The sequence below is a fragment of the Neltuma alba genome, unplaced genomic scaffold (assembly GCF_004799145.2).
Source record: "Neltuma alba isolate B1F8T4 unplaced genomic scaffold, ASM479914v2 tig00012232_pilon, whole genome shotgun sequence".
Lineage (NCBI taxonomy): Eukaryota > Viridiplantae > Streptophyta > Magnoliopsida > Fabales > Fabaceae > Neltuma > Neltuma alba.
Genome location: NW_021636762.1, coordinates 1 through 143188, shown reverse-complemented (window position 1 = coordinate 143188; position 143188 = coordinate 1). Strand labels below are relative to the sequence as shown.

The 143188-nt window shown below is 35.7% G+C and overlaps 13 protein-coding genes, 1 non-coding gene and 3 pseudogenes across 20 annotated transcripts; 5 read left to right on the top strand and 12 right to left on the bottom strand.

Annotated features, from left to right (window-relative positions):
- Nucleotides 1–188: 188 nt before the first annotated feature.
- On the bottom strand, nt 189–269 carry TRNAL-AAG (transfer RNA leucine (anticodon AAG)). The gene has a single exon. It is a non-coding gene; the product is annotated as a tRNA-Leu (tRNA).
- Nucleotides 270–2724: 2455 nt separating this feature from the next.
- Nucleotides 2725–4973, bottom strand: LOC114725193 (protein HOTHEAD-like). Of its 2 annotated transcripts, none has more exons than XM_028911682.1 (5): nt 4648–4973; nt 4247–4548; nt 3709–4106; nt 2992–3500; nt 2725–2887 (listed from the first exon to the last, which is right to left on the bottom strand). In XM_028911682.1, exons 1-5 carry the CDS (start codon nt 4968–4970, stop codon nt 2842–2844), a joined length of 1578 nt encoding a protein of 525 aa, XP_028767515.1. In that variant the 5' UTR covers nt 4971–4973; the 3' UTR covers nt 2725–2841. The 2 variants fall into 2 exon arrangements, with proteins under 2 accessions (XP_028767515.1, XP_028767514.1); XM_028911681.1 differs by having other exon boundaries at nt 2992–3557; nt 3721–4106.
- Nucleotides 4974–6055: 1082 nt separating this feature from the next.
- LOC114725205 (SPX domain-containing membrane protein At4g22990) lies at nt 6056–13295 on the bottom strand. 2 transcript variants are annotated; one of them, XM_028911692.1, is made up of 12 exons: nt 12955–13295; nt 12788–12874; nt 11966–12024; nt 11735–11855; nt 11196–11507; nt 10993–11097; nt 10392–10846; nt 9815–10116; nt 8925–9100; nt 7538–7728; nt 7063–7196; nt 6056–6546 (listed from the first exon to the last, which is right to left on the bottom strand). In XM_028911692.1, exons 3-12 carry the CDS (start codon nt 12016–12018, stop codon nt 6308–6310), a joined length of 2088 nt encoding a protein of 695 aa, XP_028767525.1. In that variant the 5' UTR covers nt 12019–12024; nt 12788–12874; nt 12955–13295; the 3' UTR covers nt 6056–6307. The 2 variants fall into 2 exon arrangements, with proteins under 2 accessions (XP_028767525.1, XP_028767526.1); XM_028911693.1 differs by having other exon boundaries at nt 8925–9097; nt 12955–13294.
- Nucleotides 13296–16841: 3546 nt separating this feature from the next.
- On the bottom strand, nt 16842–39276 carry LOC114725206 (DNA-directed RNA polymerase IV subunit 1). The gene is given in 17 exon segments (XM_028911694.1): nt 16842–17639; nt 19380–19491; nt 22130–22389; nt 24485–24622; nt 24715–24888; nt 24971–25227; nt 26072–26217; nt 27182–29018; nt 29021–29459; nt 29556–29651; nt 29755–29910; nt 36543–36755; nt 36860–36907; nt 37916–38040; nt 38146–38266; nt 38568–38692; nt 39161–39276. Coding segments are annotated over 17 exon segments (4437 nt in total). The 5' UTR covers nt 39186–39276; the 3' UTR covers nt 16842–17474.
- Nucleotides 39277–52756: 13480 nt separating this feature from the next.
- Nucleotides 52757–55447, bottom strand: LOC114725197 (uncharacterized; annotated as a pseudogene).
- Nucleotides 55448–59463: 4016 nt separating this feature from the next.
- LOC114725196 (dehydration-responsive element-binding protein 1E-like) lies at nt 59464–60398 on the bottom strand. Its single transcript, XM_028911685.1, has one exon. The coding sequence runs from the start codon at nt 60379–60381 to the stop codon at nt 59698–59700; it is 684 nt and encodes a 227-aa protein (XP_028767518.1). The 5' UTR covers nt 60382–60398; the 3' UTR covers nt 59464–59697.
- Nucleotides 60399–69073: 8675 nt separating this feature from the next.
- Nucleotides 69074–70026, bottom strand: LOC114725211 (ethylene-responsive transcription factor ERF027). Its single transcript, XM_028911696.1, has one exon. It carries the CDS (start codon nt 69979–69981, stop codon nt 69439–69441), a length of 543 nt encoding a protein of 180 aa, XP_028767529.1. The 5' UTR covers nt 69982–70026; the 3' UTR covers nt 69074–69438.
- Nucleotides 70027–72759: 2733 nt separating this feature from the next.
- On the top strand, nt 72760–73446 carry LOC114725200 (sugar carrier protein C-like; annotated as a pseudogene).
- A 7699-nt stretch (nt 73447–81145) lies between these two features.
- LOC114725207 (protein DETOXIFICATION 49-like) lies at nt 81146–83053 on the top strand (annotated as a pseudogene).
- An 8496-nt stretch (nt 83054–91549) lies between these two features.
- LOC114725204 (BAG family molecular chaperone regulator 1) lies at nt 91550–93173 on the bottom strand. Its single transcript, XM_028911691.1, has 4 exons — nt 92611–93173; nt 92278–92534; nt 92042–92191; nt 91550–91961 (listed from the first exon to the last, which is right to left on the bottom strand). Exons 1-4 carry the CDS (start codon nt 92843–92845, stop codon nt 91827–91829), a joined length of 777 nt encoding a protein of 258 aa, XP_028767524.1. The 5' UTR covers nt 92846–93173; the 3' UTR covers nt 91550–91826.
- Nucleotides 93174–95445: 2272 nt separating this feature from the next.
- Nucleotides 95446–99129, bottom strand: LOC114725202 (lysophospholipid acyltransferase 1). Its single transcript, XM_028911688.1, has 8 exons — nt 98723–99129; nt 98374–98429; nt 98057–98277; nt 97450–97852; nt 97022–97107; nt 96209–96272; nt 96016–96125; nt 95446–95922 (listed from the first exon to the last, which is right to left on the bottom strand). Exons 1-8 carry the CDS (start codon nt 99028–99030, stop codon nt 95782–95784), a joined length of 1389 nt encoding a protein of 462 aa, XP_028767521.1. The 5' UTR covers nt 99031–99129; the 3' UTR covers nt 95446–95781.
- A 3302-nt stretch (nt 99130–102431) lies between these two features.
- On the bottom strand, nt 102432–104848 carry LOC114725199 (F-box protein PP2-A12). Its single transcript, XM_028911686.1, has 4 exons — nt 104826–104848; nt 104365–104416; nt 103783–103901; nt 102432–103116 (listed from the first exon to the last, which is right to left on the bottom strand). Exons 1-4 carry the CDS (start codon nt 104846–104848, stop codon nt 102681–102683), a joined length of 630 nt encoding a protein of 209 aa, XP_028767519.1. The 3' UTR covers nt 102432–102680.
- A 4590-nt stretch (nt 104849–109438) lies between these two features.
- Nucleotides 109439–113361, bottom strand: LOC114725203 (plant UBX domain-containing protein 8-like). 2 transcript variants are annotated; one of them, XM_028911689.1, is made up of 9 exons: nt 113174–113361; nt 112308–112375; nt 111787–112189; nt 111599–111664; nt 111310–111422; nt 110921–111134; nt 110110–110253; nt 109960–110016; nt 109439–109832 (listed from the first exon to the last, which is right to left on the bottom strand). In XM_028911689.1, exons 1-9 carry the CDS (start codon nt 113255–113257, stop codon nt 109725–109727), a joined length of 1257 nt encoding a protein of 418 aa, XP_028767522.1. In that variant the 5' UTR covers nt 113258–113361; the 3' UTR covers nt 109439–109724. The 2 variants fall into 2 exon arrangements, with proteins under 2 accessions (XP_028767522.1, XP_028767523.1); XM_028911690.1 differs by lacking the exon at nt 109960–110016.
- A 712-nt stretch (nt 113362–114073) lies between these two features.
- On the top strand, nt 114074–120180 carry LOC114725192 (phosphatidylinositol glycan anchor biosynthesis class U protein). Of its 4 annotated transcripts, none has more exons than XM_028911676.1 (14): nt 114075–114352; nt 114462–114509; nt 114621–114681; nt 115033–115065; nt 115489–115613; nt 115916–116068; nt 116320–116396; nt 116491–116750; nt 117839–117895; nt 117986–118154; nt 118894–118951; nt 119029–119114; nt 119197–119253; nt 119708–120180. In XM_028911676.1, the coding sequence occupies exons 1-14, from the start codon at nt 114199–114201 to the stop codon at nt 119801–119803; spliced, it is 1434 nt and encodes a 477-aa protein (XP_028767509.1). In that variant the 5' UTR covers nt 114075–114198; the 3' UTR covers nt 119804–120180. The 4 variants fall into 4 exon arrangements, with proteins under 4 accessions (XP_028767513.1, XP_028767512.1, XP_028767509.1 ...); XM_028911677.1 differs by having other exon boundaries at nt 114077–114352; nt 115934–116068; XM_028911680.1 differs by lacking the exon at nt 114621–114681 and having other exon boundaries at nt 114074–114352; nt 115509–115613.
- A 5836-nt stretch (nt 120181–126016) lies between these two features.
- On the top strand, nt 126017–128786 carry LOC114725194 (cytochrome P450 87A3). The gene is made up of 9 exons (XM_028911683.1): nt 126017–126321; nt 126457–126778; nt 126853–127002; nt 127116–127367; nt 127484–127573; nt 127675–127753; nt 127848–127954; nt 128107–128234; nt 128334–128786. The coding sequence occupies exons 1-9, from the start codon at nt 126128–126130 to the stop codon at nt 128446–128448; spliced, it is 1437 nt and encodes a 478-aa protein (XP_028767516.1). The 5' UTR covers nt 126017–126127; the 3' UTR covers nt 128449–128786.
- LOC114725210 (protein HAPLESS 2) lies at nt 128783–135362 on the bottom strand. The gene is made up of 18 exons (XM_028911695.1): nt 135174–135362; nt 134610–134753; nt 134338–134426; nt 134199–134238; nt 133950–134007; nt 133803–133863; nt 133596–133674; nt 133044–133178; nt 132726–132920; nt 132376–132456; nt 132199–132299; nt 131818–131935; nt 131377–131409; nt 131170–131263; nt 130965–131057; nt 129772–129892; nt 129559–129659; nt 128783–129461 (listed from the first exon to the last, which is right to left on the bottom strand). Exons 1-18 carry the CDS (start codon nt 135360–135362, stop codon nt 129031–129033), a joined length of 2163 nt encoding a protein of 720 aa, XP_028767528.1. The 3' UTR covers nt 128783–129030.
- Nucleotides 135363–139609: 4247 nt separating this feature from the next.
- On the top strand, nt 139610–142978 carry LOC114725195 (protein IQ-DOMAIN 14). Its single transcript, XM_028911684.1, has 4 exons — nt 139610–140060; nt 141307–141495; nt 141806–141883; nt 141990–142978. The coding sequence occupies exons 1-4, from the start codon at nt 139728–139730 to the stop codon at nt 142686–142688; spliced, it is 1299 nt and encodes a 432-aa protein (XP_028767517.1). The 5' UTR covers nt 139610–139727; the 3' UTR covers nt 142689–142978.
- Nucleotides 142979–143188: the final 210 nt, after the last annotated feature.

Below are 143188 nucleotides of genomic sequence, written 5' to 3'. Positions count from 1 at the left end.
ATTTGTCATTTGATTTGGACAGTAAATTAAGAATCATATCGAGACCGTACCATGACTCAGTTTGGGCTACCGCGCGCCAAACTTAGAAAGAGGGCCCATATTGAAATAGATGCAGCAGTAAGCCCAAATGGAATAGACAAAAATGTATTAGCCGGCGGAAAAAGAAAAAAACAAAAATACATTAGAATTGTTGAGAGTGGGATTTGAACCCACGCCCTTTCGGACCAGAACCTTAATCTGACGCCTTAGACCAACTCGGCCATCTCAACTGTTTGACACATTGCGTTGCATTTAAAATATAAGACAATAGTTTGTTGAAATATAATATCAACACTTTTGTACAATTTTTAGTACTAGGGAGAATGACAATTAGAGGTCTCGATAAAATTTTGTAAAAAACTAATATGTAAATATTAATTTAAATTAAACAGTTGTAAATGAGAATCTCAATTAATTGCAAATTCTAAATTCATATCAGCATAATTTTTATTTTCATTTGATTTTTCAAAAAAAAAAATTACTGGTGACCGACTATAATTAATACAATTGCCCTGGAACCTATCTGTCACTCTCTCTCATAACACTACCTTCACGTTTTGATCATTCAACCCATTTCTGCAGGTTCCTCCTCGATCATTGATCTTATTGCAAGCAAACCTTTTGTCAACTCTTAAACTGTAATCAATATATGCAGCACATGTTTTCAGTATCTGTACTCCATTTACGTACCCCTGCCCACCTATCTGTCTAATCTATACACACATGGATGAGTACTACTTCCGGTTCTTAATATAAGAGTTACATAACTAATTTGAAAAGATTAAGAAAATTAGTTAAATTAGTTATTAGTAACAAAAATAGGTTGACTTTCTTAAATTATCCTTATTTAATCATGTACATTGAAACTACACTTAAGGAAAAATACCTTACAATTAATAAGGATATTTTTGAGAACACAATATAAATTTAAAAGACAAAATAGATTGAGACCTTATACTACCTCCGGTATTAATTATAAGACCCAGTTAACTAGTTTGAGGAGATTAGGGAAAGAAGTTAAGTTAGTTATTTGTAATAAATAGAAGTTGTCTTTCCTAAAATATCCTTACTAATCAACTATATTGGCTAGAACTACAATTATTAGAAGGGCTATTTTTGAAAAAAAAAATACATAAATATAAGAGACAAAGTGGATTGATGTCTTATATTTAGGACCAAAATAAAACTTAAATAGGGTCTTATATTAAAGACCGAAGGTAGTAGTATTTAAGATTACCAATATGCTTAGAACTGCAGGTAGTAGTACACGATCATACTGAACTGTTGGCTTCTATGTTGAGCCTTAACTGAAGCTTCTTCTAGCAGGGAAAGGGGAAGAGATCAATCCATCATATATCATAAACTACATGGAAACTGCCAGAAACTACCACACTTTATTAGAATCGATGCGATATATCTAATTGACTGTTTCTCGATACATACCTGTAACAATGACGCTATCAGAAAAATCACCAGCCACACAGATCGACCTCCAGCTATATCTGTATATTGAAAGGGAACTGCTTAAGAGTATGACTAAGCAGAATCAGTTAAAGGGCAACTCTCCTTTGGCGGGTAGTGATAAAGTGAATACGAAGAAACACAGTATTCATTTAGACGATCCTGCCAAAGAAGAGCAGCCCTACAACCGAGTCGCTTATATATAATATGTTTGTTTGCTTTGGGAGAAGAGAAAGTGGTGAGATGCATATTTATAGGTGACCTGAGAAGTAGGATATGCCGTAGGTATATCCTTCTCATCCCAGATTGCATGCTTCATACGCATCCCTATATGCAGATATATGAAACTGCTTAGTTTTCTCTCAAATCCTCAAAACCACAGAGATGCTTGCCTCTCCCTCTCTGTATCTGGGAGACGAATTATTCAGGGAATGAACTATGAAGAACAATTATATAAAAGTAATATGGGGGCCCTCTCAAAAGTGTATTATGAAAAAGTAGTGGAGATGCCAAGTGCCAACATAATCTTGCCCTGGAGGAGGTATATTTCCTGTCATATTCTTCTCCATTCCATTGTTTTCCCTTATTTTATGAGGTCACGAAAAATAAAAAAGAAAAGATAATGTAGTTTAAATATTTCAGCAGAAAAGTTTAATAATTTATCCTGTTTATATCAAATATATGCTTCAGTCTCAATTTTCTCAAATGATTTAAATAAAATAATTAATAATACTGGAGAATTCTTTAGAGTACTGGGGTTAACGATCTGGCAGGTTTTCTCTGTTGTCATATTTCTTGAACTGTTTGGAAGTTAATTCCACTGGGGAAAAACATTACGTTTATTTGTAGCATGTTTGAATTGTCAATTCCTTATTATACGGTGGTCCATTGAAGGCTCACTGTGGAGTTTATACCTTCGAATATAACCTCAGGGTCCGCATCTTTGAAAGAGTTTTTCAAACAAATGGAAATGAAAAGCTTTTATAGTAACTTTCTGGTGATCAGTCTGAAGATATTTGATAATTTATATTCTTCCAAAGAGCTTTTACTCTTGTTGGTTTCTTAAATGAAATCTTCCTGTGGTAATGGTTCTTTAACTTACTCGGATTCCAAATGTATTTAACCATTACGGAGTACTCCAAGGCTCCGACTTTGCTGATATCATCCATAGCAATATAATAACGAAAAGTATAGTCTCTATTGATCTCAGGTTTATAATCTATAATTGTTACAGTAAAAGCCTTTTTTACATTTATTTGTAAAGTAATCGATGTCCATAATTCTCACTGATAAAACCTGGTCGTCCTGAAATAACAGAATCAAAATCAACATCGTCACTAATCACTCAGCAGCTAGTCTCTGCGTCAACATTTTGAGCCCCATATACCTGCGCCACCACCAGAAAGCATCAATTAATGGATATCCATGAAGGAGCAGAGAATATCTGAACTAATAATATATCAGAAGTAGAAACACTCATCAAGTACGTACCTCCCAAGCATCATAACGGTGGCTTGAGGATTAGTTCCCGGCGAATAATTAAACGTGGAACCATCAATAACACGCAAAGAGTCAACCCCGATAACCTTATAATCGCGATCGACAACCCTCCCTACTTGGCACCCTCCATGATAATGCCATATCGTCATCACTGTGTTCCGGCAAAACTCCTCCAATGGCGTCGCCGAGTTCACGTGCTTCGGCAATAAATTCGCCGGCCATCTTGAGCTCAGGTTAGCCAGCAACTCTTGGGGCATATTATGGTATGTGAACGGCGACAATGCCTTCGATTCTATCACTCTCTCGATCATTCTCACGCCTTCCACACATCTCTCCAAGTCTCGTGGCTCCTGAAAGTAGTTGAACGTCACCAACGGGTTATCGTTTACATTGCGGGTTCGGAGCTCCAAATACCCTGTTGAAATTGGGCCCATTATTTTCTCCAGAATGAACCCGCCTCTTAACTCTGCCTCCTCAAGACTGTCCATCAGCCGTGCTGCCTTTGCTAGGGCCTCTGGGGTCCTTTCCTTCGGCGGCACTTTCGAGAATTGACCAATCTGTACTTGGCAATAATAGTTTAGTGACTTTCACCATGTACCTTTGATTGGGCCCCAACCGGAGAAGTGTGGAAATGGACTTAAAAAAAAAATAATATAACAAAGTAAAATTATAAACTATTAAAGAAAAAAACAAAAAAGCAGTTGAAACTTTGATGCTTACTTTGGGTGAAAACATGCCATAGTTTCTGGGGTCTCCGCGGCCGAAGTTTTCGCCGCTGGCGGCTTCGATGTAGCTGCCGGAGTGGGTGATGCCGACCACCTGAATAAGGGAGACCTCCACGGGGATAGGCGACGGGACAAATATGGCGTTCATGGGGTTATCTGACATGCCTTGGCCCACCAAGGGTTGGTCCAATACTACGCTGATGTTGTGGGTCCTGAGGTGGGCTTTTGGGCCTATACCACTCAACATCAGAAGTTGTGGGCTTCCTAGGGCACCAGCGGACACAATGATCTCATTCCTCGGCCCGTCTCTCAGGTAGGCCCCATGCAACCCCCCCGACGCATCCCTAAACAACACCCCTCGGGCCACTGGTCTTGATCCTCCTGCTGCAAGTTGAAATACAGATCAGTAAGCAGTGACAGAAGTCGAACGTTGAATTCTGTGGAGACTCTTTTGGAATGAATTAACCATGTTTGTGCGTAAATGAGTTGTAGTATTGTTTGTGAAATGGTTCTAAACGGACCTTGAACTCTGAACGAGATGCGGTGGACGGTGGCATGCAAAAGCACAGTGATACTGGTGGAATTAGCATATTGAAGGAGATCAGCGGCAGTGTGCCTGTGACCTCGTTGGTCAAAAATGGTACCACCAACTTTGGTGCCTTCCATGTGATCGTAAGTGAAGCCATTGTAAGGAAGCACTCCGATCTCCCGCAATCCATCCCGAACCGCCGACTGCCACTGTCGCATCACCGGCTCAAACGCCACCAAACGCTCCACCCATTCATACGACTCGTTCACCGCCCTTCCGTCCCAACCAGCATCCCTACCAATCCAAAATTACGATCAAGAGCTAGGTTCGAACTGTGCATGGTGGGTGGTAGATAGATAGATAGACGTATAAAGATGATGCATGCATTGATACCTAACATAGAGAGGGCTAGCACGAGTATAGAAGCCGGCATTCAGACAGGTTCCGCCGCCGAGAACTCGGGCTCTGGAGTTGATAACGCCGTCTTGGGAGATGAAGCGTTGTGCGGGAGAAGCAGGGGAAGTATCGGAGAGAGGGACACCGAAGGAAGCCAAGTTGGTGATGTTAGGGTTGCCATAAGGGGAGCCACCGCGTTCAAGGAGGAGCACCCTGTAACTTTGGGACAGCGTCGCCGCCAAGGGGCACCCAGCTGTGCCCCCACCGATTATTATGTAGTCATAGTACGATACCTTCGGAGCTGTCGTTGCACTTCGCATGAATGCATACTTCGGACCTGTACCTTCCAACACAAGCAAAAACCTCTTCCTTATTATTACTTCTAGAATTAATATTCACTCTTCAATTTTGCTATAATTAATATTACTACTAAAGTTACCTTTTTGGGATGCGCAATGATGAGGAGAAAAGAAAATGGCAGAAAGAACTGAGAGAGTAACGAGTCTCCACCAGCAAACACCCATTAGTGCAGAGGTCAGGACTAGCGATTTGTGGGTTGGTTTTGGCTACGTTATACTGAATTATAAAACGAGCCATTCTTGGTGATTATATATACTGCAGATATCGCCTATAAGTTTGACTAATATAAAGAGCATTCGTGTACTTTGTCGCCAAAATTAACATATTTTACTACGTGATTCTTACGTCCATCGACGGAGAACAAGGCGCTCAATAAAGATCCAAGAAAGTGCAGATTATGTGACCCCCACAAAGAAAAGAGCGGATCGGAACTTGTGGCTTTATGAGACCACGGGCCCATGTTACGATCCCTCTCTCCAATGGCCCAAATATGCGGGTTAGAGCTTGTCCACACCCAAAGGAATTCAGTTTGGGTGATCATTACCCACATTAGATTTGATATAATCTTATTTTTATCCTTTTAATATTTTAATAAAAAATCTAAAGAAAACATATTTGTCTAACTGGCAGTTTTTCAAAAAATATTTATTATTAAAAAATCTATTAAAATTTTTAAATTTGAACTATTAGAATTGTTTTTAAACAGTACAAATCTCTGCAATCATCATCACTGCATTGAGGTTTTAGTCCTTTGACTTTCATGTAAATTATTTAACTACAAATGAAGCAGAATATTGCTCTTCATCAATTTGTGAAGTGGCTAATGACATCAATTAATTAAGAAAATAAAAATCATTTTAATTTAGATGAGAAATAGTATAAGTATACTTTTTACTTGTACTATTTTTTCGGTCCAAAAAAAGTATACTTTTTTTTTCTTAACTCTCCTATTTAATGGGCTTTGATGTCATTTTTTTGCCCCCCAGAAATGTTCAAAGGCCTGATTTGGTATAAAGTTGGGATTTGTTGGCAATAAAGTTGAGAATTGATCAAAGGAAAAAAAATCTATTGAAATACCTTACAAAATAATAACAAGTCAGCTTTTGCATGACGTACATAAATGAGGCTAATTATGCAACTTTATGGAGCCCAGGGAACTTGAATGGGAACAAAATTACGAATTCTGAAAGAGGAAAGTGACTGGTGAGCTTTGTCAGAACCTGGCCGGATATTACATTGAAGGCCAGCGAGTAGAAAAGGGGACGTCGAACTGAAGCCCATGGAGGAGAGACAGAATTTAATAGAGAGAGTTGTAGGTATAGCAGGTGGCGATGATGGAGATAATGCAGATGAATAGAGAAGGAAGAAGGGTGACATTAAGGAGCCTACTCACTCCCAGATAGCCAGCCAGAGTAATGGTTGCATCAGCCACCACTCTTGCAAGCGTCCCAGCCTCTGTTGACAATAGCCCCCCATTATAGGTCCCGCGAGAAAGCCTCGATGACATCACCCGGGAAAGCAGTGACAGGTTGACTCCTGCAAATGCACACAAGGATTCAGTATTGAGAAATTAACACAATATAAGATCAAATTTAGATGGCAACCATGCTCCTTGCAATTGGCATTTACAAGTGATTTCAGTCACTACTGTGAATCAATATCAATATACAATATAAAACTATAAAGGCACGAAATATATATAGCTTGTGAAAATATTTTATATTGATTCATAACAAGCTGTAAGTAATATAACTCACTTTTCGTACGCTGTATGATAGATGGATTACAAAGATTAAAGATCAAAGTAGAGGAGCACGGAGCTCAGTGTGATGTTCTGAAGCGAATGCAAACTCAACAAACATCTCATAAATCAGACCAGTCAACTAGTTAGCACACGTATCTAAACACATGCTCATAAGTAATTGAGTTAGCAAGCATTCTATCTTATCCTCTGTACCCACAGGAGTAGAACAACCTCCCTCCTGCGCACCTTCACAATATTAGTATATTTTGTTGTTGCTATAAATAATAAAATCAGTTATTAAATCTTACCTTCAAGGACTTCGGCGGCAACAAACATAAGGAGACCTGAACAGATATATTGTGGCTGGGTGTAAGGAAAGAATACATGGAAGCTCAGGAGTATGCCGACGCAAACCATAATTTCTGAGACCAACAGAATTTGCCTACAAAAGAAAACAACGACAAGTGTTCTCTTAGCTGTTCATGGAAGAGATTTCAACATTTCAAGATTCAATGCATCGACCTTAGAGAAGACAAGGGAAATGAAATCTTCATTGCTACAGGACCCTCTGTACAGGGTCCCAAAAAAGCCTCTCTTGCATCAACACGCACAACGTAGCAGAATGCATTTTCAAAGCAAGATCCATCGCATGGATCTTCTAATGGGTGAATTAACATGCGCAATGTAACATAATGCATTTTCAAAGCAAGATCCATCGCATAGATCTTCTAATGGGTGAAAAAAAAATTTAAAAAAAAAGAAGATATTTTTCTTGGACGTTACCTGTCCTCAAACATGTTGCTTATATAGCTTCCCACCACAATGTTAACCGGAAGAACTGTCAAGCCAAGGCAAGCAAGAAAAATTGCTACCGAGCTTGTTGACCAGTTGAAGTAGTATGTTGTGATGACACTAGATTCTGATAATAAAATCTCCATTGCATATTTGAGCATGAAATATATTAATAATTGAACCTGAAGATGTCACAGAAATTTTGGTCAGCATGCGGTAAACACATTCCTTTGTTTCACTCAACAGTCTTCAGCACAAATGTGAAGGATATCAAAAAATTGCAATATCAAATTAGAGAAACAGTATCTTAAAGATTTCACTCCAATAGGAATGTTAAGTTACATGAAAATAATTAAGAAGCTGGATAAGAAAATGATAAGATCTGGGTTTAAGAAAAGAAACAGAGAGAAATTCTACCAAACATAATAATGCCAGAATCTGAAACTACTACTGAATGTACCAAGGATAATCTCGACTTCAATCAATCAAAACATCCTCTACCTAGTTTGCCGCACGTAATTATAATAAAAACTAGTAACGAAAATGCAAAAAATGCAAATGATAACTTACTACTAGCCATGTGCACGTGCTGTAAACATGGAGAAAGAATGTAATGCTGAAGTGCTAAATAACTGCTGCTCTAATGCTGATAATGCTAAAACACTAGATAAATGTTGCTCTAATATTAATTTACAACTGCTCATTTCTCCTTGTTTTGACATGGCATTCGCTTTCCTCCCCCCTTGTTTACTCCCTCTACTGGACATAAGTCGCAGCACTCTCAGAGGATCATTTATTGGTCTGTTTGTTTTATAATGCTAATACCACAGCTGCAAAATTGAATGCCGTTCCATGATCCTATCTAATCATAAGCTGGCCAAAAACTACTCAATATGCACAATAGTCCAGCAGCAATGTGGAATCAAGATATTCCACAATCAGCTAGCATATTGTGTCAACTAATTTTCCCTTCGACTATATCTTCCCTATGTTTTATGTTACTTGGTAACTAATAAATGCATAAGAAGGATGTAGATTTTTGTCGCATCACCAGTCACTTATAACCTTCCAAAAGTAATTTTGTCATGCAGAACACTTGAACCAAGTCAATCAAATGCTCTACTTGACTTTTTCGTGACATTATCCCAAAACAATGAAGTTCTCTTGGTTTGTCATTGATAACTTTCCAAAAGTAGTTTTTTGTCACGCAGAACACTTAAAACTCTACTTGTCTACTTTCACACCGATGCATCATTTTTTTTCCCCCAAAAATTTCAATAATGACATGAAACATATTTATATTACCGGATTTTCATCAGCTGATAATGATCCAACATAATATTGGTTAATAACGAAACATTTAGAGGTTACCACAAACCTTTACAGATGGTGTAAGTAGTCTGTATGCTGATCGAATTGAAGTGGCAGGCCTACGGGATTCCTCTGGAGCTTCTTCACTATCATCAAAGTCCTGATCAGCATCTTCATCTTCCTTACGTTCTGAAGTGATCAGCAAAGGTTGTTTAACACCTTCTTCAAGAGAGTCATTTTCTGCTAAGCAAAACAAAGATAATAAGAAAAGGGGCCCAACATAATAGGCAATGTCATCGGGTGAACACAAGACCCATATAATATGAAACAATAAAAGTTAAAAGTCACTCAATTAGCTGTGTCGCCAATATAAATTTCTCCTCGATTTCTGTAGTATTATATCTTGGCAGAAGTTATATTAATTCACTGGATATAGAATTCCAGATATCATTGGGAGCATAAATAATTAAATATTGCTTGAGGCCTTTAAATTCTAAGGACAAGCCCCTGCAAATCCACATTCAATTTTGTGACACCCAATATATCGAAGGTGAACAGAATACTCATCAACGTGGCATCAAAAGGTAATGAGAATGAAGTGGGATCGCATCAAATACAGAAATAAATTCTAACCAAGGGTAAAGGAGATGTAATTTAAAATTTTACTATGCTCCACAAGCTAAACAGGATGCATACTGACAAAATAAATTGTTTAAAATCATTAATGAATCTTTGGTCTCAACTCAATTGCATGCATCAGTCTGCATTCATAAGTGGCAAAAAACATTTATTAAACGGGCTCTTTTATTAATTTGTGAACCATTCAAACAGAAATATTTGAATAGAATAGTGAAATTAGAGGTCTGATAATTTCAATGAAAGCACATTATAGACCCGAGGGCAGAATATCATTGCATGATTTGTCAGCAAAAAGGTGATGGCACATAGGTACAGTACCAGCATTAGATTGATGAGGTACATGATTCTCTTCAACTTCTTGGACAGGTTCCTTAAAAGTGATCCACAACCAAACTAAATATACCAGCCAAGCAACAGACATAACCCACCCAGGCAAGGTGTCTTGGTTGAAGGTGAGCTTGTAAACTTTAAAATTTGTCTGCAGTAATCCAGCTAATGCAGGGCCACAAGCCATTCCAAGAGCACTGGCACTTACAAAACCCGCTGATGCTTGCATGCGGATTTTAAGAGGGACACAATCACTGATGTAACGCCGGTTAACAGCTCTGGCAGAACCCAATCTGCAAGGAAGTAACATATTGGTTAACCATAACATTTAAATGTGGAAAACATCTCACAACATTCTTATCTGCAAAACTAACCCGAAAAAATGTGTCCTCAACTTTTCTAAATCCTACGCAAATGACGATGATTTTCTTATTCATGGAATACATCTCAAGCAAATAAGAAAATTTAATGCTCCATGACAATAGTCCTATATAAAGGTACCTAATTAACAACCAAACGGATCACAAAAACTGTGATAAGACGGGATGAATGGAAACAGAAGACTCACCCACAAAAAAGACGACCTAGTAAGAGAACCCATATTGAATTGAGATCATAAGCCAATGCATACATAGTGTTGCCCACAAAAAGCACTATGCTGCTGAATACAAGAGGTCTGAAGTACGATTTATTAGACCATGCACTGAAATACACGGAAGAAAACACTTGCGCAACAGCCATTGCCCCAATCACAATACCACAAACAGTTGCTGCAGCTCCAAGGCTCATTGAGTAATCATCTGCGGTAGGGACAATAATATATGTGTTGACCATATACAAAAATGTGTTAGCTAAGTTCAGAAGAAGTGACATGAAATTGTATCGTTGATCATCAACATGTTCCTCAGTAGGAGTTGGTAGTTCTTCTTGCATAATGAATGCGTGTTGTGCCATAAAGTTGAGGAAGTTTGTTGAGTGAGTCAACCTGTCTACAGCTGCTTTTATTGAATGAACGACAGGATCCTGCACATGAATTCAATTAAATATAATGGACAATACTGATCTTATTGCTACTAATTAATAAGCTAATAAGGGGTAAAGCTAAAAATATTATGAAATAAATGTCAAATCAAGATCAATAAATAAAGCAGAGAAAATACAAAAGAAACCTGAAGGGGAAGAGTAGGCTGATCATAAATTGATAAGTAACTCCCCTGACGGTCCTGGAGTTCATGAAGATTGCGAGATAAGGCTCCAACCACAGCTCCTATCCCCTGCATACTCCATGCGTCTCAGTCAATATTCATTCACACAGAACATCATATACATTGCATTCTGCTGACGCTCTATTTGTTTAAAGTAGACATATTACCACATGCTTAAACACTTGTTGCAGTTGTGAATAAGGATGGTTCGCTCGAGTTTTAACATAATAATCAGTGAATTTGTAACCAAAACGTTTATCAAACTTCTTCAGAATCTTCCGCAAACCAACAGCATTGATCTCAACAAAATATAGAAGCTTTAAGAGATCTAATCCCACAGCTCTATAAGCTTCTCGTAGTTCAGACATTTTGGATATATCAGGCTGCTTCTGAAGAGCATCATGCTGCTCTCCAAGCTCAGCTATCCTGCTTGCCAAAAGCCCTTGTTGTTCCAACAGGAAAAGGACAATCTTCTCGATCTGAATTTAATAATAAGAAAGTAGGTGAAAAAATGTAAGAGAAGTAAATAATGCCACACATTATTTGACAAAACCCTGCATTTGACAACGGTTATGATTCAGTTTTCTCAGGTTGTCATTTTCTCACATAACCAGCCTCTACTTGAGAAATTAAAGACAATGGAAAGGCCCACAATTCATACAATAAATGAGTAATTTTTATGTATTGAACAATGAAGATAGCACACCTGATTATCTAGCATTCTTGAGAAATCCTTGAGTACATGCCGCCGATCTTGTGTTCCAAGTTCAATTTGTTGAGCATATTGTCTAACTTTTTTCTTCATCAATTTGTAGTTTATGTAATATCTAAAACGAAACCCAAAATTATCATTATGAATACATATGAACTGACAGCTTAATCTGTCAGTGTGACAAATACTTGACTTCAAGTTTGTAACTGTCTCAAAAAGACTTACCCTTGCCATTCTTGGATTTGTCTTTCTTTTAACTTTTTCCCGAAGGCAACCATCTCTCTCTGAAATATAACGGAAAAAAAAAAAAGGGGTCATTTTTTATGGAAGTTGATAAAAGCAAATTGCGGGGGGAACAAAGGTAAGCAGAGAAACCATTGAGGCTATATTTATGGTTTTATCAAATATGTGCGCCACAAGAGTCAGTTCATAATGAACAAAGTTTTTCTGATCTCTGACACACAAAAGCATGGATTCAACATTCAAATCAGCATACTTAGTTTGACAGTCATTACAAAATAACCCTTTGTCTAATTAAGATATAACCTGCTTCTTTTCTCCCAAACTAAGCAGGTATCTATTGAGCAAGGTTATTGCGGCGAATGCAAAAGAGCGAATCTTGATAAAGTGCATAAAGTTGAAATGTTCAGTCGCACACTAGCAAAGTTCGGATGCCCTCTCATGGATGGCTGAGAATTTAGAACACATGAACATGCGCACACGAAACCACTAAAATCAACAGTTCAGCTGTAAATTCGACTCTGTCCAGCTTAAGCCAACTTATGGCTCTGCATAAACCGGTCATAGTCCAGACATATTCGCTAAAATTTCAAAACGACCAAACAGACTGGAAAACGCCACAAAGTCAAACTTTCGACATTAAATGAACTAGAACAAGAATACAGGCTCATCAGCGCCACTCAGTGAGGCCCACGCCCAATTATCTCGGAAAGAGAAAGCGTCCCCGAAACAAAACTCATACAAAGCACGTCCTTCCAATAATTGAAAGACGTTTTCAAATCATAAAATCGAATCAACCACACATACCACAGTTCTTCACAGGGTGCCCAATAACAAACTCGTTTGATGCTGGAGAAAACAAGCCGCGTGAAACAAGATCGAGCCCGCACGAATCTTCCCAAACAAAACAGAGCATCAGTACATGAACGTGCAAGATGCCAAGAGCAGGACAAAATTAATAAAATTGTCATTACATGAACGAAACGCTCCACTTAGATGACCGTCAACGAACACTGACAAAAGAACAATCTCCGGAAGCAAATGAAATGGAGAAGGATGTCGACAAGAAGGAAAAAACAAGATTCGCTAAAGAGTGAAACCTTGAACACTGAAAACCAGAAAGGATTTACAATTTGAGAAGAGAAGAAGCAAGAGAAGAGAGGGTGGTTTGAGGGGAGGCGGGGACGTTATAAATGGAAAGGCGATGCAACCGGCTGGCTAACGAACGGAGCCGATACGAAGCCGTATCAACGCTTGTCACTGAATTCGAATCTAGGAAATGAATGAGTGAACGAATGAAAGAGGACTTTGAGAAAATGGGAAATTTTCTAGTTTTCGACATTTAAATGAAATTGCAGATCCTCTGTATCTGTATATTACTTTGTTTACTAATTTAAATAATTGCCTTTTAAAATGATATTATTTGTTTTTTTTTAATTTTGAAACATAAACTACTGAAATATTTTTATAATAAAAATATCATCATGATTAGATTGAGACTATATTCAGATTGAATGTAACAAAGAATCCCAGTGGAGTTAAATTCCGTCTTGGAAATTATGGTTGGGAGGTCCAAGGATGGCCACACGTGAAACAGACTAAATAAAATTGTGATTTACTTCTTATCCTTGATATAAAGCGACGACTCTGGTCAAAAGAAAAAATATAAAGCAACGACCAAAAAAAATGTATTCTTATTATAATTTATTTAGTGAGATATTTATTACATTTTTCCCTTGTTAAAAACTTATTAATTGCAAATTTTATTACTTCTTAAATACAATCCATAATATTTAAATACGGATAGATTTCTTACATAAAAACATGGATAAATTTAAAAATTGAATTAGTTTTCAGATAAAGTCAATAACTTAATAACATCATTTTAACTTTGTTGGGATAATTAGTAGAGGTATTTTACAATAAAATTAAAGAGGATTATCAATTATGGGTAGAGAATGCAGCAAAATTGAAGTGAGATTAGTTTCAAGGATTGCGTGCTCGTTTATACTTGGCGGTATGGCCGCCTTGCTTGTTATAGGATATACATAGTTTTTTGGACCAGCAATAAGATATAGAGAGTTGAAATTTAGGAATAGGAAGTTCGATGTACAAAAACATGTAAATACAAAGAAGGCATTGTCATTTTTATAATTTTTTATTTTTCCTGTTTCGATCCAACTTATCTGTATAGCACCATTCTAGACTGTCACATGGGTATAAAATGCTCACCTCAGCACAAATTTAGTATAATTTAAATCTGTGTACTTACTATGCGGGGCAAATATGACTTTTTACAATCCTTCAAGAAATTCATAAACGGAAGCTAATTTAATATTCATTGTGTTTTTCATTTATATATTTCTTTTTATATTATTTCACACTTCACTTCTTAAAAAAAAAAATAAAGTTAAAGTGAAATCAGCTCAGCTTCTCTTTAAATAATAAAATTGAGAGTTTAAACTTTGAGCCAAAAATTATGATATTTATAATACCTCCTCCATAATCCACGTTATAGATCATTCATCACGATCCATAACAACCTTTTTATTGCCTTGATACCCTCTAATTCATGATAGGACCATTCTGAAATATTAAACATATTAATTAACCAAATTTCTTAATTTACATAAAATTACGAATAAGGTCTCACAAGAAAAATTGTGGAGTGCTGAACATCATCTAGTTGCCCTAAATATAAACATATAAATGTAATATTAATCTAAACTTTCATAATTTACCCAAAAGCAAAAAGAAAAAAAAAACTTATGTTGCCTTTTTTTGGCACAAAAAAGGACATCCAACATAGTTAAACAAACGAGATATGTCATCGAATAGAGAGAGAAATTAAAATCTCTCTCTCACTTAACAAAACCGTTTTTGAAATGTGAGATATGAGCGGAGGCTATTTGTTGTTGGTGGTTACTTTGTTTGTTGTTAGTTAGGATTCGAGGCAATGTTTGTAAGAAAACAAAAGAACACAACACACTCCAAAATACGACATAAGCCGAGGATCTCACTCTTCGTTCTTTAATATATCATCCATAAAACACAGTACAATACAATAAGCATATTTTTCTGGGTGGGAAGTAGAACTTGGAGCTGAGACAAGACACGTTTAGTGTGCAACGATGACCACACAACTAAAACCAAGTGCAGTCACATTTGGCGATATATAAAGGCCACAAGGCCACAAATTTGAGGCCACCTCGTGATGCGTGAAAGTGATTGTTCATTAAAGGAACAGGACATGTTCTCTGACACAGATGGCTCAGCAAACGCAAAACGACACCATCCAGTGTTTCCCTCTGACCCAAACATCTCCGTCGCTGCGGTGGATAGATCCAAGAGATCACATTCAATCGCCCCAAACCCCCACCGAATCTATTCATTTTTTGAGTTTAGGAAAGCCAAGCACCAATAATTAATTCTCCAAATCTTCCATCCCAAAAAATTAGTGTTGGTCCCCAAACAGGGCATGGCTCTGTTCACTTCATTTATTGAGCACAAGTGCGTTGGGAGCTATCATGATCCAAAGCGGCTGTAAAAAGTGGAGGATTAAAACACATTTTTGCCTTAAATTATTAAAAGACATCTTGGTCCGCCCAGAGAGAAGAACAGGTTCCAATCCAGGTTCCACACGTTGCATGGTCCCTTAATCTCATGATTACAAGGCCGAACGTAAGCGGAAGGTGGCCATTATGATTTTTTTATGTTCTTGTTTTTTACAGTTTGATTCATCGAGCTAATCATTGGATTAACCAAAAATCAACAAAAGATTTATTATAACTAAGAAAGCAGCAGGTAGTGCTCAGTGCTCATCATACCCATAAATCACCATCACAGTTTCCCCCCACGTTTTATAGGAGCCGTCATTAAGAAGTTTAACTGTTGAGAGGAAGGCCTGGACAGTAATTGAAAGTACTGTTCCTTCTTCACAACGTTTGATTCGTTCAAGACTATGTTTGCTAGGGGCGCGCGCAGAGTAATGCCCGTTGAAGTACTTCCAAATCTTCCAAATCAGAAGTATATACGGTTTAAACGGGATGAGATGAAACGGGGGAAAATAAGACAACTTAGGTATTTGCCAGTGTCTTTTAGCATGGGAATCTGCTTAATTATTTCACGTGCATGTCGAATAGAATATATATGGATCATCGGAAAAAGGCAATAACTCCAAATATGTTAACATAATAATATAAAATGAATCCTAGATCCTATTCATTTGGCAGAATTCAATATTAGTTGCATAAATAACGGGTCTGTTTAATTTCTTAGGTTAATTTTATTGAGCTGGCATGTAAATCTCTGCTTAATACAACGCAATGATTGCATATTCTGCGGTTCGCGTGTCTAGAAACCGAACAATAACAATAAAATATTGTTTGCTTTTTCATAGTGTGGCTACAATATATTGGAATAAAAGATTCTCTGCCTATTATTTCATGAAGATAACAGATAAGGCAAAAAGAAAAAGGGTGAGTAGTGGTGTGAGGCAGCGACAGGGCCCCAAAAAGGGGTACGCTTTCATTGGGTTGACAAGGCAGGCCACACCGCACTACATTGATAGGATTACTTATTGCCCTTTCTTTGGTAAGCCCCCGAAATGAATGGCTTTGTGGAAACAAAGGAAATTCTTGAGAATTGAAAAGTGGCTTGTTTCCGATTGATGCATGGTGAATTGATCATAAGAAACAAGAGAAGCTTTCTTAAGAGTTTTCAGATATAAACCAGACCTACGTCTAGGCAAGAATTTCATATTTGGGACCACCAAACTTGGCACTCAAGGCTAATGAATCCAAGAGGACCAAGATTGCAGCATCTGTATACGTAACTTGATATGAAGCAAATGAAGACAACATTGCAAACGTAATACAATTCAGAAATATTGAAACAGAGTCTAGACAAATATTTTTCCTATTGCCGCAATTATATAATTCGGAAATACATCGAGTTCAGGGTTGACCTTTGCGAGCTTCTCGTTGCTGCTTCCGCTAGATCTTCTTTGCCTAACTTACCCAAGGCAAATAAAGCATTAGCGGAAGTAGCAAAAAGAAGCTGAGGGAAAGGAACCACAAATATATTTTGAATTATAGAAGTTAGGATATTGCATTACAAATATTTTCTGGCGCCTTCAACTTGTAGACACCCTTTGGATGGTGTTCTGGTCAGAATGAAAATATACAGCTTTCCAAGAAGAATAGAACTCCAGAAACTATGATGGGTTAGGTGCTAAACTCTAGCTTTGAGAACGCTTACAACAAAAGTAGGCTCCAGATTAGTCATCTTCCAGCTGTTTGTGATCATGATGACTTCAGGCGAAACATACCTCAGCTTTTATTTGTCAGTTATTAGGCCGGACAGGCATATAGAAGTAGCTTAGGGAATACTTGTGACAAAATCAGGCTCCAGATTGGTCACCTTCAGCAGTATAATGTAGTGATGACTTCAGACCTCGTGCTTTATTTGTCAGTTGGCTGCATACCAAAATGTTTTACATGTTTCCCAACCAGTTCTGCTTATATTGCCTTGCCCTTGTTGGTGCTTTGATCTCCAGAGCATGATGAATGCATTTACGGTAAGAAAAATCTTCAACAGTCCCGTCTGTCCTTACTATAAAGAAACAGCGAGTATTCTTATGCAAAGGATGTTGTCCAACCTGTGAATCAAAAAGAGAAGGGACATCAGGGTCAGGTCAACAACATGAAAGACAGTAGTTTAACACAATGCATATGACTACTGGATCAACTATCTAACATTGGCAACCCAAGCAAGTTCAAAACCCATATCCGTATCTCAATCTTAACTCAGTATCAAAACATTACAATTTTGAAACCAAATTATTTCTTCTTTATTATAACTTAATATTACTTTTTTTTTTTCAAGGAACATAACTTAATATTACTGATCAAGTCAATGTGGTACAAAAATGAGAATGGGAAAGAGAATTAAAAAAAAGAAAAAAGAAAACTCCCTCCTATAAACATGGGAGTCTCTCTTTCCAAGAGAACCATTTTTATTTTATTATATACCAAACACAATGAAAATCCTTTCCCTCACATTTTCCCTTTCCTGAAATCCATTTTCCATGTGCCAAATGCAATCAGTCTTTGTTGCATTAAGGCTTCTCTATATAAAATCTTCACAGAGGAATAGAAGTGCAGATTTTGCGCAGACTTACACTAGTTATAAGGCCTTGAAAACATGGAAAATTTTCTCTTTTATATAAAAAAGGAAAAAAAAAGGTTAAAGGATATATTCTTACGCACAATCTTATTCCGAAATCTATAGCTATCCTAGGCAGCATGTCAATATAGGTGTGCTAATGGCACAAGGATCTGTGGAGATCGATGATATTGTTCATTGTCACATCAAACAGTACAGTGTGGAAAAGGAGAAACTTGTTTTTCAAGAAAAATAAATTCATATTCATAAAATTGACCAATTTATTCTTATAATTTTGGCTTGCTACATTTCTATAGTGCTGAAGAATGTTTACCGAAAAAAAACGAAAACTCAAAACTTAACCATGTAGGGAGAATGTTAAATTGTAGCATAATATTCTTTTCAAGGGTCTGCTTCTTATGCAAAATGAAAAGATTTTTTTTTTTTAAAAAATGAAGATAAATTATTGTTGTATTCCCAATTTCTCACAACATACACATTATTGAAGAATGATTACAAAAACAACATAAACACAGCACAGAGAGGATGAAAAGATGATCCTTTCCCCCCTTTGAAAACAACAGGGGCACAGAGACCTCATAGAAAGAATTCCCAGCGTAAAATTAAAAACTGGTCCAAAACATACAACTTTTAGAAAACAATGGCCTTGTTTGTTTCTATTTTTTGTTTTCTTGTTCTCAAAACAATTTTATAAAACTGTTTTTTTAAACAAGTTTTGAGAATGAAAAAAATTTGGATAATTATTTTAAAAAATCACATTTGAAACAAAAAATAAAAAAAACAACAAACAGTGGCTGTCGCCAGCAGTGATATGTGACGGGCGATAGATAAGAAGAAAAGAAGGTTTCTACAATTTTTCAAAACAAAAAAAATAAAAAAAATGCAAAAATAAAAACAAGTGAACATCTATAAATTGTTTTGGTTTTTTTAGTAAACAACCAATTGAGAACAAATTACCAAACAAGTTTTTTTGTTTGTTTAAATTTAAAAATAAAAAATTGCTTTCAAAACAAGAAACCAAACAAGCCCTATATTTCTACTTAGACCAGCATGTGAAATCCACCGATTCTATGCGGCCAGTAGGTTCTGATAAGTGAAGTTCATCAGTTATTCTGAGCCCACTGCCACGAATAAATGCTGTAGTTTTAACTTTTAGTACCAGGTCCAAAGAAAAAAAAAAGCACATACACCCTCTTCACACAAGTACACATACCTTTATGTCCGTTACCCCAGTGCCAACCTTTTCACTGCATTTAGGATGACAATATATAACCTTGAACATGTTTTGCTTGTCCTCCTCATTAAGTCGCTGATCCAAAGAATATCTACAGAGACAGTAGTCGCAGTTAACGGGTGTACTGGAAAATGTAAGGCCCTAGTCTAATGAACACAACAACCACATCCAAAGGAATATATACCTTGAGCTTGGTAGCATTTTACAAGACAAGAAAAATTCGTATCAGAGTTATATACAAGGTGATATTTAATATCCATATTAGGCAAGGTCAACAAACATTTAGCATTCTGCCAACATTAAGCACTACTTCCCAATGAGAGCTGTTTATGGAAACGGGTGCTACAATTTTGCCAGAGTTGGCATCAGTCAGTTACAGCTCATCCCCAAGAGAAATATGTTAATCACATGATTAATTTGATGTATAATAGCAATTTGAACGTCAGTATTTCCATAAGATATTTTACAAGTTGAAAAAATAGCAAAGTAAAAAGCACGCTGCCAATAAGTTCATGCCACTTGCACACAATTTATCCATAGTTTCAGAAGAAGGTCATATAAACCAGTCCAATTTAGAGGCATTTAAACTAACAAATTGATAACAAATAAGTTGACCACGTGGATTCTTTTACTCCCTCTGTTTGCTATAAGGCAGAAGCTGGCAGAGCTTTAGCCATTGGACTACATCCATCTATCCACAGTAACCACTTTTTTTTTCATTCTTCAAAAGACGCTAGTGGAGGCAAATTCCTTCGGACTAGAGAGTCAACTATATCTAATAAAGGGTCTATTTGAAAAAACTGGAATGTTCTGGGGACATTAACTAATCCCATTTGTTTGTGTGAGCTAGTTGAAAATGCCTTATAATAGTAAATAGAGGGAGTAAGCACTTAAGCGAGGCAGGGAACTCCCCCTAAGTAGCTAGCTACTGAGCTGGGATGACCTACATAAATACCCAAACAGTGCATTTATAACTTGCCTCGTGCAGGGCGGTGCTGGGGAGGAGCCAAAATCCCAGCATTATGCTCTGCAACATTTCACTCAACTTCTTGGCTAGACAATACCTCTACAGGCAGCTCTTTCCACAACCACTGACCACCATCTCTAATACCGATTGATAGGCACTTAATGAAGGTAGGGAAACCTTTCTCAAAAGCCCGCAATTAAAACGGGAGAACCAACCTACTTAAATATCCTATATAACATCTAATGCCACTATAATGTAAGACTTAGGTATTCCATACTATCACAGTATCCATCATATACCCTTTCAGTTTTTAAGCACAGACTATATGTTGCATTTCAAAGCAACATTGCTTTTTAAATATTTAATTAGTCTAACCCCACAAAATGAGGTCAACTACATGGACTGAACTCTATCAACACTTAACTATTCAAAGATATCTTCACCATGAAATGCTGTCGTATAACTTCTTTAAGTGTCCTTGGCCTCCCTCCACTACGTTTATAGGTAGGGCTGAAGACCATCTACTCAACTTTCCTCATCACCGTCTTCTGTAGAACCTTTTTTAAATATTTAATATCCATGATATATGTATTTGTAGATCTTTTGTGCATTTCAAATTTCACAGGTCTTAATTAAATTGTTACGCTGGCAAACACCATGATAGCTCTACCATAAATTATGTAAGAAAAGGAATTCTCTCAAACAAAATTCCAGGTTCATTATGTTATGTAATTATAATTATAAATAAGAAAATATTTAAATATGATATAAATAGAATTTAATTGATATTGGCAGGATTTAGATAGGAGTTAATTACCTTGGTATCTATTTAGATTTATATCTATTAGGGATTTTGCTTATAAATACGTACCCATTATCCTTTGTAACTCAGTTTCGCAATTTGATAAGAAATTATTCAGTTTCTCTTGGTCTCCTCTATTTCTCCAATTTCCCTTTCCTCTTTTTCTCTCCAATATCTTTACTTTTCACAACACATTAAAACAGAGGGAAAAATTAAACTTCCACTTAAGAGAAAACAATGAGATTTAGTAGATAAAATCCTTCTAAACCTATCAAAATCAGTACTGGAGAATCAATTTGATGTGAATGTGTATTCCCACAAAATGCAGAAAGTGTCCATATAACTGGTGCATAAAGAATTTTCCAGGGACAGGAAAGAAAATGTTCATATCAAATTAAATCAAAGAAATTTTCTAGTTTAAAAAAAAAAAAAAATTTGCCCTTCCTTTCTCCATTTTCCAGGATACACTAGGATAATATAAAAGATCATGTAGAAGCAGCCTTGAGATACTGCTCCACAGATTATAAGTTCAATAGAACTTTTCAATGTAAATACGAGGCCTAATTCTTTTGGACTACCACCACCATATGGGGCAAATAATGCAAGATATAGCACAAGCCTATTGCAGATTTCTCGTGCAGAACTAACATTCAGAACTACACTCTAATTATGGAAAGCCAAGCTCAGAAGAAAACATGATCTTCAGTTTATGCAGCAAAAAATAATGGGGTGGAAGCACTTGACTGCAAAAATCTTTATCACGGTTGGAAAGACCACACTCAATTTGCTTTCTAGTTGTATTCATTCAATATAATGCACGTCATAGATAGTAAATATCACTGCAGATGATATTGAACTCCTTAAAGTTGAGACATAATTTGCTGCTACTAAACAATAAATATCGCGAGTTAAACCAGACCATGCGATAGCAACAAAAAAGCTACATGTGAATTAACTTACTCTTTTAACATGTGCCTTGACTTGTTAGCCAGCTTCAGAATATCAGCCACAGTAAAATATTTTCTTATTGACTCTCTGATGAATTTATCTTTGAGCTCCTCTTTGATCTTTTCAAAGTCATAGCAAAATTTCTTATACCTAGCACCGCATTTGTCAGATAAATATATTTGTGCTTCACAAGTACCAATCTTTTGAGCCGGCTCATCCAAACTATCTTCCAGTAACTTGTATACATTGGCAGGCTTATCGAGCTCATATCCCTGATAAATTTCAATATAAATACCAATAGTTAAACAAAATGTTTAAAGGAAAAGATAAGTATTCTTAATTGAAAAAGAATTCTTTGATGAGAAGAGAAAATAACATATCAACAGAGGACAAGAAGTTCTCTCAAACCAGCGAAGGGGTAAAACAAAGAAAAAAAAATCACCAGCTCAAAGAGTTTGCAACCCCTTTGTAAAGCGACGACCAAAAATGATGCAAGTCTAATAGAAAAGGCAAATTAATACGTATAAATCAGTTATGGCAATTTTCAGGAACGAAACCCTATTGCCCCATTTGGTAGGAGTGGACTGAGTCTAGAGAAGTGGAAGTGGAACTGGGTTCCCAAATTTTGCTTGTTCGGTAGGTGTGAATCAACTTCCTAATGGAAGCTTGTTCCATCAAAATTGATGGTTGTTCGATGGAACAACCCCTTGAGGAACTGAATTCCAATTCCATGAGAATCGAAGGTCTTAACTATTATACCCCTTCCACTCCTTCTTCCCTATGTGGCAGACCCCTCCGCTAGTCCTCTATCAACATGACGATGGTCCTCCAGAGTGATGGCAGTGATACTCTTCCACCAATGATAGCAGCATCAAACCCTCACCAGCGATGGCTCATATCTAAAACACAGTCTTCCTTCCCTTTCTGTTCACACCTCCAACACTTTCTCCAATCTTTAGTTTCGCACCTCAAGCATGGACGTACCTCTAACCCCAATCTCACTTGTAGTCATTCACTACTCTCTGTCTCTCATCCTCTTAATCTCATCACTATGGTTCAAATCTCATCACCGTGATTTAGATCTCATTGTTAGGATACCATAGTCCAGAACTCCGGTTCAGATCTCGTAGCACCTCCAACCTCAGTCTTTATCATTGTTGTGATTGCCCTCTCGTCTAATTATTGGTTCTACGTCTTGATCTTTTTCCCTTTCTTTCCATTATTGTTGGTGGCTAATGTGGCCGATTGTGGTTTCTATGGGGACTGCCAACAGTTCCTGAGGAGCCGGTTGTTCTAGGGTGGTTGTGGCTGATTTAGGTGGAGGCCAGGATTTTTTTTCTGGAAGGGTATATTGGTCATTTCTCATTTAAAATTAACAGACTAATTAAAAAGTATATCCTGCTTCCATGGCCATACCAAACACACTTTTATTCCCATTTCCACTCTCAGTTTTACTTCCACTTCCATGCTACCAACTGAAGCATATGCTTCAACAAGCTCTTAATAAAAATAATTAAATTTAATGCCGCTTATGCCATTGGCTAAACTAGAATTAGGAAATCCTCATACAATAGTCCCTTTCCCGAATACTTCAGGAGAGGGAAGGCCCATAAAAGTCAGGCTGGTTTATTTAAGTATGGACCATTTCAACCATAAACAAATGGATGAACAACAACAGTTTATGCAGGAGTCAAACCTCTTTATTAGTCGCAGAAGGTCCATAGGATTAGGAATAGGCAGTATACTATTTTGCTGATGTTTAATTTCTCTATGTTTCCACTCAATGTCTCAACGAGACAAGTCTTCTTCTTCTTCTTGTTGCTGTTTTATTTATGTTAATTTGTCAATCATTGCAAATAATACAGGGATATCTAGTATAAAAGCCCTGCCTAGGATCAGCTTAGCTTGTTCACTCATTTAGGTTATCTGTATTTGTTACAGAGAGTTTGTCTTCTCCTTATGGGCAACCTTGCTGGAATAATATAATGTTGAGATTCTTAAAACTATTTTCCCAGAAATTCCAAACTTTCTCATTTTCTACCGCTCATTCGCTGCATCAATAAAGCACTCAACAAGAAAGCCTCTCATTGAACAAGCTTGCACTGTATACTGCAAATATAATTAGGGATTCAGATAAAGGTATCAAAATTCCAGAATCCACCATCAACAGGATAAAATAATCACAACTTGAATATTAAAGACAGATCATTTACTTCTGACAGATTATGGATTTTTTAAGATGATGAAATGCACTTTGGATTCCTTGCACATTCTTGGGTTTCCCCCCAAAATGCAGTCATATTTGTAGTAAACTAAAATCTGATCTCAAGCTTAACATATGATACATGAGGAAGCAATTAACTTTACCTTATCGGAATACATTATATCAAACTGGCCACCTGTCCCTATGGAAGGACAGTTTCCCCAAGCCAATGCATCTAGAGTGCCCTGGAGATCATCCTTAACTCCAGCTTTAGCAGCTTTTATAAAGCAACTGCCAGGATTCTGCAACAGAGATTTCAAAGTGTGAGCATGGATATGGCTGTGCATGCTATTCATCATGAAGCATTTGACTAATCATAAGTGTAAATACTGACAGAGAAGCATGCTTGCACAAAGGGTGATGCAACAGATGCATGTTGTCTTTGCCGTGTCATGCCTTTAGAATTCAATCCCACAAATTCTCCACTAACTGATAGACTATCAGCAACTAGAAGCAAATGCTTAGGAAGGACAATCTTGCCAGTATCTGATATTGCAGATTCCAAACTCTACATATATAAATATTTGTCAGTCAATTAAATACATGGCGCCATAAATTTCAATTGAAATCTGTAGGGTGAAACTACACACATTGTGAAAATATTTCCACCCGGAGTCTATTCCATAGGTTGAACAGAAATGATGTATGTTTTCTGGATGACTACGTGTCCAATCAATTAGATGTCGTATCGGGAGGCAATGATTCACAAGTGTCCTCCAAAACCTTCCACTGCCAAAGTCCTGGGACAGAGTGACCCTCAAGTACAGCTCACCAGAAGAATTATTAGATTTTGATACTTTTGACCGATCACTCCACAGGATATCTACCTTTTTGACGTCCATAAAACCTAAAGAACATACAGGAATTCAAAATAATGAGAGCACATGGAAGTTACCTGTCCCCTCCACAATATGACACCAGATGTACCAGAAGTTGTACAAAAATGACAACGAATACAGTAGAGGCATCATCTTTAAGTCACTTGCACAACTTCAACAGAATGCCAGGAAAATAACAGAAAACACTTAAAAAACTACAATACAGACAAATGTAATCATTGACACTAACATAAGGGCAGCTTATATAATCATCCTCATTTTATCCCCAAAGAGTAGTGCGAGTATATCAATTACCATTGAGTTTTTTTTTTTAATTGAAATTAAAGGGATACAGAAATATTACCAGAGTTTTTCTTTTATTGAAGTTAAAGTGATGCAGATTTTCCATTCTAATTATCATGTATTACAGTACTTAACTTCAACGGTTTAACCAAACCACATATAATTGCATTAAAAAAGACTCATCAAGTTGGAGAGAAGAGTGGGTTTGAGAGAAGGAATAACTAGGGCACTCCAAATTAATTGAAAATTCAGAATTTCTGCTTTGCAAAATCAAATTTTATGGTCCAGCAGTAAATGCGGTTTGCCTTCAGACAACATCATATAATTTGACCAACAGTTACATCTGAGTAATAGTATTGGAAACCAAGAAAAGAACTTGACATTCTTTAATAGGCACAGACTTCGAGAAAACAAATGGGAGGGTACATAATAATTAATTCATTGGTTGTAGGTGATAAATTCAAATTTATTGTAAACATGATTATTAAGGAGTTTACCCTGACCATAATTCTGCTTGTCAAGCGTAAAAATAACACAATTAAAACAGTGATAAGCAAGTTTTTAGATCACCTTTTATTGCAGTTCCTAGAAGGAAAGGTATGAACCAGCCCTGAACAAAATCCAGCTGTATAGGGTCCCTAGGATTTTCAACAAGTGCGACAGTGATGCAACAATGATCTTCACCTTTTTCATCATTGCTAGCCATAAAACATTTCCTGATAATCCATTGTCCAAGTCAATAGAAAGCGAAAGAGGAAAAGTAACAGAAATCATGTCAGCTACAAAACGTTATATTGCCTATCAGGCTATACTGCTTCCGTGTGAGTTCCCTTTAAGACGCTTAGCAACACAAACAACATTCCTCTTCTAAAGAAGTAAACAGTCCCAGTAGCTGATAATAGCAACAGAAGCAATTTCAATTGGAACATATGGGGGGGGGGGGGGGAAGGTACCATCATCATCAATTAAGATGAATATAGAAGTTCTGCTTCTGACTGAGGTAAACAAGTATGCAGAGAGAAAGCTCGCTGACTTTTTTTTTTTTTTTTGCCTGAGAAAGCTTTCTGACAAATCAATAAGAAAATCGCCCAACCTGATATCAGTACTGGTTACTCTTTCTTGATCAGAATTTCATTTTATAATAATCTTAACAATTCAGTGCACATTTGCATCACACATAATTTTTTATTTTCCTTAAATCCTATTTGTCTCACCTCTAATTTTCAATCCCACCAGTTTCTTTCTTTCATTCCAATATTTCTTTACAGTTTTCTTTCAAATAGTAACAGAGGATTTTAGTTGTGATCTATAGACAAAATTTTTTAGTGGTGTAACTTGCAGGTGAAGTAAATTTACAAGTGCAACAAGCTTAAATTTGATTTACCTCCCATATGAATTATATATCAATGTATGGACACGAAATTGAATTTAGAAGTTTGGATTTATGTCTAAATGTACTGTTCACATTGAGAACGATAGAAGAAATATGGCAGAATATTTGCATCATTCTCGAGTCATGATTCTCAAATATGTCATATGAACGTAGGAACGTGTATAAATGTAACTAAATATCAGGAAGTAGGACAATATTAGGCATACAAAATTTATCATGATATTAATGAAAAAGAAAATCCAAACTTAGCAATTCTTGAAGCAAAATAAGAGCAAAGAAAAGCTTACTTGCTTGATATATCTAAACTGGGAAGAGCGGCTTGTGATTTACATCTTTGGGCTTGTGATTTCCATCTTTGGGACAAAGAGTCAATGATCAAATGCACTTTTAGCTTTCTCTTCCTTAAAATCGCCATGTTTATATGAAAATGGCACACCCAAGGACTCAATTTTCGTGACATAGAATTCTGTTGAGTGAATATTATCATGACAGTAGAAACAATGTCTGAAAATTTCAGCCTCTCCAAATGATTTTTAACTTCCAAGGCTCCATATTCAAACCCATATCTCTGTCTATTCAGATTCTCAGACAAAAATAAAGACACTGTCTGGTCACCGCTTTTTTTCCTCGAACCACACTCTAGCACCTTTTTCAAATTCAGCAAAGGTGATGTTTCAAGTAGACTAATTGGCTGATCCAAAGCACTGTATGCAGCTTCAGAAATTGCACAAGCAGAAAGTGCTCCAACAGGTCGGCCACCCATAGTGCCCTCGTTACAATAGATATCAGCAGATGAGTCCTCATTTGTATCATATGAGAACTTTATAAGCGGGCTACCATATGAGCTTCTCACTGTTCCATCATATGCAAGGTACAAATCACGCATGAAGAACATAAGTCTTCGTGTCAGAGTTCCAGGTAGATCTGCATTATCACTGAATGAACTATCTCGACTTGTAACTGAATGAACAAAACATTCAAGAGGATTCAACCCGGTCAGAAATGAGCTTTCAACCACAGCATATGGAATGTAAGACTGAGCAGATACGGGGGTATCATAAAACATATGGATTGAATCAAGTTCCTTTTGACTATTCCAAGCAGCACATGAAAGTTGATGCGGAATTTTGAATGAAAGGCGAACCAGAGAATGCTGCAAGCCAAGACACATGGCATGCTGCACTAATTTCAGTAAATTACCCTTGCTTCCAGCTTTGAACATGGTAAGCAAGGTATTATCCTTGGATCCATATTTGATGGCTAAGCTTTGAATATCTCTATAAACTTGTCTGAATGCATCAACCGAGCATTGACTGAGAGCTGCAGATATTTGCCTGTCATAATTTAGATGCTCTGCTTCAACAACCAAGGAGTTTAGTTTCTCTTCCCCATTTCCCGAAATCTCATCTTGATGATGATCCACCAACAACTGTTTAAACTTACATGCATATTCTGCTTCTTGCAAACCATAGGAGATTTCCTCCATCATATTTTTGCGTGAGTAGAAGTCAGAAGAAAGGTACAAGTCTGAGAGTGATACACTAAACCCAGTCATAGACAACCACTCACAAAGAACTTCCTGCGCTACATGCAAGAAGCCTAGAGATTTCTCCTGGTAATGTTGCACCAAGCTCTGATAAATATTACAGTCAGAGTCACGTAACCAAGTGGGAGAATCAGAATATGATATTAACTCCCCCTTGCTAATAAAAACACCGCTTGAAGGACAGTAGTCAAAATCAGGTGGCAAGAGCATGCTAAATAATTGCTTGCCAGTCCAAAAACGGGAATAACTAGAATGAACTTTTACTATTGCAGGCGGTATCAATTTATGGGAGCAAAACATTTGGAGCTGCTGCATTTGATAAATATTTAACAAAACCCCATCATCCATAAGCAAATAAGCAGCAGTTAAACTGTCTTGACTAAGCGAAAGTAGATTTCTACCACTTTGCTCATTTATTAATTGCTTGTCCAAAGTAACTAGCTCATTCAACTCAGCTCTTGAACTAATTGATTGTGGAATATAACCATGTACACAATCCCCATCAAAATCACCACGCAGTGGGGAACAACATAGTGGATTAATAGATACCGCATTCAACAAGGGAAGGACCCTAACAAAAAGGCAATCAGCGAATGTGGGTGTATAGAAGGAGGCCTATTTATCAAGACCATATCCCCATCACTAAGAGGTCTATAAATCATGTCCCCTATCTTGAGGTCTTCTTTTCTACGCAAGAACAATGGTTTGCCTTTTCTAGAGACACGTATATGCCCCTTCTTTAATAAAAGCAGCTCACAGCAAGAAAGCAATCTTTTCATATTGTGCCCATTAACATGTTCAGAAACCAGCAAACTTTCTGCAATTTGAGACGGTATACCAATTTGGCCAAGCTCAAGATTTGGATCACCAATAACTACAGTGCGGAATGAATGATCATTGCGCTTCCCAAGAATTACATCTTTCATCCATCTCAAACCAGATGAGGTGCAAGCATTTTCTTTAATCTTTCTTTGCTGAAGAGCAGCAAAACTATTATCTGGTGTTTTATCAGGATTTAGCTGCATTATTAAATATTAAACTAGAATCATAAGTAATCAGCAGTATTCCAGACAGATTTGCTGAAACAGTAGAAAAAAATACTCTAAGTTGCATGCCTTAGAGATCCTCAGACAATCCAAAACACGAGAAATTAACTCATCAGCTGTGCCTCTGAAGTCAACCATTTTCTTGCAAGCCCTTGTCCTGTCATCCTAAATCATTAAAGCCAATGAAGTAGCACATCAGAAAAGAGAAACCGGAGTCATTTGATTATGTGAATTAACCCAATATAAAATTAGAGGTAAAGATATGTACAAAAAATAATCGGTTCTCATTCGAAGAAGCATGCATGATTTCTGTCAGACGGTGAGAATTTGGCGTCACTAGGAAGCTATGGAGAAAAAGCAAATTACTCCGTGAAACAAATTTTTCAATGAAACTTGGATCGACATCACCCAACAAATCATTAACCTGAAAACAAAACCAACAAAAAAATTTATATCAGCTCAGCATTTAAAAAACACGGCTGATGATGAAAAATGATTCAGAATATGATGAACTAAATTAAACTGAGGGTGTGTAGATATGACACGAGGGGCAAACGCTTTCTAATTGGAAAGAACGGAAGACTTCTTTAGCAGACCTGGTTTTCCAGTCCTTCCCCGTCACTATAACCCTTCTTGCTATGTGGGATAACAGTAAATTAAGTGATTAAGTTGGGGGGGGGGGGACCAATTGACTAGTTCTATCAAACCCAAATCCCAAAATAAGAGTCAGCAATGCATGTATTTGTTGGCAATTAGCCATGCCCAGGATAACATATACCACTGTATCTTTCATGTTGACAACTCATGCATGTGGACACAATTTCACATGAATCTTTTCAAAGTATCAATATCAGCATCTGCTTTTTTTTTTTTCTTTTATTTAAATTCTGAGTGACAGAAACTTAAGCTCTGCAGCAGCATGGTCATTGATAAAACTCAAAAACCTATAGATGTTTGGTGCACTGATATTTTGCTTTCCCCGGCATAAGATGAATCAGATTTGAAGATCCTGTATGTGATTTAACAAATGTCAAGCAAATGATGTTCCAATGATTGATATTGATCCCCTGCTAGGTATTAGCAATCCTAGGTATCCCACATTGAGTTGTTAATGTTAGAAAGCCCATGATTCTTGCCTATCATTATGCATGAGAATAATATCCCTGATTGTATGCTGTCATTAATTATAGTTATTGCTGAATGATTCTAACCGGATTATTAGCACCGTCCGGACCCTATATATTGTAATGATCTCATATGAAATAAGATTATGGAGTGCAATACTCAGATTTAAACATGGTATCAGAGCACTAGGGTTGGATCCGTCCTGAACCCCTGCCGTAAACAGAGAGAGAGCGAGGAGAGAGAGTGAGGGAGAGAGAGAAACGCCGGCGTCCTCAGATCTGAAGGCCAGAGAAGGACGTGACCGACACCACCCCTCCAATCCTCACCGGAATCCTCCGATCGGCGCGTCCCCAGAAGCCGGCGTCCAACGGAGCAACGCGTGAAGCTCACGCGCCGTCACAAGCCTCTGCGCGTGAATCCCACGCGCCGTCACAAACCGCCGCACGTGAAACCCACGCGCCGTCGCCAGATCCGTCCCAGTACAGCACTTCATCCAGAAGATGAATCCATCAGACTTTCCACCACTTTTTGGGTCTGTTCGCAATATGCCTGTCACAACAGGCACCATTCCAATGGCTTTAATGTCTGGCACATCCTCAAATACTCAAGGTACTCCTTCACCAGTAGCCCCCTCTAAAACTTCTGATCCGATGCCAGATTTGACAACAGTCACTGAACAGCAACCTATGATGGTAGCTCACAAACTAAATGGCAGCAATTGGATCTCTTTGAAGTACATCCTTGGAAGAATATTGATGATGCTAATTACTACAGACAACTAGTTGAAAAGGGACGAACATATGATTTTCTGTTGGGCCTGAATGATGCTTTTGAAGAAGTAAGAGGCAGAATTATGGGTCTAAAGCCCCTTCCATCCCTATTTGAAGTCTTCAGTATGGTTAAGTTCGAAGAAAGTCGGAGATACCTCACTCAGGGTAACCAAACTCCAGTTGATGGCTCAGCTTTAGTCACAAGGGGACCCCAGACATCAGAGAGCTTTGAAAGAAAAGGGAACAAGTGGTGTAATCACTGTAACAAGAAAGGCCACACCAGAGATGAATGCTGGAAACTACATGGAAAGCCAACCCATGGGAAACAGCAACAGCGTCGAGATGGAAAAAGCCACCACACCTCCTCCGAGGAAAGAGGCGATGATGGAGATCGCTTAACCAAAGAAGAACTTCAACTGCTCCGAAAGATGCTCGAAAGGCAAAACTCATCAAAAAAGGTTCCCAACGTGAACTTGATTCAGTCAGGTAATTCTATTATTGCTCTTAATGCAATGGTCACTAGTGATGAGACATGGATTGTCGACTCTGGTGCTACAGACCACATGACTGGTAATAAATCCCTCTTCAAAACTCTCAAATATTGCCATGAGAACCTCCGAGTAAAAGTGGCAACTGGACTATATACTAAAGTTGAGGGTGTTGGCACTGTGGCCCTCTCTGATGATTTGGAAATTCATAATGTTTTGTTTGTTCCTGCTCTCACTTGCAATCTTATATCTGTAAGCAAACTGACTAAAGGACAAGTATGTCGGGTGATCTTTGATGATGTTAACTGTGTTTTTCAGGATTCGATCTCGGGGAGGAAGATTTTGACTGCTAAGGAATGGGATGGACTCTACTACTTTGAAGGAAAGGACATGAAGACAAAAGGAGCAAGGAAGGCTATGGTTAGCTCCAATTCTCAAAATAAAAATGTAATGTTGTGGCATCAAAGATTAGGCCACCCCAGTTTTGATTATATGAAGCATGTGTTTCCAACATTATTCAATAAAAATTCTTCTCCTTTCCAATGTGAAACTTGTCAAATTGCCAAACAAACTCGCACATCTTTTCCCAAGCATATTTACAAACCCACTAACCCTTTTGCATTGATCCACACTGATATTTGGGGACCTGCCAGAACCAAAACCCGAACAGGCACAAGGTGGTTTATCACATTCATCGATGATCATACACGGGTTACATGGGTTTATCTTATGAAAGAGAAATCCGAAGCCTTACAAATTTTCAAAAACTTTTACTCCTTTGTGAAAACCCAATTCCAAACTCCCATCAAAGTACTGAGGAGTGACAATGCCAAAGAGTATGTGAGTGGAGCCTTTAGGGAATTTCTTGAGCAACAGGGAATCCATCACCAAACCTCGTGTGTCTATACCCCACAACAAAATGGCGTTGCCGAGCGGAAAAATAGGCACCTTTTGGAAGTAACCCGAGCCATTATGATGGAAAGAAATGTTCCAAGCCTGTTTTGGGGAGATGCAGTACTAACTGCAGCCTATCTTATTAACCGAATGGCCTCCAAAGTTCTCAACTTCCAAACCCCTATTCAAAAACTCCTTGAGACCTACCCCGCCTCACCTATCATCAATACCATCCCACAAAAAGTCTTTGGGTGTGTTGTCTTTGTCCATAAACATGATGGGGGAAAACTAGGTGCTAGAGCCGAAAAATGTCTTTTTCTTGGGTATTCCTCAACCCACAAAGGCTATAAGTATTACTGTCCCTCTACCAGAAAACTCATAATCTCCAAAGACACAGTTTTCTATGAAGATGATGCATACTATCCCAAATTACCCATTCAGGGGGAGAATTGTGGAGTAGAATGGCTAATTACCCCTGAACCTGAGACCAAAGCACCTCCTAATCCTCCAGAACTCTATACACCGCACGAAGAAATCCCTGAACCTGAACCGGAAACCCCTAAACCTACATCTCAACCAGAACAGCCCAAAACCCCCACAAACAATACTCACACAATGGAAACGAATGCTGAAATTGATGCAGGGGTGACAGAGCACTCAAGATCTCACTCAAGTGAACAAGACAGTAGTAGTGGGGTTCCTTCCATTCCAAGGCAGCAACATGATTCCAATCCGGAGTTGGATCCTGAAGAACTAGGATGGCCTATTGCACTTAGAAAGGGGGTAAGGTCTTGTACTCAGCATCCTATACAACGATTTGTCTCTTATGGCAATCTATCTGCTAGAATGCAAACCTTTGTGGTGAATAGCTCACAGGTGAAAATTCCAGAAACATTTCAACAGGCCATGAAAGATCCTAACTGGAAACATGCAGCATATGAAGAGTTGAAAGCCCTGAAGGAGAATAACACGTGGGATATAACCACACTTCCTAAGGACAAGAAAGCAGTAGGTTGCAGGTGGATCTTCACACCGAAATTCAACCCTGACGGAAGCATCAACAAGTACAAAGGGAGATTAGTTGCAAAAGGGTACACTCAAACTTATGGGATTGATTATCAAGAAACGTTTGCTCCCGTGGCAAAGTTCAATACCATCCAAGTACTCTTATCCCTAGCTGCTAATCTTGACTGGTCCCTACATCAACTGGATGTAAAGAATGCTTTCCTAAATGGAGACTTAGAGGAGGAAGTATACATGGAAGTTCCAGATGGAGTAATAGCTCCACCTAATTCAGTTTGCAAACTGAAGAAGTCATTATATGGCCTGAAACAGTCTCCACGGGCATGGTTTGACAGGTTTGCCAAAGCAATCAAAAGGTTTGGTTACAACCAAGGACAAGCTGATCACACTCTTTTTGTCAAGCACAATGATGGAAAGGTAACGATCCTAATTGTGTATGTGGATGATATAGTCATAACTGGTGATGATGAAGCTTCAATCTCTCAACTCAAGAAAGCCCTGGCTAGAGAATTCCAAGTGAAGGACCTAGGTCAAATGAGGTACTTTCTCGGAATGGAGGTTGCTAGGTCCAAAAAGGGTATAAGTGTGTCACAACGGAAATACACACTTGATTTACTCCATGAAATAGGGATACTTGGGGCTAAGCCGAATGGAACACCTATGGAAGAGTCATGCAATCTGGAGGTTAAACCAGAAGGGGTACCAGTTAACTCAGAAAGATACAGAAAACTTGTGGGTAAACTGATCTACTTGACCCATACACGACCTGACATTAGTTATGCAGTTGGGGTGGTAAGCCAATTTATGCACCAACCTCAGGAAGAACATATGGAGGCTGTGTACAGAATCCTTTCCTACCTCAAACTCAATCCTGGAAGGGGAATATTCTTTAAAAGGGGGAATACAAGAAACATAGAAGTCTATACTGATGCAGACCATGGGAGAGCTGTAGATAACAGGAGATCTGTCACAGGTTACTGCACTTATGTTTGGGGAAACCTTGTGACTTGGCAAAGCAAGAAACAGACTGTAGTCTCAAGAAGCAGTGCTGAAGCTGAACTAAGAGCTGTAGCTCTAGGGGTGTGTGAAGGAATGTGGGTGATTAGACTTCTGAAGGAATTGAGAATTCCCTATGAAGGGCCAGTGAACCTCTGGTGTGACAACCAAGCTAGTATTGAAATGACAAAGAATCCAGTGTATCATGACCGAACAAAACGTGTCGATATTGATCGGCATTTTATCAAAGAAAAGGTAGAAGGTGGTATCATCAACTTAAGCTATGTGCGTTCGATTGATCAGATTGCTGACATCATGACCAAACCTTTAGCCGGAGTCAAGTTTGAAGGGCTTCGAAGCAAGCTGGGGATGGTTGACATCTACTCTCCAGCTTGAGGGGGAGTGTTAGAAAGCCCATGATTCTTGCCTATCATTATGCATGAGAATAATATCCCTGATTGTATGCTGTCATTAATTGTAGTTATTGCTGAATGATTCTAACCGGATTATTATCACCGTCCGGACCCTATATATTGTAATGATCTCATATGAATAAGATTATGGAGTGCAATACTCAGATTTAACAGTTAACATACCCTTTCACAATGATCCATATATAACTAATCACATGCATGCTGCGAGCGTGTACAAACTTACAGATACACATATATTAATATACACAAACGTGCACACACAAACCATCATAATAACCAATTTATTAAATGATCGTAAGAAAATAAATATTACTGAAGATGCAATATGTCTTTTCCTCTGCTTAAAAATCATATACATTAATTATAAAAAAGCTGTATAATAAATAGAAAATTTTCAATTGACAACATTTATAAAAGATAAATACTTCATAAGTTTGCAACATAAAACCTTAAGGCAGAGAATGTTGACGTTTAAGATCATAATTATTTAGGGTTACATATCTGCCGAAGGTTTAAACATATAACAAGCTGGTCAACTTGAGTACTCCTATAAAGTCTGAAGACAGGCTCAAAGGATTACACAAGTTGGTATAAACATGAATACAAGTCAAAGGTGTACATTAAATTCTCAATAACATCAACCAGAATAGTATATTATCACCTTCAGCTTTAAAAGTAACAGCTCACAGTATTAAATATTATAGGAGATTCTTCTGACACTAGTCAAATCAAAGGTGAGAACAAGCAGCAATGCCAATCACAGGACATTCCAAAGAGGTAAGAAATAGATTTAGAATTTGGCGTTCCAAGAAATAAAAAAGAACTAAATCCCATGCCTATCAGGGAACATGAGGTTCCTGCCTCATGGAGGCATCACATGCCAAAAAATTATGGTAATGCTAAGGAAAGACGTTGAGATACTAGTTGGGCTTTCATACCTTAGACATCTAACTTGAGTATCCAAGGCACCCAGGAATCCTAGATGCATAGATCAAGACTATGTGTACCAAACACCATAATACAATTTGGTATATGATACATTACAAAGTTAGGAGGAAAAATAAAAGGGTTTTGATCATATCCTTTTCTCCTACTTGGTAGTTTCTATTGAAAGCCTCCAGGATGTGTGGTCCATAAAAACTTTTAGTAACGGAAATTATGTAGAATTTTTTTTTTTGGGGGGGGGGGGGTCAGCATCACAATACACTGCAAGATTGGCCGTCTCAAAATTTTAAAAATAAAAAATTTGGAGAAAGAAAACGAATATCTGATCGTTTATCTAATATATCAAGATTTTGAAAAAGGATATGAAAAGAAAACAAATACCTGAGCAGGTGATAAAACCCTTCTATTCATTTTCATACAACTTTCTTCTTGTTGATCATCTCTTGGAACAAAATCCCAATAATCAGCAGGCAATCCTCTCAAAATTTTCTTCGGATTTTTCTCATTTGTTTCCACTATAATTGCAGTTCTTCTGAATAGATCGTTGGAAGAAACTTTGAATTTCATTGTTGGATACAACCCCGTTGAACTTCCCTGTTTATTGCACAAGCTGTTAATTCTTTAGTGGCGAAGTCTAAACGAGAGAGAAGAATAAAAATTATTAAAAGAAAAAAGTTAGGGAAGCACTTCAAACTTACAGCACAATATTTGCAACCTATGAGTTGCTTGTTTTTTGAAAAAGCAACCTGTAAGAAGAAATCTGAACTATCAATGGGTACCCTAGCAAGCATACAAACCCATAGAAGCCAACCAATGTATTACTAACACAATCAAGTGCTGAACCTTGTAGGGAGTTAAAACTTGGAAAAGAAAATTAAAGGAATGAATTAGCACATGACTCAGTCGTCTACCTATTTGTCCAGCCCTTTGACTGGCAAATAAAAGGAGGAAAAAAAGGATTGGACATTTCTAGAGATTCCCAAAAATGAAATAGATAAGTAGTTTTGAGCCCTAGCATTCAGGATTCATATGAGGATTCCCAAATTTTTTAATGCATGAAAGCAAGGATCTGATCCTGCATAAAATAAAGGGTTAAGCTGTAAATTACCCTAGAAGTTTTTACTCAGGAGAGATGGACACCAATAACTTTTTTTTTTTGGGTGCAAATTAGCCTTCAAAGTTTAAAATCGTAACAATTTTACTCCCTACCATTAAAAATATTAGCAGTCAATGTTACTAGTTTAAAGGTCAACTTCAGCTTTTTAACAGTACAGGGCAAAATTGTTATGATTTTAAACTTCCAAGGCAAAATTGTACCTAATAAAACTTCCAAGTGTCCAACACTCCTAAGTAAAAACTTTCAAGGCAAAGTTGCACCAAAACCCTAAAATAAAAGACAAAATTTTTTTCACATTTTCACAAGATTCGATTTTCATATACATCTTCCATTGTCTAACTTAGATGAAGGTAGCTTGCAAAATACCTTTGTAGCTTATATCCATCTGAGTCAACTTTGAAATATCAAAGAGATTCCAAAATTCACTAATTTATCGTTATATGTCACTTTTTTATGCTCATAGGGCAAAAGGTGCGGATTTTTTATATGAGCACTTCAAACGAAAACTCAAAGTTTGAGCATACAGTAAATCTTGATTTTAAGGATTTCTTGGATAATTTTTCTGAAGAAAATGATTTAAATATACAATACACAATTTCATTAACAACAAACTATGTATTCGTAGAAGCTGCCTGACCTTTGACAACACTTCTTGTCGAATAGACTTACATCCAGGGCAAATTTTGTTCAAAATTTCTGAAATCTCAGAGAGAAAATATGGGTGGAACACCGGAAAAGGAAATTTGATAACTCCAAAATGACCTGAAATTCAATATATATCTTTCAGTATCCTAACTAGTGAGGTCACATTGATCAGAACTCAAGTGAATCCAAAAACACGTTTCCTTATTAGATATCCATACACACCTTCACAGATTTTCCTGTTCTTAGCACCACATGTGGAGCACTCCTGATATGGATTTGGAAGACCCAAATCAGAACACGTGACCTGCCCAGCTGCATTAATCTGCAATGCAGATATATACTCCTGTAGAGGTGAAAGTAATTAACATGCAGTATGTGGCTAATGAATTAGAAGGCCACCAGAAGATATTTATGATTGATGATCAAATCAGCACACTAAAACTTCCTTTTTGACCAGAAAGGACAATTTATGGACCCAATCATAAATGAACAGGTCTCACACCCTCTACTCCATGATTCATGCTACATGGTATGCCATTTAATGTAGTACATTGTTATGCCAAACTAGCATCCTAAAGGATCAAGCTGAAAAAACAAAGAAAAGAAGTAACTGATATAAATATAAGATCAAGATTATACTTAACTCTATCTGTCTCAGTTAAAACATCAAACTTTATCCCCGTTATGAGACCCAATGGCACTTTTTGTTCTAGAGAGAAGTCATCATCCATGGCACACGGTATCTTTGTATTCAGCACAAATTTCAAGCCTATTCATTTGTAGAAGTAAGTAAGTAAATGAATAGTATAGGATAAAATATATAAGCCCAAAGAACAAGAGTGTAGAACGGTTTATGCTTCAATCATAGAAAATTGACCTCATTTAACTAGCTTGGCATGCAGATGCATTGTTTTACTCATGGTCAATTTTCCTATGATAGAATTCCAGTAAAAACTAGTCCGGTTAATAAATTTACCACATTTTAACATTTCACAACTTACAAGCTTCTGAGCTACACAAAATAATCAACCTATCAAAACTTAACATGAGTACATGAAACCCAACGAGAGCAAGCAGAACAAAGGATTAAATGTTCTAAAGAAATCTTCCTCAGAATAGATATTCCTATTAATAGTAAATGAACAATGGAACGAACAAATTGATTTCAGATGTCCTCTACAATGTGTTGTCATGTCCTTATGGACATGAAGATAAAAAGATATAAAATTCGACATACCTAACATAATTTGGGGAGCATGCATTTTTCAAGGGAAGGAAATCCAGCAGAAGACCGTAATAGAAGGACATACATAACTTTTGGTAGAAAATGCAGAATATGTCATGTATAAATTGAAAAATGCAGAATATGTCATGTATAAATTGAAAAATGCACCCTGCACACAAATTATATTCTATATATGAATGCAAGGAAAAGAAAACACATATTAGAAAAATCTCAGCAGCTAATTAAAAAAGTCGGCTCATCAATGGACAGTCATTAAAATAGAACCCCAAATGTCAGTAATATATCATTACATGTAGTCCTTCTTGCTTCTGAGAAAATTAAGATTTGCATAGAGGTCAAAATGATAATTAGAAAACAGCATTATCGAAAGCAAGTTCGAACTTTTCCTTTTAGTGAGACATAGGATTATCCTTCTCCAATAGCAGAAAATGATCTTCCTCAACATACAAGGGGAAAAGGAAATACCCCACCTTATTGGATTTGCTTCATATGCAAAGGCTAGAAATTGATTCCCCAATTACTTGCTCTGAAAAGACAAACGCCCCTACCACTCACGCCAACCTAAGTTTGTTTCAACGAATCAACAGTCATTCATCTTGCTTACACATTGATTAATAGCATGGAAACCAAGAACATAATTTAGTAAATCATTGGACAGTGTCCTTCTGATTTCAGCCAAAGCTAGCCAGCCCGAACACTTTATCCCCTGCCAGCTATTACGTGACGGCAATGCCACTCTCAGACCACACCCTTACCACGTCCCAACCCACCCTATTAAAGATCTTTGAAATCTCATCCCATTCTCTTGGAAGCAAATAAGTTCCCTTTTCGTGGGTTTCAGTAATACCATTCCTAGTATCTTATCCTCTTGTAGGTAAATGACCTCTTTAAACTTGTTGTGTTGCGTAGTAATGTTTTACGCATCATCGTGTACAGGCTATGGCACGGACGAACGTTAATTACAATTTGATCAACATTGGATTGAAAGCTAAAGAATTTAATCGGTATTCTAAAGTGTTACATGCTTTTGAAATAAACTTCAGAGCTCAGCCTGGAAAGAGTACTTATAAAGCCTAGACGTAAACGTGTTTGTCTGTGATCGTCTGTAAATGGAACAATCATGCGGTAGATAAAAGGGTTTCCTCTATATTTATATGATCCGGCACGGTTTTAAGTAAAATCTAGCTTTTGAAAACCAAGAAGCCAACCAATTAAATATAAAAAACGGAAAAGGTTGGTCCATAGTTGAATGGATTAGCAGTTGTATACAGCAAACGAATTACTTCCGCAGGAAAATCTAGGCACATTGCCAGAAACACCATCCCTCAAACCTCAAAAGGCATGATCATGTAACATGCAAAGCAGTACCGGGCACCCTTAATATAAATAACCCTCAAGGAACCCAAAAACTAACATTATAAACAAGACTACGGTGGTCGTTCAAAACAAATAGTGATCGCAATATTTCTAGGAAACAGAAGCACAATATCCGCGAATTGAAAGTAATTAAAAAAAACAGTCCTGGAAGAACAGAAACGACGAAACTCTTATACTCACTTATGGAGAAGAATGCTGCTTTACAGCGCGAAGCAGAGTAGAACTAAATATCACGGCCCACAAGTGAGCTGCCTTGAGACAACAGATTACAGAACCAAGAAAACTAAATTTAGACAAAGAAGTCAAAGCAACGGCGAAGAAGGGGAGAGGAGGAGAGTGAGAGTGAGGTCGCCGGCGGTCACTTTCAACCAAACAGCGGACTAATGCCGAGTAGAAGGGACTGTCTTGGAGCCCAAAGACCGAGGCAAAAGGTTCTAGCTGGCGTCAGAAATATGACCCTCCGTTCTTCTTGAATTTACGGCCTTGACCTACCCTCTGGGACTTGGTACGAATCAATGTGTGGGCAGTTATGAACTTATGAGGAAATAAAAATAATAATGAAAAAATACAATGGGACCCACGGGAGGGACGGAAAGCTGCCTTATATACCACGCAAATACGAGGGCCTTATATTCAGGGGCAGCTGGACTTTAGACCTTCTTTCCGGGGACAAAAGGGACTTTATCTGTTTCTTCGATAATAAATACCCCTCAGTGCTTTCACCCCCCGTAAAAAAAAAGTGCTCCCCAGTCCTATTTATTTTATTTTTATAAAATAGGGAGAGCACTTTTTTCTCTTTCCTTTCCTTTCATTTATCTTCTGATTACTACTATTTGCTTCCGATTTTAATTATAAAAATTAATTGACTAATTTAAAAAAAAAAGTTAAATTAGTTATTTGTCATAAATAAGTATTGTCTCTTCTAAAATACTCTTACTAATCAAGTATATTGGTTAGAACTATTATTATTAGAAAAACTATCTTGAAAAAAATACATAAATATTAGAGACAAAATGGATTTGAGTCTTATATTTAGAATCAAAATAAAAGTCAAATGAGATCATATATTAAGACCGGAGGTGGTATATTATTTTATGCTCTCTTTGATATTTTTTTAAAAGATGTATATATTAAATAGAGATGGTTGGCAAAATATATAAATAACACTAAAGTTAAAAATTTATTAAAATTTAAGATAATTTTGATGAAAGATGTTAAGAGTAATTTATAAATAAAATTAGAAATATTACGGCACAATAAATAATTTATTACACGCCTGATCGAGCAGATGTCCAGAGTGAGAGGATTCTGCTTCCGTGGCTATGGTCCTATGGACATCAGAATGGGAGCAAGTAGACATATGTGGGGAGTTTGGAGATTCTGAACTCAAGCTTGTTTGTTGGTTGCAGGAGAAAGCTAGTTCGCGTCCCGCAAGAGAGATGCAGAAACATGGACGCGGACGTGGCTGGGAAGGAGATTGCTACATTAAAAATCACCCCGTCGGCTCCTTATTACAAAGCACCTATTGTCACTTTAGTAGGATTAGAATTAAAAGAGCCAGTTAAGTCTTTCAATTTATCTAAAATTAAAAAAAATTATTTTACTCGTATTTAAAAATTTTAAATAAATTTTTTGCCAGAAATAAAAATAATGATTCTAAATAAGATGATGTTAATAAATTCAATTAATGTTCTATTATGTGATTTGTCAGATGTTGTGACTATCTCCTTTGAATGATGGTTTATGGGGGGAAAAAAAAATCAGATGAGTAAGCTAGTAAAACGTATTGAATATAAGAAGTATTTTCCCAGGAAAAAAAAGATTTATTTTGTTTTCCAATATGAAAGCTAAATAACTAAATTAAAAATATTCAGAAAGTTAGATAAGTTGATTATTTGAAACAAATGTCTGTTATTTTTTTAGATTATCCTCTAATTAGAATACTTTAAAATTAATAGGAATATATTCAAAAAAATTATAAATTTAAAAAGCAAGATGAATTGAAGTGATATATTTAGAATCAAATTTTATCTCTCAATTAATTATTGTAATTAACAAAAAAAGAGAAATATTATACTGGGCATATCCAAATACTTGGATTTTGAGCAATGCTGATTACGAAAGTATTTATAGTAACTTTTTAAAAATAATTTTATAATATATATAATAAATAAAATATATTAAAAGAATTTTGTTTCGACTTTGGATAAGAGTATAGGAGCTCCCATATCTGATTCCTGTTTCTGGAGAATCAAGAATCGTGCATGTGATCGCAATGTACTGCTAGTATTCAATTAGATGTAACTTACCCCAAAAAAAAAATAAAGAGATATGACTAAAAAGACGAGCCCAGAATGATAATTAAAAAAAATTCTTCTTCGTTCTTACCATTTTACCCCCACTGTTTTTGTATAGCATCACTCTTTTCGAGAAGCTTTTTGCCGTAGCTTTTAAAGAAAACAAATATTCCCTGTGTACTTAATATAAAATTTAATTATTAGGTTAATTTTGATTAAAAATAGAAGGTTTTTTTATATTTATTAATTTTTTAATTACTCCTAATAATATTCTATCAGTCATAATCAAGTAAGAAAGGGAAAGCGCATGTTAAAAATAATTATGGTATTTTGAGAAAAAATATCATATTTCTTATAATTAACTAACTTATCTAATTTTTTTAATCTCATCAAATTAATTAAATATGTTTTATATTAAGGGTCAATAAGTATTATTTACCATCGGTTTTATAATTTCAAGACGGTATTGATTATACTCGGAGTGCATCATTAGAAAAAGAAAGAAAACACTAAATCATTCTAATTTCTGTTGGTTGATTTTTACTAGGGGCAAATCTGGAAGGTAAGATTTCAAAAAAAACAAAAAAAAAAAAAAAAAGAAGAGGAAAGCGAAATTTTTAACACTAATTCTTTTTTTTAATGCGATAGTTTGTTTGCACTGAAATTGCTCTTTTCTTTTAACTTGACATGGGTGGCACTATTTACGACATGCGCTTTCTGCATCCATATTGACAGGGATATAAAACATAAAATCATTTCACCTGAAAAGTGTAAACTATATCACTAGTATTTTTTTCCAACAAACTTTTTAACAAATGTTATATTTAATCTTTAATATATTATCTACATGCCTATTTTATAGGGATTAAAAATTAATTTATTTATTTTGATGAAAATCTTTTTATTTTGTTACGCTAAATGTAGATATTTTGAGGGAAATTTTTCAAATATAAGAGATGGAGTAAATTTTATTTTTAGACCGAAATTAATTTTTACGTTTAGATGGAACAAAGTATTATCTTTGAGACAAATTAGGGACGTACGACGATGATGGTGCTCATTCTTGTCACAAAGCACAAGTAGCCCCTCTCATTATGTGCTGCCTGGTTATTAGAGATATTAAAAAACGGTTAAATAAACTACTTTAATATATTATAATATAGGCTCTAATTTGAAGTAGATTAAAAAAATTAGTTAAGTTAGTTGTTCATAATAAATAGGTGATGTTTTTCATAGAGTATTATTGCTAATCAAATATATTTGTTAAAACTACTATTACTACAGGGATTACTTTAAGAAAAATAGATAAATACGAAAGACAAAGTGAATTGAAGGTCTTATATTATGACCAAGATAAAAGTCAAACTAGTTCTTATATTAAAACCAAAGCTAGTATTATATTTATTGCTTTTCTCAAAACTAATTTGTTTCGCTTATAAACTGATGCTCCTCCCATCATTCGGTCTTAATGTAAGACATATTTAATTAATTTGATTAGATCAAAGAAGCTAGATAAGCTGGTTACCTGCAAGAAATATGACATGTTTTTTCTAAAACTACATAATTATCTTTGTTAATATCCTCATTTCCTCTGATACTTGATTATAATTGAAAGAGTATCTATAAGGGTAAGTCGTGAAAAATTGATAAATATGATAAATAAATCTTATATTTAGAATCAAAATCAATTCAATGTTAAGTCCTGTATAAACGACCAGAGGAGTATATAATTTAATGATACATATAAGTACATTAGAGAAGTTATATAACATATGTTATAATTAAGTAATTTTTTAACTTTCTTAATTCATTCAAATTAATTAACAATGCCTTACGTTAATTACCAATAGATCAGTATACAAAGAAGTGCGCTGACTAAGGGTGTGTTTGGATTAGCGATGGTAGAAATAACTTTTCTCGATCTGATTTTTACAGAAGTCATATCGGGTAAAAGTCATATAGTATACCATGATTCATGTTTGGATTGAGTTTTGCAAAAAAGTCAGTTTGAGAAATTGAAACTTATCTAGATGATTAATAAAAAAAATAAATTTAAATGCAAAATGACTTAAAAAGACAAAAATTTTATTAAGCAATATATATCTAATACTCCTCATGTCCTTAATATAGGAACCAATTGTTGAGTTAGTTTTGGTCCTAAATATAAGACCCATTTATCATATTTATCAATTTTCTCTAAAGTACCCCTATGGATACTCCCTCAACCATGATCAAGTAGAAGAGGGATATGAGGTATTAAGAAAGATGATTATGGTATTTTAGGAAAAACATGTCACATTTCTTATAAGTAACTAACTTACCTAACTTCTTTAATCTAATCAAATTAGTACAAATAAAGAAATTTAATTTATTGTTAGGAAGAAATTGGAAAATACTAAAGTACTTAATGAAATATATTTAATGGACACACACATATATATATATAACGGCGGCCAACGCTGGGCCTCTGTTCTTCTCGTTTTTTAAACTTCCCAACTGAAAATAAAAGCATACAGACACCCAAAATGAATATATGTTGAGTGGGTGAAAAATTACCATTAATGCTCCAACAGCTTTTCTTGGACACAAAAAAAGTACGGTTGAATAATGAAATCACAATTCATCAAAATTTCACAAAAATTAGTTAAACAAGATAAACATATTTTATAATCACTTATTTAGATTTAAATAGGTTTGTCTGACTTCTCATCTCTTAACTAAATAGGTACTAAGATGATAAGCAGTTTTATCTCTATAATAAGAAGGATATGAGTTTAAAATAATACTCGAAGCTTTTTCCAGAAAAGAAAAGAAAAGGACACACTGTGGCGGCCCCCAATGCCATATTGCCATCCCACTGTTATTGATCCGTGAGAGATGAGGGTCCGTTCATTGGGGCGCTACATCCAACTTTTCGTGTTCCCATGTACTATTATTTTATCCGGCAACAGTGATACATCTAGAGGTTGGGGGTTCTCCTACTTGCCACGAGTTCGCTCCTGACACAGGGAGAAGTGAAGAACGAATAATTATATAAGGAAATTTGTTTTGACTTACCTGCACATTATGGAACTATTTTGAGCAAAATAATACTCTTTCGGTCTTAAATATAAACCTCTTAATATAAAAGTTTTATATTTAGAATAAAAAAAGTAATACTAATTTGAAAGCTATTTAAAAAGTAAATATAAAAAATAAAATGAATTTGAGTTTTATATTTATAATAAAATTGGATATCCTATTACAATCCAGAAATTAGATATCCTATTAATTTTTATATTTGGGATTGGAGGTAGTATATTTTATGTTAGTTTGATGGCCAAGAGAAACATTGTTAATTATTTACTGTCACAAACATGGTTAATTCAGTTCTATTACTTTTATTCACATGTCTTGACTTCAATTTAGTCTAGCAAGATGAGAAGACGAGTGCTCGGGAGATGAACACTTTTTCGAGAAAAATTAAAATAGACTATTGAAAATCTTTCGTTGCAGTGGTGTTAAAAGAAATGATACGGGTGAGAATCAAAGCCAGTGGTCTCGTAAGTGAAACTCTGGATGGGCTGAATGGGGATGGACAGATATTTTCATTCCCTAAAAACTGACGACATTCCTTCCTTAATATAAAAAATAACTTAATATTTAATTTAATCATAAATATAATATTTCAATCTATTTTATCTCTCATATTTATCTATCTTTTCTATAGTAATCCTCGTTTAGATCTGTTAAAGATTTAATCAAATAGTAGTTTTAATTTAGGAAAGGTAATTCATATTTATTATAGATAATTGACTTAATAAAATTTTTTAATCTATTCAAATCAGTCAACTAATTCTTATATTAGACACTATAGGTAATATATTTGTATTTGAAAAGATATTTTCCCCAAATTGAATGGACAGAAATCTAATTTTATTTTATCCTAGTCAGAATAAAACAACACAAACATAAAATTCGGTCAAATCCTTATACTCCTCTGATCCTTAATATAAGACCAATTCTTGAGTTGATTTGGTCCTAAATATGAGACCCATTTATCATATTTATCAATTTTCTCTAAATTACCCTTATAGATACTCCCTCAACCATAATCAAATAGAAAAGGGAGAGAAGGTATTAAAAAAGATAATTATGGTATTTTAAGAAAAATATGTCACTTTTCTTATAATTAACTAACTTACCTAACTTCCTTAATCTAATCAAATTAGTTAAATGGGTCTTATATTAAGGACCGGAGGAGTACAACAATAGAGAATAAAGTAATGCTTACTTGACAAAAAAAAAGGGTGTTCAAGAAACCGAACCAAACATGACTAAACTGATGGAAATAAGGTTCAGTTTGATTTTTCCTTATAAAACGATCCACGCTAGTTTGGGGTACAGTCCTGCATGCTTCGAATTTGAACTTAAACCAAACCGAACGAGATTTGATTGAATTTGTGTCAGACACACACAATAGTATTTTATTTATCATTTACTTTCAGTCTTTATTCCATGATATACTACTATTATACATTATTTCATGAATGATCATATTTATTTTTCAGTTATTTTATTTGTATCATTGATAAGTTCGTCCAGGAAGGCTAAGATGCACGTTGCAGACAATTGGCAGTTATTGCATGCGAATCATTCGAATACTGAAATAATCAGTCAGCTCTTGGGGGGAAAAAAAATTAGCGCCTGTGTGGTGGGGCGTATGAAGAGGCAAAAAGTAGCTTATATATATAATAAGTCAATTTGTAAATTTATAACCTGTTTGTGATAGTTTTTGACCAATATGATATATGGATGAAAATGTTATTTTTTGAGTGTTATTTGTGCAATTAACGCTAACATTTTCAAAGTCAAGTTTTGTAATAGTTAAAGCACTTTTGACTTAAGTGACACCAATCATCTCAATTTTAAACTTTAACAACGAGTTCTGAGTTCTAGCGCCAGTTCCTCTTATTAGGTGAAGGGTACATCAACCGTTTTCACTCCGGCATTAACTTTTCAAAATGATATGAAGAGGAGGAAAAAACACCATGTAAGTATGTTTGAAACCAAACCAAATTTATATGAAACTGAACCATGCTGGCATTCCAATGAAAAATGCTTAAACTTTTAAAATGGAAGACATATCGAAAGCAATCAAATTATTAGTGTTTATGTGAGGCTATATACGCTCAGCATTTATAACTATGTCCACGTAAAATTAAAATAATATTTTTTCTATAGTTATGTTGTATTCCTTCGGTTTTTAATATAAGATCTATTTAACTAATTTGATTAAATTAAAAAAAATTATATAAGTTAGTTAATTATAAGAAACATGACATGTTTTTTCTAAAATACTATAATCATCTTTCTCAATATCCTCTCTCTTTTATTTAATTATGATTAAGAGAATATTCATTAATTTTAAAAAATAATAAATATAAAAATAATTTTATATTTAAAATTATACTTAACTTAATAATTAGATTTTATATTAAAAATTGAAAAAGTCTTACATACCCCGCAGGGTTGCATTTGATTTTTCGCCAAAACCAAACAAAATCAAGATGTAGAAGACTAGAAAGCAGGAGCTTGGGGGGAGGGCCACGGGGGATGTGAGTGAAAAACTCAAAAAAGTTGAGAAGAAAGAGCAGAAAGCCAAGAAGCAGCAGAAAGCAGCCGGGGAGCAGCACAGCCACGCTCCCCTTTACCATTATTATGATTTTCATGAGATGTGTGGGCCCTCCACAATCCCCCAGTGATAATAATTATTCTATCTTTTATAGAACCAACTTTTTCCTTTGCCTTTTTTGTTTTTTTGTTTTTTGAATGATCTGATCTGACAGCATCGCCTTTTATAGGCGTGAATGATTGGAGTTGAGGGCAAGGGGCAACCCCTCGGGAATATTTCTCACTGCATTTGTCCATGTCTTGTTTATATTTCCTTTTTTTTTTTTTAATATCTCTTAATCCTGTTTAATACGGAACATTGAAAGTAAATGAAAAAAAATATTTCGTATAAATAATCATTTATTATATAAGATTAGATAAGTTCATGAATATGAGATTAACTATTAAGGAATATCATATCCCCAACATGGTATTTCTCAATCTCACATCTATGGAATCTGTTCAATCTAATGTAACAAGTAATCTTTCATGTTAAACACTTTTTAATAGATTTTCTCAATCTCAACCTTAATTCTTAATTCTCATTTTTAATGCTTTGTACTTTTTTATGAAATTATTTTAAGTGAATAAAAAGATTTAAAAAAATTAAAAGTACTTAAAAAATAATAAATATTCAAAAATAAATTTTTCTAAATATAACCTTATTAATACTAGTAATAAAATAAATGATAAAAGAAAATGTAGTAAAAAAAAGGGAGAAAAAATAAAAAAAATCAGTTAGAGAAAAGAATAATATAAATACTTCAGAAACTCTTAAATAAGATGTCATGTTCAAATTGTGAAATTTCATAAAAAATAGTGGAGAAAGTCCTACAATGTACCATGCATCCTCGTGTATCTCTTATTCCCCGTGACCAAAGAAACAGAAATTATATACTACCTCTTTTTCTAATTATAAAAACTTATTTATAGTTTACAAATAAAATATTACAATTAGAACAAGAGATAGAATATATATATATATTGTATATAGTAAAATTTACACCCGAATTCTAGTGAATCAAAGTTATTTTTAAAAAGGAGTGAATTTTTGTTTTCGATCGCAGGCCTGTGGGATCAAGTGATTTTTTTTTAAATTTCTTCTGACAAAAAAAAAAAATCGCTTGCATTTTGCATGCGGCTGAAATCTGGCACATTCACTCATGTGCCCAATAAATCTACAGGAAACTTGATGGCGACAAAAAATATATATATATATATATATATATATATATATAGAGGAAACTTACAGGCAGTGTTTATTAGACCTTTCTTTTTATAAATTGTAAGATACAAATAATTAAATTATTCCATGTGAATTTAGAAGTTGGTTAAAATTTGTTAAATGCCAAAAATATGAGACAAAATAAGTGAAAAAGAGATTATAAGAAGGGTTAAAGTGCGATTTTAAATCTGATCTTATTTTTCAGGTATCATTTTGCCTCTAATATTTTTAATAGTGTAATTTTGACTCTAATTTTTTTTAATTTTAACCATGAAGGGCAAAGCGGCACCAAAGATCAAAGACAAAATTACAAAAAAAAAAGAAGCTCAAAATTGCACTACTAAATGATTAAGAGCAAAATTGTATCTGAGAAATAAGATTAGCGTCAAAATTACATCTTAGCTTTTACAAGAAAGAATATGTGGAAAAGTTATGAAAGAAAATGAGTGAAAGAAAAAAGATGAAAAAATATATAATTAATTGAGGACAATATTAGAAAAAGACACGAGAGATATGTAATTAATAAAAAGTAATCAGTAAAAAAAGACATGAGAGAGAATTAGCAAGTGAAAAAAAAAAAAAAAGACAACAGACAGACATGTAATTATTAATTAAGGATAAAAATGAATAACATATGATATATATATATATATATCTCCAAAGTGTACCTCAAAAAAATATACCCATTTAAAAAATTGCAGCTTATAAAAAATGGAGGGAGGGAGTATTTTTTTCGATAATCGTTTTTAATGTTTTTTATTACCGGGTTTTTTTTGTGAGAATCTCTCAACTATTTTTTTTTAATCCTCGCGTGTATTTTATTTTTCAGGAAAAAAATCTCGTTAACTGCAAAGTGCAAACACGTGAGTCGTGACCAATAGAATAGTGGGCAGCGTAGAAGCGCGGGTGCATCGGGGACAGCAATCACTCCATTGATTCCCTCTCTTTCATCATTAAAACCAATACCAACACTGCTCTTCTACAGTTTCTTTTAAAAAATCTATATTAAAAAAACAACACTGTCAAATAACAGTCAGTCCAAAATACAAAAATTTAAAGAAAGAAAAGCTACTCCAAACACTCTCTTAGAGTTTTTTTTTTTTATCCAGAGTATCCTCTTACCCGAACAGTGATAGACTAATCTCTTGAGATACTGTCAGTCGTTGTAGCAGGGTTTATTACGCGTATGTGTGTCTCAATCTGTGTTCATGAAGGTCCAAAAAAAAGAAATCCGTGTTCGTGCAGTGCAAAATGATACGAGTTGGGCCTTGATATTACCCACATGGCCCAAAAAATCAGGGAGCATCTCGTTTGCATAGCCTCGTGGCCGGGCCCTGGCATGATTCTGTCATAGGCTCCAGCTGTTTGGGCCCAAATGATCCGCAAGAAAATTGACCTATGTATGCTCAATAATTAATGCGCCTCTATATAAAAGACTTTCCCCACAGACTACATATAATCAGAACTTAGAAAACCCATTGATCTGATCTCAATTTGCACCATACGCGCGAAGGGCATGTTTGCTAAAATGAATCATTTTCGAGGGAATAGAAAAGCAAATAGGAGGGGCACAAGGAAAGGGAAAGGAATTTGCTTGCTCGGTACCCATATTCGTTGGTATAGAAATGGTAGACGAAGGATCAGAAGTGAGAAACGACTCATGCGTTAATAAAAGTTACAGATTCTTAAAGTTGTCGTTATTTTTATAAAATTAAAACTGGAAGTTGCTATAGAACCTCCTTCTTTAAGAAAAAAGAATTTAAGTCAAGTTCTTCATATCTATTATGTCAGGTTTTTTAATCCTTTTTTCACATAAATTTATAATTAAATACTATTAAATATTATTATTTGAAAAAATAGAATACGTTGTATGTGATTGAAGAACATGATACTACCTTTAGTCTTAATTATAAGACTTCATTTGTAGTTTATAAACCAGGTCTCATAATTAAGACTGGAGGTAGTATAATGGATTTGAGTAACTCGATGTAAGTATTGTTCATTCTTTAATTTGATTATCTTTTCCAAACTTATGTTTTTGTTCCGCCACGTTTCTCTTTATCAATAGCTAAGATTCGTGCATAATCAATCTAAGTTGTTTATAATGGCGATCATTCTGGGTGGCAATAAAAATGAAGCAAAGACTAAAAAGTCCATAACAGCACCAACTATATCAGCTAGCCACCACATAATAAATGCGCACATGTTGAACCCTGGTTGTTGAAACGGACTGTCTGGAGCTATATATATATCTTCACACACGGGTTTTTTAGGCGAATGTACTCTCTTATTAAAAACAATGTTATTTAAAAAACTATCGAGTACTAAATACGAGTATATTTCTTAACGCAAATTTAAACATCAATTCACTACTTGGTTGTGGAAACTATGTTACAAGTCCTATATTGGAAAACCTCAAAAGTGGTGGTTTAATAAGTTCAATAGACTCTCTTTCTTAATAGGCTAATATTTTGGGATTAAGTTTTCAATTTGAATTATAATCATCATATGTCATATCAGACTAATCTATTTCAATAGACTTAATTTCGATTGGTTTATATAGGGCTATTGTATGTATCTAGACATACTACCAGATGTTACTGGACCTACCATGGGATGCCTGAAATTTGAAAATCATTTCTTTTTCCTACCATTGACTCATTGAGTCGTGATCTTCTCTTTTCCTCTCGTTTGTAATTACTAATTACACGTGAGGATGGCACTGGTTAATTTCTTCTCTGTTTATTTAGCCGTTTGCTGTTCACTCATGCCTCTCCTTTTTTTATTCCCCTGGTCTTGTGACTTTTGTTGCTTTTGTACTGAGCTCTCGTTTTCTTCCCCGATTTAATGATATTATCATCCTCCCCTGTTGGACACCAGTATTGATACATTAAAGTTACAAGCTGCTAGCTATCCACCTCAGGGGAAGGGGACAAATTAATAAGAACTCATGAATCACGATGGCCATTCAAACCCTTAAATGAATTCAACCCAATTTTGATCCAAAAAACTTCACTGCTCCTCTCTATCTATCCCCAAGATGGGGAGTAAGGCGTCTCAATTTCTATCCGTGGCTAGTCTAACAGTAAATAATAAAAGCAAGAATGCTCAAGAATCTGAGGATGTGAGTTCAAGTACGAGATCGTTCATCAAACTCGTGAAAACCTCGAATTCCAGCTGCATCCCCACCCCTTCGTCTGAAATATTTGTCCATCTCTCACGCTTATCCATTTCCCTCACACAAACTTCCCAACCCATATTACTGTCTCCTTGCGATTCCCCACTTATCCATTCCTTCGCCACCTTTGATACTTCGTCTTCCTTCTCAGTGTTATTGAGCAAATCCAACAATAGCTTCTTCTCTGTCCTATGGATCATCATACTCGGTTTTGAACTTTGAAGCTCGTTAACCAGCATCGACGCTTTTTCCTCACTAACTCTGCTCTTCTCATTGGCTTCATCCTCCGGCGCTTCTGAAAGCATGGCCATTCGTTTCTCCAAGTCTATCGGTTCTAGTGTTGAAGCCGCGTGATCAAAATGTCGACTCTTCTTCTGCGTTTTCTCGTTTGGAATAGCCTCACCTCCCAGGTTACAACAACTCGTAGAATCCGAAGGAGAGTTCCTCTCTTCATCATCTCCAAATGGACAGTTTAGTACCGATACAGGACTCAGTTGTTCTTTCTCCTCCCTCGCCCAATCCTGTAAATATATATTCACCACACTTGGTTTACGCCACTACTAAAAAAAACACACACACATAGTCACTGCAAACAGAACAGGAGATCATAAAATCTGATGGATCATGAACTAATCCATTCTTAATGAAAACGATATGCTTCTATCCAGTACAATTTACATATACATATTTTCCCTCTTTGATAATCACACCTAAAAAGAGTTTGGATATTGGCTACTGGCTGGCTTCATTCTAAATTCGTTGTCGCTGTCTTTGGTGCTTACGAAAGTTTGGGTTTTGGTAGTTAATAAATTAAGAGTGAGGTTCAGTCGAAGTTTCTTTTTTAATGTAAAAAATCAATCATGATATTTTTTTTGGGGGGGGGGGGGATGACTTAGCTAAAGAAGTCAAACCAAGAGGAGACAAAGCCACAAGATATGTTCCAAATAATTAAATCTAGCCAGCAGGAAACCAAGCTTAGTTGGATTATGCCCTCGCCGACAAAATAAACAAGAGGTTATTCATGGGAGAGACGTACAGTAGGCCCATGTAGCAGTAGCAAAACAATTATTAACTTTAATAAGATTTTTTTTCATAGTAAAAAAAATGAAATGAAATTTGCAGGTAGAAGACAAATATAGCCGGCGGAGTGAGAGCGCGCGCCGTAGAGGGCGCGAGGGCTGATCGGTAATTAACTAATTGCATGGTCCCCGAGAAGCATCGTATCATTTCCCCCGCGCGTGGAATTCATGCAATCTCGGGTCCAGCTGTTCCTCCTCCATCAATATCGCTGCCAGAGGATCAGATCGCCGGACCATCTTCCACGAGCGAATCAGAAATTTTCAAAACATATATATGAAACCAAGCGATATTCAAAATTTAACTTACCATTAGTTTCTCTAATGTGCACCCGTCGTTGGAATCTCCACCCGTCTTGGCGGCAGTTTTCTGCACTGCATTCTCGCTGCTCACAGCTCCGACGTCGGAATTATCGCTCGTGGATCGTAATATCTCCCACGTGAACTCGCTTGATCCCCAACTGTTTCCGTTACTCTTCTGGCTGCTACTTCCGCTAGTGCTACTGCTTCCCAAAGTCACGCTCATCATGCTCGAGCTTTGTGTATGTTGGTCGGACGGCTTTTCTTTTTCTTCTAAAAACTCCCGGAATGATTTCAACCGCGGAGGCGCGTTTTCCTTTCTCCATTGTTTTTCTCCAGAAGCTTCCGCTCAACATCTTGCGAGATAAGCTTTTGGAAAGGAGGCGCTTCATGGAGTTGGTCTTTCTGTAAGACGACGACGAGGTGGTTGCGGATACGGAGGGGAATGGCAGTAATTTAACGGCGCTGATCACAGCTCGAGAGGCCTTGTGCAGGGCGGATATGGTGGAGGAAGCAACCTTGAAAGAACAAGAACTTCGATGGGTGGTACTAGGTGGAAGGAGCCGGCTCCGTTTGGCCTGGAGATCTTTCTCGAGGAGATCAAACCGGACGGTGGTGCAGCATTGTCGGCGAGGAAACGATTTGAAGCCGCTGGATGAGCAGGAACTGAGATCGTCCCTGAGATAATCCTTGAGCAGCATATTGGAAGGACGTCGGACATGCTTGGCGATCAGCATTTGATCCCTCAAGGGTTTACCGTGAGAAGCCATTTTCCAGGGAGAAGGAGACGTGAGATACAGAATCTCAGAGAAGTTAGTGGGGCGTGGGGGAGTAGAAGAAGCAAATAAAGCAGAGGGGTTAACTAAGAATGAGGAGGAAAGAAGGGATCCATAAATGAGGATACTGAACTGTAAACAGAGAATTCAGAGGAGGAGGAAGTTTTTTTTGGTGGATAAAGAGAGCCAGGCTGGGAGCTTCAGTACGAACGAGCCACACAGAGGGAGGGAGGGGGAGAGAGAGAGAGTAGTGAAGAGGGGGACAAATTTATAGGAGGGAAAGTGAAAGGTAAAAGAAGGTTCGGAGGTGAAGATCTCAATGAATGATTGCATATGTATATACAATAAGAAAGTGAGGCTTCAGCTACAATAACAAGGAGGAGGCTGAGTAGAAGAAGAAGAAGCAGGGAGGATGCTTCGGCTGAGGGAAAGATATGGGGAGTTTCAAATTTGAATCTGAAAATGAGATTAATTAATGTATGAATGAAATGGATTCTGGAGATCGAGTTGAGGAATGCTGGGGGGTTTGGACTGTTGGAGACGAGTAGTTGACCTTTTCTGGAATCTAATTGAATAATAACCAAAACATACGCACAGTACTTCCTCTCTTTCACGTGCTCAGTCACGTGCCCCTTTCATCTTCCCATGTCGTTGACCTGCAACTTCCTTCTCATTAAATGCTCCTGTCCTCTTTGCACGCTCAATTTAATCCCCCCACTTTTTCACTGTCTTTTTCACCATGGTCAATTTCATATCCTCTTTGCTTATAGGTTGGTTGCTTAATTTAAGTAGATTAAAAAAATTAATTAAGTTATTAATTTAAATGGATTAAAAAAATTAGTTAAATTAATTATTTATCATAAATAGGTATTGTTTTTTTATAAAATATCTTTATTAATTAAATATATTAATTAGAATTATCATTATTATAATGACTACCTTAAAAAAAAATATGAGTAACAGAGTAAATTAGAATTTATATTTAAAATTAAAATCAAAATCAAAATCAAACGAGCCTTAGATCGAATGTAGTATTTTTGAAATATTTGGCCTACACACACGGCTTTTGACAGGCGGTAGTAATTGATGAATAAGAAAGAAAAGACTTTTGCAGATTGCAGAACTAATGGCTAATTAATAAGTGCAGACAAAAACAGGTTACCGACAAATCAAAATCTTGGCATCAGCCCTCCTAGGCCCTGGCATCTACGGAAGGATTAAGCCAATAAAATGCTTTCTTGCTGTGTGTGATTCACTCATTTCTTTTGGGTTAGGTTTGCACGTACAGAGAACTTATGGATTTGCCCATGCCATTTATGATGATTTTTGCATTATGATCAAAGGTGGAACATCAAAGCCAGATGAAATCAACATTCTAAAGAAGAAAAATAGTATCAGAGATGTGAAGAAATGGGAAGAGTTTGACGAGGGCATAAACATAAAAAGCTTCGATGTGATCGTCTACTGCATCCCTGCTCGGTACATCTCATCATATAAACGTTGGCCATCGAGTCATTACTTGAGCTTGCCTGCCTCATTATTACATCAATGGATGGTGATGAGCTCAAATGATGGTGGGCAACATGGTCAATTCAACATCCATCAGTTAAATTATAGTTTTCATCCAACTATTCCTTATTATTAATTCAAAGCCATCCAAGCAAATCAAATAAAACAACGATGGTAAATATATAGGAGGCCGCATCAATGCCCTCGTGTATTTATCTGGCATTCTTTATCACTGTTTTAGATGCACTTCAGCATGATAATGGCACTTCTTAAAATGGAAAAAGAAATGACCACTGGACGAATTTAATTTAGATTATGAATTACTACTACTTAACTATTGTGTGAACTTGTGTTTCTTAGATTGGGAGAGTTTTTATTTTTGGTACCCTGAAAGTGAAAGGAGTTAGAAAAAGAAGCTAGCTGCACCGGGCTTTTGTGGTATATTGCCACGCTTGTAAACTGCAAGGCGCCAGTTCGAGATCAAAGAGAGAGAGAGAGAGAGAGAGAGCATTTGAAATGAAGAATCAATGCAGATAAAAAATTGACATGGAAACTACTCTCGCGTACTAAGGGATGATGGGCTGATGTTTTACTCAACAAATATGTGCTGAGGAGTGAAGAAGATCTTCTCAATGTCCTGTCTGGAGATTCTAATTTGTGGAAATTTAGTACTCAGCAAAAACAGCTTGTGGAGAAAGGAGCAAAGTGGAGTATTAGGAATGGTCAAACGGTAAATTTCTTTAATGACAATTGGCCATTTCCTAATCATTCTCTCAAAGACGTGCTTGAGGTCCCTGTCTACTGAGGAAGAAAATAGTAAGGTTTCTGAGCGGACTTCCTGTGGTTCCGGGTAATTTGTCAGACTAGCAAAGACTCTGCCTACTAGTGTAATTCAGAAATTAATCAGTATTCCGCCCCCTTGGCTGGAGCTGGAAACGATGTTTTATCTTGGGAATGCTACAATTGATGGCACTTTCACTACTAAGAGTGCTTATTTTATTCTTGAAGAACCTCCTGGGAACAATTACAGCCATGTTTTTAGACTCATTGGGAAATGGAGAGGCGTCGAACGGATCCGAGTTTTTATGTGGATTGCTTTCAATAATCGTTTGCCCAAAAATTCTTGGAGGAATAGATGGTGTCAAACTTCTGCTGATTGTTCTTACTGTGACGGGGGATATGAAGATGTCCTGCATATATGAAGGGATTGTCCTTATGCCAGGCGACTATGGCTACAATTGATCAACCCAGGGTATCACGCTATTTTCTTTACCCCTCAACCTCGGGACTGGTTTGCTCTAAATCTCAAAAGAGACTTGGGCATTATGGAAGATGGTTGTTGGAAACAAATTTGGGGTGCTACTATTTGGAAACTATGGCTCTGGAGAAATCAATTCATTTTTTTTGACTCGGATTATGAAAAACCAGCTGACTCAAGTGCGAAATTATGAATTCTTGGAGAAGTTATGTCCATATTCAGGAGGAGGATGATGCTTTGAGATCCATTAGACCTGAATTGGATAAATGGAAACCCCCACCAAGTGATTGGATCAACCAAGCTAAGTGTAGACGGTGCAGTTTCCTCCTCGCACCGTGCTGGATGTGGAGGGGTCTTAAGAGATAATAATGGGAACTGGACTGCTGGGTTCGCTAATTATTTAGGCACTTGTACTGTCTTTGAAGCGGAAGAATGGGCAGTTTTCAAAGGTTTGAATCTTTGGTTCTTGCTTGGGACTTCGTTTCAGGAGAATCGTCCTGGAATGGGTCGCTAGTAATATCTAGGCTCTAAGCCGTCTTCTGTATTTAAAAAAAAAAAACATTGTGCTGCTCAACAAGACAAGTTGGAAAAAAAAAAAAGATCGGTCCATTTGGCAATTGGGCCGACAGCCCCATACTCGAAAAGAAAGCCACTGCTACGCCTATGGCTAAATATTGGGAAAATCTATTGGTGGAAAAAGTTATTTGATAGTTACTTTTTTTCCTATTTGATCTATAATATCTCTCTAAAAATAAAATATTAATATATGGCTAGAAGTTATAAAGGAAAATCACATGGTTCAGATATGTAGTTTTCTATGCAAATACATGTAGCTCACTCCATGGGTACACTCCTTGGAGGAGGTTCTAAATTTTCTATGTCCAAATATGCAGATCACTCTAATTGTGCAGTAATCATCGTAATAACCACATTGTTGCCATGCCTTTCCTACACAATCCTTTTTATTTTTGATTAAAGTATCATTCAGCATCATAATATTATTTTTTAGTAGTATTTATTATCCTGATCCTATTTATAATTTATCCAACACTATGATTTTTTTATCCAATTATTTACAATTAACATTCTAATTTTATGTATGGTTTAAGATGACTAATGCACTACAAATAAGATCAAGATGATGGAAACACCAGAAAAATAACATCATATGATAAGGTAGTGGATACAACTATAAAATGACATATTGGATGCTACTTTGCTCTTTTCCACCATCCCCCTTCTCTTTCCCAACTCCATTCTCAGTATCTTAGGCTCATAGAACTCCAAGTCTCCAGCCAGACACGAGGGTGATACATCCAATCCCGGTACAATTCATCTTGTTCCTTGTTTGTGTGACTCTGACTATTGAGAATGATTAAAATAACGAATATATGTTTGGCCACAAAATTAATAGTTAATAAATATATTAAAATAAACAACACATTGTTTTATAGTCAGCCACACTTTTTAGTTAATTACAATTGCATAAATAGTTAAAAAAAGGTTATCTAGAAGTAAATGCTCTAGTCGCCGATACAATAAGGAAACTAACAGATTCGCATAAATTAAAGAAAAAGCTAGTCTGATAGTACAATACAAAAGAAAGAAAAAAGACAAATTAATTACATAATTTGAGCTGGGGGTCTTCTTCCTTGCCAGCCAAAAAAACACAGCGGGAAGAAGTCACTGTAGTTTTGCTCGCTTCACTGTGCTCAAATTAAGACTCAAAATGGAAAGAGTGTTTGGGAAGACCGACACATAACCCCCTTTTCCCTTTTTCTGTTGTGTACAAGCTTGCCTAAAATAGTAAAAATACACTGAACATCATACACAGTAGTACTAGAAAAGCCAAGACCATAGTACATCTCACTTCAGATCAATCAAATGCTAAAGCTCCAAAGTGAGACCTCATTATCCACGTGGTCCCCTAATTCCTCCCTCCAGTCCCACCCGGTTGTTCCCAGAGAGTAAGCCGCCGGCGGAGATCTCAACGGCTCATCCGCCATGCTAAACAAAATCTGATCTTCAAACGCTGAAACCCCAACTTCAACTCCATTCACATGCCTTCCTAATTCCATGCTCATCCCAGTGTGAGCTTCTGATCCCATCACTGTCCCCATACTGCTACACACTTCGCCGTGCTGGTTCTCGTTGTCGTCGTCAAAGGCCTCCACCGCCTCCATCGCCACTCGCCGTATCTCATCGGGATCTGTGGACGCCGGCACCGGAAGCTGCCACGCGGAGTCTGCGAAATTGAGACAAGCCGACTTACCACGAAGTGCGAGAGCAGCAACGTCATGGGCTCTGGCTGCTTTCTCAGGAGTGGAATGAGTTCCGAGCCAGATCCTTAATTTGTTGTTATTAGGAACACGAACCTCGCAGACCCATTTGTCCTTGTCCCTGCGCCGCACTCCTCGGTACACAGGATGCCTTGTCTCCTTAAACACCCTGCGTCCGGCTCGCTTCTTCGGTTTCTCCGACGCTAATTGGATCGCTTCTTCGTCGGAGTGAGATGACGAGTTGGATCCCTCTGAGTTACTTGTGAAAGTCCCGAAACCGTTCATTTCAAAGCTATCGGCAAATGTTTTCTGTTTGAGACTGATGACGAGTCCACTGCGGCTGGGTCAGAGTATATATAGCTTATCCATATGAGAGTGAAGAAGAAGAAGAATAATAACACGTGCCTACGAGGTGGACACGGACACGGGTTCAGTTGGCTGCTTATTATTGTGGGTCGACTGGCCCACGGTTATCACTTGCTTTGGCTGCTTCCGTGTACTTTGGGTGAGGAAGTTCTTTTTGTGCCACGTAGGATGTACATCATCTTAAGTCTTCAAAACTAGATTCCAGGAAGATTACAGTCTTCGTAGATAACAGTAGTGGAAGTCAACGTGAGTAAAACATTAGTTACTGATTCCTAAATATAAGAATTAGTTTAAAGATTAAGAAAATAAGTTAAGTTAGTTAATAAATAGATTTTGTCTTTCTTAAAATATCTTTATTAATAAAGTGTGTTGACTTAAACTACTATCATTAAAAAAAACTATGTTAAAAAAATACCCTCCAATCTTTAACATAAGACCTATTTAACTAATTTGATTATATTAAGAAAGTTAGGTAAGTTAGTTAATTATAAGAAATGTGACACATTTTTCCTAAAATACCATAATCATCTTTCTTAATATTTCCTCTCCTTCTTTTACTTGATTATGGTTGAGGGAGTATCTATAGGGGTGCTTTAGAGAAAATTGATAAATATTAAAAATGGTCTTATATCTAGAACCAAAACTAATTCAACAATTAGATCCTATATTAAGAACTGGAAGAGTATAAATATGAGAGATAAAGTGAATTTAGATATTATATTTATGATTAAAATAAAAATCACAGGAGGTAGTATATATTTATATAATTTGTTTTTTTTTTTTAAAGTAAGTGGTACGAGTAAGAATTTAGTAGTGTTTGGAGTTTGGACTGGGTCAAGGGGGTTCTTGGTTAAGTAAAAGGATAAAAAGGACTGGAAGTTTGAATTTGGCGACACGTGGACTTGGGTACGTCACTTTTTTGGGGTCAGGGCTACGTCATTACTCAGAATGGAATGGGAAGCCCAGTAAGTCACGTGTTGAAGACGTGTTCATGCTTGATGAGGTGTTTATTCTTACTCTAGCTGGGGGCAACGCGAATACGCGATGGTCAATTTTATGACTTTTTCTGGGATCCTTTTCTAACGTTAGACATTAAGAATGGATAATGCTTTCTGGCCGCCGCAAAAAAGAAAGAAAGAAAGAAAAAGGAAGCAATTTCATAATCATATTAATAAGAGAATTTATTTTTTTAAAATGCTTAGAAATGTCACTTTAAGTGTTTTTGAAAATAAAATAACAGATGGGGAAAAGATAAAAAGGATGGAAAACCATAGAAATACTGAAAATAAAATAAGGTCAAAATATAGGGATTTTTTTTTTTATATTGCCCACACAGTTTATCGGAACTTTACTCTGACTATATCTGGATCCGACTCCCGTTGTACACCTGGCTGTGGTGGGTGAAACATATACTGAGGCTCGAACTCCAAACCTTACTTAAGCTGTACCAAGTCTACTCCTTTTGATTGTTTCGGAATTGGCTTCTCCTCCCTTCCCTTTGAGTCCGCTAACTCTTTTTTTTACCCAAAATTACACTGTTTTGGGTGGGTTGAAATTTTTTAAATAGCATCCAGTATTTTAAATTTTCGTAACAATACCTAATATTTTAAAATAATTTTTTATATATTCAAAAAGCATCCTAAAACATTTTTTTGCCAACACTCAGAATCTTAAAATAATTTTGGATGCATTTAGTACCATAAAAAACAGCATATGGTATCTTAAAATACTTTTCAATAATATTCAGTATTTTAAAATAATTTTTGATGCACTCAACCCACTCTAAAATATTTATCCAGTGGCACCTAGTATTCGAAGAAAATTTTTTGTGCTCTCTATATTGGAAAATATTCTGTTAATAGAACCCCATATCCTCTAAACTAGTTTTAAGTACATTCAATGTCTTAAAATATTTTTTTAGTAACACTTAATATCTTAGGATGCTCAATGCAATTTTATTCTTAATGTATTTTTTTCAATGGCAATGACATAAACTTAGCATACAAAGCGCTACTCTAAAAATATTTTAGGATGTAAATTATTGTAGGATACTGAGTGTTACTGAAAAATTAAATTAGAATAGATTTTGAGTGTATAAAAAATTATTTTAAAATATTAGGTACTTTAGAAAAATATTTTAAAATACTAGATGCTAATTGAAAAACTTAAAAGGATTAAAAGGGGGGGGGGTTCAACCTCCTATTTCACATTCAAAATGGTGGAGTTCTGGGGTAAAGGAGGTGCAGCCGACGTAAAGGGCAAGGCAGAGAAGGCAAGCTGTTTTTTTTTTTTGGGGGGGGGGGGGGTCCCTGTGGGGGAGGGCTGTGGTAATTTTTGCTATTAATAATATGTTTGGCATGTGGGGTTCGTTGGATTTTGGAGTTGTTGTATGTTTGGGCCTGTTGCCCTGCGTTGGATCATCTTGCCGAAGAGTAGTGTGCCTAAACTACTTGAAGACATTAATTAAGAACTTTTTTTGTTGGTACAGCTTTAAGTAAAAACTTAGTCCTACATTTAAAGTCAAGATTCAGATTCTGCCCATTAAGTTCTATCCAAACAACAGTCTAATTTTACCTCTTTATTTAGAAAGCCATTCAAATTATATACAACTCTCGTTGTTGAAACTTGAAAGTGGAAACAAACTTCTGTTAAATATAATAATAATAATTATTATTATTATTTTAATATTTCATAGAAGGTGTGTGTCATTGTCACTGGGAAAAAAATTGCAAGTTACAGACCCTTCGAGAGGAACAGTGACGATAAAAGATCATGAATTTCTGAAAATGGCCGGCAATATAAAGTCGTATTTTTTAGGTCTTTAACGTCTTCTTTCTTTTCAAAAAATAATTTATTCTAAGTAGGATACCGGTTGCTTAAATATTTTTGAATAATTCAGGTAAGCGGCTTTCAATAGTGGCCTGCACAGAATTCTTGCCCACTTTATACCATTTAAGTAGTCTTATTTTAGGTTCGCAAAAAAGAAAAAGGGTCTTGTTTAAATTCCCAAAAATATTTTAGTCATAATTATAATTGCTGAATTTTTTTAGTGAGGTTTATGCTTTTTAGTTGTACGGTTTACAAACTTTAATTTATACTCACCTATCATTTCAGTAGTCCTATTTCAATATTTCAACTACAATTCAATACGACTTCTGAATTTGGTAAATCTTTAATTAGTTCTTTTTAGGATTGATGTCGCACAAATATTCTATACTCATTGTATATCTTTTTAAAAGTTTCATTTTAATTTACCAACTACAATCTCGCCAAAGTATAAAAATAACGATTTTCTTCAGTGAAATCAATGCGTTGCGGCAACTGGATTGCATTGATAATTTCACACCCCCTATCAATTAATTAAAGCGCCAATTTCGCCTAAAAATTTATCTATTAAACTTAGATTAAATTATTTTCCAGAAAGTTAATGACATAAGGAAAAAGCAGTGACTTCAATTGGTCATGATCTACAAAGCTCGTAAACTATATAGAAGATCATGGGTACAAATCTCACTGTTAAAGTGAGAATTTTGCTGGTGAAAAATGTGCAATTTTATATCTTTGTAACTACACCTTGAAGTTAGAAGCATATTATATTGGTGAAAAATGTGCAATTTTATATCTTTGTAACCACACCTTGAACGAAGAAGCGTATTATATTGAAATCTCGACTAATAATCTAAACTTTTACCTACCTGGACGACGAAATAATGAATAATGATGGCGGGAGATATTTGATTTTTGGAGTCTTTAATTAGCTGGTCGGGTCGAAAGGACATAAATGAGTGTGTCTCATGGGATATCTTACTTTCTCCTCTTCTCATCAAGTTTCGTTTGCAACTCGTCGACCTTTCCCTTAATAAATTACATGCGCGCGCACACACACATCACACCAAATTAACCCCGTGATCATGTCACTTCTATTGTTCACTTTCACACCGTCAAAAACTATGTTTTATCTCTCAGACGTCATAACTCTGATTGTTCTTTAATCATGAACTTTGGTTTCTTGAATCATATAAAAAGCAAAGGAAATTTTTTTATTAATAGTTAATAGACTCCAAATCAACTATTCCCTCCCTTTTATTCTAAATATACCCAAATTATTAGTTGAAAAATTTGTTTTGATTTTAAAATATAACATCTCAATCTTCTGTGTCTTTAATTTTATATTTATTATTTTTTTTAAAACTATTATTGCCGATTACTGCACGCATTAATAGGGATAATATGTAAATAATGATGGAGAGGAGGGCATTAATTTTTTTTGAATAACTAACTAAATTGATTTTCATAATGTAAATGACTTAGTTGTTTAGCCTTTACACTTAGAATTGGAGGGAGTATTTGAATTCGATATGTTTTAGTCAAAATTACACCGCTGTAATTAAATCTCCCATATTTTTCATAGTAAGTACTCCCTCCGTTCCTTATTAAAGAGACAAATAACGAAGTACGTTGATCAAAAAAAAAACAGTTAAAATTAGTTGAGAACAATTAATATGTAAAAAGTATAATTTTTTTTCCAAAAATACCCTCATTAATAAGGAGAGAGAGCATGAGAGATAACAATTAATTTATTAAAAGAAAGAGAAGTGGGAGGGAGAGAGAGTGTGAATTGGAGATAAAAATATGGGTAAAATAGTAAATCAACCAAAAAGTAGAGACAACTTGTAAGTGTCTCTTATATATAGGAACATGCCATAAGCATCAAATGTCTCTTATAATAAGGAACGGAGGGAGTAATTAATAAAAGCTAAGGGAGCATGAATCTCAAATAATAATAGATGCACTTGTATTAGTCTCTCTTCTCAGAAAAGCATCCAATAGACACAAGGCACATCATCGGCCGCAAAAATATTCATTCATCAATTCACACACACACACATTTAAGATTTTTATTATATATTTCCTTATAATAAATTTGATTTCCGAGGCGACTAGGAGGAACAATGATAGCCAAGAAGAAAGCGGCGGGGGAAATTAGAGCGTAGAATTGAAGAATATAAGAGAGACGTGCGGAGATACGAACGTTGTGACATCGTGGGGCCACCAAGATTTGGCTGTGATCGTAAATATCAAATGGAACCAAGTCGGCCACCACACACACACGCACACATCTCCCTGTGTGTATATAAATATACAGGGAGAACGTGCAAATATATATCCATATCACTTGATTGAATTGGCCTGGCCGAAATATATACATATGAATACATTTAAAAGTTGTGGAAACAAAGCGAAGGAGAGAAAGCGAGGGGTCACCAACCAAGTCATACTCAGTTCAAACCTATACTTTGAAAACTGAAACAAAACAAAGAAAACGATGGAGAGATATAGATGTCGGCCATTTGTGTCAACCTCTCCTGGTCAAACTTCAAAAAGCTAAAAAAAAAAAAAAAGAGAATTATATTGGTTCTGGACAGTTCAAAGTTATATTATAAGAGCTAGTTGACTAATTTGAGTAGACTAATAAAGTTTGTTAAGTTAATTATTTATAATAAATATGCATTGTCTTCTCTAAAATACTTGTTAATCTTGTGTATTAGCTAGAACTACCATTTGATGAAACATTTAACATGTATAACTACTACAAGACTATCTTAAAAGAATAGATAAATATGAGAGGCAAATGGATTAGAATCTTATATTTAGATCAAATTAAAAGTTAAACTAGCTCTTATATTAAGGATGGGGGTATGCTACTATTTTCCGCCCTAAATATAAGAGCTAATTAACTAATTAAGTAAATTAAGGAAATAAGTTAAGTTAGTTATTTGTAATAAGTAAGTATTGTCTTTTCCTAAAATATCCTTACTAATCAAGTATATTAGTTAGAATTACTATTATTAGAATAATTATTTCCAATGGATAAATATGACGTACAAAGTGGATAAGGATAAATATTATATTTAGGATCAAAATAAAATTCAAACAAAGTCTTGTATAAAGGATCAATGTAGTATAAGAGATTGATGCGTTTGATGATGATGATGGAGTGAGTGTCATTTTTTTAGGTGAAAGAAAATATCTCCAGATCATATTGGATTTGAGACTAATTCCTTTCGAACCTAAAACAGTTAAGAAATAATTCTCCCAACAAGTGTGCTTTCTAAAATTCGAACTTGTATTTTTCTCTTTACGGCGAGACTGCTATCACTTCAACCATGTGGAGTGAGTATTATTTAATAACATGATTTGGTCACCTGGGGTGCACAAAGACAAGACCCTACCTGTTAGAGATTGCTAAATTCCTTTTTGGTTTTGCTAATGAATAAAGTTTACCCGGCTGAAGCAACTACAGCACAGTGTCTTTCAACATTAATTTAAGCTTTCACGTATCCATGTGTATCATCTCGCTCTCTCTCTCTCTTCCCTTTTTGATTTCATGGCCGACTTAGCTAGCCAGCTAGTCCCCACTCAATCTTCACTGTTTGACTCATCATATTTATACTTGACTTAATTAACCAGCTAGTCCGAATCCCTCACATGACGTTTAGAAATTAAACAACAACCAACCACCACCCACTCCATCCAATTGATCCATCATCACATTGCCCTCCTTAGTTCTTTTATTATATTATTGAGATCTTATAATAACAACTAAATAGTTAATTAAAAAGAACACCAGCCATGTTCTTACCAGAGTGTCGTCGTGAAATAATAAAAGATAAGTACGTATCACAATAACCGGAAGGCATCCTCATGCGAAGCTAATTAGCTGCGCTAACAAGTACTCCTTCCCAGTAATATACGAGATAGTTTTATATTTAATTTGGTTATATATAAAATCTCAATCTATTTTGTTTATCATATTTATTTATTTTTTCTAAAGTTAATAGTTACACATATTAAATGTTCTATCAAATAGTAGTTCTAGCTAATATATATGATTAATAAGGACATTTTAAGAAAAATAACATTTATCGATTATAAGTAATTAACTTAACAAACTTTATTAATTTACTTAATTTAGTCAATTAGTTGCTATATTAAGGATCGGAGGTAGTAACATATAGAAACTTGTTACTAAGGAACTCGATAGCTTTTAATCTGCCCATTCCCCCCCTTTTTATATATTAAAGCTGCAGCACTTTATTTCATCAGATGGTGGAAGGAATATATAGTACTATCTCCGGTCTTAATTATAAGATCTCATTTATAGACTATAAATGAGGTCCCATAATTAAGATTGGAGGTAGTATATATGAATGGAATGAAGTATGTAGAGTCAAACTTGCCCTAGATCATCAAGTAAAAGAAGGATATATTAATGTTATATCTTTCCCGTTCCTATCTCACACACACACACACATCTATGCTCTATCAAGCTAAGTGTGGCAGTGTAAAAAAATATTCATAACTTATATAAAAATTAAGATAATAAATAAGAATTTAACTTAAGCAATAACGTATTCCCATTCTTTTTAATCTCTATGATGCTATATTCAATCTACTTACCCAACACGTACACCGCTAATAGGGGTAACTCCACATTACTCCACCTGCCAAGTTAGGTCGCGTGTGATTCCATAATGTTCTGACTAGTTTCATATCGTTACTTTCTTCAGTAATCAGCGTAACTGTTAATGGATAATTCTCCTGACCGAACGATATTTATTTATACACATATGACAGGTTTACAGGCCTATATATACTTGCTAGAAGCTATTTGTTTTCGAATGGATATACTTCAATAAGTAACCCGTGTGCTTAAAGAAATAAAAAAGATAAGAGGGGGATGTTCTGAGGCCCTCTGTAGTCTGGTCTGTGCTTCGCTCAGTCTCAGAATAATGGTAAGACTACTGTTGCCAAGACCAAAAAAATCTGAATCTCTTAAGTATTGCTTGATACAAAACAGTGAAAATGAGGGATAAGAATTAGCATTACAATTGACAAAAAATCATTAAAAAGTTCTTAGCATAAGTAAGTATTTGTTATATGGGATTAGACAAATTTATAAAAGTAGGATTGAGGAATACCACTTCCCCAATAGTATTTATCAATCCCACACACATGAGTTTGTCTAATCCTATGTAATAAGCAATCTCTTCTATTAAATACTATTTTCTCAATCCCAATTACAATCACTGTTTTTCATTTTCAATGCTTAAGTGCGTGCGTACGTCTTGCTTCAAGAATTCATTTACTGTGCCTCAGCCAAAAAATGTTTACTCTGTTCATAAATTTGTACTATTTGTTTTGGTGTTGAATAAACGGCGATTCGAAATTGAAGTGAAAAAAGTTCAGAGAACAAGTATTTATTATTATTAAGCACATGGGTTCTCATTAAACTGCTACACATTATGATCACTTTCCATGAATATAATGGGTAAGTGTGGCATGAATTGGAAATAACTTGAATGAAGGGGACGAATGATGCTTATGGCGGCATGATTGCGAGCTCAGAAAAACTGAACAGTACAAAAGATTAACAAATCAGACACTTTGTTGACTCTTCTTATCTTTATCCATACATCTTCTGTCTCCCCTCAATCTTAACCAAACAGGTTCTTCTAATTTTGGGTCCACTGGGACCCACTAAAGCTATTGCGGCCAGGAGTCGGTAAAACCCTCCTGACCCTGCACTGACTTAATTGAATACTTAAATTTATAAAATCATCTTAAACCAGCATTAGTACTTTAATATAATAATAATTAAAAGGGATTACATGGGTTTTAGTCAAGTCCCTGTCATAGTGCGACTCTGTTTATTCCCAAAGCGCACATGTTTCTGAAAAGCATTAAGAGCAAAATATTAAACCCACACGAAAACGAAAGCAGGATGGACTAGTATTCTAAAAACACTTTCACAAGCCTAGAAGAAACGCAGACGAAGAAACATCTCAGGACACATTGAAGCCGAGACGAATTCGCATTCGCAGGTATATAATTAGTTATACAGTGGCCTCCGGGAAAGCTTGAGCCCAATTGTCTTATTGGAGTATTGTTCTGTGTCATCATTAACCTGGAAGCTCAAAAATAGTTCCACAATGTTTCTCCGTACGACCGGTCGTCGGGGGAGTTATCGGAGGGTGGCGGGTCGATTCTGGGAGGGGAGAGCAGCATTCCTCCGGCCATGTCCACGAGCAAGTTTGGCATGTCGAATATGGCTTCCTCGTCCACAAACTCTGTCTCAGACCACGAAACATTGCCCTCATTCCCATGATTAGCATTACCTGCGACATTGGCAGCGTCGTTGGTTTGAGTCTGTTCTTGAGGTGCCATGAGTGCGGCTGCGGCTGCGGCGGCGCTGCGAATGTCAGCAGCAGATGGAGAAGCCGGCACAGGATAAGTCCCGACCCAGTCAGGGAAGTTGAGGACAGCGTCGCTGCCTTTAAGGGCTAACGCCGCTACGTCGTAGGCGGCGGCGGCCATCTCTGGCGTCGGGAACGTTCCGAGCCATATGCGAGAATCCTTACGTGGCTCCCGGATTTCAGACACCCATTTTCCTCCCCGACACCGAATCCCGTGGTACAGCGGGTGCCTCTTGCTCTTGGAAGACGACGATGACGCCATACGCCACTGGTTTTGATGACACGTGGAGGTGTCTCTAATTTAGTTTAGCCACACCATTTATAGCGCAGGGAAAGAGGGAAAACAAGATTTGGTGACACCAGTAAAGGAGAGAATGAGGTGGGGTTTATATATATATATGCAGAAACGAATGTATTAAGAAAGGAAAAGCGTGGGGATTTCGCGGCGGAGCCAAGTGATGTAGTGCTACTTTAATTAGCTGGCTCCATTAATAGGGTTTGGGTTTGGACTCTGGACTAGTGATGAATAGAACAAGATTAAATGAGTAATGACCCCAGAGAGAGAGAGAGAGAGATTTCAATGACTGATGATGTTTCATGGTTGGGACCTGCGAGTCAGTGGTACATACCCCAATTCTTGTCGTCATGACACGCATGAGACGCTGATTAGCGACAGCTACTTCCTACTTTTTCATATACACTCACCAACGTTGACATCTTTCTTGTTTACTCCTATTATTTTTTTTTCTAATTTTTATATTAAAAAATGGAGGTTAATCATGTTTCCAGTGCTGATTCTTATTTTTAAAATTAGAAATAGACACTAAATAGTTTAGGTTACAAACAAAATCAAATATGTACAATTTTTTTACTTTTTTTTTTGTGAACAAAATTTAGAAAAGGGGTTGGGTTCACCATGATCCAATAGCAGGACAATTAACCCTTGACCTTAGTCCTACCTAACACTGTAGCTTAAACTGGGACAAGCTGAACTCATTGTTTACGAGCTTTGAAGATGCCTCCTCCAACACCGTGATGTGTTCCAAAGTCGAATCTGCTTTCTTAGTGAGTGTATCCAATCCTTTTGCTTGCTGAATCCACTGAGGAGGAGTAGAATTTTTTTTACTTATAATAAAGTTTTGATGTCATTAAACTATAGAGTTATTGATTTTAAATGTTATACTGTGTGTTGCGTGGATGATGAATTGGAGCTGCACCTCAAGGGTTTAATTTGATGAAAAGTTGTTAACAAGCTGCTTAGATTTTAACCTGGACATAATGGGAAATATGTGTTTTCACTTCGCTGTTCGAAATCCATTTTAAGTTCTGTAGAGATTAGGAAAGTTTTTGCTTTTAGGATTTTGACCACCTTTATCCAATTGTTTAATTACCTACTTTTGCCAAATTAATTCAATCGGTCTTGCCTGCGAAAAAAAAAGTTGACATCGACTCAATATTAAGGTAAAAATTTGTTTTTGAAATTTTTACTCAACAGGGTCGGGCACCTAGAATTTTTTTGTCGTGTCACTCTTTGAGATTTAATTAAAAAATTCCTAAAACTTAAAAATATGATCTACGTTGCCTTTCACCGCGTAATGTACAGAAACCAAGTCCAAGTGAGCCCCGTGTGTGTTTATGAGTTCTGTAATCTATGGACTTTCTTGTATTCTATTTTAAACATGCCTATAAATGGAAAATATAATTAATGCAACGATTTTTTAAATTAAGGTGAAAAAATTTATTTTTATTACTGCTTTTACACTGCTTAACCTATATCAGATGCCTTTGGTTTTCGTACTTTGAACTCTCACTAATATTACTATCCATATGTTCCCTCGTGCTGGGATTGTTATAATCAAAATTAAAACAACAAAAAAAAAATTGGGAAAAAAACATAGCATTGAATTGATCTGCCACATGGGTTTGAATATATCCCATTATTATTATTGGAGTCACTATCCCATAGTAGCACTATTCTTCAGATTGATATTTCACCTAAATTTAGGTGTTGATATTCCAACTGACAAAAGAATTATTATCCGTGGCTTAATCATCTATATGGAAAATTGACAGTTGCATTAAGATATTCCAGTTAAATCCCTGCCGCTGCTCCTTTTTGTACTTCTCTTACATGTAACCCAGAAATTAAAAACGACATCCTAATAAACATTGTTGAAAGGAAAAGGAACAAAAAATGTTTGCAATCTCTTCAAAGTGCTGTTTCTTTACATCATATATCAGACCTTGTTTTGTTGGTTGTATTAAATTGTATGGACCATGTTTGGCCACCAAAGTTCAATGCTTAATGTTTGGTTGCCGTAAAATCTGTTGGCTTCTGTGATCTCACATGCTTCATTAATTCTCTGCTTTCTATTGCCTCCTTGATTCATTGGTCTGTTGGTCTCCATTCATGTACACATAGTACGCGCACGCGCGCACACACCCCACATAAGGGCCACTCTTTTCATCCACATAAAAGTACTAACTCTGGTATTTAATATAAGAATTAGTTTGACTTTTAATTTGATCATAAATATAAGATTTCAATACATTTTGTCTCTAATATTTATTCATTTTTTCTCAAGTAATTCCTACAATAGTTGCATATGTTAAGGAGGTACTATCAAGTTATAATTCAAACATATATGATCAATAAGGGCATTTTAGAAAAGATAACATCTATTTACTACAAATAACTAATTTAACTAACTTTTTTAATCTCCCCAAATCAGTCAATTAGGTCTTATATTAAAAACCGGAGGTAACATAATTTACATCAACGTTGTGTGGGGGTTGTTTTTTTATTTGTTTTAATGTAATTGAATAATAAGCTGAGTTTGTAAATATATTTATCTGTTATACGAAATAACCATGTTTAAATTTGATATGTAGATAATATGGGGATTCTAATTAAATTTGATATAGGAGAAACAATCAGGTTCTTTTCTCAATAAACACAAAACATATAATATCAGCAAGCTAACCTCGATCCATTCCTTTCATATCAATGTTCTTAGTCTTTGCCGTTTTTTTTTCCTAACCCTTGAAACAGTCTGTGCGGATCTACGTATCCGAGGTGGCGCCATACAAGTACAGAGGAGCTCTGAACACGATGTTCCCGTTGTCGATCACAATAGGCATATTAGCGGCCAATGTACTGAACTAATTTTTGGCCAAGTTGCCGAGCGGCGAAGGGTGGCGATACAGCTTGGCGTTAGCCGGAGTTCCTGCGATAATGATCATACTTGGTGCCATCTTTCTTCCTGACTGCCCCAACTCTTTGATTGAAGGCGGTCATCACGAGGGAGCAAATTAAGGAAGAGGTGGCTAAGATTCGTGGGACTTCCGAGATCGACGAGGAGTTTAAGGATCTGGTCGCCGCCTGTGAAGCCTCCCGTCCCGTGAAACACCCATGGCCCTCTCCTGACAAGGCAGTCCAGTCCTCAGCTCACGTTCGCCATCGCCATACCCTTCTTCCAACAGCTCACCGGCATAAACATAATCACCTTCTATGCTCCTGTTCTGTTCAAGACCATCGGTTTCGGAGCCTCCGCTTCTCTAGCGTCCGCCGTCATCACCGGAGCCTTCAATTCGTGCGCCACACTTGTTTCCATTTTCACCGTTGATAAATTTGGAAGAAGGTGGTCTTCAAATGTTGATCTGCCATCAAAACTTGGTTAATCTTCTTGGGAACTTCATAACGCGTGGCTTTTTCTCCAGGTGGTGATAACAATTGCGATAGGGATGAAGGTTGGGGTGGGTGGGAATCCCGGAGTGTTGCCGGCGTAGTATGCACATCTGGTGGTGGCATGAATATTTATCTGTATGTGCCTGGATTCGAGTGGTCGTGGGGTCCTCTTGGGTGGCTGGTGCCGAGTGAGATATTCCCACTGGAAGTGAGATCGGCGGCTCAGAGCGCGACTTCACATTTGCGGCGGCGCAAGTTTTCACGGCGATGTTGTGTCACATGAAGTTCGGCCGCTTCATTTTCTTCGCTTGTTTGCGTTGATGATGAGCATCTTCATCTACAAATTGCTACCTGAGACCAGAGGAATTCCCATTGAAGAAATGGCTACTGTTTGGGAGAAGCACCCTTACTGGTCCAAGATTGGGAAGCTCCGGCAGCCTCAAAAGCATAGAACAGGCCTTTCTTAGTGTCGAGCTCAGAACCTCCAAATTAAATCCTCATGTATTTACCATGAAGGCTAAATTTGTTGGTAGAACAGGCCTTTCTTTGCACTATCTTTATTTCCTTTTTAGACAGTTTTATTTTAAACATGTCTCCATTTATTCATGGGTTAAAAGTGCACCAAAAATACTTTAAGTATTTTATGGTGTATTGGTATTGGATATACCAAAAATATTTTGAGGTGTTAGACACAAAAAAAAAATTTACGGTACTGTACGCACTTGAAAAATTATTTCAAGATGCTAAATGTATCTCAAAATACAATAGGGTGCTACCTGATTTGAAGGTGCTGGATATATCTTGACGTTTTATTTACTTCCTTGTATTGTATTTTTTTGGAGTGAGGAATATGGGATTATGACATCTATCCCTTTTTGTTTAATGTTTCCTCCCCTGATCAAGGCGGGGATCCATATTTTAATAGGGCCGTTATGGGCCTAAAAGCACGTCCTTTTGGGCTCAGGATGTGGCCCAGTAACATCCATTTCAAAACAAACAAACGGCTTTAAAACAGAGCAAAAACAAGGCCAAAAACCACACAAGACGGAAGTCAATGAGCTGTTATAGTTTTTTCCTTTTTGGGTACATATCAATGAGCTGTTACTACTAGCGCGCGCTGGCACAACTGGTAAGGGAGTTGTGTCCCTTAACCATCGCCTCTGGGATTCGATTCCTGGAGGGATAGGAATGGAGCAAACATGCCTGGGAGGGTCGTCCTTATCTTGGGCCCGACAGTACCCGAGGGATTAATCATTGGGTTCGCTCTGATGGATATCTCGGTGAAAACCAAAAAATGAGCTGTTACTACCAAAACGGGGCCATCGTCTTGCTCAGAACCCAAAAAGTCATATTGGAGGCAAAATAAAAGTCAAGGAACCGTTGGATCTGGGCAAAAGCATCTAAACTCCAAATGTTGTTTTGCCTGGATCACCCCTGTCCGGCTTATTGCTGATTTAGCTTCTTAGCCTTCTTTTTCTTTAAAAAGATAAAAATTAAAAAAACTACATGCCCTTGCAGGAATGACAGAAACGCCTGGCCAGTTCTTGTTTTTTTTTGTTTCTCCTTTGCCATCATGTCCAAATAACTTTTATTAGTGCTTGAAAGTCAAAATAATTAGTTGGCAAATGAATTTTGAATTTATATTTAGTGTTTGACAATATTCATTGCATATAATAATAGGAAAAAAGAGTCAAAATAATTATTTTGATGCGCTTTCTTTTGTAACTATTTTTCAGCAACAGTAGAACTGTAGAATTTTTGGGGGGGGGGGGGAATAGTAGAAATGCAGAATATCGCCAAAATGTGTACACCGAAATCTCAGACTTGAGAGAATTAGCAGCATCATAGTCAACGAAACGACCCGGTCGTTCTTCCATGGCAGTCAACATAATGGAATTCAACCCGTCCTTGTTTAGCTGATTGTGTTCCAAAAGTCTCTCCTGATTGGACCGCCAATCGGCAAATGTCTCTTCCTATATATGCTGACGTGGCTTCTGGGCTGTCTTACAAGCTGCAAAGTAAATATGTCCTCCTGCCTAAAATGGTCGACTGGTTCGGACAGGGAAAAGCCGTAAATAAGAAAAATTAGGCATTGTTTGTTTTCTAAAATAATTTTTCATTTTTGAAAATAAAAAAACTTGGTTAATAATTTTCAAATATATTTTTCTGGTAATAACTAATTAAACAGATTTTTCTATTTTACGTTATTAAAACTTATTTAAAATTTTTTTTTATAAAATTGTTTTGAGGGGAAAAAAAAAAATAGAAACAAACACTCCTAAGAACCGCGAAGTTTCCTGTTCTCTTTTTAAGAATTGACAGGGATCGCAACAATGAATGCACTCTTCCATTCAAGTGACCAATAGTGGCAAACGGTCATGGCACGTTGGGATGACTCCAGATCATTCACTTCACTCTTTGTAGTCAGAAACTGGGTGAGACGACCTGGTCCTTCATTGTGACTGGCCCATCAAGAATGAGAGGATACGTATGTACATATATATGAGTGTTCTGGAAGGTTTCTAGAAGAACAACATTTGTCCCTTATATACCCACTGTGTGTACATGTATATTCTGCTCAAAGCAGTATGTGTCTAACACTCAACTTGGTGGGTTCCTAGCGATCAGTTCATGGGATTGAGGACATACTTTGACCGGGTAAATCTTCAAACTTTTCCACTTTCAAACACCAGAACCCTCTGTTTTGTTTCAAAGTCAGAGTAAAAAGAAATCTTTTTTGTGCTTTCACACCAGCTATTAATAAATTAATTTTGGTTGAGAGAATTTTTTATATGAATATATATTTTACCCTTTATTTATATTATGTTGACTTTGTTTACATAAGATATAATATTAAAAAGCTGTTTATTTTCAAATAAAAAGTAATAAAATTTAATTTTTTTATCAGTGTAAAACAGATTACAAATGACTTATAGATAAGAATTGAGGAGTAATAGTTAATTAACCGAAGGAGGAATCCAGGGAGGAAAAGGATCTATAGGGAGCACTAATCATGGAACTTTTAGAGGCCCCTGTGCTCATTTCAAGCCATGACTATCGTCATTTGATTTATCAAATTGCCAACTTACGTAGCCAATCAGATGTGCCATATCCATCGTCCATCCTTCTAGTTTTAAGCTTGGAATTCTCAACCTGCACATGCGTCAACTTTTGACGCTCTCTTTAGTTTAACGTACACTCTAAGCCTAACATGATTGTGTTGCATTTCACTTCTTCCTTCACAAATTAAATAATACTACTATCATTAAATTATAACCATAAGAGATTTGTTCAAGTTAGTACAAAACTAGGGGAAACACAAAAAGCTGCTTCTTTGCTCTCTATATTCGGTTGAGCAGTACGGAGAGTCATTGAGAGACAAATTAACTAAGACATGGAACCACAAATTAAGTAATGAAAGAGCAGGGCTTAATGAGGCCGTATCTTCAAATCATGATACTTCTTCCAACACAAGGACTAAGAACAAAACAGAGGAAGGGCCACAATAAAAGTAATTGAACGAATATGAATGAACAAGATAGAGAGCATATTCGGGCAGCCATTGGTATGACGGCTGCACACATGTCCAGTGGGCCATGTGCTGTTTTGCGTCTTCCAGATACAAACAAGAGACAAATCCATACAAGTTACTAGTAAATTAAGGCAGCCGGGGAAAGCGCCTCTAACACGGTGTTGATGTTTACTTACTAATAACCCATTCATTAAAAAAATTGAATAAATAATTTAATTGTAACACATCTTAGATCATCTATGTAAAATATTTATGTGCTATTAAATTATACTATCTTTGATTCTTAATGTAAAACCCAATTAATTGATCTCGAGATATTAAAATAGTTACTAAATCACTTAAAGTATTTATATTTATCTTTTTTTGTCCAAACTAATTTGTCCCAGTTATAAATTGATACATAATCTAATAACATGCCTAAGTATTTTAAATATATTATATAACATATGTTATAATTAAGCAATTTAGTAATTTTCATAACCTTCCCAAATTAGTTAACTATAACTTATATTAAAAACTAGAAGCAATATATTTGTTTATAATTAAGTCGAGCAAATCAATTTGTAGGAAAATAATAAACATGAATAATTTTTTTTAAAAAAATTAATTAGTTGGCTACATAGTAATTGGGGGTGGCATAAAAAAACCCAAAATTATTCTTTGAACATTATTCTGGTCCTAAATATAAAAGCTAATTGACTAATTTGAAGAGATTAAGAAAATAAGTTAAGTTAGTTATTTGTAATAAATGTGTTGTTTTTTCAAAAACATATTTACCAACTAATGTATTGATTAGAACTACTATTATTAAAAAGACTAACTCAAAAAAATATAAATATGAGAAATAAAATAAATTAAAATCTTATATTTGTAATTTAAATAAAAAGTAAATAAAACTTTGTATTAAAGACCGGAGGTAGTTTTTCAGAGTGTACGTGGAAAACGACACAGGCTAAGGACGAGGAAGACGGTGTTGGAGACAAACACGGGTCGTACACGATGGTTGCTTTTATAGCCAAATGTCATTGCTCCCACCGCCCCCTTCGCAATTTCCTTTGACCATTACAGTTGTTGTCCTTTCATCCCTTTTTTATCCAATTTCTCTTTTTCTTTTTTAAGCCCCACGAACCTAATTAACTATAGCCCGACTGGTCGTCACCATCGTCACTCACATTATGAGCCCATGGAGTGACGAAAGTCATTTTGGGGCACGTTTTCCAGTCCCACTGTGCACGAAACTGAACAGTGAACGGCTCAAACTCTTTTCTTCTTTTCAAATTAATTGCGTGTCGTCATTTTTCCCTTCAACGATTTTGCCGCACGCATTAACCAATCATAGTACAGACTAAACTCTTTGTTAGCATATTCATGTGTTCCGTTCGGGCTTAGATTTACTGCTATTCACCATTGACGCCATTAGCATCATGTTTTGTAACTATGTTCAGCAAGAAATCAGGGTGACTAACAGCCTCTTTGGGACAACGTTTAAAAACACTTGTAAGTACTTTTCATATAAATCAAGATAAAGTTTTCCAACATACTTATTTTATACTCTGTAAATCATTATTGAAAAGCTACTTATAAATTATTCCAAACGGGTCATAAACAGATATGATGTGCATAGAATATTGCCATTAGATCATTAAAAAATATCTTAGCTTTTAGTTAATTACTCTGATGAAAATACAGCGTCACGGACATTGACGATGAAGTTGGCTTAGCTTATACTCCTACGCACATGAGGTAATTAGTTTAAAATCACCGATTTCTAATTTGGAAGCAAGTGTATTAATTAATAAACTTTACAATAACGCGACATAATAAGAAATTGGGGTTCTCCATCCACCAGGACGAGAAGATCGAAACGATATGTCTCATCTTGCCCTTGTTTATTGTTTTGATTTGCCCAGTTTAATTAATATTCATGGATCCGACATCGATCGCATGTAGGACGGAGTTTTAACTGGCAATGCGGACTTTTGGTAAATGTAGAGCAGCTACTAGCTTCCTCAAATTGAAACAAATGATACTACGACAAAACAAATGACCATATCCCAAATTCCCAGTTTTCCAATTATATTTCCTATAAACTGATCAATACAGCCGACAATTATAAAAACAAACACATAGGCGTCCACTTCCTATTTTTGAGGCAGGGGCTGTATAACTAATTTATAAATAATCACAAAATTAGTCGGGTTAATTATATTTATTGAAAATGCATGTTGGTTTTCTAAAATACTTTATTTAATCATTTATATTGAAACCATCATCTGATAAAAATATTTTTAACATGTGCAATTAATAAGGATAATTCAGAGTTCGAAGCTTCGTTAAAAAAGATGTCTACATTTAACGCCCGACAGCATCTTAAACAGAATTGTTTCAATAGAAGAATACCTATAGTTTGGAGAGAAAATAATAAGTTTATCTGAAAGTAAAGCAATTTGATGTTTAATATTTTAAATTAAAATAAACCCTCTGATAAGCACATATGTAGATTTGTTCATAAATCTGGAAGAGGTTGCATGCGGATTGTTTGTGTTTGGTGTATAATTAGTGAAGAAGAAGAAGGCGTTGGGAGAGGGAAAGATTGGCAGGGTTTGAACGGCGAAGGTGAAGGCGAAGGCGTGGGAATGAGGGGATGCCGACGCCCGACATGCTCTTTGGGTTCACATTAATTTTAATTTGTTTTGTTTAGGGGAAAAATGTACAAAAAGTTTAAATGGGGCGAGTCAAGATCCACCGTTTTTCCTGGATGGGCCCCACCTTGAAAAGCCTCCCATGCCCTTGATTTGTCTCCTGCCTCCAATTAAGATATAATCATCAAAACAACCACAATTTAAATATGCGTGTTCTTAGTTCTTACTGCTTTTTTAGCTACTTTTTACGCGTGTGATCCTGAATTTGACTCGGAATGTTCAAAAATCAATACTCCCCCCACTAAAACTATGAGTTTATTTATTTTTGCATGTCACGATCAATTTAATCTTCTTTTTTTTTTTATGGTGAAACTCGATTGAAAAGCAGTTAGTGAGTGTTTGGATGTTATAAGAATTGTTTTTTAAAAGCATTTTTCTACAAATCAATATAAATTCCTTCATATATTTACTTCGGAAGTGTTTGGTAAGATAGAAAAGTGCTTTTGAAAAGTATTTTTTCGCAAAACGAAGCAGACTCCTCCATATATTTGTTTTATATACCGTAAAAACACTTTTAAAACCATAGTTTGACTTTCATCCAAACACCATTTTCGTATGCTGTAAAATCATTTTTGAAACTATAGTTTGGTTTCCATCCAAACATCCCCGAAATGCAAATATAGTCTAAATTTGAAAAGCATACAAAATTACGAAGATTAATTTTTAATTGTCTTGAAATAATCAGCAGATAATTTTATATTTAGTTACACATGAATTAATTAACAGATATATTGATATATTAAAAATATATTAGTAATTAAAATTTTTACGTACAGTTGATATCATTATCAACAGGTGTCTATGTGCATAGATATGTATATATGGCCAATCATGGTCTTTAAAAATAAATAATTTGAAAAATCAACAAAACTTTGATATGATAAAATCAACTCCTGTAAGTCTATGACTCGAAAAATTGAGTGAGTGCCACCGTTTAGATATTTCAAAACTCGCTTTCCCAATCCTATTTGAACTTGACTAACAGTTTGGATTTGAAAGCCCTGATTAGAAACAGTGCTCCTGGTTGATTATTACGTGCAAGCAGGAAGCAAAAGTACCACCAGCTTCTGGAAATACCTCATTTTACGTGAGAAAGAATAATTATTCCATAATCATGTTACATCATGGCATGGCCAATAAAACGTGCCTAAAATTTCATGCATTAACAATTTCATTTTTCTAGCTCATATGTATACGGTATAATATTGAAATATTTGAATTGTTATATTACTACTACTGCTATCTAAAAAGAGTATTAAAAAACTCATAACAAGTGTATGTGAGGTTGCAGGCCCCCAACAGTAATTGATTGGCCGGTCATAGAAAGACACTTTGAATTTGGAAAGCAACCAACCACATTCTAGTTGTTGCGGGGAGCCACAGCTCCCCTCCCTGCCTTTTCCCTGTTCCGTAAATGCCCTCTCCTTTTCCTCTAAATTCCGCGTCCCCCAATTCCCTCCCCCGTTAAATCCCCCCTTAGCCCCCGCTTCATTTCCCTGAACTCTCAGAATTCCCTCTCTCCTTCTCTCTACTTGAAACCATGTGCCAGTCATCATCGCCCTCCTCTGCTTTCAGCAAAGCCCAGAAGGACCAGCAACACGTGCCCACCCCTAAATTACAAGGCCCCGACATGCTCAAGCCTCTGATCCCTGGTTCTCCAACATTCGAACACCAGAATCTTAAAAAGCCTCGTGATTCCTTTTTGTCTCTGATTCTGAGGGAAGCCCACTGCATAGCTCAGATTTCCTTGCCTATGGTCTTCACTGGTCTTCTTCTTTATTCACGTCCTTTGATCTCTATGCTGTTCCTCGGTCGACTCGGCGAGCTTGCTTTGGCGGGCGGTTCTCTCGCCATTGGCTTCGCGAACATCACTGGCTACTCTGTTCTTTCTGGCCTCGCAATGGGCATGGAACCCATTTGTGGTCAGGCTTTTGGAGCTAAGAGATTCAAGCTTCTCGGCCTCGCCATGCAGAGGACCGTGATTCTCCTTCTTTCTTCTTCTCTTGTCATAGCATTTCTGTGGTTCAACATGAAGAAAATATTGATGCTTTGTGGTCAAGAGGAAGACATCGCCGCCGAAGCTCAATCCTATTTACTTTATTCTCTTCCCGATCTCGTGGCGCAGTCTCTGCTTCATCCTCTTCGAATCTATTGAGAAGTCAATCCGTGACATACCTCTCACGTTCTGCGCCGCCCTCTCTATTATTCTCCACATTCCCATCAATTACCTCCTCGTCTCTGTTTTTCAGCTCGGAATCAGAGGCATCGCTTTAGCCTCTGTTTGGACAAATTTCAATATTGTGGGATCTTTGATCGTCTACATCTTAGTTTCCGGCATATATCGTAAAACATGGCCTGGAATTTCCTCGGCATGCTTCAAAGGTTGGAAATCACTCTTGAATTTGGCAGTTCCGAGTTGCATTTCGGTCTGCCTCGAGTGGTGGTGGTACGAGATCATGATTTTACTGTGCGGCTTATTAGTAAACCCTCAAGTGACCGTTGCTTCTATGGGAGTTCTGATTCAAACGACGGCGCTGATATACGTGTTCCCGTCGTCCTTAAGCTTCGGTGTATCCACCAGGGTCGGCAATGAGCTGGGAGCTAACAACCCGAAAAGAGCCAAAATTGCAGCAACAGTCGGACTCTGTTTCAGTTTCATTCTGGGATTTTCAGCATTGTTCTTTGCCATCTCTGTGAGAAAAGTATGGGCTTCCATGTTCACGCAGGACGCACAGATCATTGCTTTGACGTCGGCGGTGTTGCCCATCATCGGACTTTGCGAGCTCGGAAACTGTCCTCAGACAACCGTATGCGGCGTTTTGAGAGGAACGGCGAGGCCAAAACTCGGAGCGAACATCAACTTGGGTTGCTTTTATCTCGTCGGAATGCCCATTGCTCTGTGGCTTAGTTTCTTCGCAGGCTTTGACTTTAAAGGCTTGTGGCTTGGTCTCATGGGCGCTCAAGCTTCGTGCATGGTCACCATGTTGTTCGTGTTAGCTCGCACCAATTGGGAAGGTCAGGCCCGGAGAGCTCAGGAGCTGACATCGTCTGATTCCAGCGAAGACGAAGAAGAAGAGGATGAAGAAGGAGAAGACGACCACGACGACGACGACCAAAAATTGAAGATTGAAACAGAGAGTAAAATGAGTTCAAACGCTATGACGGAGGATGATGCTCCGCCAGTTTGAGTTCATCATTTCCCGCCCTTGCCCGGTTTTGATCATCACGGGAAGGATTCTTTTATTTATTCAACAAAATCAGATGATAAAAGATAAATTAATTTTTTCTATGATGTAAGTTAACTGTAAATAAGCAAAGGGGCAGCACTTAGGACAATTGGAGCGAGGGCACACAGGGCACAAAATCATATTACTTTCTTCATTATTAATGAATGATATCTAGTTTAGTATCACATATATAATACCCATGAAAGAGCTCAATTTATGTTATGAACTACTAGTAGTATTCAATTTTTTACTATTATTATAATGTCAAGGCATCACCTTAAAATGACGAGCAAAATTGAACTCTTACTCGTAAAAAAGTAGTAGGGAGACACTGTTTAGTATGGAAAGGTAGGGAGAGAAAAGTGGGGACAGGAGGACGAAGATGATTAGACGGTGAAGTAAGGTGATTGTGTCGGTTAGTTGGTAACGAAAACTGACATGTCGCAGTGGTTTGGGGACGATGAATCTGGGGGCTCCCTCGAGGCGGAGATGGGATTTACTACCATAAAGTCAGATATTCCACGAACCTAACCGTAAGACTGAGAGAGATATTAGAATGTTCCTTCTGAGACGTTTCCTCTTTCAAAGCCCGCAAGCCGCCGCCTCCTGCACAGTCATACGCCTCCCACCTGATTACGCGCTATGCCAGTCGATTGGCGAATGCCTGAATTACACGTATGAGTTCAATTTTTGACACGAGGCGCACGTGCCCTGTTTTACTAATCTTCATTATGTCGTCTAATCATCTTGTCCTCTTTCGGCTTGAAGTTATCACATGTTGTAAGTAACGTCATTATTTTTCTAATGAAAATTATGGATTGATAACTTTCGTGTACATAGTAGAGAACCGGCTTGTGAGATTATGCCTTTTTAATGTCATTATTATACGGAATTATGAAAATCGTTCATGGCATGGCATGACGAAATGAGTGGATATATGTATACATATATTTGGTTGATTTCTAAAAGTCGTGCTACCTACGGTGCTCATGCCCCAATGAAAAATGACTAAAAGATTTATAATGAAAGTTATTACCTCCGGTTATTAAATATAAGATCTGGTTTATAATTCAAACCGACAAACATGTCATAACAGGTGTAATAAATAATATGCTGATATCAAAGCAATTTTCAACGACATTATGAAGGATTAATTGAAAATTATATTTTAAAAAAATTTATAAATGAAGAAATATTAATTAGAAATACTTTTATTTTGAGATAATTAACTATTATATTGTTATGAGTTTCAAGTGAGGAGAGCTGTTTTGAATGAGGTGTGGGGTTCCCAGCCCCACTAGGTAGTTTTTGAAGTGTGATTCTCCCAAAAACTAGTGCTCGTTGTAATATTATTTTCATCCAGAGATTGTGTAGGAGACAGTTAGTGAAATGTCATAGTGTGAAAAAGTTGCCAGGAGGGGCTTTATATATGGGGCCTTAAGTTTCCCAATGCCTATAGGTAGCTTTTGTTTGAATTAAGCTTTGCAGTTGAATATGTGTTTTTGTTTAATTTGAAAGAGAAAGCTTCATAGTAGTGGCATACTTGCACCACGAGAGCCCCGAGGCTAGCAATGCACTACTAAGCATCCAATGAGGCAGCACTTGAATAGAAAAGCGTTGTATTGTAAGGTGGGGAAGAAATCCCAGTTTTTTGGGAAACAGATCATCACCTGTTAGTGGCTGCACAAGTTGGCAGGTTGGCCTTAATTAAGAACGGAACATTGACTGATTATGGCAGTCATGTAGGTGGTTGACATATATAGGGCACCATTCCATAAGAAACCTGAGTGGCACCCAGGTAATGTCCAACATCACTCACTGTAATCCAATTTTGGAAAGTAGTGATGACGATGATGATGCATACTACTAGGAGATGCATGGAAGCCACAAGTGAGAATTCCTTTTTTTTGGTTTGTTTGAAGCAGCCGAACAGGACTTTGAATAGAAAGAGTCGTAGTTCTTTAAGTTTTGTGTGTTCGTATATGCACGCGTGTGTGTATATTTGAACAATAGGTCAGCACAGTATGGGGCACGCGTGAATGCTCGTCACCAAATTAAACTAACCCACTCCCTGTGTTAGTTCGCTCACCCTCATTCTAACAACCCCATTTTCAGTCATAACTAAATTATGTAGATACCCTTACAATCAGGTAATTTGAGAACCTTTGTTGTATGTAGGAGATCATGTTTAATCCCCATGTATGGCTCAAACTATTAGCATCTGTCCCTTTAATTAAAAAAAATTAATAATTAAGTTACCCTTGCCTCTCCACGTGACCTCCACGTGTACTATGATATGCATATTAACCTTTTTGTTTTTAATATAAGATTCAATTTCAGAGTATAATTTATATAATAAAACAGGTTTTATATGTAGGACCGGAGTATATTACAGGCCAGCTTTTTCTCCATTCTTGAACCTGATCTCACACACGCACACACGCGACACATTCAAGGCAGTTACTTGTGCAGAAACCATCCTTTGACTCTGTCATCCTCTGTGTGTGTGTGTGTTATTAATTAATCCCAAAACATTTAACCAATGAATTATAAATTGAGCAAACACACATAATGCGGCTTCATCATCCGGCGCCCCTTCACGTATCAGCGTAACCCAGCTAAGTCAGTCATTTCTGTTGGTCTTTCAGACAGCGGTCTTCGCCGGCTTTAATTTCTTCCTTAACAAACCCTCCCTCTTTTTCCTTTTCTTTGCTTTTCTTATTTCTTAATCAGATTAGATAGATATAACTCTTAAAAAGGCATGTGACACGTCACATTCTCAATATCATAATAATTTATAATTCACAGTAGACAAATATAATAAATAGAATGTGAATTGCGTGTGGGGGAGAAGTTGGGCACTCCGCGATCCCTTTTAATTCTGGTGTTCCAAACGTGCTGCTTTTGTCTTCGATCAGCCAATCGCCACCCTGTATATAATATTATGAGATGACGTCTTTGCCCCTCCATTTCTTTTTATTTTTTTGGGCCTTTATGCGTAACAACCAAAATAATCAGGTCGAGACATAGCGAAAGATTAAATACTTCACACGATATTGTTGCTGCGTACGACATCCAGTTTAATTAATAAAGTAATAATGTGGATATGGCCCCTGGGCTTGCGTTTCGGCTGGCTACTTGGTACATACTAATTATAGAAACAAGTCAAACGACAACCAAAAATATGATCCAAAGGACGATTTACTAAGATATTATGGATTGTACCATAATATCTACAATCTGTTCCTTTCTTTGTGGCTCATCTGGATTTTTATTAAATGCCAGTCTCCCGTCGTTTCTGTAGCTTATAGATATGCATTATAGGACGAATTCAATGTACCAGAATTAATTATAGGCCTTGGTAATATGGTTATATGTATAATTAACTAATTATTCATCGTACGTATTACTACTTTCTAACCTCTCAGTTCCCAAACATGTGGCTTACAATAACTATTCTGTCCAGATAATTAGAAGGCCGCTGATCCTCTTTTGAATAAAGTCAAACCCAACTAACCAGCCAGTCATCCAAATAAAATATCCTTGATTGCTTTCAAAGTGTTCAATTGCGCACCTCATATGTCATGTCCCATTGTGAACAATGATCTAATTCACTTTTGGTTGTATTTTTATCCGTCCCATTTATAATCGTCATTCCCAATATTTTTTCACCGGCTTAAAGAACACATTAAAACTTAAATTAACCCTATTTAAAAATTACATATTTTTATTTTATCCATTAGTCAATTAGAAAACTCCTTGATAATCTCTATCTTTTGCACCATCGTCTACTTTTTTGCCCCCATTATTGTAGCTTCTCTCAAATCACGAGTTACCCCAAGTTAAAGAACTAAGGCAAGAGTAGAAAATTCCATATAATTATTCTTTAAATGTTATATGTATGGATTATATCATGGTCGTTAAGTGATTGAACCCACATGCTATATATTAATATGTATAAAGGGAAAAAATAAAAAGAAAAAAATTGAGGAGTATAAAAATTTCCATCCAAACCTCAATCAGTTGGAGATTTCACACAAGTGAGCTAAACATAGGGCGCCACATAAGATTGAGGAGATTCAATTGAATTGGGTACAGCTCAGGGTGAAGACGATGAACACAAGAATATCAACATCATTGTCGTACTAATTATATTTGTGAATTTAATTTGTTTTCGGTGCCGGCATATTGGACACCTGCTTACAATAATCCCTGTCTATTTATTCTGTTACTCCATTAATTAAAGTCACATTCCACGGTTGATTTGATTATATTATTATTATTATTATTAATTTATATTATATTGTCACGAGTTTCAACTTTCAACTCTGATGGGTATTTCAATTGCATGAGTTGGTGGCCCAGGTTGTAGAATTATAATGTTTTGAATATTTCGACTTTAATTAGGGTTGTTTGAATAATTAAATCGCCGCTTATAGATGCGATGTCAAATGGGACTAATCCTTTGAATCACAGGCCTGTGAGTTACAAGTGGAAGCAGCTTTTTTTTGAATTGACTGCTCCTAAAACTTGCTCATTAGTTAACCTAATCTTCAAATAATCCATCTTGATGACTTGTCAACATTTATTTATTAAATCATCTGCACTGTATTTTTTTTTTTTACCATAATGCATGAAATCGATATTCTCTAATTAATCAAACACATTTTTTTAATTAATTTTTTTATACTCTATTTAAGAAGATTAAGCAAAATAGTTTAAGTTTGTTTTGGTACAAAAAATAGTTAAGTTGTGATTAACAATAACGCACCAAAGATGTGATTTTTCTTTTTTTGCTTGAAACTTCAAGTCCGGCCTGGGTCCATATGAACCCAAAACTCCCACAATGAAATGAAGTTGGGCCCAGGCAGCAAAATAAACCTAAAATCTTTCTGAGTTTATCACATCGTAGCCAATTTTTTTAAGGACTGAATCATATTATCACCAATTTGATGTGCAATTTTAAATGAAACATTTCTATTTCTTTGTGCATAAATAAAAATGTTAATGTCAACAAAATTATGCTCACTTATACATATATCCCGAATGTCGGCTTATGTGTACATAATTTTCAGGCCAATAGACTTTTAAGTAACACCTTGAAAAGTCATACTAGTTACCTCAATCCAGTAGAAGTCATACATTATTTTCCCGAGTCAGAAACATGTCTTATTTTCATCGAACAAACCAAACTAAAAGAAAAGTCCAATATGCCGGTTATAAATGTGTGACACTGTATTTTAATAAACTTAGGTTAATTTCACTGAAGGAAAAACCTAACCATACAAATACAAACGTGGCTTTGAAAGAGAATTTACATAGTCAATTTTAAAATGGAGAGATTCTTTAAAGTGCGACCAATTATAATATGAATATGTGCAAAAATACCATCTGTCATATACGTATTATTAGTGAAAATAGTGGAAGTGTATTTAATATGACAATACAAATAAATGAAAACAATAAATACATTAATAAAGAAGAAACAAAAAAAAAAAATTACCCCTCAAATTTGTATGGGACGGTGTTGGCAGTTCGCCGACTCTTGCGTTTTCAGATTCCAACAAAAAAGTGGGCCAACAAAAAAAAAAAGGAGATTCCAACAAACAAAATATCTTTAACGGATCATTGACAGATGTAGGCCATATTGGCATTGGGTGGTGCATAAAATGCAGACGTTATCTTTATGTTCCCTTCTCAGCAAATAAAGTTGGGAAATTTCATTTAAGGACCACAATTTATATCAGTCAACCCCCAAAATATTCTGAAATATCACTGTAAGACCAAGAGACCAAACTGAAATTAAAATTAAGAGTAAGATTACAATAATTCCAGCCGTTACTGTAACTCTGATGGCCGGAATTTTTTTTTTTTTTTAAACAAGGTGGCCAAAGGTGGCCAAAGGAAGGTTTGAACCCATGATCTCTTGGTTCACCAAAAGTGATGTAACCACCAAACCAAGTAAGCCATTCAATCATGTAATGCAAATAAAAATATATATAACAAAACAAACACAACTGTTCAAGTATAAGTGAACAAGTGAAATTAGACGATTTATAAGTGAAATGCAACAATTTACAACAAAAATTAGGCAATTTACAAATGACATAATAAAATTCACAACTCCAAATGCAAGTGTTTAAGTGCAAATGAGCAAGTGAAATTTAAAGATTTACAACAAAAGTTTATGGATTCACAACCCAAATTTGACTATTCACAAGAAATACAAGAGAATTTACAGCCCAAAATGTAAGTGTTTGAGTATAAGTGAACAATTGAAATTAGACTATTTACAAGTAAAATTCAGCAATTTACAACAAAAATTAGACAATTTACAAATAACTAAATAAAATTCATAACTCTAAATACAAGTGTTTAAGTGTAAATGAGCAAGTGAAATTTGAAAATTTACAATAAAAATTTATGAATTTACAACCCAAATTTGGCTATTCACAAGAAATACAAGAGAATTCACAACCCAAAATATAAGTGTTTGAGCATAAGTGAACAATTGAAATTAGACTATTTACAAGTAAAATTCAGCAATTTACAACAAAAATTAGACAATTTACAAATAACTAAATAAAATTCATAACTCTAAATACAAGTGTTTAAGTGTAAATGAGCAAGTGAAATTTGAAAATTTACAATAAAAATTTATGAATTTACAACCCAAATTTGGCTATTCACAAGAAATACAAGAGAATTCACAACTCAAAATATAAGTGTTTGAGTGTAAGTGAACAAGTGAAATTCAACAATTTACAAATAAAATTTAGCAATTTACAACAAAAATTTGGCAATTTACAAATAACACAATGGAATTTACAACCCTAAATGCAAGTGTTTAAGTGTGAATGAGCAAGTGAAATTTGAAGATTTACAACAAAAGTTTATTAATTTACAAGTGAAATTTGATGATTTACAAGTGAAATTCAGTAATTTACAACAAAAATTAGGCAATTTACAAATAACATAATGGAATTTACAACCCCAAATGCAAGTGTTTAAGTAGTAATAAGCAAGTGAAATTGTCGAATTTTACTTGTGAATTCATAAACTTTTGTTATAAATTTTCAAATTTCACTTGCTCATTTACATTTAAACACTTGCATTTAGGGTTGTGAATTTTATTATGTTATTTGTAAATTGCCAAATTTTTGTTGTAAATTGCTGAATTTCACTTGTAAAGTGTCTAATTTTAATTGGCTCAATTATACTCAGACACTTACATTTTGGGCTGTAAATTCTCTTGTATTTCTTGTGAATAGTCAAATTTGGGTTGTGAATCCATAAACTTTTGTTGTAAATCTTTAAATTTCATTTACTCATTTGTACTTAAACACTTGTATTTGCTGTTGTAAATTTTATTATGTCATTTGTAAATTGTTTAATTTTTGTTGTAAATTGCTGAATTTTATTTATAAATCGTCTAATTTCACTTGTTCACTTATACTTGGACAGTTGTGTTTGTTTTGTATATATATATATATATATATATTATTTACACTACATGATTGAGTGGTTTGCTTGGTTTTGTGGTTACATCACTTTTGGTGAGCCAAGGGCTCATGGGTTCAAACCTTCCACCACCTTTTTTTTTAAAAAAAAAATTCCGGCCACTTGAGCACCGGCACAGTTACGTCCATTAATATTTATTTTTCTAAAAAAATAAAACTGAGAGGTATTATTATAATTTTACTCTTAGTTTTAATTTCAGTTTGGTCTCTTGGTCCTGCAGTGATATTTCATAATGTTTTGGGGGTTGACTGATATAAATTCCCTTCTGCGGTCCTTAAATGAAATTTTCCCAATAAAGTTTAATCCGAAGATACTTATATACTTGTCCGAATTCGCAAGCTAATGGATTTACTTTCTAATTTTGATAAGAGTTTTAACTATTACTCATGTGATCCTTAGTGTAATGTTAACTCCGTTCCTCAGTATAAGATATAGTAAGTTAATTTGGAGAAACTAAAAAAATTAGTTAAGTTGGTTATTTATAGTAAATAAATGTCATCTTCCGTAAAATGTTTTTATTAATTATGTGTGTTTAAATTACAAATTGATAGCAACGTTTTAACATATGTAACCACTATAGAGATTACTTGAGAACAAAATGAATAAATATTGAAGATAAAATGAATTGATATCTTATATTTAGAATCAAATTGAAAGTTAAACTAGCTTTTATAATAAGGACCGGAAGTAGTACTTAATTAACTAATTTAATTAGATTGAAAGTATTAGTTAAATTAGTTAATATGATTTTTTTTTGAAACACTTTATTTATTTTCTTTACTTATCTGACTTGATTATTATTAAAGGAATATCAATTAAGATTAATTTGAAAAAAAATTGATAATCATGCCAAATAAGTCTTATTTATAAGATGAACATTAACCCTTAAATTAAGTTTTACATTAAAAACTGAAACGTGAAAAAAATAATGTATATTAAAAGAATTGTCCTAATAGTGAGGAGTATGGTCCCAAGCCAAAGAAGCAAACGTTAAAAATCTCGAGTCTCAACATTATTCAAAGGCAACGAATCGTCACAGGAATGTGGCTCCCTAAAGTATCGAAGAGCGAATTGGCCAAAAAAAATAAAGAGCAAAAAAAAAGAAAAAGAGAGGAAGTTTTCAAAAATAAATAAACAAATAAAAAGAAAAAAGCCAGGAGGAAAAAAGATTCAGTGGTCACAGCTAAGCACCAACACGCCGACAGATGTTGACACGTTGATGTTGTCACTTCAAATTCCGTACAGCTTCCTAACCCCAAAACTCTGCTATTTCAAATTTATAACTCAACAACTAGCAAGCAATCCTCCACCACAGTTTCAACACAACGGAGATTTAATCTTATCATGAAGAAGAAAGAATTTTAATATCACAAATGTGTAACAATAACAAAAAGAAACAGCAAATTGGCTAATATATTCCACGTTTCATGTGGCTGCTTAATCAAAAGTTTCCCATTTTGTTGTCACTATGAATGACTCTGAATGTTTCAATGGCTGCTTCTGCAACTTACTGTAATTTGGTGGCTCCTTCAGCTTATCAAGACTTTCAATCTGCTTCTGAACTCTCCCAACCTTCAAACATGAACCATTCCATAATGCATTAATCAAAATATGTAGTCACATACCAATAACTAATTGATTGATTTGCTTACCTGTTCTTTTCTCTGCAATTTCAGATCTCCTTCAGCTGCTACAACTTCATCCAATTTTATCAATATTCTCATCAAACTGTCGATCAAGTTGTCCACATCCATCTCTGCTATAATCTCACCTTTAGAAGATGATGCTTCCAAAGCTGAAACCTACTCAGATTTTCTACGTGTAAGAGAACCATCATCATAAGTCATAGCATATTAATATGTCGGGAAATAACAAGTGAATTAATTACCTCTCTGGCGTATTTGTCAATGTCCAGTATGATTTCGTTCAAGGCTTTTGAACTCTTGTTCTTCTTTGAGAGTTTTAACGTCTCCAGCGCCCTCCGCTCTCTGCTCTCAATGTCCTCAACAACCTCCATTTTTGATCCATCTTTTACTTTCACTTCGTCCAGATATGATTTAGAATCTCTCTCCTTTCTCTTGAAGAATATCTTTTGATCCTGGGGATGCAATCCCGTTGGCTCTGCCAACATTTTCTTCAATTCCCCTGCGCCCATCAACTTACAGTTAAAGTAGTCCCAGGAAAGGAAAGAAAATTTCAAAGTTTCAAGAGTTGCATTTACCAAAACTTGCTTGAGAACTTATCCGAATTTCTTGATAGGTTGAGCCAAACTTCACTCTGATTTTAATGGAGGAAGTGGAACCTGAAACGGGGTTTTGGTTCTCATCTGAATTACGTTTCTGGACCAACATTCCTCCAGGCCTTAATTCCCATTCAGCCGGCTTTAAGCGGTTTATCTCATCGCCGACGTTACTCTTTTTGGACCGAGAAAACATTCCGTTAATCGTAGATTTCATCTGGATTATTCTCCAAGCCAAGGCCTTTAAACAATGAAACGATGATTTGGCTAAGTAATCTCAGAACAGAATCCAAGTCTGAAGAGGTCCTTCGCTTGAACTGGAGGAAACCTGAGGGAGAAGAAAGAACCTCCACGTGCTCAAAAGTTCCTACATCATGGAATATAATACAATAATATTCGAGGAAAGCTCGATCGAAAGAAGAACGTGACGAAAATCAGTGTAAGATTCATCAGAGAAAGACATTTCTTGGTTTAATTATTCAGAATAACTGTCGGTGGAAGGAGAGGGTCATGCATGTATTGAAAAAGAAAATCTTTCGTGGATGGGAAACAGAGCACAGAGATCTCCAGAAGCAGAGAAACGGAGTAGACAAGGAGAAAAGAAAGAGAGAGAAAATGAATGGACAGAAAAGAGAGTAAACGAGAAGAAGAATCTTCCTGTTCATATAAAGAGTGGGGGAAAGGTAAAATGACAATTGGAAACGTACAAGGGAAAAATAATAGGGAAGAGACAGATAAATAAATAAATAATGTGTAATAAAATGGGGCAGTTTTTGTTTTTAATGTGCAGGACAAAACAGGCCATGAAGAACTGTATGAAGGCTATTATTGCTAAATGTAACAATAAGAAGCAGCTAAAACGACGAAATGGAAGTTTTCTGGAACTGGAAGAACACGAAGGCTAAGCTGTGGAATGAACCGAAAACAGAGACTCAGCAGGAAAATCTGGGGTCAGTTGCCAGTTTTGTTGCAGATGGTAGCTCACCGAATTATGGTATTTAGTATTGGACCAAAAAAAAAGAATTATGGTATTTAGTAATTTTGGTATCCACCCCAAATCTGCAATTACTGTGTTCTATTCTTCCTAGGAGAAAGTTTTTAAACCCTACTTAATCTTAAATATAGAGTCAAGCTGTGATAGTTAAGTTTTTTTTTAATTAAAAAATATGGGAATTTGGTTATTGTGAATTTTTTATGAAGAAAATTGTACAGTTAGTTTGTCATGCATGATCGTGAAAGCAGCTGTGTGCTCAAGGGAACTGGGATCTTTATTTTTTGATGCTACCCTTTATTACTTTTTGGGAGTTTCTTTATTGTTATTTAGCCAATTAAATCTTCTTCGTCCCCTAACGACTGCTGGCCATCACTTCATTTACCAGCAACATGGACGTTTTAACTTTCATGTGTTTGTCAAGATTTTTCACCAACTAGTGTTTTAACCCTAATTAACTAGTACTCTTCTGGTTTTTAATATAAAATCTATTTAACTAATCTAATTAGATTAAGGAAGATAGGTAAGTTAGTTAATTATAAGAAAAGTGATACATTTTTCCTAAAATACCATAATCATCTTTCTTAATACCCCTTCTCCCTCTTCTACTTGATTATGGTTGAGGGAATATCCATGAGGATAATTTAGAAAAAATTAATAAATATGATAAATGGATCTTATATTTAGAACAAAAACCAACTCAAAAATTAGATCATATATTAAGAACCGGAGAAGTAACATAGGATTTCTTGGCTTCCTCTTCCTCATATATACCTAGCCAAAAAAGGACACTTGGAGCGGTGGAGTGCTTCTGACAATGCTTCTGCCACTTTTGTCTATACATGCTCTGACGGATTTATGTGATGATTAGGTATGGTAAAAGTAATTAGAAAAATATTACAACAACCTTTTAATAAAATGCTTCTTCCAATCCCTTTTTATAACATACTTTTAACAACTTTCATGTAGAGCTGGGAAAAAAAGCTAACTAAAATTAGTTACTTTATTAAATGTGTAACTATTTTTAATCTTTTTTTAACATTACCCTTCCTCACTAAAAGTTACTCTCCCTAATTTTATTTATATGCACCTATTAACAATTTTACATAAATTAAAGAAGTTCGTTAAAATTAATTAATTATTTTATAATTTCAAAAGTACCTTCAATCAAAATTACTATTTAAAAGTTTGTTTAATTTACAAAATCTTTTCACTCTCTCTCTCTCTCTTTTGGAATTAGAAGGGCACATATTAATAGACTAATATTACCTCTGATCCTTAATATAAGACCTGACTAAACCTCAATCCATTTCGTCTCTCATATTTACTCAATTTTTTTCAAAATAGTCCTTCTAATAATTATATTTTTAGCCAATACACTTGATTAGTAAAGATATTTTAGGAAAGACAATACCTATTTATTACAAATAACTAACTAACTTCTTTCCTTATTTTTTTTCAAATTAGTCAACTAACTCTTATAATTAGGACCAAAGGTAGCACTAGTTATAAGCCTTCTTTCTCTCTACATAATAAAACAAGTAACTAAAACAAACAAAAAAATCTCTTATAAAAAGTATTAGAGGATTACCTCACAAAGTTATTATGAATGATATTTTGTGCAGCATCTAACATTCTGATAATTATTATCACAGAAAAAAAAAATTACCCAAGATTATACGAGAGAAAGGCTGGCCTAATGGTTCCTCCGTTAAAAATCCTACCCACAAGAATGTGATGTAATTGATCCTCGTCATATGAGAGAAGATCCCAAAAATTAGTAGTCAAACCACAGATTAAGCGGATAAAAAGGACAGTGTGTCTCCTTATCATGCTCAAGTTCTAGTTCTTTGAGTAAGAAAACATAACTAATCTGAGAAAGGGTGCTTTTAAAATTTCTCAGATCACTGGGGAAACAATTTGAGCCAAAGAGTAGTTCCGAATCATTTTCTTCAACACATGCTTTTACAAAGGGGGAAAAAAAACAGTTTATAAGCAATGCTGCAATAAGATACAATTTAATGGTAAAGCAGCTACTTCCAAGAGGACCAAGGCCAAAGAACCTGTTATAATCATCATTCATCAAGAAAAAAAATCGCAGAAACTGTGAAATATCCTAATGATTTTAAAATTTTCGGGGAATAGACAATGCATTGTCTATCTTACTCAGCCTTCCGAGCTTTGGATCTGACAGGCTTCCCAGGTTTGATTATGTAATCACAAAGAATCAATACAATGGGAAGAATAGTTCCAATATAATACACGCTTCCGTATGAGGCCAGTGTTTCATGCAGACTTAATACCTATTCCACACAAATGGCAGAAGCATTAGCTTGTTTGCGAGAGGATACAACACTCAAGCATGTTTATGAGAGAGAGAGGGAGGGAAGACGAACCATGAAGCCAACACAGGAGTAGTTAAGAACCAGTAGTGTGTACAGAAAATTCATAAACGATAAGACATTACCCACTGCTGGAGCAACAGATTGCTGCCACCTGTATATGACTGCTCCAAGAGAACAAATCAAGACAAGAAAAAGTTAATTATATGAACCAAAAAATAGCAAATAAATGTAATCCACTGCATACCTCTGGACCCAGCAATCATCAAAGCTGATTGAACAAAGAATATGATGTACCCAGGGTAGAGTCCCTGTAAAAGGGAAGTCAAAATGATAAGAGAAACACCTGACTTGAGACCTCATGGTTCATAGCATGAATTAAACAGTATCAAAATGTTGCAGGACTGAAAAAGTTGTTCCGGGCAGCTTTCATGAGGTTGCTAGTGTGCCTCATGTTTCAGCAATCACTTTTCTTATGCATTTCAAAGCCAAAGGTTGTCTTTGTGATTTGTGATTTCATGTCAAGAAAATATTATGTTCAACGGCCAGCTGTGAGTGGGATAGTACGCAAGGTTGAAGCAAATATCAACAAAGACACACGAAATAGATACATTGCATCACATACAAAACATGCATTAGATAACATCAAAATGTAAATACGAAAGCTTTTTAATGCAAAACTTATTCATAGATCAAATTTTAAGGATCCATGTTTTCAGTTGAACAATAAATAGTTGAATACTGATTAAGTTTATAGCTATAGTTACAAATTACATCATCTCTTACAAGGTATAGACCCTGGGTAACAAGTCCAATAACCAACTATTTACTCATTTGCAACTACACATTCATTAGCAAGACCTACAAGAGCAGCAGCTAAAATGCATAAGGAAAAATTCATTGTATTGACTCCAATCATCGCCCCCACATCAGGAAAACAAACTGAATTGCCTTTTTAATTCTAACAGGAGCTCGAAGGAATAACAATACAAGATGCAGACACAAGTCACAGAGTACAAAACAAATATCTAACTTAAAGCAAAACAAAAATTGAACTTACATGCCAGACAGCGCTGACAGTTTGTGTGGCGAGTAACTGAAAGAAGCCAGCTTTCTTCCCCTTCTGAACAAGCCTATCATAGACATCTAAAAAAACCCAAACATTAGTAACATTAACACTTCATGGAAAAAAGTGATGTCCAGCGCTCGATGATTCTACCGCTTGTAGTAAAATTATAAGTTAAATTCAAGATTACAAGTTATTTAATTATGATGTCACAAAATGTTGATCTAACTAATTAAGAATAATTAATAACCAAACAGGCACAATATGCAAATACTTATGGCCTTGTTGCTGCTGGAAGTCCAAACTTAAAAGTAAGCAGCCAGGGCCCTAAATAAAGTTCATTTGTCAATTGAAGAGATGTCAGCAAACTACTAAGATGGCTAAGGGAGGAAAGTATCAAAACGCATAAGCAGTAAACTCACAATGACGAAGCCAGGTGCTGACTTGTATATTCCACACAAGTGGTATCACAACAGCACTCTTTGCAAACTCAACACCTAATATGTGCACATTTTTGGCCCGATCCCAACGTGGCTTTGGAGGAGAGGATTCTGTCCAGCCACTGAAGCCAAGGCCAGAAACAATAACTGAAGCCTCAGAGATTGACCAAATGAAATAATATTTCCATCGTGCTGTAAGACCAGACATATACTGGTATCCCAACCGTTTCCAGAAACCCCATTCCTGATATATGGGTTCAGTAAACCTGGACAGAGGAAAATGAGGAACCAGGTACAGATACATGGCCATGCAAAAACCAGCTTGTAGAAAAGCTCGAATGGTTGCTCCATATGGTGATGGCCCTTTCGCTGATGTGCTCCAAAGCTACAAACAATTAAGACAAGAAGTTTAATACCAAATATCACAAGGCAGAAGTAATCAGCATAACAAATGTTAAAGGGACGCACTTTTTCCTCGGGAATGGTACAACAGTTGATTGAAGGAAGTGTAAATTGGAAGTCCTATGTTTAACCCAGAGGATTAGATACTGTATTATGTGTATGAAAAGAAAATTTTGAATCAACGTACCCCTTTTCCTTCAGCCCAATCTAGATAATCCTTCATTTCAAAAACTGGCCCAGCAAAGTGACTCCCACAGCAGAGGCAATACCCGAAGTATTCAATCAATGAAGGCAGTTTAATCAGCCGGTTTTTCTTCTGTGCCTCACGCAAACCTTCCTCTTTCAACAACCCGTCATTATAGTTTATTGCACACGAGATGACCTTCAGTGTCAACACCATCAAGGCGCCTTTTCCAAGAAGAAAAATTCACGCTAAGTTAATGCTTGAACAATAATTAAAAAAACTCCTGATTTATTTATCGAAAATGATGAATTAACGCTCACCGGTAGCATCTATACCACCCTCCTTCCACAAGTCTCCACTCATGTAATATACATGGCTACACAAACACAAAGCAACAGTCAAAACTTTGAAGGAGATTGTTAAGGGCGTGCATGAAATTAATCAATCAACGCACAGGCATTCTAAACCACATAATTTAATACTTAAATAAGCAAATGAAACAATGACAACGACGAAAGCAGATCAGAGACTTAACAATTGACACCGAATTGCTCAAAATTCCGATACCCAGTTGACCTTCACAGAGAGAAAATCTAGTTTAAAGGAAACTAGTACCATTATTTTTAAATAAACATAAAGGGGGATTAGAAGTTAAAACCCCTGACATACCAACCAATGAGGTAAGCAAATCCCAAAAAGAATGTGATGATTCCACATCGAGGGCGACAAAGAATCATGGAAGCGTAGCCGGCTAACATAGGAACCAAGAAATGAAGATTGGAAGAGAAGCCAAACGAAACGTAGGAGAGAAGAGCGCCGGTTACGGCGGAGTAAAGGTGCTTGGGAAGTGAACCGGGAACGAATCGCGCAAGGAAGCTGACGGGAATAGTGGCCACGAAACAGAGAAGAAAGCGAAGTACAGGGACGGAAACTCCTATCGCACCCGCCATGGCATCCATGTCCATCTCCATGCCCATGGCCCTGCCTTTCAGATTTCGAGCTGCGACCAATTCGATCTCCCCAAGAATTTCAGTGCCGTCAACACAACAGCCTCAACTGTTTCATGTGGTCATCGGTATTAAAACTGAAGTCGGATCTTTCTTGGTCGAATAGTTCTGAAATTACATCCCTATCCTTTTATGGCCTGTCATTTCTTCGTTAATAACAGTATTTTAATTTAATATTCAATATAAAATTTTAGCATATGGAATTAATAAACTTGCAAGAGAATTAATGTAAATTCAAGATTTGGGTTCAATTCAAAAAACTTTTATATTTTAAGAAATACTATTTTTTCCTAAAAAAGGCAATATAACTCGCTGAAAATTAAAAAAAAAAACAATATAACTCGTTTCAAGGTCCATACATCATGTGTAAACATTTTCTTTATGTAAGAATAACATGTACTCCTCCTGTCCTTAATATAGGACTCAATTCTTAAGTTGGTTTTGGTCCTAAATATAAGACCCATTTCTCATATTTTTCAATTTTCTCTAAATTACCCCTATGGATACTCCCTCAACCATAATCAAATAGAAGAGGGAGAGGGGGTATTAAGAAAGATAATTATAGTGTTTTAGGAAAAATGTGTCACTTTTCTTATAATTAACTAATTTACCTAACTTCCTTAATCTAATCAAATTAGTTAAATAGGTCTTATATTAAGAACCGGAGGAGTAGTATTTAGTTGTTACAACAAACAGAGTATGTCACTTGGAATTTTAATTTTTTCGGGAAAAAGATAATTATTAACCTTCTAACAGCTAGTATTTTCTCAACCGAACATTCATTTATTTTATTTAACGAGCAAAGATTTATTGCAGTTAACCGATGGAAAGGACGGCAGAAGATAGAGAAAGTTTCAGGCAAGTCAAGTAAGCCACATGGAGCAATTAATATTTCAAATCAAGCATTGAATAGAGAATTAAAAATGCGTTCAGCCCTTCGCTGGCGGCCGTTTTTTTTGGTTGTTTTGGTGCATGCTATTATTACTCTATCTCTTATTATAAAATCTTTTTAACTAAATTATGTGATTTAAGAAAATAATTAAAATTAATTAAAAGTAATTAATATATAACAAATGTAATTAACATGGGTAGATGTGAGAGAGTAATAGTAAGATAAATAAAGAAAAAAATGTTTTAAATACATTAAATTATGAGTAAAATAGGTAACAATGCATTAAATATTCAGACAAATCTAAAAAAAATCTTATAAAAAGAGACAAATCTGTTCAAAAAATTAGATCTTATAATAAAGGACGGAGTACAGATCAAGTGGTAGTTGGTCTCTTCTGCACATTCTCTTGATCCTTGTATCAATTCATAGCTCTCCTGCGTTCATCATTCAATTCTCGAAAGACAACGGGAAAACTCATGCAACGCAGTTAGTGAAGCCAGAATCTCAACCCAGAATCTTGTTGAGATTCTGGTTTTGTTGGGATTAAGAAAGCGTGGGAAGAGGGTGTTCATGAGGTTATCGAAGAAACCAAAAGGCTCATGGCAACAGAGTGGGAGATTGACCTTATTTTTGTACTTCTCTTATCTTTAATATATGACTCAATTCTTGAGTTGGTTTTGGTCCAAATATAAGATCCATTTATCATATTTTTCTAAATCAATTTCTCTAAATTACCCCTATGGATACTCCCTCAACCATATCAAGTAGTAGAAGAGGAAGATGGGGTATTAAGAAAGAAGATTATGGTGTTTTAGGAAAAATGTGTCACTTTTCTTATAATCAACTAACTTACCTAACTTCCTTAATCTAATCAAATTAGTTAAATGGGTCTTATATTAAAGATCGAAAGAGTACTATATAAGAAAGCTAAAGCTAGCAGATGCGTTAGTTGGATTCACTTATGACATTAATATGTTATTTTGCTTTGATCAGCTACCACTTTGTTACCACAAGGAGGCGGATGATGAAAGTGCAGGCAATTGGTTATAAATTTAGTTCTTTCTTTTTCTGATTCCCTCGTTACTCGTTATGGCTTCGTGCCTATTTTGATCAGTATATATTCTTGAAGTGTGGGAAGAGTTTACATGAGAAACAGGACTAGAATCTAGGCACCAACTTCTCTCTAGTAAACAAATAGGAGAATCTCAAAAGCATATCAAGTTCGGGTCTCTTCTGCGACTCCTGTTCTGTCCTATTTTTTTAAGAGCCTTTACATTTGTATTTAAATTCCACACGTGGTTGGCCAAAAAAACAATCCATACATGTGGGCTTGGGTTGGTTTTTTTTTTCTCCTTATGCATAGATTTTTTTTTATATTAAGATCAATTAGTACTGTCATGTATTAAATTTTGGTACCTTTTACAACAGTAGTTTAAATCTTAATTTATCACATTATAAGGGATTAGTTTTTTTTATTAGACCTATTGGTTTTTTTTTTGTAAGAGCCTTTACATTTGTATTTAAATTCCACACGTGGTTGGCCAAAAAAAAAAATCTATACATGTGGGCTTGGGTTGGTTTTTTTTCCCCTTATGCATAGGTTTTTTTTTATAATTAAGATCAATTAGTATTGTCATGGATTAAATTTGGGTACCTTTTACAACAGGAGTTTAAATCTTGGTTTATCATATTATAAGAGATTAGTCTTTTTACTAACCTATCAGTTTTTTTTTGTAGGTAGAGGTATCATTTTATTGAAGATAATTTTATTCCAAGTAGTGTTGAATGGTAAATGTGACCATTTCCTTTAGTGAGATGCAAACTTTAGGTCGCCATCAAAAACTAACCTCTGTAAGTAGATCGAAACTTTATTAGTAGCCATTATTATGTGCAGAATGGAGAGTGGAGTGCCCGAGAAGACCAACCTCGCTGGTCTTGTGCCAGGCTGTCCACTAGACAGACTGACGCGGAGTCTGACATGCTCAGACTGGACCCCATCCTGATGGGCAACTGGACCCATTCTAGGCAGTTTGTTTAGCCCTGGCAGCAGATGTACAATGCATACGACTGCCTTAGTCAGTGTGAATAATAGGAGGAATCCTATCAACCCTGATATAAATTTTGCCATATGATCCCATCGCATCATTTACAGAACATCAGTTTTTTTGTTTTCACAAAATTATTATCTTCAATTAATTTCTAGGTTGGCCAATACTAAATTTTTCTTAGGCCATTTTAAAGAAATTCTTAGATTAACTTCTTAGGAATGATTTTATGAGACTTGAGATAAGTATGTATGTAAAAATACTTTTTCAAAGTGGTTTGGAGATTCTCATGCACGACTTTTATTTAGAGGTAAGAAACACTTCTCGTTTTTTCTTCCCAACAGAAACGCTTCTATCGCATGGAAAAAGCCCTGGCACTACATTTCATGATAAAAGTAACTTCAGAAAGAAAACAGTTCCTGATCCAAGCAAAATGGCGGGGAAAAAAAAAAAGCTTCATTGGAATAATGCCTCATCACAATACCCAAGAAAATTGAGCAACAGAAATAATCATCTCGGAGAAGGAAAATAATTACATATACACATTGCCTCATCATACTATAGCCTAATAGACCTCACAAAAAAAAAAAAAAAACTCAATTCTCTCTAATTCTCTACACACCGCACCCTCATCCTATGATATATAATACAGATTATACATTTTGATTCCTGCCCCACACAGGTTAAGAGGAATTTGAATTAAAAAATGGTTTAAGCTTTCTGGACTCTGTTGGGTATATAAGCACAGAATCTAAACATAGACCACCTTTGGTATGAGTACAATCAATTTGAGTGAGGGAGAACTTGATTTTGGTTGGTGTGTGGCCATTGCCAACCACAAAATCGCCTGCATGGTAATAACTCCATTTGCCGGATCCTTCCAAAAAACACTGAGAGCTAGCGTACTGCCCATCTGAACTCCACAGCTGTAATCGTACGGGCTTAATGTCCCACCCATGAACATTCTCATTATTGCATACACGTCGCCCAAATCTCCTGGAGGGTCGCCCTAGATGGATTCTGAAATAGAGGCTGTACGTCCCTTCTGGAAATGGGAAATCAACTTCCCCATCAGCCTCAAACCACCAAATTTGCTGTAGATATGCCACTGTATTGAATCTGCACGCAGTGCAAACAAGAATGGGTTAATTACAACACTTAAATGGATCCATTTATTCCCGTTTCATAGGATTTTTTTTGTTAGATTAACTTATTGCGTACAGAGAGCATTTAACCTTTTTTTTCCCCCCTTTGCAATTAAGCCTTTTTGGTCAGGAACAGTAGCTTTTAACTCCAGACGTTTAATTTCAACATTGACTTCCACCTTAAGATTGAAAAGAAATGAAAATTTCAACAAACTTTCTTTCAAGGGCATCAAGAGACTCATATAGCACTATGGCATGGAGAATTAGAGGCTCTGATTAGTGAGTGCTGACAAAACTGAGAGCAAAACCGTGCTAGGAGATGCAAATTCTTCGAAGGCGAAAGAATTAAAAGTTATCAAAGAAAAGGATCAGTATAGCCGCCAAAGTATAACTTATCTGGGGTATATTAGATAGCATATATCCCAGGCTTATTTAATCAAAAATCATTAAACGACAGCAAAAGAATAGAAAAAGAACATGAAAACATTAACATAAGAAAACAACTAATAGAAAAACAACTAATTATCCTTAATGCTATAGAGAATATCCTCCTCAATAAGAGAGTTAAATTTTTTTACGCTATTCCCATTTCTGTGAAATTTCTACATGCGCGATGCTAGATGGAAGCGAAGAATCTCACCTAGATTCTTCAGTTTGAATATGATTCCAATATCTCCGATCATCAATCCCGGTTATTGATAGTCCCTTTGATGACATGGCCAAACAAAGTTTACCCGTGTCTTTATCCAGCCAAACTTCCTGCAAAAACCCACATATCGTCAGAAGGGAGTTTGAACACACCAAATATCATGAACTGCTTTGCTTAATTGCTGGCTCAGAGTATACTGGAGAAGGAAAAATAAATACAGAGCATTACCCGCTGACCCCCATAATAAATTAGTTTATTCTGTTGTAGTATGAGTTTATGACTAAGATAAGAAAATATGTGGAGCTACAGAAACTAATACAGCAGATAAGCGACACATCAATGCGCTCGAGAGACTACACAAATAAAGTTTGCAGTCCCTTCATAAATTTGATAACCCCGTTCCACTAAAAAGGCAGGCAGAGTCCTTTCCCTTTCTTTCAGCCCCAATTCTAAGTTTCAAGATCTAAGCCTCTTCAAGTTCGAGACCTCCAAGAAAATCTAAAACGCCAGTTTCTTTCACATTTTCAGTGTTTCTCAATACCGAAAAGACTAGCAAGATGGTAGTATAGGTACCTTAGTGCCATCAACATCGTTCTCCTTGCAAGGAAGAAGATCCAATCCCCATCTCAAAGAAGAGAGAAACAGAAAGACAGAGACCGGAATATTTGAAAGCTTAGAAGAAATCCGCTTGGCGCAGGGAGAGGGAGGTGAAAATGTTGAAAACGCGGGTTCTTATAGATGTAGGCGTATCCACGGGAGGTGGAATTTGTTGGTATGTTTCCTGAGAAAGCGAACCCGACAGCTCGTTCTCTTTGGGAGAAAAGTAGATAACGACGATGACGAGGAGGATTATGACTGTATATTATTAAAGCAGGGTGATGGCCCACAGCCCCACAGTCCTCAGGGAGGGAGAAAGGATTATTTATCCTTAGGTTTAACAATAATTAACAGCTTTGACGTTTTATCCATTTTATCTTTTTGTTAATTTATTCTCTCTCTACACGTGTCATGCGACCAAATGCTTCATGTTGTACCCGTTCCCAGTTTTTGTGACCATGTAATTATTTTCTACTGTTATATTAGCGTTGTTACTAATACATCCCTCATTTTATCTGTATTTTTATATTGGCCAGACTCATTTTATCTGTATTCATGCCATCGTTTGTTAAGAGTGCATTCCTGTTTTGGCGGCATAGATAATTACTATTTTTAATTCCCCTCAACATAACATTTTATCAGCATCGAGCAAAGTCTAAGACTGTGCTCTTTCTCTATCTAATATAAGATCTAATTCAAGAGTTAATGCTAATCTACATATAATACTTATTTTACATATTTATCAATTTTTTTCAAATTAACCTTATTAATTTTCTTAATAATAATAAGTAGGAAACGGGAGGGAGAGGAAAAATTAGAAAGATATTTAGAATAGTTTAGAAAAAAAATATCGTATTAACCAATTAATTAACATTAATCTACTCAAATAATTAATTAGGTGGAGTATTAAATTTCATGATCACATAATTATGAAATATGCGGTCATTGAATAAAGGGCTTTTCCATGCACTCTAAAGATTATTCCTCCCACGCAAACTAATAAACATAAATGATAAATATCTTATTAATTTTCTTAATAATAATCATAATAAACGGAGGAGAAAATTAAGAAAAATATTTAAAATATTTTAGAAAAAATATCGTATTAACCAATTTAATTAACATTAATCTACTCAAATAATTAATTAGGTGGAGTATTAAATTTCATGATCACATAATTATGAAATATGCGGTCATTGAATAAAGGGCTTTTCCATGCACTCTAAGATTATTCCTCCCACGCAAACTAATAAACATAAATGATAAATTAAAGATGGAAATGACACCTTCGATCACAAAGGCATAAGATTGTAGAATACGAGCCTTTTATTATATATGTTAAAAAGTTTGGTTTCATTTTCACATTAATATTAATATTAATCTACTCTACGCCATCTTGTTAATTTTGTCAACGTCCATCATCATTTTGTTTTTGGTCTGGTTATCCATTTATTTCCAGCTTATCCATTCTGAAACAACAACAATAATACCTTGTAAAATCACACATTCGATAAACCGACATATGCAATTGATGGCTATCATTTAGGGAGGAGGGGGAACGGATGCTGCTGGAAACTCGCACATGCATGCATGCATATATAAGTCAAAGTTCCAATAAGATAAAATTGAATATACTTTAGTAATGTAAGCAAGTGCTTGATTTACTTTTATTCTACCTCGATTGAGACCTCCTCAATTATTTACATTTTCAATTGTTATTGAAAGTTCTGTCATACGTTATTATTTTATCTGTGTCACGGTCGTTTTACCATTTACTATTATCCACCATAAAAGTCAATAATCCACGTAGACCGAGACGTACGTGTGAGGATTTAAAAAATAAAAGAGAGAGAAAAAGGAACAAAAATAATTTACGCTTTTTCTTCATTAAAAATAATAATTTAGGCTTTACAGCCTGGGCATTTTCATGACCTGTAAGGCTGTACATTAATCAATCAATCCGCATGTCGTTTGCGAATGGGAAGCATCTATTATATTGTTATTACATAATTAATTAGAAAAATTATAAGGACTCGGATTTCATTATCGCCCACAATTTTTTTTTATCATGAAATAAAATTAGAGGGAATTTTGTTGAAGGGTCCCCAATTAAATGGAAATCGGAGTAATTAATAGTGTGGTGATTAAGGGGCGGCTTAGCACGGAAACCTGAAGCCAATGAGAAAATGAAAACGACGGAGAGCCAGCTCAAACGTGGTGATGAGTCAGCCTCATTACATGTCGACCTTGTATTTGTTGTTTGTGCCAGCGCGTGACACGTGTGGGATCCCAAATAGCCCATCCACTCAATATGGATAAGGAAGACCCCCTTAGCTGACTAGATCTCGAATAAAGTCCCCTCATGAACTATAATAATATATTATTATTTTTTTTTGCCAACCATGATATATTATTATTATATATTTGAAAAGCGGCCTTTTTATTATTATTATTATGTGTGTTTGGACACTTGCCATTCCACTTGATTTATTATATTACTATCTCCGGTCTTAATATAAGACATTCTTTGATTTTTATTTTGGTGCTAAATATAAGACCCTAATATAGTTTGTCTCTCATATTTATATATTTTTTTTTCAAAATAGCCATTCTAACAATGATAGTTCTAGTCAATACACTTGATTATCAATGATATTTTAGGAAAGACAACACCTATTTATGACAAATAAGTAACTCGACTTACTTTCTTTAATTTTTTAAATTAGTCAACTGGTTCTTATAATTAAGACCAGAGGTAGTATTGCATATACATTGGCTTCGGATTATTATTGAGTTGACTGCAATATGAATGTCGTCCGAGATAAAGCAAGTCTTTGTTTGGGGAATCTACGTGCGCTTCCCTGCCCAATGAAACTATTTCAGGAACAGAATTTTCTTCCATGACTTTATATATATATATGTAATAGTAACAACTTTAATTAGTTCCTAATATAAGAGTTAATTAGATATTTAATTTAATTCTAAATGTAGAATCTCAATCTACTTTATTTTTCATATTTATCAATTTTGTTTTAAGGTAATTTCTATGGTGATTATATTACATATGTTAAAGTGTTTTCGTAAAGCATAACTTTAATGCATATAATTGATAGGGGTGTTATAATATATTATTTATTATGAATAATTAATTGAATCAATTTCTTTAATTTATGCAAGTTTGTTGTCTAAATATATATAGTCTTATATTATTCTCTTGTTCAAAATTTGGTTTGTTGCCTTAAGTGAGTATTAAAAATAAGTTTGATCCAACAACCACGCGCGCATACATATATAGCAGGAAAAATAATGCCATATTGAACAAGTCTCTGTCTTAATTATTGATTCAATAAAATAACTTAATGATCCAATTATATTGTTTCATGTGTTCCTATGGAGATCAGCCGTTAAACACCATTGTTTCAGTTATACGAGTATATATAATAATTGTGATATTATTCCTTAACAAATACGAGTAATAATCAGAGGGACTTTTTTAATTTATGCTATAGCACCTAATCTAATTCTTTTGTTCGTTTTTAATTGGGACCGAATAACACCTAATTAATACAGTTGAAGACACAAAACGGGTGGGGTTTGAACAAACTATTTTCTTTGCCAAAATATAATCAACATCACATGCCACGTAATTAAATTATGGCAGGAAAAAAAAAGAAACTACGAGTATGCATACAATTTTTCACTAATAAATATGATTTTGAGCTCACTCCCCAAGAGATGATTGAATTAATAGTTAATTTCAAGTTGAGTGGTCCTCATCATGTCTCATCTTAACAAATAACGCTAAACAAACGAATACTCCTTACCTATTGATTACAAGAAGGTTCCTATATATTTTAATGTAGAAGTTTTTTTCCATATTATGTCACCTTTTAAATCAACAAATCATTAAATCTAGTAAATTGTTTTCTTTTATTTTAATACGTGTTCAAATTATAAGATAATTTTATTTTCCGCCGACTTGGAGATTCATACTTTTTTAATGTCATTTATAAGACATTTGGAGGAAGAGTTCTATAAATTATGATCATTTTTTTTTTATCAGACTTACATTGATTATTTATTATTACTTTTTTATCCCTATTTTATGTTTTTTTCCCGGTGAATCCCTATCTTATGTTGACATGGAAAAATGGTGAAATTAACTTATAGATAATATCAAATGGAGTCTTTTTTTTTCAATTAAAGTGAAATATGCATTGGTGCCATGGCAAAAAGAAAGAAAGAAAGAAAGAAGGAAAGATGCATTGAGTAGTTATAAACACGGCTATTATTTTGACTAGGAAAGTTTCAGCACTTATCGCTTGCACAGCGTAGTAACGCCTCCGGTATTTATTATAAATTTTAAATAACTAATTCATGAATAACTAGTAATTAGTTAAAATTAGTTAAACATAATAAATGGATTAAAAATAGATTTTTATTTTAAATATGTCCTTATAATAAATAAAAAGATAAAAAAGAATGTGTGAGAAAATATAATAAAAACTGTGAAACTGAACTGATGACTGTGGAGGTTTACTCCAATGCAAAGCCACTTGACAAACTTGTAGAATTTACCCTTAACTAATGCTATTTCTGATCTTTAATATAAAATTTAATTAATTAATTTAAATAGATTAATAAAATTAATAAAATTAGTTATTTATTTTACTCCTGGATAATCTCTATGGTGATTGTAAGAATGATTTTAATGCTCATGATTAACAATAATATTTTAAAAAAATAACTAACTTAATTAATTATTTTAATATTTACAAATTAGTTATCAAGTCATTATATTAAACATTAGAGGTAATATGATTGGTTATTGTAAAATTATATTCCCATAATCTCCGAAGTGAAAGATTTTTAATCTAATCCAAGTTCGAATCTGATTCCTCACATCTCTTACGTTTAACTGATCTCCATCTCAAGTTTTCGAATTTTCAATTGAATCTATTAGGCTAAAACCTTAATTTTAAAATAAACGATTTTATTGTCTTTTCTTGAGGGAGCCTGCGAGTGATATTGAGAATGGAAAAGGGCAGGAGACATAAAGATGATAAAGGATCTTGCAATTTCCGAAATCATAAAACTGATGACTCGCATCACAATCCCATGCCACTGTATCTGTATGCACAATACAAAGCATTCCCCGCGAAGAATTAGTCAATTCCCGTAAAGAACTGCGATGGTTCCGTGCTAGGTGGTTGATTTTGAATGGCTGAAAATATACAGGTAATCCAGATAGTACAAACCCAAATCTGGTGTGGGCTTTAGTTCGTATTTTTAACAAGCTCCAATTCATTGCTTTCCAGAAATCTGGAGTCAGGACACTAGATTAACTCCAAAAACAAGGCTTCTTGCTTGCTTGTCAGACCAGCTTCATTCAGAGTCAATGCACCTTCTTCATCACTAAATGCACGTCGAGGATGATGTCTCACCTGTTCAAAGAATAACATTTAATGTCCCAAGAGTTTTTTTTCTCACTATACAGCTAATCATATTCAATAAATAAAAAATGACTCAGAGCTGGACTGATAAAACTGAAAAGCTCTGGAGTTTACTCACCAATCTATAAGTGCCAGGTTTCATCACCCTAGCAATATCTATGAAGTCGAAAAAAGACTGAGGAAAAAAAAAAAAAACCATAAGCAGGATCAATGTAAATGCACTTAGGGGATGGACAAATAGAGAATAATTTAGAGTAGGCCCTTTCACCTGCAGATTGTCAGATCGAAGGAATTGACGCTCACGACGGCTTCCATCTGGCATTTTTACCAGCAATGTCACAGCATTCTCATCGTCCAGGGATGGTTCTGGAGGCAGAGCAGCTTCTTTTGCAGCTAACTGTCTTTCCAATTCCTGGCACAGAATACAGAGAATGCAAGCTTAAACAACTTGAAAGCAGGAATTTTCCTTCTGTCCATATGAAATCATGATGCATTAATATTGTTGCAACATTTTTTTGAATAGAGAAATAAGCAACAACATCTCGGTAAACAGTACTCATTCACAGCTACAAGAATGAAAGATTCAACATACAACTGCATCTGTAATACAGAGTTGACGTCAACTTGGTACTGGAAGACGAGCGAGTGAACGACTATGACAAAATCATTCTGTTAATAATGCTCAATTATAACACGGTCATCTAATTTAATTTTATCTATAGTTCCTTTGAACACTCCTTTCAGCATTTACAGTTGCTGCATATAATGATGTCATTATATTTTCCGTAAATTTAAACATTTGTTAATAAACTTTTATATTGCTTCCTAACAGAAAATACAATCACTCAAACATGATATTTGATCTATTGAGTTGTAATAGAGACATTTGATACACCATTCCTTCCTTATCATGTACAGAGCAAGGAAGTTTTTCTTGCAGGAGCCACGGTAAGTTAGTAAAATCTCAGCCTGGGCTCAACTCTTGTTTAACGTGAACAAGATGAATGAGACTCGTTTTTTGTAACTAGATGGATTGTAAGACTAAAGATGCGTGGGTACAAGAAGAAGAAGGACTATACCTCCTCCACATGGTTGGCATTTCTCTTGTGCTGAGGACTATTACTGCTGTCCTGATTTCCTGAGCTTGATAGCGTGCTAGTCTCAATGATGGCATCGGCACTTTCAACTAAATCTGTGGGGCCCAAAGATACAGGTCTAGACCTGTTCCGAATTAGAGGCCACTCCTCTGCATCTTCAGCTTCATCTTGGGAGAATGAACTTCCCGCCTGCAACCTAAAATGATCATGGACACCCTTATTATATTTGACAATCTTAAAATACATCCTATTCTTTACGAAAATACTGAGTCCTATGCTGCCAAGATGGCTGAGCACTTCCAAGTGCAGTATCATAGATTGATGCATATATGAAACAGAGCCAAAATAAAATGTGACGAAAAAGACAGAACCTTCCGTTTGATCCTGCTATTTTCACTGGTTCCACCTCAGATGACTTAGGTGGCCCAACTATTGGTTCTTTGATATTTCCTTGCAAGCGCTGTGCTTGTTCTTGTTCAGCTGACTGGATTTAATTCATGTTTAGAAGTAATCAGGGTTCTATTATTGATGAATGATAAAGTAAAAGGAGCCTCTAAATCATTGAGCTCATAATTGGGGTCAACTTAATCAAGATGTAAGGTTCAGAGAATTATGATATGGAAGGAAAAAAAGAAGAGAAACTTAAGATGTATGCTGCACCTCAATGGACAAGGAAATTGCATGGGCAAGTTCAGGATCCTCCAAGATTCCAGATTCACTTAATTCCTGCAGCAAATGCAAGTTGAATCCCAAGGTTAATATTTCAATAGAATGGCGCAAATATAAAAAAAAAATCCAAGAAAGAGATGTACAATTTGTCCGTGGATTTTGAAGTCTGGTTACTTTACCTCATACTCCTTTTTCGAAGCCTCAATGGCAGCACGGATCATTTGTTCTTCTGTGTCATCGCTGCAATCTGACTGATTTTCATATGAAAGAACAGTAGGGATAGCACTTCCTCGTAGTGAAATATCAGATAAGATTGTATTTCTTTGCTCATCCTGATGTGAATAATGAGCAGGTGGAACCGTTCCAATGATTGGAGAGTGGCCAGCTTGAGGAGAATATTGATTCCCATCCCTAACATCTATGGGAGTATCCCTCACCTCTCCCGGTTGTGTCACAGATCGCGACTGCTTCGTTGGGTCAGAAGGGGCATCATATGCATTTCCACGAACAGTTGGATCAAGAAAAGAAGAGGGATTGTGATTTCCTGCTGGAGATAAGTGTGAGAGAGATCTTTGACGGGATCTGGTCGTGAAGCAACGAATTAAAACATCAATATTATATGAAAACATGAATACGCAGAATACAACTGGTGATACTGGAGAAGATGACGAATTAATAAATGAAAAGGAATGGAGTTCACCTAGCTGCTAGATTTCTGTCTCCTTCATTGTAATGTGCATAGAGAGCTTCATTAATATCACCGTGTTCCTGATAGGAAGACATTAAAATTAATGAAGTGCAGAAGAATGATCAAATACTGTTTCTCCCCCCCCCCCCGGGGATATAACGATCAATTCATTAAGCATCATCAAAGTACTTAACAATAATAAATGCCTGGAAACTTTAGTCACATAAGACTGACTGACATCAGATTGCGTGCCAAACCTTTTAAGCTTATCGGTCCTCGCAACATCGTTAGTCGTTATCAAATAACATTCATTCCAAAATGCCAACCAAACTATCATAATTAGAGATGAAAAACTGAAAGCCATCATCGACGGCCTGATAGATATTGCCAGAGACTAAAGATCAACAATCAGTAATTACAAAAGAATAGTTAATGCAGCACTTTTTTTATTCACTTTCGCAAAATAAGAAAAAAATTTTAATGAAAACGCGGAACTAGAATTAACCAGAATGAAAATAAGAACATTTCGGTTAGTTAAAATGAATTATCTCTGCAACGTACCCCAGTAAACAAGAGTTTAAATCAGCAAAAAGATCAAAGGAGGCAATTAAGCAAGAAAAAAAACTGAGTTTGAACTCGATGCAAGAACTGAAAAGATGATGCAGAAAGATTAAAGAAACGATGGCTGAGCCGCGCAGATGAAAGAACTGAGCTCCCTGCTCAATGCACAAGAACTCTAACAATAACCCATCAGTACCCAACAGAACAATCATGAATAAAAGTAATCTTAATTTATCGTTGCTTCTTTCTTTAAATTCACAATTAACAGTAAACTCAAAGACAGTTATCGTAAAGAAAAGAAAGAAAGAAAAATTAACCACAAGCTTCCGCACTGCGATTGCTTCAGATAAGCCCGTGATGCTCATGAACGTCTCAACATCTTCCTGATCAGGCCTCGCCATTGGAATCTGAATAGTTTGGAACAGAAATTGAGCTGCAAGGCAACTGTGGCTTCTTTGAATCTCTCTTTACCGCAGAATTTCCTTGCCGCGCTTAAAAAGAAGTGAGAGATGCTTGAGTGAAATATATTATTGAAATGGGCGTTTTGTGGTTAATACTTATAATACAATGGAAATAGCTGAAGTTCTCCAATCTCATAGGCCATTCATCCCTCGGAGACTTGCTAGACAAGTCAAACAAATATGCTTGGAAAGCCTCACCAAATATCGCTTATTTTAGCCATGTTTTTATACAATAATTATCATCACGGTAAATTTCAGTATAATTAATCTCAATTAAAAACGTCTCTTAATATGTTTATCCAGGATTCTTAATATTGTTATATTATGAGTTACATTCGTAATACAAGAATACATAAAAAAAAATGAATTTCAAAACTCAAGTCTTCTGAGCAGAAAAAGCAAGTCAACTTTTATTTCCCAAATTTAATTTAAATTCGCTAAGTGACTCTAAAATCGGACAGCATAAGAATTTCTCTCAACAGGAATTCAAAACTTGCTTCACAAGTCGTTCTTGACTGAGTTGACGCATGAAACCATATTTTCTGCGTGATTTCAGCACACAAGTTGTATATAGCATTTTTCTTTGGGTTTTGCCCCGGTTCACAATAAAAACACGGGCCTTAATAGGCCCAATTGTATCCCTTCATCAAGTTGATTGGCATGATTTGCGGACCTTTTACCCAAATTATGTGGGCTTAAGAAAGACTTTTTTTTTAGGAAAAAAAAACGACAGACTTCTTGGTCTGTAATTCCATGATGCCCGGACCATCTACCTCACGACCGGCGGAAGCTGCCAGCTCGCGACTTGCGATCTACTAGTCCCTTCTCCGTCGATGCTCTGGTGACGCTGCCACCGTCACAGTCACCACGACGCAGACAATATGAGAGACTCCAATGGCAACGCCAAGGTTCGATGGTTTTGGATTTGGGTGATTGCTTCCCTCATTTTCAGGCTCATCCTTCTTTACTTTCCTGAAAGCGTCAACCTCTCTTCTCGCCCGGAAGTGTCCACTCCTCTCACCAGCATCCGTCGTCGTATGCTCTTTGCTTCTCTACACCGAACTACTAACTGTTCCTACTTGTTTACATCTCCGTAAAACGCCAAAATTTACGCTTAAGTTCCATGATTCTATCCATTTTGCAGTGGCCGAGGGATACTGGTTGAAGCAATCTTCATTGTCACCTTATGCAGGTTCATCAGTAATTATTTTTCTTGAATTTCATGAATTCCTCCCTTCTTTCACTACGCCATTGTGTCTGTAACATTAGGATTTCTTCGCCGTTTTTTTTTTTTTGGGATCAGGATCAATGTACCATGGGTCTCCTCTGTTACTGACACTCCTAGGCCCGCTAACTGTTAGAAGGTATAAACTATCAGCTTAAGTTAGTTTGTACTCCAAAACAACTTCTACTCTCGCAGAGCATTTTCTCCATTTGATTTTTGAGAATATGATTTTCCTGGAAGCGTGCTTTGTTTTGCAATTTCTGGCTCTATAATTTCTTCGATTAATCGGAACCAAATTCAAAATAATTGTCAAACCCCAAAATCATACGATCCCGAGGATATGAACGAAGCTAGGTTCTTATTTGCTGAAGTTGATGTTGATTCTACTTATAATATGCGATTCCTTTGCATATACCGTTTGAGATATTTAAAATGTACTGCTTAAGATAATCACGGTATAATGACATTCAAAAACTTGGTGGTGGTGCAGAATTGAAGGACAACCGGATCATCTCTTATGCAGGTAACATTCTTCTACTTTAAATTGTTATAACATTCGTTTAGTTGTTTATATCCTATTTTAGTAATCGTTACCCGTGATTGCTTGATTTTCATTCGTTTAGTTGTTTATATCCTATTTTAGTAATCGTGATCCGTGATTGCTTGATTTTCATTCGTCAGCGATTATACTCATCGAGTAAACAAGAAGCGTTCTTTCTTTCTTTAAATTTATTTTTGTGACTAGTACTTGTTTAGGTGGAAAAATAATAGTTTCACTTATTATGTTATGCTCTGTTTCATCTCGTACCAAAAAAAAAAAAAGCATCATGTCAAGCAATGACCCTCATCGCCATTCTCTCAATCCATGTTATGCATCCATATTCTTCTCCTTATGCATGCTGTTTATTCAGTTAGGCACTCAATATCAATTTATTTCTTGGTACAGTTTAGTTCTTGTGATTGCAGATGTGGTTACTGCAATGCTCATTCGTGCTGCTGGTCAAAGCCTTAAGATGTCATCAACTTCGAGTTTAAAATCCATAGGCCTTCATCACTTGCTAGAATACTCTGGTGAATAGCATTTCTTATTGGTGTGATTCGTTATTTAAATGGTAGATGCCACATTCAACTCTGCTTCTTCTGCTTAATTGGTGCATTGGCCTATTCTTGTACTTTTCTTTTACTATTTCTAACGGTTCAGTTACATATATCCAAATCATAACTATCATAACTAATTAACTAACTCCTACATCCCTCTATACTTACATAACAGTTAGCTTATGGACAGCCAATATGATGCAAAGAATTTTATTTCCATTTTTTCTTGTGGAGCATGGTAAACTTCAATGCAAATTCTGCTTCCCTGTTGACAGCTTCATTGTTGCTTTCAGAACATCTTCCCTCTGGAGATATTGCTGCTCTTGTATACCTATGGAATCCGTTCACAATAGCAGCATGTGTTGGTTTGTCCACGTCTGCAATTGAGAATTTGATGATTGTACTATCACTTTATGGAGGATGTACACGTAAGCAGCTAGCAAACCCGTTAATGAATATTTAGATTCAGATTACTGTTTCAGTCATGACTCTGTAATGAACATGTAATCTTGTGGCCAACACAGGGTGACTTCTTTTCTTCTTTTTTTTCTCCCTGTTGTACTGCCCATCATTTTGCTGATCAGCATAGAGATGGCTTAAGAACATTTGGAAGAAATGACATTTGTTTTTCTTGTTAATTTTCATTGATATTTAACATTGTACTTATGATGTATTGTAGGACAAGCTCCGGTGGCAGCTTTTGGGTGGGTCATGGCCACACATTTGTCTCTGTACCCTGCAATATTAATTATCCCAGTATGCTCTTGCCTGAACTATTTAGGCGACTTTTGCAACAAGTCTTCTGTAATTTATTTACACTGTTGATAAATGTCTCTGCCCTATTTTTCAGGTGGTTTTGTTATTTGGTTATGGTCCAGATGCTCCTCCGAGGAAATTATTACGGCAAAGGACAAAAACTGACAGTTCCTCTTCAATTGATAAGGGTTCTGTAGAAAAGGATGTGAAGAATCAGCTAAGGGGGCTGAACTTCTTTTCATGGAAACCAGTCTTACATGTTTTGTTCTGGATTTTGCTGTGGTCATCCTATGTTTTAGTTTTATGTGGTATTTATGCCAGGCGGCATGGCAGTCTTGAGGAGTTATTTAAAAGGTTTTGCTTAAGTCCTTTATCACTATTTGTGCTCTACTACAATTTTGCAGGTGCCAAAAGATAGCTGCATATTGTTTTCTGTGTATTGAGTCTGTTGCATTGCTAAACAAGATCAAATACTTTTTGAAACACAGACTTCTATTTCAAAGTTGAACGTGATTTTGCCTGGATCGTGGCTACGATAATTACTGAAGACCTCTGTCCTTTTCAGCGACTAAAGAAGGGCATGAATGAGTTATTGTTTAAAGTACAGTTCTACACCATTAATATCATTTGGAATAAAAATTAAGTAATTGGCTATCTCCGCTCCTGTCTATGAATGGACTGGAACAGGAGTTTTTATGGAAACACCTGCCGCTGTATATATTGTGGGAGAAGTTGAGGACCACAATTCTGTCAGTCATACAAGTGTGTTAGAACACTGCTACTAACTTTAAACAAATGAAAAAAAAAAAAAAATTTAGCAGGTGATGGTAATCATTGTTTTGAGTAGTCACTTTTATAGTTTTTACTGCAATCGTGAATTTATTTTATTTTAATTTAATTTATGCAAATATGTTGTGCATGGTTTTCAATATCAGGGGGTGAAAGTTAGTAATTGATTTTGAATAAATTGAGTGCACCGGTGTGATTCTGGTTTATTGAAGAATGTCCATCGTAATAGAAGGGCCATGGTGCATATTTATCCCAGAAGTTTTCACTCAGGAGCATTGGGCACTCGAAAGTCTTTTTGGGTTCAAATTTGCCTTGAAAATTTAAAATCGTAGCAATATTGCCCCTTAGTGTTAAAAATGTTAATGGCCAATGTCACTATTTTAACATTTAATATTAGTTTTTTAACGATAGGGAATAAAATTGCTATGATTTTAAACTTCTAAGGCAGGTTTGCATTTAAAAAAAAAAAAAAAAAGAAACTTCCAGGTAGCAGATGCTCAAGTGAAAACTTCCAGAGTAAATTTGCACCTTAATCCTAATTAGAATTGTCTCCAGATTTCTTGATTGAGTGGAATGGCTTGCTTAATCACTCTGCTTTATGTTTAATTTTATGCCATAATGATTGGTTCTGTATTTGTGGCTTGTTTATGCAGAACTTATGGCTTCATTCTTACCATACCTGATCTTTCTCCAAATATAGGTGTTCTGTGGTATGTGCTACTCCTTTGCTGTGTGGTCTTTGAATGTTATTCCTCTCAAAAACAGTTGCACTTATACAGTCTTCTCATACATGAATGCAGGTACTTCTTTGCGGAAGTTTTTGACTTCTTCAGAAACTTTTTCCTAATAGTGTTCCATGGGAATGTTTTGTTGATGATAGTACCATTGGCCTTACGGCTTAATCACCGCCCATGCTTTCTAGCTTTTGTATATACTGTGATTACTTGTATGCTGAAGTCTTATCCATCGGTAAGTTGTCCCATTTTCCACTACCCTCTATCCAAAACTAGGTTGAAGTTTTGCATTAGAGTCTAAGTTTTTAAGCGTGAACCTTTTTAACATATAAGCTCTACTGTTCATTGATTGAAAAGATTATTTCAAACTGGAAGGAAAGAAATGCTATCTCAATGATCCAAGATATCAGTACTTTGAAAACCAGGCCAGCCCTCAAACAATTGTTCTAGTTAGTAAGGATACAATTTATACCTCACAAGGATGTGTGTTAGAATCCTGTTGCTAGCATGAGAACCTCGTTGCTAGGGAATTCGTAAGCATCTCTATGAATGTTTTTTGAGCTGTGAGGCCTGCTCTGACTTTGATAAGTCCAGCACTCTGTATCATGTTCAAAAAATCCCCATGCATGCATTATTTTGCATAACTTAGTGTAGCAAGGAGCATTTTGATTGGTAACAGCATTCCTGTGGTCAGGTACTCTTATGTTGGGTTCAAATCAACTTCCAAATGGAAAATGCTCAGATGAGAACATCTGTGCACTATTGCTCGCACTTGCACTTCCACATACACTTGGTAGAAAGAACAAGCAACATAGTAGGAAAATGTGGGCTTTCAAATATGAAAGCTGCTCAAATGCATAAATCACAAATGTCTTGTTGTTTTAATTTTTATGCTCATTGATTCATTCATTGTGGGTTTGGATTCCTTTGCAAGGTGATTAGTTCCTTTATTATTCTGTTTTTATTTTGATTAGGTTGGTGATTCGGCTCTATACTTGGGCTTACTGGGGTTATTTGCTTATGAACTCTCTGGTAAATTCTACTTTTCTTCTGAACTTTTGTTGGTATCAACTATTGTTTTAATCAGTATTCCTTCCATGATGTTTCAGACATGAAGTTTTCATTCTTCCTGTTTAGTGGTTATGTTGGCGTTTCACTTCTTAGCCCTGTCATGCACAACCTATGGATATGGCGGGTATGCATCCTTTTTGACTGATCTACGTTTTCCAAAAGCTGTATTATCCTTTTGATTTCCACCTGTGTAACGAAATTGGCAGGGTACGGGGAATGCAAACTTCTACTTTGCGACTGCAATTGCTTATGCTTGCTTGCAGGTGTGTTATATCTAGTTATTGGCGTTGTTTTCTCTCCTGGGCTCCCCCTTTCTCTCTCTGTTTTTTTTCCTAAGGGAGAGTACTTTTTTTTTTTAGGGCCTTTTTTTTGGGGGGGGGGGTTGTGATGTGTGCATTAGTATGGCTGGAGCGCCCCATCCAATCTGGCATCTTCTACCCTTTTTCATAGCTCGAACCTTTAAACTGCTTATTCTATACACGTTTGGAAAAATACTAACCAAAACTGCGAACAGAAGCGGATTATCTCTTCCTTTATGGAAGAACCACACAATCTGGCTTCACTTGTATAGAGGGGAAACATGATAACTATGTATATTTAGAAACGTGCTTTTGTCTTTGTGGAGTTTGGTACTTGTGTTTGAAGTTGTAATAATTGATAAATGATCCATGGCCATCCTGTCAACTTATGCATATGCTTTTTAATGCTCATTGGCAGCTTGTTCTGGTGGTTGAAAGTGTTAGTGCCATGCTGAATCATGACAGAATGCTTACAAAGCTATCTGCGGCAAAGCTTCAAGATGTCAAACCTTGAAGAACTCCTTAGAAGTACGCTTGCATATATGAACATTGAGTTTCTCTGTATTCTATGAGCTCCAGAAGGACCATGACCCGTGTTCCGCAATCCATGATTGTGCCATTATTCAATCCCTGTGCAAATCCTCTGTATCTGCTTGAACATGGATTGTTGCGATCGTGTTTAGCTTTTAGAAGAAGATTATCAGTATCTGGATAGAATTCAAGAATAGAGAATTACAAAATCTTATCTCATTGCTCAACACTCTTGGCTTTCAATTATAATGGTGATTTGTCATGTTTGTCCTACGAGGTACACTAATTCGGTCAACTTGTATAATTGTGCAATTTCTGGGTGCAAGTGTTATTGGTAATTTTATAACTTGTGCCTCACCAGATTCATCTGTTTTTAAATTCATCTCAGCCTATGAACGAGTCGGTGATTAGTAGCATTTGACTAGGGTTGACGCAAGTGCATGACTGACTTGACTTTCTTGTAGATATGTGGGGGAAGAAAGGAGTGAGAAAGGTATTTCAAAGTGACGTCATGGCTGACTATGTTTTGCAGCAGGGTGGGCCCTGGAGGCCCGGAATGTAAGGAACAATGCACTGGATGGTCGGATAATGTGTAACATGCCTTGTGAGGGATCAGCTACAAGCAGCAACTTGCCTCCATTCATTATTCATGATGCTATGCTCTGCTGTTAGCTTGGTTGCATTGTGTTTTGTTTCATTGACCACATGCTTGGTAGTAAATGCCATCTTCATTCCCCTCAGATTCCGTCTTTTTCTTTCTCTTTTTGTGGCCTCTGCAGCTAGGCCTAACTAATCAATTATAGGCTTCGTATGCCTCCGGTTCAACCACCTATTAAATCACTTCTTCCCCTCCAACCCCATGACCATGAGGGCTACATAGGAATCTACCCTAACCATTACTATTTGGTTATTTAAGAACTGAAGAGAGTCTGATGTGGACTATTGAATTGCTCGCCAAGTATGAAATTTACATACATTTGAACACTTGTCAGCTACATACTTCCTCAGATGCTACAGAATGATTCATTATGCACCGAGGAGGCGCCTGTAGGCGATGGCCTTGAAAGCTCACCGCATGCTTACAGGATATCGGCTTCCGTCTTACGCGCATGTTTCTCCTCCACCTTTAACTGGTTTCCTGTTTGTCTCTTGAAAAATTTTCAATTAAATTATTTGTGCCATTTTTTAAAAAAATTATAATACTACTTTTTGTTGTTAATAGAGAAACTAAATAACTAATTTATGAACAATAAAAAAATTAAGTTAAAAAATTAATTTAGTTATTTGTAATAAATAGATTTTTTTTAAAAAATATTTTTATTCATCACATGCATTTGAATTACTCTTTAATAATAACTCATTAACATGTACAATCAATAGACTACTTGAAGGCAAAATAGATAAATGTTAAAATTAAATGTATGATTAAATTAAATTTTAACTAACTTACTGAGAGAAGGTATTTTTAGTCCTATTTATTGGGTACTGAGAGAAATTTTTTCTAAAAATATACAATTTTACCCCTCATTTATTATTGTGTAGATTTTGTTTATACGAGGTATAATGTATATTAAATAGGGATAAAATTGAAAAGTCATTAAATTTTAAATAAGAGTAAATGAAGTTTAAGGTTTTTTTTTGTCTGTGTGAAACATATTAGAAGTGCCTTATAAAAATAATGCCAGAGTATATATTAAGAACATGCACAAATTAAATTATCCCGTTTCCGTAATTAATTCAGGGATGACGGCACCAGCGCAACCGCTTGCTTGGCGCACTCGCTTTTGATTTCAAAAACAAGGGGAAGTCATCATCCACAGATCGAACAAGTCTATTAGCCAGAAGGAAAAAGAATAACGTGCTGTATCACTTTGGTTCTTATGAGAAGTTACTTTTAATCATCTCTGCAGAATTAAGGAGAGGTCATTAAATTATTATTTTCTTCGACAATAAAAGAAATTTCAAATTTACATATATTTAATACTATAAATGCATAAAAAGTCATAAAAGTTGCGACTAATGAGATTTTAAATAGGTATAATATTGAGAAATCATAATTAATACCCTATTTAGTAAATTATAACATTAAAAACCATCTATTTTTTTTAAGAAAAAAGGTGACTTGTAATGAGCACCAGAGAGATATCTGTTCTTTAGAACCAATACTATTTTGTTGGCGCGAAATCTGTTCTGCAAAAGTCGAGGATGAAGTTGAAGAAAGATGAGGCAGCATTTAAGAACTTTTACCCTTAGATCGTCAAAAGGTTATAGTTTTGACATTTGACTTTTGAATCAAACACGTGTGACGTTGAGAGCATATGAAGGGGGCTTTAAAAATTGCTCTTTCAAGGGCGTAGCTTGTATTGCAAATAAAGGGTCCAATTATTTGCGAGTCAGGACCAGATACTGAACAAGAGTTAAGAGATGAGGACAAGTTGCCTCGAATAATAAAAAAAAAAGCCCTGCAACTGTATAAATCGAGGTCGACAAATTGGACTTCAGAAGCTTGCATGTCAAGCCACTGAACTTCTCCTTATAGAACATAACACCACTTTTATGGAGCTTCCTGTTAAGAACCACACGTTTTCATGCTTAATCCCTTTGACTTTGCCCTGTTCTTGCCTCCATCCTAGCATGACGTCTCCAACAAGTGTTGAGAACACACACATGCACACACATATATTCAAAAACTTGACCACCTAATAAGTCTAATATATGGTGTTAGGAATGGCTAGGGAAGCGGAAATGAGGGGATAAAAACGAAATGTACCGTAAACAAGTGGATGATATCACATCTTAATTCAAAATGTTAAGATTTGAGTTTATGAATCCCTACGCTTTATTATTACCTCTGATATTTAATATAAAAGTTAGTTTACCTTTTAATTTGGTTCTAAATATAAGACTCAAATTCACTCTGTCTCTCATATTTATTTTTTCTAAGATAGTCCTTATCGTAGCTGCATATATTAAATTTTTTATTAAATAGTAGTTTTGGTTAATATAGTACATGATTAGCAATGGTATTTTTGGAAAGACAACACCTATTTATAACAAGTAACTAACTTAACAAACTTTATTAATCTATTTAGATTAATCAACTAGCTCTTATGTTAAGAATCGGAGGTAGTATATACTACCTCCGGTCCTAATTATAAGACCCCGTTGACTAATTTGAGGAGATTAAGAATAGAAGTTAAGTTAGTTATTTGTAATAAATAGGTATTGCCTTTCCTAAAATATCCTTATTAATCAACTATATTAGCTAGAACTACAATTATTAGAAGGATTATCTTGGAAAAAGATGCATAAATATGAGAGACAAAGTAGATTGGGGTCTTATATTTAGAATCAAAATAAAAGTCAAACAAGGTCTTATATTAAAGACCGGAGGTAGTATTATTTATTAATTAAGATCAATTTTATTCTATGTAGGGCTTCTCATGTCAATTTAAATCCATTCATATGCGGATATTCTAAAATATAAAATATGGGATCTCTTCACCACCACATGTGTGCATGTGCAGGCAAAAAGAGAAGCTACATAGTTATGTGTTCACTGAAAGCTCCTGTAAACTTAATTTCTCTGGTTAATGTTCACACACATGAATTTTAATATATAGATCGATTGGCAACGTTATTCACAATGCATATCCCTCCCGACCATATATATATATATACGCGCACGCACACACATCACGAGTTAAATCAGTTAATTAATTGGAAACTTTTAAGCACTGGTTTCTGTTCTTATGATCAGTTTAGCAACAAATATTTTGACCAAAAAAAAGAGAGAGAAAATGGCAGCGATACGTGTGTGATAAGGTCAAGATACATCGTAGCGTGTCAAGATCTACTTTGATTCCTTAGGAAGCAAAAAGTGAATTATAATTCTTTCTTTTCTTGCATTCTATGAGCAGTCTTACAATTGCGAATGTAACACGCACTCAGACTTTTGATCCACATGTACCAAGCGGTGGGGCTCCAGAATGTTAATTTAAATAGATTAAAAAAAATCAGATAAATTAATTAATTATAAAAAATATATTTGGGACTAAATCCAACTCCTAATTAGTTTTTATATTAACCACCAGAAATAATATTTCTTATATACTCAATATGCTGACGTTGCAAGTGATTTTCTTTGACTGTTTTCAATTTTTCCTTTATATATGTTAAATGGAAAAAAAAAAACCCACCTTAATCAGTTGGTGATCACTTCCTTTACAAATTGATTACAGCACTAGGCTCTTGTTATGAAATATTCTAAATATAAAATTTAGTTTGCATCACAATAAAAGGTGATATTAAAAAGACATAATTAATACCTCACCAAGGGATTTATATTAAGGACCATCTATTCCTTCTAGAAAATTCCTTATAATAAGAACAGGGAGTATATATGTGTTTATGGGGATGCACTTAACCAATTAAAGTGAATAAGTAGCATCAAGTGGAACATGGAATAGGAGACTTGAAGTGGACCAGCTGCTTATGGGTACCCACCATAAGATTTTGTGCCATTTAACAATCAGACATGTAGGACCCTCTTATCTCACCCATTTTCCCACAACAACATTTTAATTCTCTCCAAACCATACTTTCTCAAAAAGGGAATAGAGAGAGAAAGGGAAAGGGGAGCAAGAAGAATAAAATTAAAGAAGCCTCTGCATGACCTCATAGCAGAAACTTTCCACTGTACCAGTTGTGAAACAAGTTGTAAACTTGAATTAAATAAAAGGGTTCATTGATCCTGCATTATTGCCCACCTCTTTCTCGGTACCTTTCCAAGTTCTTGCCAAAAAGTCAAGCAATAAAGTGGCTCATCCTTTTGCTGGATTTAAAACACATCCAACCATCTCACCTTGCAGGCGTTGAAGAGAACAAAGATCCATGATTAAATGGAAGAAACTTTGATGATCTTGACTAATTAGTGTTTGAGCTTTTCTCATAATCTCATAATTAATCCATACTTGTGACAGCTAATGAGACATATCTCCTGAACCAACTTTACATGCTACACTTATATCAAGCCTCGAGAACCTTGTTGTTTCCCAACTCATGTAAAGGAACTTAAAAACCCATAGCCAGATATTTGGGAAAGACCAGCTTCTATCTGTGCACATTGTCCGATTGATTACTCCCCTGATTAATTGTATCCAACCAATTCTGTAGTGACACCTTATTCAAATGAGGATATTTAAATTCAAAAGCAATAATGGTGGGTCTTCGTTCACACAGTAAGCCTACCCATTATCATGGTAATTGCTGCAATGGGGTCAAGTTCGTGGCTCAATGGACAGATTGGGCGGTGCTCAATAACTAAACTTTTACCACATCATGAAATAAAAACAAGACTGCGTATAGTAGTTGTTGGTTGAACTTTCCCGAACCCTCCAGATAATCACCAATGATTTGTGTCTTAAGATTTAAGGTAGAGCATTTTATTAGTTTATATGGGACTATGTTATCTATTTGGTTCGGGCAGGAAGATCTAGCAAAAGATTTCGCCAATTATAAGAACGAAAGGAACAAGAGTAATATGGTGTGCCTTCTCTTGTGGGCATCATCAACCTCTTAGATTGAATAATATCAGCGTAGATATTGCAAAAGATTTTCAAGTTGGTTAAATCTTCAGGAAGTTGAAGAGACTTTTAAGCATTTAATGATCCGTGGAAGATTTACTTGAGATGCTTAGTTTCGTCATACAGATTCTATGAATCTCTGCTATACTCTGGCAAATCTAGGAAATTCCCTCAAAATCTCCTTTAAAAAAAGATTTAGTTCTGCCCGTGCTCTTCAGTTTCTTGTCATATTTGGACTGTTCACACCAATAATCAGAAATATGAAAATTGAAAAGTAAAAGTTGTTTTAAGAGGGAAGACGTGGAAAAAGGAAGCATCTGGGTAAATTTCGTACCATGCAAGGCTTTTGAACACATCATATATGCCGTTGACAAAGCAATTATAATAGTATTTGTCTACACACAGATATAACTCCGCTTATTCTATTCTATCTCCAACTACTCGTACAGCTTTTTGAGCAACCAACTGCACGAAACAAAGAGAAGCTCAAAATTATTAATATATTATTTTCCTTAGGAAGTGGCCTGCCTATTTAAGTAGATCTTCTGGGATGCATGCCAGCACTGTCTACTCCTTTCTGTCCATTCTTCCCCTTCTCACCTTAGTCTCTCTCCCTCATATTCATTTCTCTGAACCTGTCCTTTCTTCCTCTGTCAAAAAACTTCCCTTTTCCATATTATCTTCTCAGAAAAATTGAGCAATTATTAAGAGAAGTTTAGAAAATGTGGTATCTATGTGTTGGAGCGCTGGCTGTTATATGGATTACACACTGGGTTTGCAGATGGAGAAATCCCAGTTGCAACGGGAAACTCCCACCTGGTTCCATGGGATTGCCACTTCTGGGTGAAACCCTTCAGTTTTTCTCTCCTAACACTACTGATAACGTTCCCCCCTTCATCAAACTGAGGATGGAAAAGTAAGTACAGACGCATAAAGCTTTCTTTTGTTTCACAGGAGATGTACTTTTACATCTCTAAGTTATTTACTTTAACTTTGTTTTGCTCTCATATTCTAGTTAGCTCAAATTTCTCATTTATTTTGAATGATGCAGATATGGCCCAATATTCAAGACCAACTTGGTAGGACGTCCGGTTGTAATATCAACAGACCCTGCTCTTAATCACTTCATCTTCCAACAAGAAGGACAATTGTTTCAGAGCTGGTACCCAGATACCTTCACAGAGATATTTGGGAGACAAAACGTTGGTTCTTTGCATGGTTTTATGTACAAGTACCTCAAGAACATGGTATTACACCTGTTTGGTCCTGAAAGCCTTAAAAAGATGATTTCAGAAGTTGAACAAACAGTTTGCACAACATTGCAGCAGTGGTCCTTCCAGGAAAGTGTTGAATTGAAAGAAGCAACAGCAAAGGTAATTTGATGATACTAAGTTGTTCACTATTTTTCTCAAAGAATTTTAACTGACGAAGTTTGATGTACTTACAGATGATATTTGATTTGACTGCTAAAAAACTCATCAGTCATGATTCGGCCAAGTCTTCGGAGAACTTAAGAGAGAACTTCGTTGCATTTATCCAAGGACTCATTTCATTCCCTCTTGACATTCCTGGAACAGCCTATTACAAATGTCTTCAGGTAAATCTGCCAAAACCAACTCAATATTGTTCACTCAATCCCCACATGTTTCTTTAACTTTTCTGAATGAAAATTTCTAAAGGGAAGCTTACCCCTTTAACTCTCAATCTCAGGGCAGGAAAAAGGCAATGAAGATGCTGAAGAACATGCTGCAAGAAAGACGAGCAAGGCCTCGGAAACAACAGAGTGATTTTTTCGATTATGTGGTTGAAGAACTTCGGAAAGAAGGAACTATACTTACAGAAGCAATAGCTCTTGATCTCATGTTCGTGCTTCTGTTCGCAAGCTTTGAAACCACCTCTCTGGCTATTACCTGTGCCATCAAATACCTCGAGGACAATCCCTTAGTGCTCAAGGGATTGGAAGTATGTGAAATTAATATTAAAAATTTTACCTTATTTTATGGTTTATACCTGTATAATTTCCTACATTGTGCAGTCCAAGGTATTTAAAAAAACCCTGGCTGTGGTACTTTGATTAGGAAGAACATGAAGCCATCCTAAAGCAACGTGAAGATCCTAACTCTGGAGTCACATGGAAAGAATACAAATCAATGACATTTACATTTCAGGTGGGACAAGATCTTTTTTTTTTTTTTCTGAAGACAAATTTATAAGATCATTTAATTTCTGTGTATATATGGGGCACTAAGAAGACCATGACTGATCGCAGTTCATAAACGAAACCGTGAGACTCGCAAATATAGTTCCAGGAATCTTCCGAAAGGCACTGAGGGACATTAATTTCAAGGGTATGTGATCAGCATATCATGCTTGGCCTATTATTTTATGCAACGAAAAGGACACCAAATCTCACAACTTCACGTTATTGGGTGGGCAATTCAGGTTATACCATCCCTGCAGGTTGGGCAGTCATGGCCTGTCCTCCAGCTGTACACTTGAATCCTGCTATATACAAGAATCCTCTTTCTGTCAACCCATGGAGATGGGAGGTATATGAAAGACTTTAACAAATTACACTATTCCTCAGTTATAATGGGACTTATTTTTTCAATAGCTTCTAGAATTTTTGGTAGGCTAATATTCAATACCCTTCTTTCACAATTTAGTGACCCAAAAGAGAAAATGTGGTTATTGCTTGCAGGGAGCGGAAATAAATGGTGCATCAAAAAATTTCATGGCTTTTGGTGGGGGAATGAGATTTTGTGTTGGAACGGAGTTCACTAAGGTTCAAATGGCTGTCTTTCTTCATTGCTTGGTGACAAAATTCAGGTAATTAAGAATAAGATCATGCTGGGTCATGCATGTTTGTCAGCGTGCGCAGTTCAATTGTGAAACAGAGTAAACACTTTAGCATCTGACTTATTTCAGGTGGCGACCCATCAAAGGAGGGAACATTCTAAGGACTCCTGGTTTACAATTTCCAGATGGTTATCACGTTCAAATTATAGAGAAAGATCAAAAGATGCAGGAACCAGAAATATGAAAAGGGGTGAATATGGTAGTGTCATGATATAGAGAAGGATTATACTTGACATGTTCTCAACCAATGGTATTTTCAAGAAGAGCATGACAAGACCTAGTGGAGGCCAGAGTAGTAACCGGGAAGATCCCTCAAGTTTTGTTCACGTCACTGTAAACTTTGTGTTCCATACTTGAAATTACTCTCAATATACTGTTGAAGGGGAAAAAAGAAAAAACGGAAAAAAGTTTTAGAAGCATGCATCAAATCCCAAAACAATGGCGTGTTTTACCTCTGAGAAAGGTGAGAGAGATGAGGAGGGGAAATTTTCACTTTGTAACAAGCGGGCATCTATATCATAACATATATCGGATCATTTCTATTTGATTATCTCTCTCACTTGGCAACATTAAATTGCACTCGTCTTCCAATAACATACCTTCCTCAGCTATTGAACTTCCCAACATTAGAGGGAGAGGAGGGTCGAAGGAGAAAAATAAAAGATAGGAGAATTCAAAGACTAAAAGATGATGGTAACTATATAAAGTAAGGGTCGCTCTTTTCTCCGCTTAATCTCCAGCTCAATCTGCAGCTTGTTTGTGTTTGTCACATTTTTCTTGCCTCTTTGTTATGTCTCGTCACTTTCTCTAGTCCCTTTGAAGCTTGTCCTTCCTTTCTGCGCTTGTGATTCCCAACTTTGTCATCAACGTGCGGCATTCTATCCGTGTCCTTCTTGTGCCCATGCTTGTGTATATCTTTCTGAACGTTGTGGAGATAATAGTAATAATCAGGATCCCTTTGAGAATGCTTATGCTTGTGGTCATTATAGCTGCTTTTTCGCCTATAATGGGAACCATGCCTAGGGTGCTTCAGTTCCTGCCTACGATGAGGTTTATCATGACTGTGGTGGTGTCCCCTTCCAGTTTTTAACTTGTGTCTATCCATCCTCCGTTCATCTTCACCACAGGTGTCTTCCCACCATTCATAAAGAGGATCGAATACTCCTTTCTCGTGCAAAAGCCACAGTATCACAAGCACTGCTATTCAACTAACAGAATTTATGATCCATGCGTACAATATAATTAATTATTGATTACATTTTGGATATTGATATGCACTAAATAAAAGCCGTACCAACTGGAACAATTGCCAAAAACAGACCAAACAGCACTATCCAACTCAAGCATATGTACTGTATGTGGCACCGCAAGTCAAAAAACCCTGAGCATTTTTGTCTGTTCATTCATCCCGACGGAGAAAAAAGGGGAGGGGACAAGGAATTGCATCAGATAAATGCAATCTAGAGTGATAAAAATGCAGTATGAAATTTCTGATAGAAAATAATACCTGCAATTTTTTCCAGTGATAAAGTCTTTAAAACTTGCCCATATTTTATTCCATATGATTTCAATAGAATCAAAGAAACCATTTTTACTAGTCTCTGGTGGTTGAAAAGGTATACCCTGCGCTAAGAAAACAATTGAATGATTCTCGAATTCAACTGCTTTTGTTTCCATATCATTTAAATAGAATTTTTGTACAACAATTAAAAGATAGTTTTCGATAACCATGTCAGAATTTCTTTGCTTAAACCCCTGGCATGCTCGTTTGTAATATGAAATGTGTTGCATTTTTCTTTTCTTTCGTTTTTTGGATAAAATAAGTGACATGGAAAATGGAATTAAGCTTAGATCTGAAAGAAAGGAAGATTCCTATTTTCTTTGATACAGATAAAAGTTCTCATGACCCCTTAAATATTCACGTTTACTCTTTAGATCTCGAGAACTTAAAAGTTTATGGAATAGAAGTGAGTAGCAGCGAAGTAAAATTTCATGGAATTGAAGTGGGGTGGCACTGGCAGCTAAGCACTCGGAGTAGCTGACCGTGCAGAATAGGTAGGTACGTTGATAGCTGACCAAACAGTAGCATTATTGATCACGAATTTTGGTTTTGTAGCATTTTGGTAGTTAATAACTGAAGTATACCAGTTAGTCAAAATAATACTCCTCTTATTCTTAATATAGGATCTAATTGTTGAGCTGATTTTGATTTTAAATATAAGACCTATTTCTCATATTTATTAATTTTTCCTAAATTACCCCAGTAGATGCTCCCTCAACCATCATTAAGTAAAAGAGGGAGAAAGGATATTAAATAAGATGATTATGGTATTTTAGGAAAATCATGTCATATTTTTTTTATAATTAACTAACTTACCTAACTTCTTTAATCTAATCAAATTAGTTAAATAAGTTTTATATTAAAGACCGGAGGAGTAGTATTGTAGGAGTGGGCTAATTAACGTGAGTATTATTGAATCAATTCAATTGTTTTCTTCCTTTTCTTTCTACTTGTCTGGTGCACATGCACAAGTCCAGCAACGGACAAGAAATTTTATGCCATAGATGGCCCTTGCCTAACAGCCCATATTAAAAGATACTATTTTCCCCATAATTTTATTAATTTCATTAGGATTATTTCATGTCCCGGTTTGAATTATTCAAGGAGAGCTCAACAAAATTCAGATGCAGCAAAAGAACGAACCTGGGATCCATTGTCGAGAACAGTTGCTGTAGTAGTAAACTGGCACTCGGCTCTATCAACTTCGGTGTAATCAGAGTCCTTCAGTATGGCTTCAAAAAGAAAGCAAAAGGAAGACATTAAAGAAAAAAAGTTCTTACTGACTTTTTGTCCTTACAACAGATGATAACGCAATGCAAATGCAATCATGAGCATCATATTTACCTGCACAGAAGTATTTCGCGGCTTGATTCGTGGTTGGAAAGATTTTAAATGATCGGGTGGTAATCTCATTCGGCTTCATTATTAGGAATTGCTCCTGAAACCATGAGAACTTTCAATGTATGATCCACAATTAAATTACCAATAAAATTGTAAAACTGGATGGGGGGAACACTAAATTTGTTTAACATTGATATTTCCAGGAAGTACCTCCATCAAGGTGACGTCATTTGAGCAATTAAACTGGAAGCCAAGAAAATACATCAGAACCGAAAAAAGTTGTACCCGCATGCCCAGAATGTGTACTCAACAAAACATATGTACATAAAAAACATCAAGGATTTATTATTTTCATTTTCTTAGCTCATCATAGAAATTTGATAACCACAATCAATTTAACAAACTAAAAGACCAAATAACCAAAACGAGATTGAACAGAGCTCTGCAAACACCTTCAAGAATCAAGCAATAATGCTGAGCTTGTTGAAATCAAGTTAATTCATACCAACCACTGTGTACAGAAAGTGAGGTTAACAATAAATTAATTGAATGTTTAAGAAACAGATATAGATCCCTTGAAGCTTAGCATAGGCGTTATCTAATAGCTGAAATGGGAGGAGCTATGATAGGAAAAGTTGAACAGCAAACTACCGTCAAACTATATGATGCTTCCACCTCACCAGTATTCTTAGTGGTGATGGTTGCAACTCCAGATTGAGTTAAAGCTTCAAATGTAGGGACGCTGACACTTAAAATTTTTCCAGGGCTCCTAGAGAAAAGCATTTATATTAACATATGAAGAACCAAAAAGCTGCTGTAATTTCATGGAAAATCAAAACCATTCCTCCAAAATCATCTCCAATAAAATTAACCACATTTCTCTGCCACTTTTTTGTTTTTTTCCAAAGTGCCGCCTCCAGTAGAACATTTTCTTTTGAGCAATGCTGCTTCCTTATAAGGCTGGGAATTGTAATATCCACTTCATTTACATTAGCAAATATAAAGAGAGATACTGCAACTAATATTATATACCTTTGGTAGACATATTCTACGTCATTGGCACTTAATTCTAACACAAGGTTTGTATTAAGAACTTCCGTGATTCCTATGGAGAAAGAATGGGTCCCTGCATTCTGCCACCAAGTCAAGTTACGTATAATTTGAAATATAAAAAACCTGTAAATGTAAAGTACAACTATTGCAACATACTGGATGCTGGTTTATCCTTTCAAACCTTCCTTCCACGCCATAGAGTGGAACCTGATTCCTATTGATTCTGTTTAGGTCAGCCTGTTGAGGACAAGAAATTTTCTTTGCAAATTACAACAATGACAACGACAAGTATAAAATGTACCAATGGAAGTTTATTCAGTTCACATATTTACGTGGTAGAAGGGCTAGAACACTGTCAAAAACTACTTCACACAATCATCCCGTGAAAGTGCAGAAAATATGGTTAGAAAAAGAAAGGAAGAGATCCTACCCAAAAAAGGAAGGAAAAAGAGCATAATTACTAGGAAATTTAATAAGCATTCATATCGCAGTTTGATTTTACCAACCTCCCGAAAGTTCCACAATTGATTATGCAGGCAACTCCAAAATGGTGAAGAGCAAAAGTTTGGCTGTCCATTGAAAGCTTCATAACTGACACCAATTTTGTTACATTCAAGACCATCTAAGGTAAACCTCACTCTCTCTAGCAGCATCCATGCAGAAAAGTTTCTCCCCAAATCCTGTGGTTGACCAGGGCCTCCCTGCCATCAAAGAAAAACATGGAAAAAAAAAAAATTCTACTGTTTGATTGGTTTCCAATATATTGCTTATGGCTGTTAAATCAATAAATGTCATTTATGGTTATATCAGTGAAACAAGCATACCTGCCTTGGAACAACAAGATAGAAATCCTCAAAAGAAGGTATATTTGTGTATCCAACAAAATCTCCAATAAGATTAACCCTCAAAAAGTTACCATCAGATGTCACTGTTCTATTCTCAGGACCCACAACCACTTCCTGCAGACCAAAATATAAACAGATAAAATATCTACTAAATGCAAAGAAATCCAGAAGGGAAAGGGAAGTTTAGAAAACCAAAACAAAATGGCAAAACAGCCATCTTATCTCAAGACAAACAAGCAATCAGAACTATGACAAAAATGAATTAGAAAGCAACAATTAAAGGAATCAAATAGCCCGTAAAATGTCGCGTCCAACATTAACAAGCCAGATAACTCCATGGGTAGTATTGATTTCATCCTATCAGTTATTCAACCTAAGGAAAATATATTAGAAATTACATTGCTCATCAAAAGATTGTCCCCTGTGGTAAAGAAACCCAGAATGATGACATGGAATACAAAATGCCTGACACAAGGTGATTGATATATCATTAAACTACTATATTATTCAGAGAAACGAATAATTACGTACCGAAACTTTTGTTCCAGTCTTCACCTGTATCAGAACACTAAATCCCAATGTCCGGCGCCCAATGCTGAAAACATGAAACCTGAATTGCAAGCAAGAAAATAAGTTGAGGAAAGAGAGATGGTGTATGCTATTTATTCATCGACATTTACGGATCAACTAAACCACCGAAAAATCGCAATTGGATATAAAGAGATGGGAGAAGCTTGCCATTCGCCCGGAAAACGCACGCAATGTGCAGTGTTGGCCTTTCCTTTTGTCAGTTTGTCAACTAGTCATGTCAATATCATCAAGCCCTGTTACTTCCAGGCCTCCATCTAGCCTCAAAATTTATGATAAGAACATCAAGGCACTTACAAAAGTTTCCGCATGATGAAGGCATCCGACGTTGAGGCCCACATGGGCAGCAAATGGGCTAAATAAATTGGGGGAAAAAAAAAAGCAGGAGAGATGTTACACACAAATTGAAAAGGCATGACCAAATAAAGAAATCTGGCATTTTGTTTTAAGCAGCCAAATAACTCGTTCATATGCAAAATTAATACTCAGGGTACACGCTTTGTTCATAGCCTTAAAGCAAATCCAACATGATAGAAAAAATGTCACCTGAGTTTTCTCGATAACATGACCCTCATCGTCTCGCAGCCTACAAAACAAACAAAAACTTATCAGTGAAAACCATATGGCAGCACACTGTGAGGCTAGGATAAATCTCTGATTAAAATAGTAATCAAACATGGCTTGCCTCGCGCATATCTTTACAACTTCTTCACCAGCATCTGGCTCACACTTCCGCGTCTTAACATAATACTCCTCTGGTTTATATGGAACATCCTGTTAAAATGTCGTGTTACAAATTTAGCGCACCAAAAATTACAGGTATCAGGGGACACGATTGTCATGCAGCAAAAGCCAATAAGAAGGACTGAGTTACTTTTTCTTTTTCTTTTGTTTTTTTGTTTTTGGGTGAACTAAAGGTTACTAGTTAGGAAAAACGTGAAATGAAAATTCCCATACCCGTATATATGTTAATTCATACAAAGCATAAGCAGCAGATTTGTTGACTGTTATGACTGGTGGTATTCGCAATGTCTGCACCTTGTTAGTTGAATTTTCCTCCACCTCTACAATTTCCGCAACAATTGAGGCTTCTCCTCCACTCTAGCATTGAAAAGACAAATGCCCATTAAGGAAAAAATAAACAAAAGTACCCAACAGAGTTAAAAGAGGCAACTTCAGGATTGATTTGCTTGACCATGATTACATCCAGCACTACAAAAGTAATGATCATAACACTTGTCATTTAGGTGTGCCCAAATATAAAGTATTTCTTACAGAGGAAGATTAGAGATAGAGATAACGTGAACCCTTGGCGTTCTGTTTCATCCAAGTACATTATGCTCTTTCTGCCAAATTTACGTTATACAATTTCTTTTTCTTCTTTTTTTTTCCGCGGGGGCCGGGGAAATCAAAAGGGGTGGAGGAAAAATGTATTTCCGCACAAAACTACATGTGAAACTCGCAGAAACCCCTGGGAAGTCACGGGGAGAAAGGGAGTTCAAAGAAGTGAGTGAAGATTACCGAGCCACTTGGAACAGCCATGTTCACAACGATTTTCATAGTGCAGTTGAGATCGTCGGAGTTGGAGTTTTTCTCACACTTCTCGAGCCTTGATTTAGAAATAATTTGAACTCCAGCAACATCTAGCGGATTCAGATAATTAAGTAACCAAAGGGCTAAGAAGATGATCGTGGTCCTCTGCACTTCCATTTTCTTGCTCGAAATTTCAAATCATTAGTGGGTTCTTCTGTAATGAGCAATGAAGATTGCTTAGTTGTTTAGCACATGTTGAAAATGGATGGAAAGAATGAGTGTGGATCGAAAAATCGTTTATTTTGGCCTTACAACGCAAGTGCATGACTGCTGTCGTGGGCGGTTATAGCATGGTTGAAGAAGACGGTTTTGAATTTGATGAGAACAACTGAACTGCGTCTTACCCGAAGTCTAAAACGCATCGTTGCGTCGTTTTTTTCGTTTCCCCCCCTCCATTTAGAAGGTTTTTAATAAAAACTAGGAAATATTGCGTAGTAGTACAAAGTCAAGAAAAAGACCTATTGGGTATCACGAATTTACTAAAATATTTTTAAATTCTTGAAGACTTCGTTATAATTAATTTCTCTCATAAAATGTCATATATTAATGGCGACAGATCGGTCATGGCCGGCAATAAAAGTAATTTTTAATGAATTTTTTATTAAAATATTAATATTTTAGAGTATTTATGAGTAAATCTTTAATGTTAATATTTTTTTATATTTGTTTTGGGAAAAAATTTATGTCATTTTGTATTACAAGTGAAGAACTTTTAAAATTTATAAACCTAGCTTTGAAATTTTTAACATAATAGGATAAATAAATAAATAGTAGGTAGGTTCACTTTTAAATTTAAAAAGTTGACTTGTATAAAATATAAAGAACTAATACGAAAATTATATGAATTTGAATTGTAAATATCAAGGATTTACTTGTAAATTTGGGATGTTTTCAATTTACAAGTATTAAAAGTATTAATAGTTTGACTAGTCAGCATATATGAATGAGTTAAATTAGTTTGAAAAAAACCGATAATTATAAACACGTTAAAGTAATTTAGTGATTTTTTTATCTTGTTGTATTAGTCAATTAACCGGGGTTTTATATTAAATATAGAATATAATAATATCAAATAATAAGATGAATCAAGCGTCTATCCTTCGCATGTTTTAAACAGTCAAAGGGAAAAAAAAATGCCAATAGATGTGTGGAGGCTTTGAGTGGAGCATGCATGAAACTCCAATTAATCAAATGCAAACTGAATCATTTAAAATTAAACTATTTTAAACATATCTTGTTTTGAAAGTAGTTAGTCTATTTAAAATAACTGTTTTTATAATTTTCAAAACAAAACTTTTTTTCATATGTATATTGTTTATAGCACAAAAATCACTTCTCCATAAATAATCTAAACCAGCGGCAAGTTAAATTTTGAAACGGACTCTCAAAACATGTTCTGCCCATTAAGTTGTAATCAAATCTGGAGGTGTTTGGAATTTTGGATAAATGAGCTTTCTTTTTTCTTTTTTAACTTTCACGCTTAGTGGATTCTTCTCATTTAAAATTCTATTAAAATTTTAATAAACTCATGACGTCTTTGAGGTATTTTGGGAAAAAAAATTAATTCTTATTCTTCTATTATCAAATTTGTGTCAACTTTTTATATAATATTTATATACAGATTAGTTGTGGGTTATGAAATTTACCCTTAGTGAGCTGACACAACGCGAGATACGAAACTCTCATATAATTTTAATTAAAAAAATATTTTTTTCTTTTTTTCAATTAATTATATGTATTATTTCATTTGAGAAGTATGTGAAACAATATTAAAAAGCATATTAATTTTCCAGTTTTATACATATATAGAGACCACATAATTGATGAGTAACAACAATACAATATAAATTAAGGAGAATTACAATAAATCCCAAAAAAAGAATTAAGGAAAAATCATATTGAAGGTACCTGTATTTTTTTAGTTTTAATTTGATATTCATGTATTTTTTTTCTTAATTAAATCATTTAATTTTGTTCTTTTTGCAATATTAGTTTTTATAACTTTGCTCTGTTAGAATCTATAATCTTTGTGTAAGGATCAATAATGTTAATAGAGCAGAATTAAAGATTTAATTGAGAGGAAAAAACATATAGGTACTAAATTAAAAATTGAGAAAAAGCATAGGTACTTCCAAAACAATTTTTTTAAAGATTTAATTACTCTAAAGTCTATTGATAACTGAAAGCATGCAGCAAAAAGTTTTAGGATAAGGAATATCAACATCTGTTGGTCACTTCTCATTGTGATTTTTTGATAATCAAATTTCTTTTTTTTTTTCTTTTTTTGAATCCAATGATAAGTTTTCTTGTAAATTATGGACGATGGTGGTCTAATTGCGAGGCATTGATAACTAAACTATTATATTTAAGATTTGAATGTACATTATCACGTGGATTGAAGAAAATATATTACTCCGGTTTTTAATATAAGAGCTATTTTTTTTAATTTGGTTTTAAATATAAGACCCCAATTCACTCTGTCTCTCATATTAATCTTTTTTTTAAGGTAGTCTTCGTAGTTCTAACCAATACATATGATTAATAAGAATATTCTAAAAAAGATAACACTTGTTTATCACAAATAGCTAATTTAACAAGTTTGTTGAATTTACTTAAATTAATTAACTGATTGTTATATTAAAAAGTGGAGGTAATATTATCACCGCTTCTTAATATAAGACCTTATTTGATTTTTATTTTGGTCCTAGATATAAGATCCCAATCTACTTTGTTTTTCATATTTATACGTCTTTTTTCAAAGTAGTCCTTTTAACAATGATAGTTATAGCCAATACACTTGATTAGTAAGGATATTTTAGGAAAGACAATACCTATTTATGATAAATAACTAACTCAACTTATTTTTTTAATTTCTTTAAATTAGTCAATTAGTTTTTATAGTTAGAATAAGAGGGTATGAGTTGAGGTTGAGGGTTGGTTATGAGATGCGGTTTTGGTGCAGAGAGAATGCGGAAGATTACAAGAGACTGGCTTCAAGCCTCTGCTCGATCCCCTAGATGTAGATACACCCATATACATGGATAAGCCAAATGAGACCTGGAGATATTTAAGACCTCTTAAAATAATTATCATTCTTAATATAAGAATTAATTTAATTTTAAATTTAATATTTTTTTATTCTAAATATAAGAGTCTTATATTTAGAACCGGAAGAGTATTAAATATAATATTTCAATTTATATTTGTTTTCCATATGTATTCATTTTTTTCCTAAAGCAGTCATTATAATAGCTACACATGTTAAATATTCTATCAAATAGTAGTTATAATTAATACACATAGTTAGGAATGATATTTTAGAAAAAATAATACGAGTACTTATTTATTTCAAATAACTAACTCAACAAACTTTCTTAATACACTCAAATTAATCTTTAAATTTTTACTCTTCCAGTCCTTAATATAGGACCTAATTATTGAGTTGATTTTGATCTTAGAGAGGAAAGATATTAAGAAAGATGATTATAATATTTAAAAAAAATCATATTTTTTATAATTAGCTAATTCATCTAATTTTTTTAATATAATCAAATTAGTTAAATATATTTTATATTAAAAATGGAGCGAATATATTAAGAAATGGACGTGATACTTTGTACCCTCCAGAAAAAATATTGTCACACATGTTTATTCCATACAATATAAAAAATGCGCTTTTTTTAAAAAAAATAAAAAGTTAGTCTAAAAGTGCACCTAGTCTGGTAGTGTACTAGTACCAGTGTTGTTGTGATTTGTGAACACCAGGCCTTAAAGAAAAAGAAAATTTGAAAGTGGGAGGGAATTCGAACTGGGTGGGAGAATTTGTGGGAGGTTTTAGTGAAAAATTTACAATCTTGCCGTACGAAATCAGTCCCAATACTTGTTATTTTAATAAACACTAAACTTATGAGATTTAGGTTATCCATACCTCATTTAAATAGTTAAATTTAATTTTTTATTTTTATTTATTTAAAATAATTATTTTAATATATATAGAATCTAAAATAAAAATAATTTCTCAATATTTTTTAAAATAATTAATTAAAAATTTTAAATCTAAATTGTTTAAATTAGATATAAATAATTTAAATTCAATGACAGCAGACAACAAACCCTGAAACTGGTTGTTTGTGGTACACAGACAAAACCATAGGTCCCAATCGTTGACTGTGATTGATGGTCTCAGACCCAAATGACTTAAATTCTTTCTTTCTTTCATTTTTTTGCGATAAAAGTAAATTTTTTTGAAGAAGAAAAATAATAATTGAATGCACGCGGATCAGTGTGCCCCTTGGTTCATAAGGGGCCTCGGCTCCGTGTAATGACCGCACTGTTTGCTTACACAAAAAGCCATCCTCCCCGCCTCTTTTCTTCCTTCCAGAGTTTCCCTCCAACTCCTCTCTCTCTCTCTCTTCCCTCCTGGTTCTCTCTTTAATGTTGAAGTAACTACTGGCACCCTATTCCATTTGCTTCTTAGAAGAAATGGGTAAGGTATCAAAATGGTTTCGTGGTTTTCTCAGTCTTAAAAAGCCTGATTCCTCATCTCCCACTCCCACCACCTCAGCTCCAAAACCCCCCAAAGAGAAACGCAGATGGAGCTTCGTCAAATCTTACAGAGAACACGATAACCTCCCTACCACCACCGCTGTTAAAACCGGCATTCATAATAATGATAATCATTCGATCACCGTGGCTGCAGCTCCTGCACTCAGACTTCGTAGCGGCGGCAGATGCGTCCAAGCCACGGCGCAAAGCACCGCTAACCGTGAAGAATGGGCAGCCGTTAAGATTCAAGCCGCTTTTCGTGGATGTTTGGTTAGTGGTCTTATTTATATTTAATGCTAATAGTTCCGTAGTCTTTATTTCTTTTTGCAGTTACTGCCGTGTGAACGCAAAATCCGTTGAATTTCCGGGTCTGACCATTGTATCACTTGTTTCGAGTCACAGTTACCAAGACCGTTTTGTGTGTATCGAGAACGCATTTTGTTTTTAATTCCATTTTGATCTTGAACAAGCATTTATTGATTTGGAGATGCAGATGGAAGAGCACGTTGTTTATTTTTTATTAAGAGGGGGGCGGGAGAAGCGAATGAACTAGGATTCCTACTGCGAGCTGTAGTAAGGAAGATATGGAAATTCCTGGAACAGATTTTTTTCATTCAGTCTGCTTCGAAGCTGATAGGACAGCTTTGCAGATTGGTCTATTTGCAAGATGATGTTTTTATTCATTTGGTTTTTGTGAAGATTCCACTTATTGCACAGTGAGCTGAGCTGTTCTCTAGTGTCGTTTTACTCAGAATTGATAGCCTGAAAAGTTTTGCTTCAAAATATGGCTTTCACCGTTACCTTTTCCACACTTAACTCTGAACCATCCATTACGAGCTAGTGGCAATAACATTGGCCTTCGGTTTTAATCCTTTGGATTTGGGAATTATTGGGAGAGTGGGGCCAGCTACGGGAGTAAAAAGGAGCTCCCATATGCTGATCGGTATAATCGAGGGACCCGCATGACTTTTCCAAGATAAAAGCTGGGCTGTTTAACTTTAGCAACCAATGAAGATTGAGTACTTTTAATATTTCTTTTCTTTTTTCTTTTTGTCCAAATGCCGCAAAAGCGTCTCACTGACACAGGACTTTCTTGAACTGCAAAATAGAAGTTCAGTCATTTTGGCGCCTGTTTACCTTCGAATTTTCTCGTTGCTTCCGTGCTGTTCTTTTACCTGGCGCGAATCTGAAAACTCTTCAAATGAATGAAACGGCTTGGTCCGGGAACCGTCATGTCTCCCCCTTATAATGTAAATCCATCTTTGCGCTTATCTCTCCTTTAACCCATCAACCCATTCAAAACTCGTAATCAAATCAGACAGAGGGACTGGTTATAGCTTCGTGCCGTCTTGTAGTTGGCTTAGTCTTATTGGGCTTTGTTATTGTTGTCTTGACATTTACTAAAGATAAAATCTTGTTTTCTGTCATAAAGTGCGCCGAGTGCTCTGATTTTTGATTTATTTGTCAGAAAGAGATTTCGCCTTTCAATGTGAAACTCAATGTGCAAATTTGGTAGGCAAGGAGAGCCCTGCGAGCGTTAAAAGGATTGGTCAAGCTGCAGGCGCTGGTGAGGGGTCAGGTGGCGAGGAAGCGGACGGCTGAGCGGCTGCAAAAAATGCAATTACACTTGCGAGCTCAGACTCGAGTTCGGGCGGGGCGGCTTAGTTCATCTTTGATGGCCATGTCATCAAATGTCCACCTCCATGTAAATAATTGTTGGGCCCTCCATTAATTTTCCTGTCCACTCAATTATGCTTTTACTATATGTAATTTCATGCTGCTGGAAACATGAGTTGATGATATAGGAATCCATTTTCATAAATTATAAATTTGTAATATAGTGTCTGATATAATTAGTCCATTTTTGAGCCAAGATATTTGTGTCTAAACTGTTCTATTTGTTAATACTCTTAGTCTCATCTCATTGACTAGTCAAGTATCAAGACATCACACGGCTAGGTTTTCACGTTCTTGATACGATTGCTATTTAATTCCAGCATTTCTTCTGTTCCCAGGATCCGGCAACACCTGACAAAGTTGAAAACCCCATCAGATCCAAGAGCATGAAATATGATCAGTCGTCAATACTCAAGGTATTGTTCTTGCATTTAGGGATGCGGTTCATTTTGTCATTTAACGTGTCTACTCATGAAAGCATTTATGTAACTGTGAAGAGATAATTCTAAATCCTATGTCCAGATCAGTGGCAATAAGGAGAAATGTTGGAAGACAACAGACAGTTGGGTAGATGAGAAATCATGGAATCGACAAAGATCGTCCGTAAGAATCTGTGTGAACGATGAAAGAAATGTAAGGATCCTGGAAATGGATTCTGAAAAAAGAAACTTGGCATCAAAACGCAGAGCCAGAAACCTCTTCCACTCCGCTAATCTAGCTTTAGTTTCTGATCCTTATAGTCAGAATTTGATCGCCACAAAGAACTCAACAATTCATCATTCCGGTCCAATCCATCGTGAAATTCACCAATCTTACAGTCCACCAGAAGGGCATGAAGTTGATGAGACCCCATTCTGCACAGCAAACAATAGTCCTCCTTTTTTTTCTGGGTCCTCTAGGGATGGTAGCTCTAAAAGAAGCCCTTTTACTCCTACTAAGAGTGATGGTTCAAGGAGTTATGTAAGTGCTTATTCTGACTGCCCTAATTATATGGCTTACACCGAATCTTCTAAGGCAAAGGTCAGATCTCTCAGTGCTCCAAAACAGAGGACAAGGTATGAGAGGTCTGGTTCGTCTAATAGGTACTCAATGAACGGATTTGGCGAGTCAAGATTGTCTGCACAAAGGGCATCTGCTTTGCATGCAAGCTTCACTAGCAAAGCCTATCCCGGTTCTGGTCGTTTGGACAAGTTTGGTTTGCCTATGGGTCATAGATACTGAGAATGTTGGTGTGAAAGTGTTTTGGACTTTGGTCTGATTGTGGAGCATAGCGTATGAACTTGCTAACAAGTTTTACTAAGTTAGGTGATAATTGATAACCATTACTGTTACGGCCTGCTTACTTAAGATAGCTGTGATCATATATAATGCATATGACTTCCATGATGTTCATGGATTTATGTCGGTGACCTCTCCCCAGTTTCTAAAATGTGATGCTGATTGGTCTGCTAATATATATGTATATCAGTTGAACTTCCATGAACTTTTTTGACATTCGCATCTTCATCTCATTGATTGAGTCGAAAGCTTGTAATTTGACAATCTTCTCTGGGCTGATGTTGTAATTTGATAATTGGGGGTTACGTTTACATAATTTATAATCATTTGAGGCATCCAAATTGATTTATTTATTTTTATTCAAAAACCAAAATTCAAAAGTTGCAAAATGAAAAGATGAATGGCTTTAACAAATGTCAATTATAAGTTAGCGCTTTCAAAGT

Coding starts and splice junctions, on each gene's coding strand:
- LOC114725193 (XM_028911681.1), bottom strand. CDS start 4,970: ATGCGAAGTGCAACGACAGCTCCGAAGGTATCGTACTATGACTACATA. Junction 4,549..4,647: donor GCTAGCCCTCTCTATGTTAG/GTATCAATGCAT, acceptor TTGGATTGGTAG/GGATGCTGGTTGGGACGGAA. Junction 4,107..4,246: donor CATCTCGTTCAGAGTTCAAG/GTCCGTTTAGAA, acceptor AACTTGCAGCAG/GAGGATCAAGACCAGTGGCC.
- LOC114725205 (XM_028911692.1), bottom strand. CDS start 12,018: ATGGTTGCCTTCGGGAAAAAGTTAAAAGAAAGACAAATCCAAGAATGG. Junction 10,117..10,391: donor CTAGGTCGTCTTTTTTGTGG/GTGAGTCTTCTG, acceptor ACTTCCTTGCAG/ATTGGGTTCTGCCAGAGCTG. Junction 6,547..7,062: donor TGCCGCCGAAGTCCTTGAAG/GTAAGATTTAAT, acceptor GTGCATTTGCAG/GAGTCAACCTGTCACTGCTT.
- LOC114725196 (XM_028911685.1), bottom strand. CDS start 60,381: ATGAACGGTTTCGGGACTTTCACAAGTAACTCAGAGGGATCCAACTCG.
- LOC114725211 (XM_028911696.1), bottom strand. CDS start 69,981: ATGGCGTCATCGTCGTCTTCCAAGAGCAAGAGGCACCCGCTGTACCAC.
- LOC114725204 (XM_028911691.1), bottom strand. CDS start 92,845: ATGAAATCTACGATTAACGGAATGTTTTCTCGGTCCAAAAAGAGTAAC. Junction 92,535..92,610: donor AAGTTCTCAAGCAAGTTTTG/GTAAATGCAACT, acceptor TGATGGGCGCAG/GGGAATTGAAGAAAATGTTG. Junction 91,962..92,041: donor AATTGCAGAGAAAAGAACAG/GTAAGCAAATCA, acceptor TCATGTTTGAAG/GTTGGGAGAGTTCAGAAGCA.
- LOC114725202 (XM_028911688.1), bottom strand. CDS start 99,030: ATGGGCATGGAGATGGACATGGATGCCATGGCGGGTGCGATAGGAGTT. Junction 97,853..98,056: donor ATTGGGCTGAAGGAAAAGGG/GTACGTTGATTC, acceptor AATTGTTTGTAG/CTTTGGAGCACATCAGCGAA. Junction 97,108..97,449: donor CAGCACCTGGCTTCGTCATT/GTGAGTTTACTG, acceptor GGGTTTTTTTAG/ATGTCTATGATAGGCTTGTT.
- LOC114725199 (XM_028911686.1), bottom strand. CDS start 104,848: ATGGTCACAAAAACTGGGAACGG. Junction 104,417..104,825: donor GTCACAAAAACTGGGAACGG/GTACAACATGAA, acceptor CTCTTCTTTGAG/ATGGGGATTGGATCTTCTTC. Junction 103,902..104,364: donor ACGATGTTGATGGCACTAAG/GTACCTATACTA, acceptor GGGTTTTTGCAG/GAAGTTTGGCTGGATAAAGA.
- LOC114725203 (XM_028911689.1), bottom strand. CDS start 113,257: ATGGCGAGGCCTGATCAGGAAGATGTTGAGACGTTCATGAGCATCACG. Junction 112,190..112,307: donor GACAGAAATCTAGCAGCTAG/GTGAACTCCATT, acceptor CTTCACGACCAG/ATCCCGTCAAAGATCTCTCT. Junction 110,017..110,109: donor TTCGATCTGACAATCTGCAG/GTGAAAGGGCCT, acceptor TTTTTTCCTCAG/TCTTTTTTCGACTTCATAGA.
- LOC114725192 (XM_028911676.1), top strand. CDS start 114,199: ATGAGAGACTCCAATGGCAACGCCAAGGTTCGATGGTTTTGGATTTGG. Junction 114,510..114,620: donor TTCATTGTCACCTTATGCAG/GTTCATCAGTAA, acceptor TTTTGGGATCAG/GATCAATGTACCATGGGTCT. Junction 118,952..119,028: donor ATTTGCTTATGAACTCTCTG/GTAAATTCTACT, acceptor ATGATGTTTCAG/ACATGAAGTTTTCATTCTTC.
- LOC114725194 (XM_028911683.1), top strand. CDS start 126,128: ATGTGGTATCTATGTGTTGGAGCGCTGGCTGTTATATGGATTACACAC. Junction 126,779..126,852: donor TGAAAGAAGCAACAGCAAAG/GTAATTTGATGA, acceptor ATGTACTTACAG/ATGATATTTGATTTGACTGC. Junction 128,235..128,333: donor TGCTTGGTGACAAAATTCAG/GTAATTAAGAAT, acceptor GACTTATTTCAG/GTGGCGACCCATCAAAGGAG.
- LOC114725210 (XM_028911695.1), bottom strand. CDS start 135,362: ATGGAAGTGCAGAGGACCACGATCATCTTCTTAGCCCTTTGGTTACTT. Junction 133,864..133,949: donor TTCATCATGCGGAAACTTTT/GTAAGTGCCTTG, acceptor TGACATGACTAG/TTGACAAACTGACAAAAGGA. Junction 129,462..129,558: donor TTTGGCAATTGTTCCAGTTG/GTACGGCTTTTA, acceptor GTTGAATAGCAG/TGCTTGTGATACTGTGGCTT.
- LOC114725195 (XM_028911684.1), top strand. CDS start 139,728: ATGGGTAAGGTATCAAAATGGTTTCGTGGTTTTCTCAGTCTTAAAAAG. Junction 141,496..141,805: donor CATCAAATGTCCACCTCCAT/GTAAATAATTGT, acceptor TTCTGTTCCCAG/GATCCGGCAACACCTGACAA. Junction 141,884..141,989: donor ATCAGTCGTCAATACTCAAG/GTATTGTTCTTG, acceptor TCCTATGTCCAG/ATCAGTGGCAATAAGGAGAA.